Source organism: Malaclemys terrapin, chromosome 16, assembly GCF_027887155.1.
Source record: "Malaclemys terrapin pileata isolate rMalTer1 chromosome 16, rMalTer1.hap1, whole genome shotgun sequence".
In the NCBI taxonomy this organism is placed as follows: domain Eukaryota; kingdom Metazoa; phylum Chordata; order Testudines; family Emydidae; genus Malaclemys; species Malaclemys terrapin.
In genome coordinates this window covers 15,401,705-15,545,883 of record NC_071520.1, presented here as the reverse complement: position 1 = coordinate 15,545,883, position 144,179 = coordinate 15,401,705, and the positions used below count along the sequence as shown (strand labels likewise).

Here is a 144,179-nt window from a genome sequence, read left to right as displayed (position 1 = left end):
CACATGGAGTCTGAGGATTTGGGGGTTTGGGTTCCCCCCAGATACACTTTAATGTTAGGTTTAATTCAAATACAAGTGATAAGAGAGTAAAGGAGCATATATCCCTGTGTGGTTGTGACCAATATGAATGGCTGTGAACAAGCAGAGAAAAGTTAACATTCTCTTTTCTAGTCTGTTCCACCAGGGTGAAAACCAACAGCATTTCAGTGGAGACCAGTAACATCTGAAAGTGAGCAGTGAAACTAACACAAGGTGTGTTCAGAGCCAATTAACAGCAGTAAGTAATAAAATAATAATAATCAAGAATCAGAAGTGATGCTGGAAGCTTTGGAAGTTATTTTGCTACATCTGAGACTGTCTTGTACCTGACTCAAACCAGATTAGACAAAGCTAACCTGCCTACTCAGATGAAATCCTAATAGTTTGTTTTAATGACTTTCAAGATGGTTTATATATATGTGTGTATATATATATAAACTTATGTACAAATATGTCCCATCCCTTCACCTAAATCTTTACATGTGAATAGGTAAGACAGTCTCAGATGTAGCAAAATAACTTCCAAAGCTTCCAGCATCACTTCTGATTCTTGATTATTATTATTTTTTAATTCCTGACTGAGATTCTTGATTTTATTTTAAAGATTGTTGTTGTTGTTCATCATTGCTTCCACTGAAGCTTGGGTCAAAAGCACATTGATTGAACCAGTTGACTTCTAACAAGAAGTGCAAGTTGTGCTTTTTATTAGTAAGATTAAGTCATTCAAATATTCGGAAGACAGTGTACAATTAAGGATTCTCCCCCCCCCCCCCCCCCATATAGTCACCAGTTAGTAATATAAAAAAACAGCTGTCTGGTTGGTCATATCACTTACCAGAAGATACTTATCTGCCTAATGGACTTCTTCATTAACTAAATCTATTGAACATCTACCATCAGTTCTGAGAAGGAACGTTTCGGTGGTTCTGTCACCTATTGCACTTTATTGCCTTCATTTCCACTTGACATTCGTTATTGTCTTCTTAGAGAAAACTTTGTCAACTGATAGTGTTCACTCAGTTTCTTGGAGTGTGTGTTAATATATTCTGAAAAGGCTTTAAAGTATCTTCCTTTATTTCATAATTAGAATATTTGTTCTGTGATTATCCAGATAGTGTTTGCTTATAAGGGTCTTATAAGGTCAGCTTGGGAGATACATTTGGTTATTTCATGATGGTCTAAACTCAATCCATTACTAAGAGTAGACCCAGACTCTTGCTATTCTCCAATTAGCTAACCCAGCACTAGTTATGTTAGTTACTAAATTCATCTAGTAAAACAAATGAAATTTTTGAGAAATAATGTTTTGGAAAGTATCTTGAAAGGGAATTGTAATCGGACCAATTTTAACAGATTGAAACTACTGTCTAATCCGATCTCCACTTATAGAAAATATGACTGTCCTACAAAGAGTTCATTTATGGTAAGCTTTATGTATATTTGCTCTGGGTTTGGCTAAAGCCATAATCCTAATAGTTTAGAGCTCTGGGTGAAGAATTAGTTTTGTGTGTGTATGTTTCAGGTAAAGGTTTCAATTAACATAAAGAAGCTCTAGGTCTTAGATAAATGTTTTTCACTATAAATTGGTACCTTCAAACAGCACTTGGCTGTTTTTAGGTGCATATAACACCAACATGTAATTGCTGATTATTTCTCATTCACATGAAATGCATACATATATTTCCCAAGCATGATAAAGGTCTAAAAGTGCTTGAAATATTTCAACTTTTTTGGACCTTTAGCACATGCTACTTTCCTGTGGTTAAATGCACAATGTATTTGAGGAATTGACCAAATGAATTCTGTACATCAGAAAATTATTACTCAGAGCTTGTTAATACATTTGTTTCTATTCTACACTTGAACCAACATCAGATTGTTTAAGTAGTCTGGCATCTTTCATTGTAAATGATGAGGAATAGTAGATTTTAATGAAATTTAGGTGCTCTGCTCTGTTAACCTGAGGAGTCTGAAGACTGGATATTGACTAAAAAATGGTATTTGAAATATAATTGCACCACTGGTCTAAGGTTGACTTTAACAATTAGCATCCAGCTTCAGACTAAGTAATTAAACAAAATATCAATAGCAATTTGTTTAGATTTCTAAGAAGAATAAATCACACAAGTATTAAAGGTGAGGGAAATTAATTCTGAAACAAACTTTTGAGTAAATGTTGCTTGTAATAAAATATCATTGGTACAAATGAGCAAGACTGGGGTTATAGTTAAGCTAGAAAGTATTTATTGAGGCTGCAGGTTAAAACCAAAGTCATATTGGTTAACAAACAAAACCAAATGAAACCAATTTTCAATTCATTCCTAGAACTTAATTCTGTACTGCTGCTGAGTAAATTTGTGTTAAGTAATGTTAAGTAAAATTGTGAACACATCTTTCCACTGTTTGCAATTTTTTTTTTAATTACAATCCATGAAATGGTAGAAATAAAAGAATATAGTGTAACACACTCACCCATTTTATCCCAACGAATTATTAATTTGGGGGTACACAAGTCTTGTGTATTAAACCATTTGTTTAATATTCAACTCAAACCTTAAGTTTATATAGTGTGTTTTGTTAGATCAGCTATTTTTATGCATGTAAAATTGATTTGCATCAAGTGATTTTAAAAAAATCAGTATTATAGATAAAGGGGAAAGATGTTTAATTTTTAGTACAGTAACAAAAATCTGCGTTAGTATTAGACACAGACATTATATATCAAAGTTATACACACAATAAACATAAAGACAGTCTGTGTGTTTAGCACATACGTTATTTTATAGATAAAATAAGAAAGGGGAAACCTTTACAATTACTTATTTTGATATTAAATTCTTAACTCAGAAGTGAGGTGTGTCCCTTAGGTACATACTACACAATACCCTGCTGATTTTTCCCATTTGGTTAGGGCTAACAGAATTATATTATTTGGCAACTGTGGTATGTGAATAAAGAGGTATTTTTTCCAGTGAGTTTTCTTGAATGTCAAACAGATCAGAGTATTACAAAGTCTGTGAGATAAGCATATTAAAACTTGCAAACAATTGAGTTTAGAAAATTGTTTGTTAAGATCAATTCTGGAATCCTGTGAACTAGGCTTTCTTTTCCATACTGTCTGGACTGTAGGTCCTAACAATTATTTTTTTAAAATTACAAGAGGAAAAATGTTCATGGGGAAGGAGGGAGTAATTAAATCCCACATTTTGTTGTGATCAAGTTTTGTGGATTGTGTTTATTTAATGAAATAACCTGAATGTTTCCCATTGATACTAAAACAAAGAATGAGATCCTGAAACACTTGGAAGTGTGTATTTTGTTGCTGTTGTACACTCCTAAGAAGTGCTTGAATCTTTTAAAACACAATTGTGTTCTATCCCTGGCCATCTGAAAGTTCATTTTAACTGTTTGGCATTGCAAGATGACCCTTTTCAGAAACAGTTTAAAGTTCAAATTCACACCAGTATGAAAAAATATCTCCTTGTGATTTTAGGTAGGGGGCTTATTTGTAAATCTTCTTTGTGAAACAATTATCAACCTATAATAGCAAAATAATAAAATTACTTAAAATATACTTCCTTAGAAAAGTTCTTTGTGTTTAAAATGTTGTTTATTACACACACAAAAATTTGGACTCTCTAAACACAAAATATTGGGAATCTTTCCACTATGTAGTCTGAGCAACTTAAAAATAACTTCTGTATTAATATTAATCAATCAGAAGTGTTAGGATTATTCTGCTTTAAATAAAAAACTTTAAGTAAGAATTATGGAACACATTAAAATAACAATGTAAAATAAAATATGACACCAACCAAAATTAGAGAATCTATTTTTTTCTTTTAATTTAAATAGTGAATATTAGCTATAAAAGAAATTCATTTACAATTATTATATGAAGTAACTTCTTTATTTTCAGTACCTAGTTAAATTATCCCATTCAGAATAGAGTACTCTTGAAAAATAATAAACTTAATCTCGATATACAGCTAAACTAATTCCAAACAAATATAACTCACTGACAGCACAGAATTTAGACAAGAAGTGCAATTACACCGGTAAATATCAAACTATTTTATTGTTCAAGCCAATGTGAAATTTGAGAAATCTACTAGATTTCTTCACCAGTTATTGCAGTAACCTGGGGATGTTTTTAGATACATTGACATGAAGTGTTGCTGATTAAATAGGTATTGAACTTCTTCGATTTTTTTTAAATTTTAGATTGAAATGAAGCTTTAACATATGGCTGTAAAGTATTTGTTCCTCAAAGTGACCACTGAGAAATGCTTGCATTCTAATGAGAGAACGTAGCTAATTCACTTTTTTGCCCCCATGCCAAACTTCTGCAATATTTCTGTGAGCTAACCTTTATCCCCCTTCTGGACTTGTATTGGTCTCTGCTAGAAAGCAAGTCAGCTGTAATTACTTACAGGTGAGTTATTCCATACTCATGAAATAGCTCTATGAAAATGATGTTATTGAATTGAAATGTAGATGGCAGAAACACATTGATTTATTTTGCATGTTTTTAAATGCTTAACAATCACTTCTACTTCCCCCAATAGTAAAGAAATCAGGATCTAGCAGAGAAAAGAGTTAACATGAAGTCCACTTGTAAATTGAATTAATACAATTTGAGCATTTTTTAAAATAAATAGATTTAGAAGAATAAAAAAAAATCAACTCATGTTAAGAGTTGAATTGTAAAAGGTTATCCCTTCTTTGCAAACAGTTGGCTATTTGACACAAAGCTGCACAGCATCTCTGCTAGCTTACCGTTGAAACTAGTTGAGAAATGAATTTGTTTACTTTGTTGTGCTTTTTTGAAAGTGTGGGTAACTCCACCCATAATTCTGCAACTCCCCCCCCCCCCCAGCAATTTCTTTTTAACCTTTTAAGCACTGCTAATGATTCCAGAGCTTCTCTGACAAGAGATGCTCAAACCAGGTACATTTTTATTGCCCTCAACCAAAATAAAACACATACAACCATTGGCTTCCAACCTGATCCCATTGAAAATTTGACCCCAACAGCTGTAAAAATAGGTGTTGTTGCAAACCCTATCCAAAGTTGCACTAACCATGTGTTTGGTAAACACCAACACGCAGCAGCTCAGAGATTGTGTGTGTTTGTTTGTGGAGGGGGGGAGTACAGATTTTGTTTTGGTTTTATAACAGCCATACAGAGCTCTGGCTATTGATTTTCGGGCACATGAAAGGGCTTTTTTACAGGCCTTCCCTGTGGAAGGGAGAAGCAGTAAAAGGTGATGCCACCCACTCCGAAGGAATGCTATGCATGCAATTAGGAGCAAACTCCCAGCTAGGGGGTTAGAATTCAAAGCAAGGCAAAGGCTCCCCACCTCCCACAAACAACAAATCCATTAAACCTACCAAAGCCATCAATACTGATCAATGCGTCCGGGGGCCCTTAACCATTTCAGTACTCAGGACCTTTCCCCTTCCAGGTGACAGCCGCATCCCCTCCAACACACAACTGGCTGAATTTCCCAGAATAAATAGCTATTTGTTTACTATTTTTACACACACACACACACTCCGGATGTGCACTCGGTGCATTGCAGCCAGTCTCATGAAATGCCATTAAGTGAAACTAACTTCAAAAGGCTGGCTGGGATGGCCAACAGTGAAAAGCCAGCCTTTTAAAACAGGGCTCACGTTGATGGTTGGTCGAAGTGCAGCCTGCTCCCAGTTTTTTGCCCCGCAATAGGAAGACAACCTAAAGCTGAGTTTTAAAATAGAATAATCAGAAAGACCCAACAAATCTGTAGCAGTGAAGTGGTTAATCAATACCAGGGCTGCAGGCAGAAGGAGGGGCAGGGTGGGAGGAGGATAAAAAAATGCAGAAAGGAAGGAAATGGAGGGAGTGAGAATTAGACTCACTATAAAACCTCCTCATTCTGATTTACTAAAAAAAAAAAGGGGGGGGTGGGTGAGCTAGCAAGCAAGCAAGCAAGCACAGTAACCTCTTTTCCTGTGGAGAGAATGTTTATTAGGGATTGTACTATGTATGTTTTTAACTATTAGTTCCATGGAACCTTTGGGATCTGAGGGGGGAAAGTCACTTGAATGTAAAATACATGGAATTAGACTGATTTTTGTATTTGCTTTGCCTCTGCTCATTTTTCTACATTCTTCATTTCCCCTTCTGCCCTCCCTCATTCATAACTTGCATTTAATAACTGTTTATCTCATTCATCACTGCTCCCTCCTTTCCCTAAACACTGTCAAAACCGAACACAAGAGCCTGCTTTATAAAGGTTTGATCAGAAGAGATTTGGGATCTTTAGGGTAATTGCATTTGGTTACCTGCAATACATTTTTAACCTATTGATTGGATACATTTATGGAAACCTGAATGGGATTTTTGGCCATCTTTTAGATTTGAGATGGTCTTCAGTTAACAATGTTTTTATTTTATTTTATTTTTAGGAAAGAGACTAGGAGATTTCTTTGGTTTTCCTATTTTTATTCTGCAGATGGGAGAATATTATTAAGAAAATTGTACATTTTTATCATATTATAATAATTTATCCACCTAAATAAGCATATATGTGTGGGGGTGAGCTGAGGCATATTTAAAACTTTTAAAAATCGTTTCTGACAGTTTTTAAATTGCTGTAACATTTCAGTCATTTTTTGGGGGGTCATGAATAGTTCTTTTGTTTTTTACTTTTTGAAAACTCCCTTTAACCAGTTGCTTTTTTAACAAAACATATATTAGGATTGAAAAAAATGAATAATTAAATGACATCTTGTATTGCAATGATGCAGACACAGTGAGATTTTAAGTTATTTTATCCCATCACATCTGACCATTCAAACAACACGTTTTGTAAACTTCTTAGTTAAAAAAATAGGGGTAAAGAAGTTATACATTTTAATGGTAGACTGACAGTCAGGATAATTCAAATTGATATTTAAATAAGGGGTTGACTTGAAGAAGGATCACATTCGTGTAGAAAAACCTGTGTCAATGTGTTAAAAGTGAGGAATGTGAAGGGTTTAGAGAATACCAGTAATGCTTTGGTTTCACTCTCCAAAGCCCATGTAAAATAGTGACAATTTTTTTTTTAAGTTGAGGCAAACCAAACCTCAAATCTGTTTGAGCTTAAACATTAGTACTCAATGCTGCCCTGTGAACATTTTATGAATGTATTTGTTCCTGTCCCCCACTAAGTTTTATCAATCCTTTTTAATCTAACTTCACATTTTTGTTCACAGGAGTGTTTGCAGCTCATGAGCTGGGAATAAAGGCAAAACACAAAATCAGATCTAAGTCTTCCTAATTTATATTAATCTTCCACCAGGAGGGATTGTAAAGTTAATTCATAACAGTCTCTGTAAATACTTTGGAAACTTTGTTAAATAATTTTGCTGCCTCCAAGTTTTCTCTTTGTCTCTCTCTCTCACACACACACACACACACACTGACAAAACACATGTATGTTCTAGGTCTAATTAGGAAGAGTTTATATGATTTTGTACATGTGTTTTCACACTCATGCTAATTCTGAAGTGTGTGACTGTGCAGTTAGTGTGGGGCTATTTTAACACTGCAGATGGGAGAATATTGGTACGAAAATGGTAAATAATGGTGTTAAGAAGTAGATTAAAATAAAAAAAGTGCTTTGTTGCAGCAGGGGTCTCATTAGGAAATAGTCATGCCTGTCTGCCACAGATTTAAAGCCTTTCACCACACCAGGCCTTGAACTGAGGCAGATATAGTTTAAGCAAACGCATCAGAGTCTCCACCCCCTGTGATATCAGATAGAGTTACACTGAAAAAAAACCACCCCAAGATCTGAGGGCAAAAATCAGCACTGCTTCCTTCCCCTCCACATTCAAAAATATATATTTTTATTTCTCTCCCCCCCCACACATTTTAAACTTTTCAAAGCCTCCTTGTTAAAACAAAACAACAACAAAAAATACCCTCCGTGGTTCAGACTCCCTGTCCAAAGAAGAGGCACAAAACATTACTTTTAGAGTGCAAAAAAACACCCCACAACCAAAACAAAAGCCCCTCAACCCAGGCCTTTTAGCAGATCAGGAAAGAGCACATTTGTAATAGCTTTGGGAGGCAAGTAAATACCAAGGACTGGAAGCAAAAGGTGGGTGGTGGAAACTTTTATGAACTTAATTTACAATTTGGTCAAAATTAAATTGATAAACACATTCTGGTTTTGCTGTAAAGTTACACATTTTTAATGTAAACTTCCAAGGCAGTTGCCTTTCTTCATGACCTGTCATTTCCTGTATAGCCGCAATAATATATTAGTTAAATGTATAGCAGTGAATTTACATGTATGTGTCTCTCTGTGTATGTGTGTGTATATATATATATACACACACACACACACACACACACACACACACACTATACATATGAAAGACACTATACTATGTATATGAAGTACACTATGTATATATAGTAAATCAGTACAAAGCATTTTGTTTAAAAGCTTGGAAAGTCACCATGCTGAAAGAAAAAACAACAGCACACCAAGTATTCTTGGCATTCAAGACAAAGCTAGCAAGGCAATACAAGTTGAAAGGTTTGTGGATGACTCAATGTGGGGCAGAAAGCTTCTATGTTTAATAGATTTGAGGCGAGGGTTGGGGAGGAATGTAATAATGGAGATACAGGTCACAAAAAGATCTACAAAAATAATCTTATTCTTACCTGCTTATTATGATTTTTATTTAACTCTGGTTGGTGCAATTGAAAACATTTATCAATGTAGTCTAGCAAGAACTTCTAGAGAGTTCCAAGTTTAAGCTGTATTCAGAAAGGAATGATCTGTATGGTATATAGGGGCTCACCTTTCCTCCAGGAAGCACATCTTTCTTTTGCTGCAAGATATGTACTTTTTCCCAGCAGTAAAGTGCCAACCCCACAAAAAAGCGATATAATTAGTGCTGGTACCTAGTGCAAACTCTGATCTCTAAGAGAAACCATTACAGCTTTTCAAATGTCTACCATTTTGAAGACAGAAAAACATTTTCTAACAGACAGAAGAATCCCTCTTGAATCCCCCCTGGCCCTTTTGAATTCACGCCCTGCCTTACATCAAACGGTTTTTTGCTGATTAACTGCACAATCAGGTCCCTGCAGATCAGGGGGAGAATGGAGAAGAGAAAAGCAACCTCTTTTCCAGAGAACAATACCATTATTTCAGCTCCATTGGACAGGAATGTGTGATTTCACAGCCCACTGCCCCTCTCTCACATCTCCAAAAACACTGCCAGAGATCCACTGCTCAAAAGTCCCCACCAGTGGTGCTGGAGCTAGGGGTGCTCCCGCACCCCCTGGCTTGAAGTAGTAGTAACAAACACCAAATGCATAGTTTCCATGGTTTCCATCATCAGCACCCCTATTAGAAAAAATTGGGCCAGCATGCCCGGTCTATCCAGTTTCATCAAAATCCAGCATTTACAACTGTGTCAATACTTGTGAGTTTTTTTCATAGTTTTTTTTTTAAATCAGCTCAAGAAAACATACAATTAAAGTTTAGTTTTGAAAAGCCTAGTTAGTATTCACAGGTTTTGCTAGATTTCTAGTTCACACACAGAAGATAGATTTTGGGTGGAGTTTGGGTTAGGGCAGTTAACAAATGAAAAAAAGATTTTTGATTAAAACTATTCAATATTTTAGGGAGAACTCAATTTTTTTGCAAATACAGTGAACCCCTTATTCATTTAATAAAGTCTTAACAAATAAGAATAAACTTTTAAAAACCACTTTTTTTAAAAAAAAAGGATGCATTGATTCCTCAAGATTTATCTAAAGATTCTTTTGCAGTTAAATTATCTCCTTCCAGTCTGAAACAAAATATTTTAATTGCACAAACCTATAGTGAAATGAATTATTGAATTACTGTTTGCACAAGGTCACTATTTATTTTAAAAAGACTAAAATGATTGAACAAACGTTTTTTGCTAGTTAATAATATTCTAGTAACCTTTTAAAATTACCAAGACATTTCTGTGTTAGGGTTACTGTGTCAGAAACATCTCACCATCTTTGTTAATACATTTTAAAACGATTCATGTGTTTCACGATTTGCAAGAAAAATATTAGAATACTTTCCCCTCTGCCTCTCAAACTTTCGTATAAATTGTTCTCAGATATGTTGCATCATATGTAGTTTTACAAAAGCAAAAGTTCTTGGTGTCATTAAAGTGTACTGAAGTGACCTGGTGTGTGTAATAGTCACTAACAATTAAATCCCTTGTTTTGTTCGGTCCCATAGCAAGTGTATATCCAGTACAGTGAGAGTGTGAAAAAGCATGGCAATCGACGTTGTAATTTACTAATTTGATACAGGGAGAGAGAGAAAAAGAGGTTCTTATGGGAGGCATATACAAAGTTTCTCCCCCACCCCCAGAAATAAGTAAAAAGCTAAAAATAAGTGATAATAATACAATAAATAATAATAATAATAGGTTTATCGATTTGTTTGATCAAAGTACAAGTTAGTTTTCTGCTACTAGGAAAGAGGTCAAGATTTAAAAACAAAAAATGTAGAAACTAGTTACAATGTCTTGGGCAAAGCAGAAAACACTGACCACACCTCTCAGATAGAAGCCAAGTGGGGATCAGTTTGTCTCCCCAACACCATCACTACCAAACAAAAGAGAGAGAGGGAAAATAATATTTGTTCAGGTTTCCCCTCTGTTCGCCTTTGATTTATCTGTTTACAACCAGGACCCCCTCAGTTGAAAAAAAAAATCAATGAAAATGTAGTTCGAGAAAAGGCGGGCAAAGTACAGAAAAAAATTTGTGAATGGAAGAATGTGTTTGTGCATTCATTGTTAAAATAAAGAGTATGCCGTGACGTGAGCTCCCGGATGCCAATGGGAAAGGGGATAATATTTTTAAATATCCTCCCCGCGAGCCAATGGGAGAGGCGGTGGCAAAGACTAGCGCAGGGATGCGCCAATGGAGAGGGAGGTATGCTAATGAGGAATTGGTCAGGCAGGAGCTGAATGTCAACTAGTCAAAGATGGAGGCTGGAGCTGGAAGGCCATGAGGTTTGTACTGGAGGATTTTCCCAGATTTTTATTGATTAGAAACTGAAGCTGAAATACAGCCGGCTCTGCCCAGGACCATGGAGCCAAGCCCCCAGGAGATGGGGGGAGAGAGCTGGACAGTTCTTGCTGCCTCTTTTGCTCTTCTTTTGACAACTTTTTTTCTTCTTGGTGAGAGGATCTGTCCCTCCCTTGGCCAGGTACCATTCATAGCATTTGGGGGTTCTCTCTCCCTCTCCCCCTCTCTCTGGCTGTGAGTGAGTAGCATCCGGGTGATTGGGCGGAAATGGCGGGAGCTCAGGGCTAAAAGGGGGAGGTGCGGGGGGGATGCAAAGGGATTTAAATCAGGTTAAATGGGGGGCGATCGGAATATCGGTCCAATGGCCAGGAACGTGCTCCCGCAGCTGCTGCCATGGGAGTGAGAGAGAAGCGGGGCAGGCGTGTGCGCTAGGGAGCAGCTGGGCAGGCCTGGGGTTCCCACTCCCAGCTGCTGAACGGGAGGGATTCGGTTCTTCCCCTAAGCGGGATTGTTGTAACGAGACTCCGGGCTGGAGGATGAGTGTGAGGGCAGGAGCAGAGGAAGGCGGTGTAAGGGAGGGGGGGGGGTTAAGAAAAGTCCTGCTTTTTCCTTCTTCTTTCTCCTCCCCTCCCATTCTCACTTCTTTCCTTCGAGATCTGGAATCGGGCCTCTGTGCCCCACCAGTTCTCGGACTTATTCCCGTCTCTGATCTGGGACTGGCTTCGCGTCCTGAGGGGGCAACGCTCGGAGCAGGAGCATTTTCACACCCTCTGGCCATTGGGAATGGGCAGGACACTTGTGTGTGTGTGTGTGCGCGCGCGCGCAATGCTTGGAGTAGATGTTCTCGGTGAGGTCCTGCTTTGTGTGTTTAGATTTCAGAAGTTAAGTTCTTTCTTGTGGTTGATTTGGGGCGTTGTTTTTTGTTTTGTTTTGTTTGTTTTTTTACGGTGCAGTAGATACAAAGGATTAAAGTTTATGAAGCTGTTTAAAACACGTAGGAGCAGCCCCCCGAAAGGCCAAGGCAACAGAAATAAAACTCCCGATTGGAAGGAGTAGAGCCTAAACTGGATTCCTTTGATCAACTAAAAATTAGGGGGAGGCGAGGCGGGCAATAGCGATCTATTTAATGTACGTGTTGGGTACGTATTGTGAGAAATGCTTTCGGGAAGGCTTGTCTGAAAAATAACTAGAGAATGGTGAGCTAATTCCCCCCCCCCCCCCAACATTTCACCTATACAAACACTTCTGAGAATTTGAGTGTGGTCCCACGAATCAAATCCTTTTTGCCAGAGTAGACTCCGTTGCCTCGCCTCCCCCTCTTTGCACACAGACACAGTTAATCGCTGAGTATTGTGTTTCAGGGGAGGTTTTCTCCCTGTGTTGCTAGCTTGTATTGTGCTGTAAAGCTTTGCTAGCCTGGAGAAAAGTGAAACGATTCCGATTTTTAACTTTGAAAACAAAATATTTTTGCTGAGGCATCATCTGTTGAAAATTCATCTCTTCCCTCCACCCCTTAAAAACAAAATAAGCGAGGCAATAAGTCACATGCTATCGCCAGCCAGTATTTATATTGGCTTAATATTTAAATCTCATAAAACTAATGCTTTGCTTAAATAGTCCAGAGTTTTTGCAATAAACCAGGGTGTGCAGCCCAAAGTGTTTCTTTGGCATTCTTGCACTTTGCCCCAATTCCACTCAGCTTCCCTCCAGTGTGTGGTCTTCGAGCCGTGTAAGGAAACCTCGTCCCCTAGAATACAAACCCAGGGCTGTGGAATTTAAAAACCTTCCTAAAGTTCAACACATTCTTTCTTCTTACCTCCCTTTTTTCCTTTAAACATCTCCAAACTAGTCGAGGCAGCCGGGCTAACCACTAAACTTTGTGCAAAAACAATAACGATAATCAAAAATAAAATAATTCGGCAACAAAATACAGATTCAGATTCAAATGGCCTTTTAGCAGAAATCCAACTGGATGTGAATTGCCAACTGCCCTGTAGATTTAGAAAGTAAACCTCACTTAGAACACTTTTTACTCAGGAAAACTCCCCATGACTTTAATCAGCTTACTGTTTTGACTTACTTCACTACACAGTGTATGAAAAGTTGGTTAGATTTTTTGGTATTGTTTAAAGTTTGAAACCAAAGTATTTAGTTTTATAAAGTTTTATTTTATAATTTTGCCTTATTTAACTAGCAGTTAAGTTTTTCAGATTTTTTTTAAATTGAAGTAGTTTAAGGAAACAAAAGGTAAACAGTTTTAAATCTAAAGAATAACAAGTTGCTTTTTAAATGTTACAAATTAGACATTGTAAATAATTTTAGATAATGTTTAATTGCTATTTTTCTCCTTATTATCAATATGCTTTTTAAAAGAAAAAGTTTCAGTGCTTTCGTTTTATTATGTAAGTGGATGATTTTGCCAAGTTCTCACACTTCTTGATGGCAGTTATTATAAGGCTTATTTAGTAAAAATATTTGTTTAAAAACAGCAAAACCTTATTTAGTGTTTAAAAGATAAATTAATCATAATACTTGGAAATAGTATCAAACATATTTAACAAGTATCAAACATTTCAGCTAGTGATTAAAAAAATAGTAAAAGCTGTTCATTTCTTCTAAATCTTGTCTTTAATATAAAGCTTCATATAACTTATACATATTTTTGTAATATGTTGACTCCAAAATGTAAGGGGTAAAAAACAACTCTGGTCTTTCCCTTCCTACAATGTAATACGGTACCTTTATTATAAATTAAAAAAAAACTAACAAAAAAAACTTGAGTTAAATTCTGGAACTTTTGCTGAAGTTAATGCAAGGTAAAATGTTGATATTTCACAAAGTTAATTTAGAAGAATGATGTTGCATCAGTGTGGCTGTTGAAGATACTCCTGTTGTTGAATTTAACATATCTGTTTTTGAGTAAATTATGCACAGAAGGCAATCTCTTTGAGAAGTTACTGATTTATCATTTATATTGGAAAGTCTCTGAAGTATACTGTTGTCCAGAGCCCTTTTTCTGTTGTACTACTGGCAATTATGATGAGCAGTGCAATATTAAAAGGGCATTGGCTGGCAGAAACATGACCCCCTTTAACAGCCCACCCTCTTCAGAGTGGGCAAACAACCCTAAAATAGATGCCTCCTCCAGTATATTTATGCACATGTGTGAAAGAAGATTTTATGCATGTGAAATTGTTATTAAATAAGGAGAGATTGTGGATTGTAAATTCTTACATCTCTTAAGATAGATACTGATTTAAATGTCATGTTTACAACATAAAATCCAAACATTTCTGTGAGTTTTCAAGGCATCACACTACCTATTTTGTTTACCGGTATCTTGTGAATTGTGAGTGACTCATTGTTCATTTTTCACCCAATGTAGTGTCTAGCTTGGAATTTTATAACAATTTTTTAGGGTTTTTTTTCCTTTGTATTAAATTTTTCCTATATGTTTAAGGTGATCACCAACCTTCTAAGACTGAATTTAATGCTCTTATTTTGTATGTGAGATTCTGTGATGTTTATATTGGGATTTTTTTGTATAGTGGCACACTGACAAATATACGTGTGAGAGATTGTAACACCCACACCCACAAATACACACTTTGTATATGTCTGATCACACTGATGTTTAGGAATTCTGTAACATTTTCCATAACACATTAAAGATGTGTATTTATACCATTATATACACCCCCCTCCCCCATGTTTTATAGTCTATGTTGTTCAACCATCATGAAAAGTACAGTACAATCTGGAGAACTTTTAAAATTAATTGTGGATAAATGCAACCTATTGAACATTTATTTTAAATTGTGTATGTGAGATTAATTTACTGCGCAATTTGCCTTTTATGGAGACAAATATTTCTGGGGACGCTGAATTTTATACCCATCATTCTTTTATTTCCCCTATTTAAATAAATATCTGAAAAGTGTACTGGGAATGGCTATACTGGGTATATAGTGAAAGACATGAGTGAATTAAGGAGCCATGTTTAACAAGGGTCTGTTTGTTTTTGTTGTTAACTAACTTTTTGTTGTTCTTTTACTTTGTCTAATTATGATCTCAAGTAAACTTTAAGCCATGCAGAGTTTTATTGGGGCGAACATAAAAACCTTATTGTGGTCAACAATCTAATGTAACAGTCCCTTACAAAAGGATGCAGGGACAGCTGTGCACAATGTGACAGTGGCTGCTGGTATCGCTGGCTCTGACAATGTTGCACTACTGTCTGCACAAATAAAGCAGTGCAATAATATTGTCAAAGCATTTGGTTCCAGTCTTAATACATCCTTATGATCAGTTACTGTTGCACACCCAGTCCCCTTTGTGGAACTTTGTGTAGTTATTTAATGTGTCTTAATATGCAACTATCCCTCTACTATGTTTTGTTTTTTTCCTAAGGCTTAGGTGACCTTAAGATGCCAAGATTGTGTAAAACCTGGCCCATAATATATATATATTGGTTAGTTTTTTCTTGGTCTATATAGAAATTCCTTGGTTTTGTTCCCATTTGTGACTGCTTCAGTGTACAAAATGGATTTCCTCTCCTGCCACTCCTGTGTGTTTGTGTGTCCAAGTTGTACAATAAAAAGATGGCCTATTCAAATTTAAAAGCCCTCTTGTCCTCCTTTAGAACAAACACCTTTACTAAAAATCCCCCTCAGGTTTTGATCTTCTTTTTGCTTCTGGTTTTAAACCAGAGTTATAAGAAGCTAAGAATGTTACTGTTGTATATGGAATTCAGTGGCTTTTGTATCTATTCACAGACTATTTAATTTCATGCTTCTTCCTTGCTGTATTTTTCAGGTTGCATTGTACTTCTTTGATTTTAGAGGAAATTATTATTTAGATTCAAGTAATAATGGCATAGCCATTTCCCTTAAAAAACAAAAACAAAAACAAAAAAATAGGCATGTAAATAACAATAGGGGTTCCAAAGGCATGATCCTGCCTGGATTCCTGAATAGCAAAAGTGGAATGAATCGGGGAGCCGCATTGGTGAGGCAGACTTGGTAACAGTAAATTGCGTTAAGAATTGATCTTTAAATAACAGTATGTTGTTGACTGTCACTCGAATTTTTGGAGGCAGATGTGGAATTTTCACTTGCAGCTGCTGAGAAAGCAGTGGTGGGGGGGCGGGGCAGGAGAGGGGACCTTTTTGCTGGGGCCCAGGGCTGTTACCTGGGGGCAGGGAGAAGGGGAACAGAAGAAGTAGAAGGAAAGCTGTGAGATTGGAACCCAAATCTATGGAAAAGAGCATTTGGGATTGGAATGCATATCTAAACCCAGCCCAGGGCGTGCTAGTGAGTGAGGCATGGGAGACAGAAAATGGAGTACCACTTCCTATGGGTTGAATCCCATTTCAGAGGGAGCAGGGGAAGCAGTGTCGACAATAACACACTCCAATTCTTTAATAATAAATAAATAAGTAATAATAATAAACCTTGCAGTTCCGATATTTAGTGTGAGGGGTTAGGAAAGCCTCTTCCTGCTCCACAGCCAGAGGAGGGGGGGGAAGGGGGAAGAGGGCCTAAGCCTTCCAGTTTGAACCAGAAGGCAAAGTGATGGTGGCTGAAAAGAAAATCAGGCAGCTGATGCGGTATCATACTGAAGAGGAGGTAACATGAGCCTTCTTGGCTCCCTTTCTCCTAGGATTTTTTTTTTTAAATGCATCTCTGTGCATTGTGGCACGTTTGCCATTTGTGTGTGTGAAAAAAACAGGAGGGCCTGGTTAGTTTCGGGTCTCCCCTCCCGCCCCCCCACCCCTGATACTTGATTAATCAAAAGCTTGGAGAGACTGAAACCTGCAAAGGCTCCGTTTGTTGGCATGACCATACTCCAGATTACCGAACTGGGAGCACAAGACTAACAACAGCTCGTTGACCTGAGTGTATAATAAAAGGGATCCCTTTCATTGGGGGTGGGGGGGGGATGGAAGTAATCCCATTGCACCTCGATGCTGGGTAGGGGCACAGACCCATGGAGGATCCCAGCAGTAAATTAAAATGAGCCTCGGGGAAGTCCTTGGGGGGTTGGGGTGCAAGGATGTAAGATGGCCTCGCACTCATGGCAGCCTGGCTTGTTGTCCAGCCTGCCTGTTGTTTAATGAGTTTAAGTTTATGAATTGAACAAGTTCTAAAACATAGCAAATGTGCTTGAAGATGCCTCCTGGGGGCATCAGGGTCTGGGCGTGAAACTTACTGGAGGCTGTTGGGGGGAGGATTTGTGGGTTTTTTTTTTAAAGATACCTAGGGCAATGCTATACGCCAGCCCTGTTTCCTCAAAGAGGCTCATCGGTAAGGCTCAGCCAGTGCAAACCTAGTCATGCTGTAGGTGAGACAGTTAATTCTATGCATGGGGCGTTTGCTGCTCCAACGCAGCAAAAGGCAGAACCCCAAAGAGGGTAGGGGGCCTTTCTTGGGAAGGAGAGGTGTCCCTGCCGCTTTTGGTCTGGAGATAGAGATTATACATTCCACACCCTCCCTTCCAGGGTTGTGTTGTTTTTTTAAACCCTGCCTGGTTGAGGAATTTTAACAGTAAAAGGGGAGGAGGAGGGGAAAGAAAAAGGGGGATTCGGAAGCAAAGGCCCCTTCAGGAGTCCCTATTTGTGTAAGGGAAACTATTTGCATGTGTGTGTGTGGAGACTCCAGGGCTTGTCTCCAGTTGGGCAGTGGAGGGGGAGGGGGTATTTTGTGGAATGCAGGGAATCAGGTCGGGCGGGGGGGGGGGGAGGGCTTTGGGAGAGCTTCCATCCTGTTGTTGCATAAACTTGTTAAAAGAACCCCTCCTCTGTAAAGGCAGCTTACATAGGGTATTAGTGTGCTGGAGGAGGCCAGACCTGCGCCCTGGCTACACAACCAATTGGAACGGAAAGTGAAATCAGATGGTTTAAGTTTTCAGAGGGATTTTTTTTTTCCAGGGGGACTTTTTGAGTCATTGCATTTAGTACCAGATTCATGTTAAGGTCGCTCATTCTTTGGCTTTTACTTGGGTGGTTTGGGGGAGGGACCTAGTCCTGCAGGGACAGGAGGCCCAGTTTTTCTGTGAAAACAGTTCCTGTCATGTGTGGGGGTAATGCAGGGGGAGCCAGCCCCTCCATCAAGGCAAACGCATTTTGCTAGCTGTTCAGATCGCTCAGGAGTGAAGTCTACAAGGGGACCCCTTCCATCGTGGGGGAGGGGATGCATGCACCCTCTGATTTGTGAGCAGGGTAGTGGAATTTCACAATGGCCTGGCTACCCCAAAGCCAGTCCCACGTGTTTCATCGGGCAGCAGGGCATTTTTAAGGCATTTTGTTTGCTTTGCTAGATTTACTGGCTCAGCATTTTGAAGGTGATAGGACTTAGCCCTATTTTGCTCCTGCATTTAGTACCATGGTGCCACTTTTTTTTTTTTTTCCACCAGACAGCAGAGCGCTGGTAAACACCATGCAGAAAAGCCATATTGTGGGGTTACAAAGTCTAGGCTGTTTAAGGAGCTCTGTCATTCCTTTTAATGGAGCTTACTGACGCAGAGCTGGCTTCTGCCAGCCGAGGAAATGTTACTGCTGAGAAAAGGGTTATTGAAACCCACAAACTAAATATTTTAAGCAAGAATCAAATAGCAGGGCATTCTGGAGTGTAATCCCCTCTGATTTCAAGAGAAGGGGAATGTACTGATAAATGGCTGTGGGTGACAGAATTCCCCCAAGCTCAGTTGAAATCCACCTTGGAAGCTAGTGTTTTCAGAGAGGATTTACAAACTCTTACTTTCTGGAATCTCTTGCACACCTAGACAGGTTGACTCTTGCATGGAGGCAAGAATCACCTTTTTATCTGGAAGGATTTGTACTGACTTGCTCGATAGGCTTACGGAGTCATGAATGGAATGCTAAGAATTTGGTTTAAAAAAGAAAAAAAAATTAAAAAAGCAACACTTCCCTGTTTTAAAACAATGATTTTTTTTTTTTTTTAATGGAAAACTCTAAATCAAGTCTCGGCATCCAGCTGTTTCCACAGGGTTTGGCTTGACCTTTGGTAATAATGTCAATTCCTTTTCAGGAAAAACATACTGTAGAATTTCATGCATGCATCTATATGTATTGCAAGATGGCTTTATGAAACATCTAGCTCCCCCAGCTATAAACAGCATGAGGAGGTTGGTGGTTTGTTACCTGGCCATTGTTTGTGAAGTAGCAACTGGTTTGAAAACAAAAATCTGCCTCCACAGTGGCACCTTCTCCAGAAAGAAAGGAGAGAGGAAGACAGAAAACCCAGTAAGGGAAGCAGGGAGAGAGGGACAGTGAAATAGCTTCCTAAACTAAACCAGAACATCCAAGGTATGATCTAATAAGTAAGCAGGAGGCCTCTGAGCTCTGGGAGCCAGTTCACTACTTTATTTAGCCCTGAGCTCCATAATAGGGTCAGTTTAGTCTATTCTGCCTGTTAATATCAGGAATGGGGGGGCTGGGTTAAAACTATTGCAATGACTCCAGCACTGCCATGCAGGTTAAAACCTCAACTCATTTCCTTTACTGGGCAGCATTTAAAGCGTTATTTCCATACTAGTCCTGGTGACATTTCCATTTAGTTTCTATGAATGTGATTAAAGGCAAAAGAGTTTTCTAAACATATCTAGAGACGCTCAGCCTTGTGGTGTATAAATAGAATGCATTTCATAATCTCGTGTTTAAATGCTTATTTTAAAATAACCCCCATATACATTCCAGGGAAGCATTCCTGCAAAGGGGAAGGGATCAACACAAGATTTACATATTGTTTGCAAATGGTGTGATTATTATTGGATGTTGATTCAACCTTTATTTTTCTCTCCTGTAAAACGGGGTGTGTATGTGGGGTCCTACACAAACACACCACCCCAGCGACCCTTGAGTTTACTTGGCGTGTTGAACATAGAAATTCTTGAGACATATCTAGGCTACAGATCCAGCAGCACAGACACAAAGTGACATAAATGTGCATTTTCCTAGACTTTTAAGCTATGATTGAAATTCATAATTGTATCCCTTACTCTCTCCTGCCAGCTGCAGGTTTCATAATAATGTCACAGATCAAAGATGTATAGAGATTGTTGAACAGTGGTTTCCCCCCCCTCCCCCCCCCCCAGATTGCTGAGGCAATAGTAATGTCACCTGAAGTGTGTTAACTGTAACTTTAAGCTATAAACTCACCAGTGGGAACAGTTGTTTGGGCCATTAGAGAGGTTAAAAGGATGTGGGGTTGTTTTAGTTCTGTTTGAAATAACATCCAGGCTGAAGGAGGAGAAAAAAATTGGTAAATGTGAATGAAAGAGAGACTGGAATTATTGGACTAGAATAGATGGAAAAGGTAAGGTTGTGCATAGCTGTATCTTTTAAAATGTCATCAGTCTAACTAAAGATCTGGCTCTTGGAGATTGTTGAAAAGCAGGATTAACAGAAAATAATTTGCCAGGATAAGGAAAATACTCAACACCATTCTGAGCAGTTTACAACAACTTTCTGTGAACATGGCCTTTTAATTACTTCAAGGAAAGGTTAATACAAATAAATAATGAAGGGAAAAAAAAAAAAAAGATTCCTATCTGCCTCCAACCAACACCTGAAAAGGAGGTGGGTGGAAAGTGAGGGGCAAATTGGATGTGTTTTTTCTTATCAGTCCATTTAAAAAACAAATAATTAATGCTGCCTCTGTCCTGGTCCCACTTTTGGGTAGTGTCCTTGGTTTTTAGTTTCATTTGGCTAGTGAGCCATCAAAGGGGATAGAGGGTTGTCTCCCACTAGAGTGCCAAATGCCAGGGATCTTTAATGGCCAAGACCAGATCAATGCGGAATGCATAAATTAGCCAGGAATCCATGAATTAGGGGATTGTCTCTCCATTCCACTCTTATTTAATCCGCTGGAAAGCAGGCTGAGGAAAGAGAAGCTTAAAGTGTCAAATTTGTGAATTGGTTTGGGATGGCCTGGGAATAAGATTTCCTTCCTCTTCGCCCCAGATTCTCAAGTGTTACGAGATAACAAGTATAATGGGGCAGGTTTATTTAATAGCTCAGCTAGAGCAAAGCAGGTTGACTTAGCGGAGCAGCTCTGAATTTGGAGAAGATGGAGAGGTGTCCTGGCTCTTTGATGAGATTTATTCATGTGGTCACCAATGTGTTGAGAACAAAACAACGTGTTGAGAACACCAATGTGTTGAGCAGCCACCGCTGTCTACAGAACCTTCCTGCCCTTTCAGTTATGCACAAAACGTGCTGAAATGTTCTGAGGGAAACATCAGCTTGAATATTAGGTTGTAATTTGTGCATGTTATTCTAAGGACTGAGCTACAGGGCCACCTCTACAGACCTTGTTTTGCTTTCTAATCTCTGTTGTGTGTTTAATGCTGTTGTTTCCAATGCAGGACGCGGAGAGATACTTTAAAACCCTGGCCTGTGTAAGCAGTAAAGCCCTAGAAAAGAAATTCTACAAGGACCTGAAGCATGTTACTATAGGTTCAAAATATAACGATCTAGTAATAAAATAAATAGCAGACTTTCCCTGCCTCTACTGTAGGCAGCTAATTGATCTGGTGTTTTAGATAGAGGGGAGAAATCTGGATTTAAGAAGATGATGCCCCCTCTCCAGAAAAATGTATACAAATCTGGGTAACATCCATGCTGGAATTAAATATATGTCATGGAGGGAGGGGGACCAATGAGATTTTGTTTTCCAAAACACTCAATAAGTGTTTCTCACACTCACTCACCTTTTTTATTCCCCTTTCAAAGGTGCATCATTATTTATAGGAATGCTCTATTTTGTAGGGATGCTTTATTTTCTAACTTTTTTACCCCTTCCACATTTGCAGACCTGTAATGGAGATCCAGTCACCTGCTGCAGGAAGCACAATCCAGCTTCCTAACCTTAAGGAAGAGACCCTATCAATATTGCCTCTGCTTTTGTGATCAGGGTAGTAGTGCAATATTGCTTATAGGGTCTTTTCTTTGGAGGGTATTCTTCACAGGAAAGAGGAAAGCAGCGTGCTGGGCAAGTTAAGGCAAAAGTTTATGTAAATTATGAACATTGTTAGCTAGGCAATTGATTGTGCAGAGAAGCTATTGTGAACATAAATGCTCCTGTGACAAATAATTGTGCATAGATGCTAATGCGATGACTCAAGTTGTGAGTAATTGGTATATTTTTGATGTTATTAGGCGGGGTACTAAAACAGCCTGGTATTACAAGCACGAACAGTTGTACATGTTTGAAACTGGAGTAACCCAACATACTTACATTTTAAAATAGTATGGGACAGGAGATGTTTGAAGGGGGCAGATTTTACATAATGCTGTAAACACCAATCAAGGAATGGGAGGATATACTTAGCCACATGCGCTGTTTGTATTCCTGCACTTAGTCTGAAAACCAGCACAGTTCTGTGAAGCAGGATTTTATATAGCAGCCGAAGCTATAATCCCAATAACCTTCAAAACAAATCTAAGTTAGCTGATTAGCAAATTAAGTTTGATCCAGTAGGGCCTGGACACACCGGCAGCAGTTTATGGAGCTGTGATTTATATTATACTACGTGTAAATAGCTGATGGGGTGGTTCTCGTCGATGGCCCCAGCCCCTCTGTCTAATCGTTGTTCAAAGGCTGGGCCCTCAGAACACGCAGGCAATAGCTGTGAACCGTTATCTGATTAATAAAGGTTCTTTCTGCGAGCTGTATGGTAAGATATGTGGGAAAGTGGTGGGAGAGAGGGGTGTTAAATCTCTTATTCCTCTTTGTAAATTATCAGCTGAAGGAGGAGGGGTTGACAGAAGCCTGAAATGACTGAGTGGGTGGCCTGTACCAGTATTTTCAGGTGGTCCCCTCGCTCTCTTGTGGGACCTTTGAGGCCCAGGAAAAGGGCATAGAGGGAGGGGACTTCAGACCGGATTAGAAAACAGTGGAGGAGCCCTCGGCCAGAGAGGTTTCTAATCAATTCCCTCCAGCAGCAGGGCTGAAGCCGCCTTGGGAGCGCTGCGCCCCTCCTTACAACGGCAGCTCAGGGCTGAGCTGTCTCCGCAAGGTTGCGACAACAGCTCTGATCCCTTGACACAGAGCTCTGGGGAGTGCAATTGACCTGGGGGAAGCCAGGCTGGGTTTGGGAAGGGGGAGTTTTTCCCCTCCCCCTCACCCCCCACTTGTTCCAAACCTGAGCCCGGCCTGCACTGGGAACCACCAGGCAGGCTGCCACTCTTTCCCTGTTGCACTACTGTTAAACTTGTAGCTAGCAGTGCAATAATGAAAGGGCGTCGGTCTGCCAGGGACCAGCCTTCCTCCAGTGACTGCCTGCAGGGGTGGGGAGCTGGGGCAATAGGCCCGAGGCCCCTCAGCTAAGAATTAGGTCGCTCTCACCTCCTTCACCACCTTAAAAAGGAGGCCTCGTATTGTGTAACTTTGTTTTCAGCCATAAAGCAGTTGAGATCTGGGGACTATGAATCAGTTTCTGCTCATTCGCTCTGGCTGGGAAAGGTGAGCTGAGCAGAGCTGCTCAGACTGAAATCAGACATGCCTGGATAGTTAACAGAACAGAAGACACCTCAGCACAATTTGGTATCAATGGGAGAGGAAGCGCAGGCTTCGGAGAGAAATCCAAAATGTCTCTACCTGACAGGGGGAGGAGAGGGAAAGGTTAATGCACTGGTCCAAAAAAATAAAGTAATTTCACTCATTTATTTTTCTGCCTGGTTGGTTTTATTTCAGGTTGCCAGAAACTTACCAATATTCAGCAGCACGATGTGGATTTAAAAAATAATAAAAAAAATTTAAAGGCTCCTCTCGTTGTAGTTCAAGTTGTCATTGGGGGTGGGACTGGGGCAGGCAGAGGTAGTGAAGAGGGGGTGGGGGAAGAGAGGTGAAGTGGGGAATAGAGTAATGGGGTGTTTGTGGGTGTTGCGGGAGGCTATACAAATGAATTAGATCAGAACAGCACTCGCTGCATGTGTGAGCTGGGCTGGGCAGTCCAGGAAATAGCCCTTTGGTTATTAGTGACTATGGTGAAATGGATTTGTCCGGGGCGGGGGGGGGGGGGGAAGAGGAGGGACTGAAAAGGGTATTTCCTTTAGTAAAGGACATTTCCACGCTGGCCTATTGAACCTGCACTTCTCTCTGGCATGATTCCTGCTTCATCATGACTTTTTGCAGAGGAAGATTAGCACAGAAAGCAGGCTGGCTGTACAGGAGGGATGCAATCTAATCCTAATGAAAAGACTTTTACAGTCCATGCTTCATTTCCTATTTCTTTGGGATACTCTCCCCTCTCTCTCTCACACAGGCAGATCTAAAAGATGGATCCTTCCCTGCAGTCTCTCTCCCAGGGAGAAGTCAGCTCCCTCCCTAGCTTCACCTTCAGGCTTTGCACACATACAAAATGGCTGCAGCAGCATGTGGGTGGGCATGGATAGCACAGGAAACCGCTTTTCTCTTTCCCACCCGGCCTGCCCAGGAAGCCCCTTGTGCATTTATTTGCTGGGGTATTTTGCTCTGCATAACTGGGTGGAAGCGAGGGGTCTCCCAAGTGTCAGTTATGCACAGAATGGGGGCTGGGTAGGGGAATGGCCAGTTTGCATGAGAAGGGGACCTGCCGGGCCCCAGTGTTTATTTTTTTGCTGACCTTCTGGGGATATGGTCAGTGAGAGCTGTGACAGCTGCTGGAAGCGGCAGGGGCTTTGAAGATTGCAGAGGTTGTGACCTGGAGGCCCCTTTCCTCTCTCCGTCCCAGGAGCTGCTGAGTCAATCAGGGAAAAGGGGAGGTGAAGTAGGGGGGTTGCTCTTTGGCCATTTTTCAATCGGTGAATGAAACAGGAAAGGACAAATGCAAGAAGAAAGAGGAGCAATTACTTCCACTGCAGTGAATTGCTGAGAAGGGGAATCGCTCTCTGGTCAAGGCTTAAAAAATAGTAATGAAAAAAACATGTGCTCACAGCTCCCAGCCCATTCCAAATTAGGGGCTATTGCAAATCAATATTGATAATGGAGTCAAAAGTTGGTTCTTACAAACTGTTCTGGATCACTGAGATACAACCGCCTGCCATTTCCACCCTGACCCCAAGCTCTGCTCCTTGTGGGGGAACCTCTCCCACTCCTACCCCTTCCAGTCCAACTTCTCCACTGCCCCTTTCCGAAGGGGCTCCCACTGAAACTTCTGCCTCTTTGCAGAACCGCGCTGCACCGCATTGACGGTCCACGACAAAGTGTCATAAATAATGACGCCGGCGCTGCCCTTGCCAAAATAAATGAACAAAGTACATTTTGTGATGCTGGATCCTTGATTTTATTTTTTTTAAATGTTTGTTCACTGGGGAATTTGCACCATTTGGCAGCCTGCCATGGGGCTCCCACGCCTTACCATGAATCGGGGAGGCTCCTCTTGCCTGGTGAGCCATATTTAATTCAATTCTTTTTTTTTTTTTTTTAAAGTTGTGGGATGACTTGGGCCTATGTGTCTTTCCTTTTAGGCTAGTAATCAGAATAGCAAACAGGGTGACTGCCTTCAGCTGACCACCATACGACAGAGGCAAGGAAAGCAAACAGCAGGCTTTTCAGTTAGTTTACACAAAGGTCACTTAAGTCCTGTGTGTTGGTTACATAATACCATTTGGGGTTTGGGTTTTACACCTTCTTCTGCTAAATATTTCTACAAGAGTTGTTATAAAATGGCCAACATAAATCCAGCCCCGGCTTTAAAGGAAAACTCCAGTGATTAGGTCGAATACCCCCAGGTAGCTCATAGGCCATTTACTAACAAACATTCACAATAAGAATGTCCTTCTAGGAATACCCGTCACTGTTGTCAACTGTCCCTTACGGAGAATGGCATTGGTGGGTCTCAATGAAGGCTGCCATTTTTACTGTTACTTCCCAGCAGGAAGGTGAGTCCGCTGCCTTTCAGGGCCATATCCTGCCATTGATCCACACGCAGAACTCCCACGGATTGAACCCAGTGTGGAACCAAGGCAGGATATGGGCTGACAATTTGTGACAAAAGAAGTGCTAATGAAGCAGATGAGTGCATGAGAAGGGCTGGAGCCCATCCCAGCTGCATGTTACATTTGATTATTTACTAGAAAACAAGATGGAGGAAATATATAAGCATTGTTCATATTAACAAAACCATCCTCTTCCCTTTGCATCTTCCCCCCCCTCCCCCTATGCCCCTTTCGCTTGGAAACCCAACCCTCAGTCTCCTCCATTCTGTCTTCAGTCACATCCCTCCTTAAAACACACCACACTTCCCTTCCACTAATCCTTCCACCCGGAGTCCCCCAAAGGGAGCAGGATGCGTTAGCAAAACTGCACTGCTCTGAAATTTGAGTCCCCTCCCCCCACAATCCGCCCACCCCAGGTCGTCAGGAGCCTGATTCAGAAAGTGCTCTGAGTGCACAGCTCCTGGTCCTCCTTTGTGTGGAAAGCTTCCATATTCAGGGCTTGTCTCTATCTGCCAGATCCTTGTATCGTGCCCATCTCTGTAGTATCTGCGTGGGTGACCAGCTGGAGGTAAAAATCTCGAAGCAGCACACCTTTAAATAAAGGCTCTTTTCTATGATGGGCTGCCAGGGAAGGCTGCACAGAACAAGGATTTGCCCTTTAGAACCCTAGCAGAACTAGGGCTGGGCATTTGTTGTGTCAACAGATTTGTCTAATTTAGAATTTAAGTTCCTTGGGGGCATTGTTTTCATCTGTGTTCTGCAGAGCACCAAGCACGCTGCCCTCAAACCAGACTAGTAAAATCCTACTTGCCCACTTACCTTGGGGTGAGGGGCGAGTATTTTTTTTTAAATAGATTAATAAAGTATCAGATTTTTTTCTTTAGAATCATCTGACCTAACTAGATCAGTAAGATGTAAATTGGCCTACACCACAGCTAGTGACCGTTCTCATGCCCATTTTGTAAGGTTGTAATAAACCAATATCAAATATCAAATAATAGAATTTACCTTGAAACAAATGACAATCCTCAGCCTCTCTCTTATGTTCATCTGCTGATTGCCAACAGTCTATGCAGAGCTCCCAGTTCAAATCAATGGGGAGTTCTGCTTCATAAGAAAAGCCCACCTGTCACAGATCATAGTACAAGACAGACAAGCTGGCAATTTCTTGTTCCTTTAGTATTATTACTTTCATTAAGCTAAGAACAACTTTAAAATACTGATGATCAGTTCCTCTCTCCTCTACACAAGCAATAGGGATAAAACTCAGAGGGATTTTTAAAATTTGGGGTTTCCTTTAAAATATCTCCCAAACTTTTCCGGGGGGGGGGGAGGGCGGGGGTTCTAACAAAAGAGATTGTCCTTGGGAGCTTTTACTGATCGAAGGGGCTAAGTGGCAGAAAAAAGGTTTCTAGATCCAAAAGAAATGGATCCCTCAGCAGCTGGGTCTAGAACTTAGACTGGAAGTGCAACAAGTGCTTTGTAGTTATCCGTAAGAGTGGTTAACTAGACAAGGCTGAACTAAAACAACATTCCCTGCAGATTTTTTACTTAGAGATTCTCGCCTTCAAAGCCACAAATATACTTTGTATTTGGAGTTCGGAATAAACAAACTGACAGTGCTAGTGTCTCCATTATTTCAGGCTCTCCAGTCAAGCTTTTCTCCTGTTGTCAGAAGCCAACCAAACAACCCATGCGTACCATTAGTGAATGGGAATGTTTAAGAAAGTGAGAGAGTCACATTTTGGGCTGAAGGGGGGGAAATCTAAACAGTTTCTCACTCATGCCTAGATCAAGTTATGGGACCATCCTTAAAAATCCAGGATCATCTGAGCAACTAATCCACCAAGGTAGGTAGGTGATTTGCACATGGCAAAGCACATTTCCTTACAGATGGGTAGGCACCCCATGGCCATGAGAGACCCTGCCATGCAGCAGCAGGATTATTTAGGGTAGGGACAGCTGGGCTGGCTGCAGGTCTCCAGCCAGGGGATGGAAATCACTTCCCTGCTGCCTTGGCAGGAAGATGGTGCTTTCTTGGGGGAAGTTTGAATGAAGAGATGCACTTTCCGGTGGGGGCTGCTGTGAGGTCTAGGCAATGGTATTTACAGTTAATCGTGCATGTTAGAGTAAGTTTCTTGCACTCTTTCCCTAACATGATCTTGAGCTTTTGTATCACCAAGCTACAAGTCACCTGACCTGACTGTGAGCAGAACGTGACCCAAAGATCATGAATCCGCAAGGGATCCTTTGCCAGGAAGTGGCTTTAGGCCGCAGGGATCCTTTTGAAGTGCCATTAGTGTCCGAGTCTCATCTTTGCCGCTATGTGAGGGATGGGGAATCACAGCAGCCACTGATCCTGACGGTTGTTAGTAAAACCCAAGTGCTGATTTCTGAGAGTCTTCAGGGTAGTGACCCTTGATTGAAAGGACCCTGCTCTTGATAATTAGCCTGACAGTATTTTTGTGTCCATACTGTTGTTTCTACAGCTCTACCCAATGGGAAACTGATGAGGGGAAGGAGAGTGAATCCAAGGGAGTCAGTCTGGAAGGAACTCCCCCACACTCCCTCCAGTGAGTGCTAGGGATTCAAGAGGGAGAGGGGTGGTGGGGTGGAAATTCTGTTTCTTATGGAGACAAAGGTGTTTCAAATCAGACCCCTCCAAATTGCCGATTCCACCGAGTTTATCCCTTGTTAGTGTTTGATACAGCTTACCTTCCACAGGGAGGAGAGGAGGTTAGAAGAGGTGGAACAGTGTCACAAAAGGTGTTGTTTTTTTATAAAGCCAATTTCTAGGCTAAGGAAATGCTATTTTGATGAGCCCAAAAGTGTGCAATATAAAATAGAGGGGGAAGGGGTACCCACCAGAAGACAACATTTTTGTCCATGCCTTCTGTTTCCCAGACTTCTGTCTAAACCTGAAAAAGCCTGAAACCCTCAAATACATAAACTTTTCTTGATCTGCAGAAACAAAATTTGAAATCTATCATTCTCTGCAATCTAGAAATTATCCATTACAGAATCTACTGTTTCTCTGATATTCTTTCCGGGAACTCTCTCTTGCTGGGTAAGCACCAGGTGCTGGACAGATAGCTGTGAGAGGGCATCAGGTTCAGAGACTCTTTCACTGCCATTTGGGGTTTCCACCAAAAAAAACCCAAAACAAATAAAAAATAAAAAATCCACCACACACCAATGTGCTATTTTGAGTCTCTCACGTGGAACAAAAATACGATTGCTTTGATTCCTCTCCCAGTAGAGGGGACGGTAGTGGGGTATAGGACAATGAATAAAATACCTGGCCTAGAGCCTCGGTCCCATTAGAGTAAGTGGGGGAGGGAGGGAGAGAAAAAACACCTGCATGAGGGCCAGGATTTACACCTTGTGAATAAACTCATTATCCAGGGGTGTTTTTTCTTGATCATTTTTCCCCACTGTATGTTGAGGTGTTTAGATTTATCCTCTGTTTAGAGACAGGGAGGAAAAACAAACAAACCCAAAACTAGCAATTCTAAATCCTTAAAGTCTTGAGACCCCAGTCAGGGATCAGAGATCACTTGTGCTCTGGGCTGTACACACACCACTCTCTGGAAATGACAGTCTTTGCCCTGGAGAGTTTAAGACTGTGTCTACACTAAGCAATGCAACTGTTGCTAATTGAACCAACAGGATAGCTCCAGTGTTAAGTATGAATCATGCAGACTTTGGTGTGTGACCAGGTGTCCAAGTAGCTATCTGAGATGGGGGACCAGAGTGATAAGCAGTGCACAGAAAAGATCCAAGGGGCCAATGTCACAAGACTGACGAGTGTCATAGAATATGAGGGTTGGAAGGGACCTCAGGAGGTCATCTAGTCCAGCCCCCTGCTCAAAGCAGGACCAATCCCCAGACAGATAGTGTCAGCACGATGCTGGGCAGAATCCATGGAACCTAGGCTTCCTCACAGCCAAGAGTGCTCTTGGAACACATGACGGCCACTGCTATGGTGGGTGACCACTGTGTGGAAACAAGCTGTTTTACATGCGTGCTAGAGGACAACATGGTGTTTAGCACACCCAGTTTCTCTAGGCCTAGGAATTTCTGAAACCGACAGGCTGCCTATAATAAGACACGACCCTCTCCTGGCTTTATATGCATCTTTTGACTCCAGATTTCCTGTCCAGTCTCCCTCCTGCCATGAGAAGAGAAAGGCTTCTTCCCATACAGGAACTCCCATCTTTGGCCTTGTCTACATTAGGCACCTCTCAATATCCTCCCACCAGTGGGAATTCTAGTATAGACTGGGCATGGGTGGCCGCAAACATTTTAATCACAATATCTCCCAGCTCTAAGCACTCTAAGATGATATGGAAGTCAAAAAGCCAGCAGCTGATCTACACTAGAGCGTCCACCCTCACTATCACCTGGGTAGCTGCACAGGTAGGAAATAAACAGCCTGAGAGGGTTTTCCTGGCCTTCCTTGAACACACATTTCCCTTTGTTCCACTTTTTATTTTTATTTTTTTAATTCCTGATAGATTGTTTCCCAGACAGTCATATAGAGCCTGCATCTTAAACACGATTGTTGGGGTCAGGGATTTGCTGCTTCCTCAAAGACTCACACAAGCAGCTATAGGTAAGAAACAAAAAACTAAAGCAAGCAGTTCAGAGACAAAAGCAGCACCCCTACTCCCCAGAGCCTTGTATGCGATTCCACCACGGTCTTTCCCAGCTATTGTAGACCTTGAGCAATTAGTAAAAAAAGTTTGACTGTAGACTAACAGATGTGGGTCCCACTGTAGCAGGCACTGCTCACTCAATAATAATCAGTCACTGCCCCAAAGAGGTAACAGGCTACACAGACAAAACAGATAAAGGAAAGATTATTATTCCCATTTTCCAGATGGGATGGAGGGAAACATGAAGTACACGGAGATTTTGTGATCTTGTGAAAATCAAAGAATCTGTGGCAGAGCTGGGAATCAAAGCCATCTCTCTCAACAGGACTTCCAGTGACTTAACCGCATGACCATCCTTCCTAGAGGATGTTAGATCATTCAAGGCATATATAAAGTCCCCTTGCCCCTCATATTAAATTGTTTATTTACCAGTGAAACAATGAGTCATTTTCCTTTGGTTTCTTCCAGTGTTAGACAGAAGGAAAAGTCTGATGTTTCACTACCAGGTGCTTGTACTGAAAATTCTAGGGTGAACAACCTATGTGTGAATTAAGGTGAAAATAATAATTGCATGGAGATGGTAAGAGCTTTCTTCAATTGTTTCTTCAGAAACACCTTTTAACACATTGCCACACTCAGCAATATCCTTAACAGGGTTGCTTCATGCAGCTTTCTATCCTATCAAGGGATCATCTTCAGCACTGGCTGCTTTCTGCTAGTATAGGATTTTCCACCCCAATTCAATTTTAGTGTGAATCTAAGCACAGACTAGGCACAGAGCATAGGATATTCTTGCATTTGCACAAGGGGTGTTGGAAGGAAGGGTGAAGCAGAATAAGAAGGGGCACAAGGCACAAGTGACTTGAAGGGTCAAGCGGAGGATGACTGAAGTATCCTTTACCTTCACATTTCTTGCCATGTTGTCCCCACAATGCACTCTTACCCTCCATCACACTCATACTCCTCTCACATGCCAATTTCTGCTTTAGCCCAACAGCCTTTTTTCCTGTTTCCCCTACACACACACACACACACACAATTGATTGGGGGCGGGGCACAGTTCAGTGTAAACTTTTCTCCAGAGAAGTCAGTGTATTATAGTTAAGGTTGCAACGCAATTTCCACCAGAAGCCCTTGTTTTCACACCAATAACTTTGTGGTTCACCTTTTGATCTGATATTTTCAGTGTTTGATTTTTGCCCATAAGGTGACTTTTTTCTATAGTATGAGCAAGAATCCTTAGATGTTTTTATAGCTATGAGTGTCTGGGGGATGGGACTAGGGAATACTATTTTCCCATTTAAAATCTGATTACTTCCTTTTCCCTCTGTAAATAAAAGTCTAGATAAATAACTATAAGAGCTGAATTTTCAAGTTTCAAGCCTGGCATCTAAGCAGTGGTTCTCAACCTTTTCCATACGGGGACTCCACTTACTACCTTTTCCATAGGAAGAGCCCCCTTCCCATCTATCTGGATTCCCTTCTCATTGACCAATATGGGAAGGGCAGGGTGATGGCTACCCTCCCACTCAGACACCTTATTGTAGAGACAATGACCCTCAGGTTGAGAATTCATAATCTAAGGATTCCTCACTGACAGGTAATAAAGTTATATGCCATTGAGACATCACTTCTGTGCATGCGCCGTAAGACCTGCTAAGTTTTTTTTTTTTTTAAGCCTAGTGAAGCCATGTTCCCTTGTGATATTATAATGCACCTTTTCCCTGAGCAAAGAGCCAGCGGGCACAGAGGCTGCTGTCAGGTTGCTGCTGGGACTTTTTGTACAAGGGAGACTGTTTCAGCAAGTTGATAATATTAAAAATTCTGCCACAAATCAATGCTTTTGCATCAGGAGAAAATAGTGGGCATTAAAATATGATGTCTCTCTTTCTCCCCTGGGATTTTAGGGCCTTTGTTGTCTTTCTCTGCATTGTCCGGTAGTGTAGAAAGATGATTTTTTTTTTAAACGAAAGCAATGAAATTTCATTGCTAAGATACAAGGCAGCAGCACATCTGCTTTAATGGCTGTAATATAACTTTACAGAAAACTGTCTCCAGGTAAACAATAGCTTCCTTTCCATCCCCATTCCACTGGTGGTACACATTTGACAGCAAAGAGCAATATATTAAAAAGTTACCACTGTAGCAAGACAGACAGGAAGATACACTGCTATGTATGTGCAACTTCAAAATCGGGAACTGCAGCATCCTTTACTCAGTGATTTTAGCTGGGCAATCTTTATATTGCACTAACTGTCCCCTCACTCCCACACACACACACTCTATATTCACTCATGTTTAAGGAATATGTGATTGTGTAGTATTTGCATGAGTTTGGGATTTGCACATTATGCACAAGTGAAGCCACATATAAATTACATGGATCATCCCAAAACAAGCGTCGATAAAGCCTTTGTACCACATCACACCTGCATATATTCTGTATATGACACATTACAGAAAGAACTATTCTACAAATGTTTTAGAGTTTAAAAAAAAATGGGATCGGGACTATTTCTTGTATACTTCCCCAAGTGATGTCTAGAGCATTAATTAGCATGAGGCCAACTGTACAGGGCAATAGAGGAGTAACAAACAAACAAAAACAAACAAACAGTTTTTTAAAACGGCTTTTCTACACAATGGGGGACATTCTGGGGCTAGAAGTGAGTGAGCTTTGTTGGGTGGATCTGGGACAGGTGCACATTCCTTGATGGTATAAATGCCTGTTCTCTTGCACTCCCTGAATCTGTTCATTGTAACCATCTCTGATAGCTCATCTTTTACATAGATTGTGAGCTCTTTGGTGCAGAGACCAACTTTTTGCTACAAGTTTGTGCTAGGTGCTGCACAGTGGGGCTTAGGGCTCTAGGTGCTACCATAACATTAATGACAATACAGCACCCTTTCCAGCCTTTTGCATGGTCATGAGACATCACATTTTATTATTTATCTGTAATACCATAGTGCCTAGAAACTCAATGGGGCCCTCGGCCGTCACTGGTGGTAACCATTGTATAAACACAGAGCAAGAACTGTCTCTACCACATGGAGTTTACAATTTAAGTATAAGAAAAAAGACAACAGATGGATACAGACAAATAGATGGGGGAGTCCAAGGAAACAATGAGACAATACTGGTCAGCATGGTAAACAGTGAGATAGCTTTAAAGCGGTCACTGGTCGAGGAGGGAATACTTAAGTTTGGGGAACAAAATCCACGTTTGAAGGAGGGGAGGAAACAGTGTACAAATAAATGATGGTTGTTTGAAACTGCTCAGAGATTTGGAATGTTATCAGGAGCCCCAGAATAGAGGGATTAGCGGGCAGGCGAGATGGTCAAAGTGGCTTTATCCATGGCTATGTACTATATCACAAGAACGATACATACAAGGTAGCATGGCTTTTGTTGGTTATGGTATTGAATAATATTGATAATTCCTTTTAAATTCTAGTATCAGAGAAAAATTTGATCTCCATGGCTACTCCAGTATTTAAAGCATTAAGGCTAATACCACCATGTGTTCTAGCATCATTACTGGAGACTTGGAGTATGCAAGAAACAATCTTTATTAAAAGTCTTATCACACATTAATTGGTGTTTTCCTATAACTGTCACATAAATTGCAAAGGTTAGGAGGGAAAAAAAAAAAAAAAAAAGTATCGAGCACCAGGATTTCCAATTCTTTCGTACTCACATCTCCATATGGAATCCTGAAGAAGAGTGCAGGTGGCCGGCTCCTGTTGAGGGTCAGGAAAGGATGACCTCCAGGAAGCGGTGACCTCCAGCCATCTGCCAGACCCTATTTATAATAAGTTACACATATGCCCACCAAAGCTAATTAATATGCATGAGGGTTGAACCCCCTCATGTCCATCTTTGGGAGGGTCACCCTGATATTATCATCAGGAACTCTTCATCTGATAGGCCACTTGGATAGATTAAAAAAAAAAAAAATCTATCCATAGTTACATCACCATAGTAACCCGTGGTTAGCTTACAAGTCTCTAATATTTCCCCCAGCTACCAACACACACCTTGTGGTGTCTACTGATCTCTCAGACATTTTCTTCCAAACTCAGCAGTTTTTTTTCAAAACAATCAATATACAAACAAATATAAGCTCAACAGATTTATAATTTACTTGTGCTAGTTTATCTTTATACTATAGCTAACTTAATCTAAGTCCCAAGGCCTGAGTGGCTAAGCTAGGTATCTTTCAGGCATAAACCTGTAGGTTTCTTGCATTTCAGCTTTAAACATTAAGCTTTATTTAAACCTGTTACCTACCAGGTATTAGTGTCTTATATCCAGCCCTTATAATAAATTAATTTATGTTACAAGCTACAGTGGAGTGGTACAAAGTTGTCATTGATACTTGCTTGGAACGCCAGGCGTAATTCACTCACATGCCATCACTTGTGGACCATAGGACTCCTGCAGATAAGCTCCCAATCACCATGTATCTCATAGAGAATACTCACATCCCTTGACTATCTCCTATAATAGCCTTATGTCAACGTAAGCTGCCTTCTATCGACCTAGCTGTGGAAGTGTCTTCACTTAAATTTGTCTCCCTCTGGCATAAGTGCCTCTCTACGCCGATCTGGGAACACCACCTCCCCCAGCAGTGTAGAGTCAGGGTCAATGTAATCAGGTTGATGCCCCGTCAGTGTAGACCAGGGGTAGGCAACCTATGGCACACCTGCCGAAGGTGGCACGCGAACTGATTTTCAGCGGCACTCACACTGCCTGGGTCGTGGCCACCAGTCCGGGGGGCTCGGCATTTTAATTTAATTTTAAATGAAGCTTCTTAAACATTTTAGAAACCTTATTTACTTTACATACAACAATAGTTTAGTTATATATTATAGAAAGAGACCCTCTAAAAACGTTAAAATGTATGACGGGCACGCGAAACCTTAAATCAGAGTGAATAAATGAAGACTCGGCACATCGCTTCTGAAAGGTTGCGACCCCGTGTAAACACTGCATGGCTTATATCCATTGTTACTGGCTTTCAGGAGATGTCCCACAGTGCCCTGCAAGGACAATATCATCGATACAAGTGCTCCTGCTGAGGACACACGCCACTGGTGTCCACACACACACACACACACACACACTCGATTTAATATCTTAGGTCACGGTTTAAGTCCACATAATTCTGTTGTGTAGACATGGCCTGTATTTCCTTTCCCACTCTCTCCCAGTCCCAGTGAGCCCTTTGGCCAGCCTTCGGAAATCACCTGACGGCTCCGCTGGCTGCCTAGAGGGAAGATCAATGCAGGGTCTCCCAGGAACTCCGAGCCAGGACGGGTTTCCTCGGGATAGATAACCAGCCTCCCCAAAGCTGGAGCGGCTCAGCCCCCAAACCCTCCAGCAGCTGCCTCCCGGAGGTGAGTTTTCTCTGCGCAGTGCAGACCCCTCGGTTTCCCTACAGAGCCGTGTTGGGGGCTTGGGAGAAGGGCCGGGGGGGGGGTATCTTGATGTCTGAAGAGCCGCTAGAGCCTGCAATTGCTGTGGAGGCAGAACCGGCCCACACCCACTGCGCGGTGCAAGGAGGGACAAGCCCCTCGCAGGCGAGTCTCGCGGCTGGGCACATATACGAGGATCGGGACCCTTCTGCTCCCCACTCCCATGCCGGTGTTTTGACGTGACCGCAGGCGGGGGCTGAAGCAAGAGACGTCATTTGGCAGCCGACTGGAGAGAGGATCGCGAAAGATCGGGGAGGAGCGGCCCGAGGAGGGGGCGGCCGCCGAGCTGGGCAGGGTAGGGGCCAGGATCACCGCCGCTGCCAATGGACGAGGGCGAAGCGGGGGAGCACGGAGGCTTGCATGCTGCTGCCTGATGCCGAGGCGAAGGAGGCGATTGCAGAAGGGTCCTAGGCAACCCACACCCCTTCCCCGCCCCACTACACCAGGGCAGAGCGGGCCCCAGGGAAGGTCACGCCGCAGACTGGAGTGACCGGTGAGTTTGCAAGGGGGCCACGCTCCGCAGCTGGGGGACAGCGGCCCCGAGAGCTCTGCCTGCAGCCGCCCTTAGCTCCCCGCCGAGCAGGGTGCGAGGCGCAGGGCGGCAGAGGAAGGCGGCCCGGGGGCCGCCGCACCGCAGAAACAGAGGGAGCAGCTGGATTTTGCGCAGAGGCCGGACGGTTGCCTTGTAACAGATGGACCGTTTCGCACTCAGGTTCCCCGGGAAGGCGAATGTGCGCGATGGATGGCGCGGGCCCGCCCTAGGGGGTGGCCGGAGAGTGAAGCGCTCTCTTGCCGGGGCCGGAGGTGTGAGATCTTGGAAAGCATGGCTAATTGCAGCTAGCGGAAAGGAGCATCTATGTAAGTATTACCCTGGATCGATGGCCTGTATCCGGCGTTGGCTAGAGACGGATGATGATTTCAGCGCTTGTTTCGGGGAGATCCCAAACGCAAACGATTTGCAATAGTTTAACAGGGAGCTTTCTTCTCTCATTAAGCCTAGGCCTTCCAGCATATTTCTGGCAACCCCTTTGTGTATCCCTCTCTTCCCCTCCCCCCAATAAAATTAGAAACCGGTTTGCATTTTAATATAGGGGTAATTGCTTTAAATAAGTCTACTGGAAGCACATAGACTCTCGTTTTGGTTGAGCTTTCCGGGTCCCGTGGAAAGACAGTAAACAGAGACGCCTAATGCACTGCTTTACGGGCTGCGCTAATGTTTTAAACTTTCCTTTTAAATAGCCGAGTAGTAGATGACTTGGCAGAGTCCACCTAACAAGCAAGACGCGGCTAGAGGTATTACAGTAGTGGATCGCCTTGGCAGTTGTAAGGCGAGGGAAGTGGATGTTATTTGTTTCCCCCCGAAGAGTATACATTTGTAGGCAATCCAGGCTACGCTGCTGGGTTGCCAAATCTGCAACATTCCCATGAAGTTCTGCACACAACAAGCGAGCTTTTCATTGCTCAGAGGCGTGACAATCACCGCTCCAAACAGAAAGAAAGAAGAGCAGCGCTAGCTAGTGGCCGTGATAGATACTGCGCAGCGTCCCTGCCTCCGGTACCCTGGAGTGCTGCGTATTTCCCCTGCTAAAACCGTTTAAAGCACATAAAATAGACATTGGCAACATTTGGGTTTTAGATCAGGCTTAGTCTGAAGCTCGGTCCCCTCCATCTCCTTGCGAACCAAGGGGAATGTAGGACAGAAGTTTTACAGTCCAATCCTGGCTCTCCCACTCTCCAAGCCAGCAGGATCGCCTATGAGAGGAGCCACCGGTGATGGTCAGGCAGCCGTTTGGGGTGTGCATCTTATTACAACATAAATATAGTAACTGCCTGGGCGTCCAAGCCTTGGCGATAAAAAACATTGTTAAGAGACACAGAATGGTACGGTTCCTGTTCCCCACAACGAGCAGCAGAGAAAACAGCTGCCAATGCTGTCTAATCCATCATATTTGCCAGGAATTGAAGCAAATCAAAACAAAACTGGAGCAGACACTAAAGTGAATCTTAGGCTGTGCTCTGGGGGAGCTGCCAAAGAAAGGAAGTTCCAAAAGGATGAGCGCTCCACTACACAGCTCGGCTGCCAGTCCTGGAACACACAATTCCAGGAACTGGAAAGTAGCATTTTGTGTCTTCATACCATGCTTGCTTGGTATGAATCTAGGGGGATTCCTGTTCATCTCCATTTACCATGGCAGGATGCAAGATGAGAGGTGGGGGTGATCCCATGCCCAGGAATATTTGTACTAAAGGCAGAAATGAACTGGAGGGAGGGCAGAGAGACATTTGCTACTGGACAGAATATGGGCACAGAATGAATGGGATATGAGCACCCATTTTAGGGGGGTTACTTCCAGGGTGAGCCTGAAGTGTATTGTATTGACAATTATTCCTTATCCCTAAGCTTCCAACAATATTTTAATATCTCTAACATGCACTTATTAATCACTAGGCATTTTAAAGAAGCCATAACTCCCCTTTGGACAAATGCACACTTATTTATTCATCAACCCTTTCAGAAAGTGAAGGCTAGGTAAACATATCGGCCCTTGTATGTGTCCTGAAGGTCAAACTTGGGCTGTCTTAGGTAGGATGCAGACTTGAAGACCCTCCTCCACTGCCAACGCTGTGCTCCAAGGCATACAAAGCTGACACTTGTATGTTAATTTAAATACAACAAAGCTGTATGTCAACTTTTGAGCAAACTTTAAACTGGCATATGCTTCTGGTAAATTGGGGGTGTCTTTCATTAGCCTCAAAATGCCACATGGCTCTCCACACTTCCATAGCATTCTTCCATGCCAAGATCTTATGTGAATGAATTTTTCCAAAGGTTTAGAAGGATCTGAAATCCTTCAAAAACAGGAGTTTGAATAAACAGTAAGCAAGCATGGTATGAAGACACAAAATGCTACTTTCCAAGCAAAATTTTGGAAGTTTCCCTGAGTACATTTAGATGGGAAGCTCTCGGGGAGAAAAAGTTCTGGAGAGTGCAGGTGTAATAAGTATTTTCCTTTCCATCTTCTGCTTTCCCCTTGCCATTTGTTCTCATAGACTTTAAGGTCAGAAGGGACCATCATGATCATCTTGCACATTGCAAGCCACAGAACCTCAACCACTCACTTCTATAATAAGACTCCTAACCACTGGCTGAGTTACTGGAGTCCTCAAAAATTATTTAAAAAGACATGAAGTTACAAAGAGTCCACCATTGGCACTAGTTTAAACCTGCAAGTGACCTGTGGCCCATGCTGCAGAGGAAGGTAAAAAACTCCCCAGGGTCTCTGCCAATTCCTGACTCTAAATATGGCAATCAGTTAAACTCTGAGCATGTGGGCAAGACCCACCAGCCAGACACCTGGGAAAGAATTCTCTGTCCTAACTCAGAGCCCTCCCTATCTAGTGTCCCATCAGCAGCCATTGGAGATATTTGCTGCTAGCAGCCACAGATCTGCTACATGCCATTGTAGGCAGTCTCATCATACCATCCCCCCCATAAAACTGATCAAGCTCCGTCTTGAAGCCAGTTAGGTTTTTTTGCCTCCATTGCTCCCTGTGGAAGGCTGCTCTAGAACTTCACTCCTCTGATTATAAACCTTCATCTAATTTCAAACCTAAACTTGTTGATGGCCAGTTTATAAGCTGTCATGGGATAAGAGGGAAGGTTCTCTCATGCACTGGTAACTGGTTAAAAGATAGGATACAAAGGGTAGGAATAAATGGAGAGGTGTAAATAGTGGTGTGCCCCAGGGGTCTGTACTGGGACCAGTCCTATTCAACATATTCATAAATCATCTGGCAAAAGAGGTAAACAGGGAGGTGGCAAAATTTGCAGATGATACAAAAACTACTCAAGATAGTTAAGTCCAAAGCAGACTGCAAAGAGCTACAAAAGGATCTCTCAAAACTGGGTGACTGGGCAACAAAAATGGCAGATTAAATTCAATGTTGATAAATTCAAAGTAATGCACATTGGAAAACATAATCCCAACTCTACATATAAAATGATGGGGTCTAAATTAGCTGTTGCCACTCAAGAGAGATCTTGGAGTCATTGTGAATAGTTCTCTGAAAACATCCATTCAATAATGTGCAGAGGCAGTCAAAAAAGCAAACAGAATGTTGAGAATCATTAAGAAAGGGACAGATAATATCATATTGCCTCTATATAAACCCATGGTACACCCACATCTTGAATACTGAGATGTGGTCACCCCCCGCTCAAAAAAAAGATATTGGAATTGGAAAAGGTTCAGAAAAGGGCAACAGAAATGATTAGGGGTACAGAATGGCTTCTGTATGAGGAGAGATTAAGAAGACTGGGACTGTTCAGCTTGGAAAAGAGATGACTAAGGGGGGATATGATTGAGGTCTATAAAAATCATAACTGATATGGAGAAAGTAAATAAGGAAGTGTGATTTACTCCTTCTCATAACACAAGAACTAGGGGTCATCCCTGAGCGCTAGCTCCACAGCTCCCATTGGCTGGGAACCACAGCCAGTGGGAGCTGTGGAGGCGGTGCCTGCCGGCGGAGACAGCACACAGAGCCACTCCTCTGCCTAGGAGTGGCTGGCACAGGTCACTTCTTGCCGGGAGCCACCCCAGGTGAGCGGCCCTCGGATCCAGCACCCTGCACCTCCTCCCGCACTCCAACCTGCTGCCCCCCCCACACCCAAACTCCCTCCCTCTTAGTTAACTGGCATTTTTCACTTACCAACACCCCCTATTCCTCCAACATGCTGGATAAAACAGCTTTTACTGTAAATTAATGAAGGATAGGTCCATCAATGGCTACTAGCCAGGATGGGTAGGGATGGTGTCCCTCTGTTTGCCAGAAGCTGGGAATGGATCACTTGATGATTCCCTGTTCTGTTCATTCCCTCTGGGGCACTGTCAGAAGACAGGATACGGGACTAGATGGACCTTTGGTCTGACCCAGTATGGCCGTTCTTATAGTCATTTGTTCTTGTTCATTTACAGTTTTATGCTTAGTATATATTTAAATTAGTATGTTGCTACAAAATGGTGGACCCTATCTTCTTACCCTTATAAAACCCCACTGAGGTTAGTGTGAAGGATGTAAGGATGTGGCTCTGGGGATGGCATTTCCTCCTTCCTGCAGGAGGAAAGCGTGTTATTAACTATAAGTTATTAGGTCTCTCTAAAGCAGTGGTTCCCAAACTGGGGTTTGTGAAATGTTATGGGGGTTCTTGGGAAAAAATTCCCTAATGGCAGACAGAACGGCCCCTAGGGACCCCGGGCAGCACGGGGCCAGCAGCCCAGAGCCCCTGGACTTCCAAGAGCTCAGCAGATCAAAGCAAGCATCTCTATCACACTGAGGAGATTTAAACTTCAAGGCTCCTTATAAGAAATGGAAAGGGAGGTGGATATTTTTTGCTGTTTTTAAAATTAAATAGGCAGCTAGTATTGTTTTTAAAATTATTATGAAGAACAAGTTTAATCTTTGTTGTAATGTGCATTGTTTGCCTGAACTGCTCAAGATCTGAATGCTTGTGTAGGAGGAACTCTGAGTTGACTTCTTAAATACCTTCATGCTGTTTCACATCTGATACTCCTTGATGAAACATAGGAGCCTTGTCTTATAACAGGCTTATTCAAAGTGATACAAGCTACGAAAGTGAGCTCTTGGAAGAGTGTTGCTATTTTCATAATGTAATAAAAATACTGTAATGATTAATAATAGTGTGTAATAAGCATGTCATAAAAACAATTTCCAAGATCACTGCTTTTATAATTTATACTCAGGTAAAGGAGAAAATCCCTGGAAATATTCATTTTTAGGAGGGGGTTCACAAGACTTGACATTTTAGTGAAAGGGGTTCACAGGTTGTTAAAGTTTGGGAACCACTGCTGTAAAGGATTGTTACAAATATGGGCGCAATAAAACGTGCTTGGGCTATGTATTAATTTAATCAGACATTCATTTTCCCAGATCTATGTATTTGTTATATTGATTTTTAACTGTACTTTAAGACCCAAAGTCTGCCTTTATTAATTACACAAGAGTACCCGTAAGATATGCACACAGTAAATGCCATACATCTTTAGGGATACTCAAATTGCCCTATGCCCCCAAAGCAGCCCCAAGATTGGCCTGTCTGTTCCTTCCCCAGGCAGGTACACTCCATCTCAGCTTTCTTCTCTATGGGAAAATTCAAGGTAAGCTGTGCGAAGGGAACCTCATGAGTTTCTGGCTGGTAGGTGGGTATTTCCTTGTAGGAGTATGATTTCATCCTAAGTTTTTTCCATTGAGTTTTACCACAGCACAGATTGTAAAAATTGAGTAAAGGACCTTATGATGTAGCCGCAGGTCCTAAGAGCACTATGATGCAAAACTTACACATTGAATCACTTTTTATGAACAAACACTTTTGAACAGTGCCCCAGAGATAGATTAGAGTAGGAAGTTATACTTGAACAGAGTACATAAATTCAAAGGTAAGAAATAGAAAGTGAGATACAGAAGGGAAAAATGATCAGGCAACTCTGCATTCTTCAACCCCTGACAGGCTCATGGCTAATTTCCCAGCTGCCAGCAGGGAACCCAACCAAAAAAAAAAAAAAAAAAAACCCCAGCAAATGTGCCAGCCAAGGAATCAGACGCCCAACAAGATGCTGCTGCTGGAAAAAGATATTCTACAGCTTGGCTTCTGTGCAGGACAGCTGTCAAACATGGTCCATCTGTGGCTACAGCTGTGGATTCCATTGCTGAAGGAAAGGAGCAGGCAGAAGACAGACAGGGGGTTTCCACAGGACTAGCAGGGTCAGAAATACTGTCAAGTCAGCATCGCAATTAGAGGGTTGTGCCAACTTTTTTTTTTTTTTTTTTTTAATTGCACATTTTAAAATGTGCTTTGCTCGCTCATTCAGTAGATGCCCAAATGTAATGGCTGAAAGAACATGATGGTTCAGGAATAATTCCTCTTCACTGACATTCAGAATAGAGAATCAAGAACTGATAGTTTCTTCTGACATTTTAAAGAAACCAACACGACCTTATTGGTCCCCTTTCATATTTCAGTCACTACAAATGAGACCTCTATAGCTCCTGACGTGGCAAATGTACACACATTGATCAGTTACATAGAGCTGTAAAGTAGAAAGGTAAAGAAAATAGCATTTTCCATAGACATTTACCCCTAAAAATTAAAACAAGGGCATCAAATATTTGGTACAGGATACATTTCAGACTGAACTACAAGTGTGTGGAATTAATTCAGCATTAAGCAGATACTTTGAAATAACTACAGCCTGTACATTCAAACTACAGTAATTAGATTTTATAAACCAACAGTCCTCATATCACTCACTTATTTAATAAAAGTTATCCCCAATTCTGTTTTCCAAAAGTTTTTCCAGTCCACTATTTTGAATTAAAATGGGTCACTGTTTCTCTTCCAAACTGTCCCTATTTACAACACTGATGTTCTCAAGGTTCGTTGTGCACCTTTCCCAGTTATTTATACAAATTATCTACTAAAGTCACTGGCCCCAATAATTGAGTTTATGATGTAAGCTTACATGCAGACATCAGTTCCGTTCAGTGACAAATATTGTAAAAAACAGTTTGGTGCCCTAAGAATACAGCAGGAACCAACTAAACAGTGTCCCAAATCTCACCATTTTCATCACAAGTTTCAAACTCATGTGTTTCATAAAGCCCAGCTCCTGAAGTCAGGCAGGTACATGAGAATCTCAACTCCACACACCCACCCCACCCCGCCCGCCCCCCTCATAAGTTGCCAGCCTTCACTGGCGTGGAGGAAAATGTGAATGCTAAGGGCTCCAAAGGTAAATAAAAATGCCCCAAATTAGTTATTTTCTAAAAATCTCATTATTTTTAAGCCAATCTCATGATATTTAATACTTGGCATAGAGGACACTGAAGAATAATAATGTAAATATCTATCTCCAGAGTGCTTCACACATATAGGAGAGCGTGCCATCACTGTTACAAGCCATCCGTTTCTACAGCTGTAGCACCACATTTCCCAAATGCATTCAAGGCTTTTGAAACTGGTATTTATTAAATTGATTTGGGTCTGTGCTAGACCTTGACAATCCAAGCCTTGCTGTATTTTACAGCTAGGTCAATCTATAACAGTGGTTCTCAACCAAGAGTACATGTACCTCTGGTGGTACACGGAGGTCTTCCAAGGGGAACATCAACTCATCTAGTTATTTTCCTAGTTTTACAATAGGCTATATAAAAAGCACTAGGGAAGTCAGTGCGAACTAAAATTTCATAGACAATGACTTTTTTATACTGCTCTATATACTATACACTGAAATGCAAGTACAATATTTATATTCCAATTGATTTATTTTATAATTATATGGTACAAATGAGAAAGTAAGCCATCTTTCCAGTAATGGTGTGCTGTGACACTTTTGTACTTTTACGTCTGATTTTGTAAGCAAGTAGTTTAAGGGAGGTGAAACTTGGGGGGTACTCAAGAGAAATCAGACTTCTGAAAGGGGTACAGTAGTCTGGAAAGATTAAGAACCACTGATCTACAAGATCTTTATCAGTCTGACTGCAGGTATGAGAAGAAATGAATGTGACACAATATTCCTGTTTGGATGAAAGATTATTGAAGCATTTAAATTATGGCATCAATTCATTTAGAATCAGAAAATAAATTAATCTCAAGTTTCCAGATGTCTTATTTCTTAATTTGTCAAGACATCTGGGGGAAAAAAAAAAGAGGAGGTCTTCATTACTGTTAAACTTGTTATACGGAGCATTGAGAAAATGTCAATATCACGCTCAGAGAAAGAAGTGTGCCTACTACAAGAATGATGGAGAAGGGCTTTAGAATGAGATAGCAGAAATCTGTGATTTAATAGATAGCTGTCTGAATTCCTATCTATTAAATTTGTATTATCTTCAAAAACAAATAATGGAATATAAAGGAGGCTAAAGACCCCTTACTTTACTAGGTTTTTGCCTGGAAATCAATTTCTCTTACATATAAGAAATAACACTTTACAGTCTCATCCAAATGCAGAATGATTGCTGTACACACAAAACAATTGTTTATCAAAAATGTCACAAGGATTTTTGTTAAACCCACAAACTGGAAATAAATAGTTGCATGATACGCCACAGTTTCACTATCAAGGAAATGATTAGTGTGTTTAAGGTGTTCTAAACATGGAAACCATAAACATAGAAAAATAGATTGTCTAGTCAGTCTCCCGGTCAGTATACCTAACAGGTTTTTTCTCACTATTGTTAATGATTCTCTGAATATCCAAGGCAAACTAACATTATTGTATATGGCTCTAATCCTGCAGACACTTGCCAAGGTCAATAGTTTTACACTTCTGAATAGCCTCATTAAACTAACCACAAATTTGCTGGACTAGGGCCTGAAGTGTTTTAAAACTTTGTTAACATGAAAGGGACAAAATGACTTGTATCCTCCTAACCAAAATAACCATCTCCTGTTCTTCTCGGCTCTAGAAACAGCCACCTCAAGAACAGGGAAGGATATGCTTGTTGTGGAAGTCAAGCTGTATTGCGAAGTTAAAGATCAACTTGCTGAGGGACAAGCACTTCATACATTGACCCTCTGTGCTAAAGACTCAAATGTTGTAGGGAATGAGGAAGAGTGGTAGGGTAGATCTCCCTGGGTATTTCAGTAGGCTTTTACGCCTACATACTCAGAAACAAAAGTATGTGAGTACTTATAGCCCTACTCTCAGTTTTCTTTCTCTCATTTCTGCTTCCAGTCTTCTTGTACCAGTGGTCATAAGGGCAAGGAAAAAGGGCCAAGTCCAGCAAGCTCCTACTCAGTTATGGTAATTGGAGAGCTAAATGTCCAGGCCAAACATATGGAAGAGAGACCGAAGGGATATGAAAAGTTAGGCGGGTAAATCCTCTTGGGAAACCAGCCTGCTCGTGTCCACAGGCACAATGCTCTGCCCCTCTTTTCCAGCCAACTCAAAATCTTCCACAGGACAATGAGTGCATATGCCTAACCTCCCACCCCCCACACCAAAGCTTCTGGGTTTGTACATAAAGGTCCTTGGCTCCTGGCAACAGTACAGATAAGAAGCTGTAATGCCAACTATCTAGCACATGCTGCCACCCCTCTTGAAGTTATTTATAATGCTGGCTTCAGGGGAATGGTCTTTCATAGAACAAGGAAGGAAAGCAACAGCTTGTATTGCAACATTTAGAAGAAATATTTTTGTAATTATACATTTGGGACTATCATTTATTGATCTTTATTTTAAAACGGAGTATTAGTAAAATGAATTCATCTATACTATAATGGGTAATACAAACATTGATCCTTCAGCCTAATCCAATTCCTACTGAACTCATTAACTTTAGTGGCAGCTAACCCTTAGTTCTTGTACATTTGCTAAAATGTTTGACTAAAAAGTCAGTGAAAAAGTCTGTGCACCCACAGTCTCCAGCTAAAGTACTTGCAACTTCTGAATAGCAATGTTTAGTGAATTTCTGCAGCAACAACAAAAAACAGTCTCACTCACCTCTTTTTGTAAGTAGGAAAAGCAAATAAGTGCTGCAAAAAGGCATGGCAACAGAAGAATTCTTCCACTGGCAATGCTAATTACAAACAACTCTAACTCTTAAAGGAAAAACTGAAGCCACCATGTGAGGCTTAACAGCATAAATGATCACAGGATATTAAGCACTTGTCACCACATTTAATTGCAGTGGGCTGTGTTTGAGCCAAATAGTGGTATAGCTCCTGCATGCTTCACATTTGTAACAGTTGTGACAGTAGCAGTAAAGGGAGTAAATGTAATAGCCCAAGCCAATTTCCTGCTTCAGTAATTGATAGTTCAGTGATTCCAATTGTAATTAACAGTGTATTCTGGGAGATAAACGCGCCTAATTTTGTTACCTTTCGCCCACCCTGCTGTGCTGAGCAAAATGAGGGCAATTTCTGTATAAAACAAATAGAGTAAGCAACTTACATAGCAATTTGCATCTTAAAAATATTTTACAAACATTATTTAACCTTCCTCATACCCCATTGTGACAGGTGAGTGTTATTCCCTTTTTACAGGTGGGGAGAAAGAGGCACAGAGAAATTAAATGACTTTTTCAAGGTCACAGAGTTCCTGACCACTACTCAGAGACATGAGGGCTTGAAGGGAGCTCGAGAAGTCATCAAGTCCAGGCCCCTGAAGAGGCAGGACCAAGTAAACCTAGGCCATCCCTGACAGGTCCAACCTGTTCTTACAAAACTTCCTGCGATGGGGATTCCACTTCCCTTGGAAGCCTATTCCAGAGCTTAACTACCCTTACCACTAGGAAATTTTTCCTAATAGCTAATGTAAGTCTCCCTCGCTGCAGACTAAGCCCATTACTACTTGTCCTACCTTCAGTGACACAGAGAACAGTTGATCACAGTCCTCTTTATAGGTCCTTAACATACCTGATGACTGTTATCAGGCCCCCACCCAGTCTTTTGTCAAGACTAAATGTGCCCAGTTTTTTTAACCTTTCCTCATAGGTCAAGTTTTATCATTTTTGTTGCTCTCCTCTGGACTCTCTCCAGTTTGTCCAAATCTTTCCTTGAGTATGGCACCCAGAATTGGACATAGTACTTCAGCTGAAGCCTCACCAGTGCCGAGTAAAGCAGGACAATTAGCTCCTGTCTCTTACATACAACACTTCTGTTAATAAATCCAAGAATGATATTAGCCTTTTTTGTAACTTCACATTGTTGACTCATCTTCAACGTGTGATCCATTATAACCCCCAGATCCTTTTCAGCATTTTGTAGCTGTGCATTTGATTTCTTCATTCTGTGAAGTACTTTGCACTTATCTTTATTGACGTTCATCTTGTTGAATTCAGGCTGATTCTTTAATTTGTCAACTTTTTTTTAGTTCTAATCCTGTCCTCCAAAGTGCTTGCAACCCTTTCCAGCTTGATGTCATCCATAAATTGTATAAGTCTACTTTCCTCTCCATTATCCAAGTCATCAGTGAAAATGTTGAATAGTCCAGACCCAGGACTGACTCCTGCAGGATCCCAATAGATACATCCCTATTCTAATAGGGAATCATTGATAACTACTCTTTGAGTACAGTCATTTAGCCAGTTGGGCACCCACCTTATAGTAATTTTATCTAGACCACATTTCCCTAGTGTGTCTCATTCTCAAAAATACATTAGCTGAGGTTTGCTCTTTTTTCTAAATCTGAACAATCACGAACACATAGCCCTATTTTCAATTCATCTGGTTTCTTCTAGTGATCTTTCAAAGTGATGTGTGAGTACAAAAACTAAATAAATAAAATGAAAACATTAAAGTTCAAATGCAATTGCTCCTTCAGACTATTTAGAAAAATTTGTTTAATGAACAGAATTCTATAAATAGTAACTTTCTGTAACAGTTCTCAGAACAATCTTACCACTTAAGTAGTAGCAGCAGTATCACTACCAAAATGCAAATTCTTTAAAGAAAAAAAAAAAAAAAAAAGCCAAACAAAACACCACACATCTAGAGTGAAAAATAACTGTCTTTACCCCATCTTACACAATATTTACATTTTCCAGTGGGATGTCTTTAAATGCAGATACAGCACACATTGAAACCCATTACAAACATTAGAAGCAATTTTCAAGTGAACTACAATTTTTTTCTGGAAGATTGGATTGTTGATTCCATCACCTCTACATGATGCCATGTTTGAGAAATATTTTCCCCATTCTAGATCTATTCCATCTTGTCATTTAGTAACGTTCATTCACTAAACAGCAGAGACTAGTTTCCAAAATTTTAATTATAACTGCAAAAAGAACACAAAATATAAATGTGCATTATATTTGGGATTGATCAGAGAGATGCTTTACTTCAAATCTGTCACTTCCTTTTGGATTGGGTAGAGGGGAAGAAATAAGCAAAGGGAATTACAGTGAAAACTAACAGAAACACAAGCTTTTTCCCACCAATTAAATTAGAAAATTCAAACAGTACTTTGCCAAACAAATTTCAATATGTGATCCAGGAAATTGCAGTTCCCCACAGAAGTGTTGCATTCTTAGAATATCCTAATGCCCTTCTGTTGTACAGAGAGTCAGTTAAACAGACAAGACAGTATTTACAAGAGACCCAGGATTGGCAGCTCCTACTCCTGGATTAACAGATACATTAAAGTCCTTTAACCATTCATAGCTCATCGTGTTTTGCAGGGTCTATGCTGGGTTTAATGAAAACTCCTTCCATTGCCATCCAGTAGTTGTGATGATTAGGAGAATGCATGCCATGAACTTCCCGTTGGCCTCTGATTGGGTGGCCATATTGTTCTCCCGTTATTGAAAGGAAGACGTCAGTTCCTATGTGCTTGAAACGCACTGCATCCTCCCGCTCCCAGTGTGTCCCACTGCACTGTACTGTCCATATATCCAAGTCATCTCCTTCACCATCATCACCAAAGGCACTTACTTCCTGAATTAGAAATAAGGGAACACCAATGATACTTAAGACACCAATCACTCAGCCAGCAGGGGGATTGTAAAGAGAAGGGTAGGTGGGAAACAAAAAGTGATGTTGTATTGCTTTTATGACAATGGATCTAACCCGGATGGGATAATTTGCCCCCTCTATAGTCCAGAGGTGAAATGCCCAAAATAAAGGCATTATGAACAAAAATAAAACAAGGGAAACGGGACAATCCTTTCAAGAAAAAAAACACCTTGAAATCTAAAGAATAAAATACTCCTCAGATACAGGGCTCACCTTCCTTCCTCTCAGCAAGATAGTATGGCATCAATCAGGTATTTAAGTCATTCTTAAGAAACATTTCCTCGCCGTCATTTATTTTATTACTATTTATATTGCAGTAGTGCCTAGAGATCCCATTGTGTGAGGCACTGTACAAACACACAGTAAAAAGACAGTTCTCAAAGAACTTAGAATCTAAGTAGACAAGACAAATGGTGGGAGACCATGTGACTTGCCAAGGTCACACAGTAGGTCTGTGACCAAGTCAGAAATAGAACCCAGGTCTCATATATCCCAATCTAATGTCCTATCCACCATACCATGCTACCTCTCAGGAAGGAAGACTCTAGTGAATACTTATGGAAACCCACAACAGCTAAATAAGAAATGTATTTTAAGACGTACACTGGAACCCCGCTATAACGCGCCCCGTGATAACGCAAATTCGTTTATAACGTGGAGCGAGTCTGGCCCCGGCGGCTGCAGCAGGCGCGTGTGGCAAGTCTGGCAGGTGTGGGACGTTTGGGATCCATGCCCCAGCAGCTGCAGCAGGAGCGACTCTCCCTGCAGCCCCGGCCTGCCCCTGGGGTTCTCACCTCTGTCCCCGGCAGGGCCGGCTCCAGCCCGCATCCTTCCCTCCGCGGACCGATGTAGGGGGCGGCAGCGCGGAGGAGGGAAACGCCCTGCTGGGAGCGGGCTGCAGGGTGGTGCGGAGCCCTCCCGGCAGTCAGCGCGGCAGGCCGGCGGTGGTAGTCTTCGGGGGCCCCGCTCCCCTGGCCAGAGCCCCGGCCAGAGCGTGGCAAGCCCCGCGGCTCCACTCTCCCGGCCGGAGCACAGCAGCCCCGTTCTGCCGGCAGGACTCTGGCCGGAGCGTTGCCAGCCCCGCGGCTCCCCCCCGCCCCAGTCAGCAATCTCAAGTGCCGCCCCAGGAATCGGGCCCCACCGGCCCTGGCGGCAGGAGGGGCCAAATGGCCAGCGCCCCAGCTGAAGGAAGCCCTGGCCGCCCCCCTTCTCTCTCTCCCTCCTCCCTCCCTCCCGCATTTACCGCAATTGAAGTTTTTGGACCCCAATGATCGCGTTATAGGGGGTTCCACTGTATTTTCAAATTTTGCAGAAGCACTTGCTTAATGATGAGGGAGGGAGCCGGGAGGACTAAGAAGGGGAAACACTGATCTTCAGAGAAATACAAAGATGAAGTGTGTAAGTGTGGAAGCAAAGGGTTCTTTTGATGGGGTGGGAAGAGAGCAAAATGAGGATAGAGAGAGACTTAGGATATGTCTACACAGCAGCTGGGAGGGTTTCCCAGCATGATTAGACAAACTACTCGAGCTAGTGCACTAAAAATAGCAGCGTGGCTAAAGAGCGGCATAGGTGGTGTCTTGGGCTAGCTGCCTGAATACAATTCTGCCTGACCCCTGGGTACGTACTCGGGCAGGTAGCCCGAGCCACTGCAGACACATTGCTATTTTTAACATGCTAGCTGGAGCTGAACTAGTGTGTGTCTGTCTACCTGCACTGGGACGCACCCTTCCAGCTACTGTGTAGATATACCCTAAGTGACTTGCCCAAGCTCACACACAAAGTCTGAGGCAGAGTAGGTCTCACAAGTCCCTGGCCAGCATCCAAAACCCTGGACCGTCTTTAGTCTCATGCTGGTCTCTAGCTTCGCAAAAACTTTTACTTTACCAAATGACTGCTCCAAATTAGGGTGAAGACTATTTTAGATATTTTTTCCCACACACAAGAGAAATTAATAAAGCACAAGGTTTGAAGCACAACTCACCATCTTACCTGATTATTGGACAGCGGTGACGGGAAGTGATGTGTGTGTAAGTTTTTTCCTGTGTTAACATGGGTAAGTCGGATTGCTTGCCCACACTTCACTGGTGTTCCTCGTTGGCAAGTGTCGTCATTTTTCCCTCGAATCCGCCAGTAACTGTTAGCATCATCTGAAACTTCAACTCCAGTCACCGACTGCTGCCCACTTCCTGTTTCAAAATAATTTAAATGGTAATTGACCTAACCCACCTTTCTCCAGGTCAGGGAATCAAAAATACTTTATTACTAAAGAACATCAATCCATTCAGACTAATAATTGGAGGGGAACAGCAAAGGAGGGTTGCAAGACTAATTTCCCTTCTCGCCCTATTTTTACACCACTCCTGAAACTAGTACAGCTTCTAGATCAACATCCTCACCTGTGATGCAAACCCAGAAAAAAATATATACTGAACAGTTGAGAAGCAGAAGAGTCACTAACACACAAATATTACCAGGGGATAACACGATTTTCCCGTGCCAGGATTCTCATAGGTGTTGTGCCCTCACATCTCCCCTACTGACTTCAATGGGAGTTGCAAGTACTCTGCACCTTAGAACAGTGGTTCTCAAATCAGGGGTCCAAGGCCCCCAAGGGGGCCATGAGCAGGTTTCAGGGGGGCCGCCAAGCATGGCCAGCATTAGACTTGCTTGGGCCCAGGGCAGAAAGCTGAAACCCCACCGCATGGGGTTGAAGCCTGGGCCCTGAGCCCCGCCACCTGGTGATGAATCCAAAGCCTGAGCAATATAGGGTTGGGGGGGGGGGGGGGGAGGGCGCAGCATGAGACCCCAGGCAATTGCTCTGCTTGCTATCCCCTAACCCCAGCCCTGGCTTTTATATGCAGAAAACCAGTTATTGTGGCACAGGTGGGCCATGGAATTTGTATAGCCTGTTGAGGGGGCCTCAGAAAGAAAAAGGTTGAGACCCCCCCTCCCTGCCTTAGGATATCAGGTTCTGAAGCTGTTGAAACTGACGACTGCTCATTAAATGAAGCATTTTTAAATTAAAGTGACTGTTGCCAATGGCTCCAGACCCCCTTTTGGATACCCCCTAACTGTTCTGAGTGGCTCAGTCCTGGATATTTGCTTACTCCCGCTAAGGAAGGAGTCAGGCTCCGTGGTAAGTGCTGCATGTGAGAACTTGGCTGGTGATGTGGCCTCCAGATGAAAAACGAAACCTGTGGGATACCAGCAGGACACTTTTGCATTTTCTCCCCCCCCCCGACTTTGTGCCAGCGGCATTTGTCCATGGGAGCTGCCCTTCCTTTCACCCTCTTCCGTAGCCCCGTGCGAGCCCACTTAGCAGCACTTGCCTAGCAGCCGACTTCTTCAGGAGCCAGCCACCCTCCCCACATCAGCTCGGCGGGCAGGGCCCCGTCAGGGCTCCCCTCTCAGCCCGGGCAGCCGATCTCAGACCGCCACAGGGCCGGGCTCCGGCCTTAACCCGCGCCCAGCCCGGCATCCCCATCGCCCTCCTCCAGTCCCCGCCTCCGAGTTCTCCCGCCGCCCCCTTCCTCAGCCCGGCCCGGCCCGCCGGACCCCTCCCCACCGCCCCCTCAGGCCGCGGCCTCCCGCCGTCTCCGGCCCCGATCCTCACCCGATCCGTACTTGACCTCGTGCGAGTGCAGCCGCACGTTGTGGCGGGTGTTGAGCAGCTTCAGCACCGACCCGCAGGTAACAGCGCCCGGCCCGGGCTCCCTGCCGCGGCCCGGCCCGCACAGCAGCGCCAGGAGCAGCAGGAGGCAGCAGCGGCGCCGCATCTCTCCTCAGCCCGGCGGCCCCGGTGCCCAGCGGCTCCACACACAACCAACCCGCCCGCTTCCGCAACCGACCGGCACGCCGCTTCCGCATCCTGGCCAATCATACGACGCCAGCACCGCAGCCTGCCAATCCCAGCCCGCCTCTCTTCCAACATCGCCTCCGCATTGGGCCGCCACCTGCCGACCGCACAAAGTGTACACGAAGGAGGAGCCCATTGGCCTAGGGAAGATGCCAAAACAACCAATCAGAAGAAGCGGCGTGGCACCTCTCAGGGAACGGACCCAGAGGGAAACTAAAAGTTGGAGTCCAAGGGAATTAGTCAGTGGGGGCAGGTGGGAGCTAACAGGTGGGTTGGACCTTCGATACGTGGGGCTACCTCATGGCCAGTCCCTGCTATAGGGATTGGCAGCAACAAGAGGCCCAATTGTCACTCCTTGCGGTGCCACACAGCCAACCCACCCCAAAACATCAGCGTGTTAACCTTGTGCCTCGCCACCCTCCCCTGGCACCCGCACATCAAGCAAAGCATCAGCATGCCTCAAGGCCAGGCAGGGACACTCCCCTTGCACTGGAACATCAGCATAGTACCATGAGTAGAGTTGATCTGACTTTTTTTATCCACTGAAAATTCCTACCTTTCAAAAATAAACAACCCCTCCCCCCAAAACTGGAAACTCTTCAGTTTTCAGACAAAAAAAACAACACAAAACAAAAAAGATTGCTTTGAGGACAGCAAGCACGTTCTGCTAAAATATTTGTTTAGCTGAAACCCCAATTTTCAGTTGCAAAAATGTAAATGGAAAGTTGTTGCCCAGCCCTAATGATAAGGGGAAAACGGGACCCTCAAATGGCCTGGCAATGAGACTGGGCTATTAAATAACATGGCATCCTGGAAATAACAGTTCCAAGAAATTCAGTGAGCCTCTCTGCCACATAGTTCTTGTCGTTCTCAATGCCACATTTAACAAAGGGCTGAAAAGAAAAGTCAAAATATTGTAGCAGATTGGTTAGTGTGTGTGTGTAACACTGCCCCTGTACTGGATAAAAGCTTCTCAACCATGTGGCATAGCCAACATATTGCTAACAGCTAATAATGACTTTCATTCAGCTCAAGTGATTGTGTGCCTGTGCTTTTGGAGCAGAAATGTCACTTTTTTATCCCAAGTGCTACTATGAAGTTATTGTAGCATAAAGCAATGATTAAATTATAAAAACTATCACAGAAAAGTACTCTGTATAGAAAGTAACTGAGACAATGAATGGATCCTTTTACACTTCTAGTGCAGTTCTGCAGACTGAAGCAAATTTTCTTTCCTTACATGGTTCTGGAAAGAAGAAGAATGTGTTTCTCATCACTTTATCTACAGGAGCAGCTGGGGCAAGAGGTGACACTGAGGGAACTATTATGTGGGCTCTCTTAGGTATGCATCTGATAGTGGATACAGGGCCTGTAACAACATACCATGTTCATTGCTGGAAGCATGGTGTGAGGATGCCAAGCTACCAATTTAATGCTCCTATGAGGGCAACATAGGTAGTTTTCTTGGGACAAAGCAAAAAGTCTCCAACCCTCCAAGCCACAAGGAGGTAAATAGGAATGGAATTGCATGTGTGCAGAAGTGGGCTCTCCTCTAAGTTATCCTGACCTGGATAGTTTGGGCAGCACATCACCATTTTGGGCTAGTGAGAGCGTCATGAGATACTCAGCTGACTCCATTTTCCACCAGTGCTGAATCCGTCAAGCCCTTTGCGCCCCACATGATGCAACTCATTCATTCGCTCACTCAAAGGTTTGTTATCTGAGTTGTTGATATTAACCTATTACATATGTAGAGAAGTGTCTCTGACTTTTGGTTCATGCGTGTTCAAATTGCCTGTATTAAATTAAGTTTCAGTCCTAAATCTCCCTCAACCACAACTGTACCCCTACTCCCTACACCGTGTACATTTCTGTTCATCAGAAAATCATTTTCTATTGCTTGATGTTTGTGTCTGATCCAAAAGAATGCAAATGAATATGGTGCATTGTTTGGCACTTGAAACCTTATTTCTGTTTCTTCTAAAAGGCTTTCCTCTTCTTCTAACTAAGACAACAGCTCACTTTTGTTACTGTTTTTTAAACAGGGCAAAACAGATGTCTGTGGTTGCCGTTTTAGCCATGGAAAATCAATCATATGGGGCTTTAGCAGGCACCTGTTTATCTTTCTGGGAGGTCACTAACTCCGAGTGCATTTAGTGCAGTTTATATGGTGCTCCCTACAATGCGTTTCAGTTGTACTTTAGAAACATAATTGGGTTAGAAAGCTTGCCAACAAAGAACCCCATTGGTGCCAAACAACTAGGGCAATTAACAGCCACATTATTGCTATAGGAACTGTTGTTGTTTTTAGTAGGCTGCTGTGAGCTGCAGGTAAACTCTCCCCTGAAATTATATGATGGGGGTGGGATTGAGATATATGCTTCTTGGAGGGGAACATTATAATTCCTCTTTATGCACATGAAACAAAAAACTCAGTGAAACTGAACCAGTATAACAGACCAGACCAGCAAACAGCTATAATGCCTTAGGCCCTTAGTCACTTACAGGGCCGGCTCCAGGCACCAGCTTAACAAGCAGGTGCTTGGGGCGGCCAAGGGAGAGGGGCGGCACCTGCGGCAATTCGGGGGCGGCAGGTCCCTCACTCCCTCTAGGAGCGAAGGACCTGCCGCTGAACTGCAGCTGCCGATCGTGGCTTTTTTTTTTTTTCCCCCCAATTGCTGCCGCCAATCGCGGGGCAGAAATGCTGGAGCCGGCCCTGGTCACTTAACCTTACAATCCTTAAGTTGTAGTCTTGATTTTTAGAGATACTAAGCACTCACAACTTCCTTTCCACTGTACTTGTGGCTACTGAGCATCCATGAAAATCAGGCCATAATTGACTTTGCAGTAGGAATCAGTCCTGGATTAGAAGTGCAGGGACCCATAAGATACAGGGGTGTACCTTGAGAGGAGTATTCTGGCACAAAGCACTTTATTTTACAAGAGGATTCTCCTTTCTATTATATTGGTCTTTGTGAAACAAGCTTTGAGCTTTCTGTTTAGTGTGTATGACAAAAGCGCTAACTGACAATGAGGCTAACATGGCAGGCAGCTCTCAGGTTTGATCTACACACCAAATTGTACCGATTTAGCTGGACTCGTGACACTTCATATACAAGTGCTTGGGTATGAAGAATGTGATAGGACTCTTGGCTTCTAATCCTCAGATTGCTGCTAATCTGAGGCAAGACATTCAGGGCCTGATCCAAAGCTTGTTGAGGTCAGTGGGTGTAAATTAGGACTCATTCCACTGAAATCAGTGAAATTACAGTGGGAAGAAGGAAATTACCCTCCTAACTGCTCTGTGGCTCACTACACCTATTTTCCTTTGCCACTGTCTTTTCCCCCACATTGATAAACTGGTTGTAATGATGCTTCTCCAGATTGAGTACCGTAATTTTATTATCTCACTTCATTTAGCATAAATGGGGCCATGATCTCAGCTGGGGCTCTAAGCACTGCAGTACTACAAATAATAAATAATAGTAATCATCATAATAGGAGTCAATCACCCAAGGAGAGCTAGATGTAGTTAAAAGAAAGGGTAGATTGCAAAGAATTTTTGGAAATGTATAGCTCCCTGCCCCCTAACAGACATGTCATTTGTGGAGTGGGGCCGATAATAGGTATTCAGGTGTGTTAGCAATACATGCAAATAAACAGAAGAAATTTGACAATAAAATACAAATATATTTGTTTTATTTTAAACTGGTAGGGTTTCAAATTTTGGGGAGAACAGTTGATGATTTTCGGCTGCTGTCCCCTGTGATGCTAGTCCTTTGAGAAAATGAGGATTGCCTTAGAGATTCTACAGAATTCTGGCCTTCAGTGTCCGGTAAAATAGTCGATGATTTTCTATTGCTCCCCTCCATGATACTAGTCCTTCGAGAAGATGAGGTTTGCCGTAGAGGTTCTACAGAATTCTGGCCTTCAGTGTCCAGTAAAACAGTTGAAGATTTTCGGCTGCTCTCCCTGGTGATGCTAGTCCTTCTAGAAGATGAGGCTTCCCATAGAGGTTCTACAGAATTCTGGGCTTCAGTGTCTGATAAAACTGTCGGTGATTTTCTGTTGCTCTCACTGGTGATGCTAGCCCTTCGAGAAGACAAGGATTGCCTAGAAGATTCTATAGAATTCTGTCCCTCAGTGTCCAGTAAAGCAGCAGATAATTTTCTCTGGCTATCAATGGGAATGATAGACTTCCCAGAAAATGACATTTGTCTTAAGGCTTCCACAGAATCCAGACCTTGCAAATCCTCTCCACTTTGTGGTATATCATCGGGGAATTTTAGAGGAACTATTTCAGTTATTTCTGGCAGAGAAGAGATGTTTTGTTCATTGGGTTTCTCAATTAATTTTACCTTGCCAGTGATCATTTTTGGTTTAGAATGAGCGGTTTTTTTGTCACCACTCTTTGAAGTAAGCTTTGGGGGTTTAGCGGGTCTTTTTGCATGTACCTGCTGATATACCTCGGCCCAATCAATCTGTGATGATAACCTTATGCCGCTGCCCTTTAATTTTTTAAAGCCAAACATTATCTCAAGGAGTATCTTTGTTACAGGAACTGAAATAAACCCAAGTTTCTCTGACAGTGACTTTTCATAGTTATACTTGTACAATACATGTCTGGCTGCATTTTCAACAAGAAAGTCAACAATCTCCTCTTGTCTTCTGTAAAGCTTGCCTTTCAAGCGTCCACCTGATAGATCTTTTTTTAAAATCTGTCTGTAAAACTGATGTCTTGAAAGAAAACGACCAGTAGACTATCCATAATTTCAGTGGGCAAAACAGAAAAAAAAGGTTATTCATTAAAAAGTCTATTTAATACCAACATTTTAAATGCAAAATTTAGTAAGTTAAGTGTTTTAAACCTATGGGGCCCAACTCTGCAACCACTCACTAGTATATCTCCATGGATTTCCATGGAGTTATTCTTGATTTATACCAATCTGAGAGCAGAATCAAGCCCTTTGGGCCAAGTTCTGCTCTCTGTTAGGTGTAAATTGAAATCAATAGAGTTAGTCTGGATTTCCACCAGCCTAACTGCAAATAGCATTTTTTCTATCAGCTGTGCATATTTTGCAGCAGATCCAATGTGAAGGGAATCATCCAAATGTTGGTTTTGATTGCTGTTTGTATTTGATTTCCTTTTAGTTATTTGAAGGTGGGGGAATGCAACATTTTGGGCTAGATTTTTAAAGGTATTTAGGCCCCTAAAGATGCAGATGGGCACCTAGTGGGATTTTCACAAGTGTTGAGACACCTACCTCCCACTGATTTCAATGGGAGTGAGGGCACCTTTAAAAATCTGGCTCGTTGTGATCTGCATGAATGTGATATGCTACATACCTTCTTAGGGCACTTTCCTTTACATATTTACATTAGAAAATGATTAAGAATTTGTTTTCAGACATTGTCATTTCATCTGCAGTTGTGAAGTAGTTTTGCTGCGATGAGCCCGTCACTTGGATTCGAGATGAAACCATCACTCCTACCACTTAGTCAAAGTGTTTGTATGTTTGATCCCATTATTTTACTCTTTGTTAGGGATTCCCCACCTTCTTCCTTCCCCCTCCCAATCTCTTTTAACTTTACAAACTCTTTTATATTTTCTAATTCTTGTAAGAATGTGGCATAAAAGCCGTTTGTGGTAGGAACAGACAAACCTATTTTCAAAAACCATGGACTCCAAGTTCATCTCAGACTCAAATGTTAATGGATTTGCATTGTATGTAGGAGAGACTATGAGGAAGAGGAGGGGGAATGGAGTAAAATCAGCTGTAAATGAACATTAATTAATTTAAAATATAGAAAGGTTTGGACATTCTGACTTAAGGGTGGTGTATGAATATTAATTCTAATTAATAGCCAAATCTTGGTCCAGTTGAACTCTAGTGCAGTGGTTCCCAAATTCTATTGGTATATGTACACTTCCTTAAAAACACTGATGTTTGAAGTGCTTACCACATGCAAATTTCTCCTTTTTGTGCACATATATTTTAGCCTTAATAAGCTTAATGTAAGTATTTATGGATTCACAGTAAAATAAGTTTTGAATTTGGCTGGTGGAGATCTGCCTGGGGCAAATTAGAAGAGAAGAGAGTTTGCCTGAGGGAGTCTGGGTGGAAGAATTAGAGGCCATGAAGTTTAAACCTGGTAGGGAATTTTCTGACAAAACCATTATTCATAAGAAAATGCCAGTTTGTCAAAATTGAAACTTTTCATACCAGTTTCAACAAAACTTTTGCTGGGAAAGATTTTGCAAATCCAGGATGGAATTTCTAGTCAAAACCAAAGAGAGCAAGAGCGAGACCAACCCCATGATAACCTGGTGACAAGGGGACTCACTTGAAATGTAGGAGACCCAAGTTCCAGTCCCTGCTCTACTGCATATTTGATTTATACCATGTTGAACAATTGCACCTGAAGATATTGAGAAAGACCCACCCACTGAATAGTCTGTGGCCAGGGGACTTACCTTGGGTATGGAAGATACAGGTACAAATCCCTGGTCTGGCTGATTCAGACCAGGGACTTGAACCTAGGTTGTGCACATCACAGGTGAATGCCCTGTTCACAGGCTATTGGCTAATCTGAGCGAAGGCAGAGGTTTCTCACTTTGTTGTTGTGGGACAGTTTTATGTGAGTGTTTGAAAGTTCTCAGTTTTGTCCTGATGTGAAATATGAAAATTTTTGAAATCCCGAAAAATGTCACGAGATATGAATACCATTTCTTGGCTAGCTCTAATGAGGTTAGACTTATGTTAGTGGTTCCAGCTGGAGTGCAGGGGAGCTCTGGTGCTGTGTGTGTGCGCAGCCCCTGGATTCTCTCTGGATTGTCTTTCCTACATGTCTCCTCCTCCTGTCCTCACAATTCTTTCCTCTTGGTTAAGGGATTCCACAGCTCTTCTCCATGGGATTGTGCTGTGATTCAAACAGGTTTCCTCATCCCACCAGTATCCAGGTTCCAGCCTTATTCCATGAAACCTCCCTTGGTCTCATTCATTTCTTCCCTTTGGTGTAGGCCCCCACAGCCCTCCTCTGTGAGGCTGTGGAGTGATTAAGGCAGGCTTCCTTAGCCTGCCAGTCTCCCTTCTGTTTCTAGGCTCCATCCTAGGGATGCTTCCCTGTAATTCTCCTCTCCAAGTGGCCTGCCCTCTGTCTCCTCCTGGGAGCCATCTAACATCAAGGTTTTATCATGTTAAGGTGATAGCTACCTGATTAACACTTGGTCCTATTCCCCAGCTAGTCTACTGCTCCCTTGAAAACCTTTTTCCTTAAAGGGGTCATGTGATGGAATAAAGGTTGCCTGGCCTCAGCTCCCCTCCTCCCGCTTTTAGAGGGGACAGACCATCCTGTTACAGTGTATCACTTCCAACAAGACCACCTACCACTGTTTGGGAATCCCTGATATAGGGTAAAACTCCAGTTGACTTCAGTGGGACTAAGATTTAGCCTTAAATGCATATTTAGGTCCTGATCCTGCAAGATACTCCAGCACCTATGCAGAGTCCCACTGAAGACTCTGGAGTCTGCCCACATGCATTTCCTTGCAGAATCAGGGCCCGAGTTTAACATTTTCTTACTGGAAAATTAGCCATCTAATATTAAACCCGACATGACAGTAAAAGCCACCACAATCACCACCAAAGGCCAACTCCTCCCTTCATTTACCCTGTGCAGCCTCCCGCCCTTCCCCTGGACCAGGTTCTGATCTAATTTACCAAAGTCCCTGATCCAGCATGGGAATTAGAAACCGAGTCTCCCACATCCCAAGTGAGTGCTCTGAGCATTGGGATAGAAGGTTAAAGGGGCAGAGGCACCACTAACACCATTTCCTCAATTTTGTAAATGGCTCCAAAATGCGCTTGTGAATCCAGCCCTTTGTTTCCAAATTTCCCTTGCCTTTATTTAAAACAAAAAAGCCTGAAATCTAAATGAACTGTTTAGTTTTGGGTTGAGTTTTGTTCAATTCAAAATTAAAATGTTTTCGACTTTTTGATTCACTGAAAATTCCAACAAGTTTTGGTTTCGGGTTGACACCAAATAATTTTTTTTTCAATTTTTCAGAACTGCCAGCAACCTAAAAAATCAGTTGTTCACACAACTCTGCTCCTGCGTGGTTGAAGTATGAGGACTGCATAGTGACCTCTGTGAGCTCTCCTAAATTGAACACAGTCCTATAACGACTGAATCTGAGTTTTGAGTCCATGCTGTTCAAGTGGGCATGAAATTAGGCAAAATGAGTTAATTCATCCCTGATTCTTAAATAGACCTCATACATTATGAAGTAGGTATAAACAGCACCAAGCACTATGGAATGATAACAGTACTCAAGTATTCCACAGATATATGATTATAAATAATTTGGTTGAGCTAAAAAAAGCAAAGGTACCTGGGAAAATGAAAGTTCCTCTTCTACCATCGCTGGTTTCTTTGGTTTAGGCTTAGGAAGTGGGGGTGGCTCATATTTTGGTTTGGGAGGAGGTTTCTCAACTGGCGGCCTAGGCTTGGATTTAGGGAGCGGGGGCGGTACATATTTTGCCTTGGGTGGAGGTGCCTCATCTACTGCCCTAGGCTTGGATTTAGGGAGTGGGGGTGGCACATATTTTGGTTTGGATGGAGGTTTCTCAAGTGGTGATTTTGGCTTGGATTTATGAAGTGACTGTGGTTTATGTTTTGATTTTTGTGTAGATTCTTTTAATGTCTTCTTTCCTGTCTTTGACTTGGATTCCTTTCCCTCTTCTGTCTTTTCCTCCTCTGTCTTTCCCTTCTCTGCATTTTCTGAAGCTGTTTGAGTCGACTCATCTATTTTTCCAGGTGAAGAACTTTTTTCATAGAGACTTGTTACATTCAAATCATCACCACATGGTTGGGAATCACCAGTAATGCCAGAGTCATCGGCCATGTTAAATAAAGGGGATCCATCTTTCTTTGTTGTATTCAATAATTCTAGAATGGCCTGATTTACAATATCTTGAAGAGCAGAGAATAATTTATTTTCTTCTAAGAAATCAAGCGTTTCAAATGGTTGCTGACCAGGATAATAGAGAGCAGTATCAGATGGAGTGGGTCGTTTCTGGACATTTGTGATTTCTTTTTCAATGTGTTTAGTATCAAAAGATGAGTCTTTCTCAAACTGAGACTTATCTTTCTTCTTAATCTTAGAGAAAAAATCTGATGTAGCTCGTTGTCCATGGAGGCCAACAGAAGACTCTGCCAGTTGTGCCCAAATGTGAAAGTGTTCTTGACGGAAATAATAATCAGCTGATTTTTCTGTAACACTCTGTAACAGAACAGAAAGAAGGTGAAGATCTGAAAAGAGTAAATAATGTAATGGATAAAAGCAAAAGGAAGCATTAGGACATTGTAGCAAAGGAAGGAAAAGAGGTAAGGTTTCAATAGACAAATCCCATTTCAGATTTGAGAGATGGGTCCTTGAATCTGAACCCCTGTGAAATTCAATGAAGACTGGAGTTTAATCCTTGTATCTGAACCTGTCCTTTTCAAATATTGGTTCTGGGATGGATCCAAAACCAGAGAGGCCTATTTTCTGTTTGGATGCAACACAACTCTTATGAGAACATTCCCATGAACTAGCTGCATGTAGGGTGGAATTGTTCTTCCAGCACTTAGGTTTAAAATTGCAAGATTGCAGTATAATAAAATCAAAGCCTGAACTGCAGCTTTCATTCGGCCTCATACTCTGTTACCAACTTTTGCAATTTTATCACAAATCTTGCGATATTTGTATTATGCTTGAAGCCCCAGCTCCTGGAGTCATGTGAATACAGGAGAAGCTGAGATTTCATATTTTTAAATAAGTAATTTTGTAGCATCATGATTGTAGAGAAGAGCCTGAAAATGTGACCCAAGTACACCCTAAAGAAACCAGAAGGCAAATAAAAAGAATCACAAATTAATTATATGTGATTTTTAGGTACATGATTCATGGTTTCTGAACCATTGGGGTAGCAATGCTGCCCACACCTGAACCTTTAGAGTAAATCAGATCCAGACCCAAACTCCACTTTCTTGGCCCATTTCCAATTTATGTCCCTATTTTACAGTTTATAGTACCAGTTAGCTTCATTGGGACTACTCAAAGTGCATACTGTGGTGAAGGGAAAAGCAGTGGAACACCCATCCAGGGGAACTCTGCAGTTCCACAACAGGTTTGAGCAAAGGAAGGGCCCCCACGCCAGCTCAGGAGATGAGCGGCAGCCCACATCTGTAGTGCAGACCACAGTCCCTTCCATGACTATGCAGCCCAGGCCAGGACTAGGGAGCCTTCTGTGGTGACATGAGGCAGTACACACTGTACTTAGTGAGGCTGGAAGCTGGAAGCTGGAAAGCAAAGTGGGTAAGGTTGCCCAACGTTTTCTATTATAAGACCCTGTTTTCAGTGGTTTATAATTTTGCCAAACTTTCACCATTCAGGCTGAAATTTTCCATGGTTGGTGTCTGCCTCAGGATGAATTGTTTTTAGAAAATTTCGACAAAAAATATTCAGCCATTTCTCAGAATGAGATGGGGAAAAATATGCTGTTTTGCCCTTATTAGAAAATTAATATAGCTGTTTCATTGACAAGTTCTAGCATCTTCATGCTTTGGAGAAGGCCAGGGAAGGGGGACCTTGGTGTCAGGGACATGCCTTTTGCTGTCCCCATGAAAATAGACCCAAATTTGGTCAAATTATGAATCTCTGAAAATCCCAGTTTGCATAAGTAAATCAGAGACTTGTTAAGAGTCTGGCAGCTAAATTCTGCAAACAGTCCATTTGCACAGGGATGCAGGAGCTGAGCAGGACTCTCCTGGCAATTGCTCCAGGGGCTGCTGTAATGCTGGGGATAGGAACTGAGAGCAGGGAGACTTTCTCTCTTGTGGTCTCAGTGGTTCCCCTGTCACCCAGGAGAAGGAGGAGGAAATAGCCTGATTGGAATACAGAGGGATGAGGAGTCAGGCCTGGGGTAGTGATGGGGGATATGATGTGTTGAGGAGCTGAGGGAGAGTGGAGAGGCACTGAGACATGGCACTGTGACATGGAGGAGGAAGACAAGCATGAAGAGTCAAGGATGTGTGTGGGGGGAACTGGGACAAGAAGCAGCTACACGGACTAGGGTGAAAAGTGGTCAGGTTTTGGTGGGACAGGGGCAGATGGGTCTGTAATGACTAGAATACACTCCCCTCAACACCTGGAACAGAACCCAGAATTCATCCACGCCAAACAGCTCCACCCCTTCAGCAACTACTGTAAAATATTTCTAAAGTTTCTATCACAATTCTGTACCTTGGTTTGTTAGATCTCTAGTCTGCAATGATTTTTGGTGGTTCCTTGGCTAATGGCATAAACCAGGTTTCCCTGTATCTTCAATGCATAGCTTTGGTGCAGAGAATTCATGGCTCTTTTAATAGCTGGATTCTTCTACATTGTGTTTAATTTCAGAGATGGCTATGCCATTCTTAACTCACCATATTGTGCCTAGATAATGCAATGCCCTTCAAAAAAGGGGGACACATACTCCCTGAATTTCTTTATGGTAGACTAACATGAAGCCCAAAGGAGAAAGTTCAGGATGAAATTTCAGCTGGAACTTGGAATTGCCTTGCTTTTATGGCAAGTATTCACAACTGCATGTGTACACAAAAACATGTGTGCATTTGCACCCATAATTTGTATGTGCAGTTAGTGCATTTGCATGTGTATTCACGGCACTGGTGCATGCAAAAGGCAAATTAGATACACGGACACTTATAAATGCATATGGATTAGATATGTGATAGATTATGGGTCAAATCCAGTGCTGTGCTGCATGAGTAACCTAGCTTGGGGGTGGAAGAACAAGGCATAAGAAACCTCTTACCTCCTACCTCTACAAAGCAGCCAGCACACCACAGAGCACTAGAGTGGGGGAGTTTGTCTGCACAGGCAAGCACAGCACAGGCCTCATGGGATATGATCTGGTGACTAGATGGCATGGCCAAGTCCCCAGCTGGTGAGCGTACATGCTCCTTGGTATGTGCTACCCCAACTGTGTATGAAAAGGAGGAAAAGTATGTGCTTGGAAGCTGCCTGCCCTGAGCCATTCCATCACACTCTTGCAGAATGATTCTTGCGCTAAGTAAATAGCGGGCACAGATCCTTATCTCTTCCCCTGTCAGTGAGGCACCTACTGGTAAGGGCAGAATTTTGCTGCTTGTGTATGTCTATGATACTATAAAAGTAGTGTCAAGTAAAAATTGGGAGTACTTTCTTTCCTACTTTAATCTTACGGAAAAGAGTCCTAGTGCCCAGAGAATTAGAAGAGAGGAGTAGAAATACCTTTTTGTGGACTATCCCAGCCACTTCTTCTGTCCTCCTCCTTGTTTCTTTCTTTGGGGCTTGAGCTACAAACTTATCCAGCATGCACTGATTCTGGAGTTTGGTTTCACTGCCCAGCTTATCCCCGGCCTTGCTTTTGAAACATTCCTTGCAGTCTTCCTCTGAACTGGATGTGGAGGGATAATGACTTGAGCTGAAACAATCACACTGCTTTCGACAGGAGATGGTCCAAGACTCACTTTCTGGACTAGAACTGACATCCTCTTTGAAATCAAGTAAACCCTCTTCATCCTCCATTATTACTTCCCTTATTTTCCGGATTGCCTCTTCCATGGTTTGCTGGAGGCTGTCCAATGCATCCATGTCGACCAAGAAGTCCACAAAATTGGAGAAATCCTGTGCAGCCCTGTGGACATTAGAGATGGGATCATCCTGCTTCCCTTTTTCCTCCACTTTATTGTCAATCTCAAATGTGCTAAAAGCCATAACAGCTGGTGATCCACAGGGAGAAGTTGGTCTCAGCAGGGCTTTCCAGTCATGTGTTTTTCTCACTTGGGTGACAGTTGGCTTGTTTGACGATTTGTCTCTCTGTAACTAAGCAAAGCAGGGAATGTCATTAATGAGGAGACTGGGAAGATCTGAAGCCCCATTGCTTGAGACTGAAAAACTAGATTGGCTTTTGCAGTCTTAACTGTCGAGTAACTATTGTAACTCCATAGTAAAGCCCGAGAAATTACACTAATTTTGGATGGTTTCAGAGCAGCAGCCGTGTTAGTCTGTATCCGCAGAAAGAACAGGAGTACTTGTGGCACCTTAGGGACTAACACATGTATTAGAGCATAAGCTTTTGTGGGCTACAGCCCACTTCATGGGATGCAATTTTGGAATAATCCTGCATGTGCAGGAGGAAGGACTAGATTATTTAGTAAGTCTTTGATTAATAAGAGAGTAATCGTTTAAGAATACCTTTCACTTTCCTGGTGCTTTCTATCCATGATCTCTAAATTTTACAAGCATTAGTGAATGTAACCTCACAACAGCCCATGAGAAAGGAATGTTTTATCACCCCGATTTTACAAATGAGGAAACTGAGGCACAGAGCGGTTAAGTGACTTATCTCAGCTCACACAGTGAGTCAATAGCAGGGCTGGGACCAGAGAACCCAGATCGCCTGTCTCTGTGCTTGACACTTTCCTTTGCCAGCTCTAACTGTTGTGATTCTAATATTCACTTTGCAAGGAAAGAAGGTTAAACGTTATTTCTGGTGAACAACTTTGAAGGTGACCCTGACATTGGTTGCAGGTGTGGACAGGCCAAGTGTCAAAACTGATGCATTAATGGGGATTGTTGAAAGTTTATATAAGTCCAAAAGAGGAAACCATCTCACTCAGCTGAGGAAACATTAATATAGACATTGTGATGAGCTGTAATAACCAGCCTGTTCTTTACAAAAGCTACTTGTCGTCTCTCTCCTCCCACACTGCCCCCCTGCCCAAAACATACGTTTTACCTACAGCAAGTCGAACAGAAATATCATGGGCAAAATATAGGCCTGATTCTCCTCCCTTTACACCTTTTTCACACCACTGCAACTTCACAGGAGTTACAATTGATCTACACCAGTCTCAGTGAGTGGAGAACCAGGCCCAAAGGACAAGTCAGGCTGACTCTGGTGTGTGCAGGGTGGAAGGGGAAGGGGGCAAGGAGCATGTATGTGATACTGGTGTATATAGGGGTGAAGATGAGGTCTGCTGGGAGGTACTAAGGTATGTCTGGATAGTGTATGAGAGGGCTGGGGCATCTGCTGTGTGTGTCTGAGGATAAGGTGTGCAAGTGTGGGCAGTGCAAGTGGTGGTGGGGATAGAGGTGGGTGAGGGGGTAAACTGGCAGGGAAGGATGACTTGCACATGTGGAGCAGTGAGGATGTTGTGTATGTGAGTGTGTTGGGTGCATGGGTAAGTGGGGGAGGCAGGTGAAGTGTATGGGGAGCAAGGGGTGTGTATGAAGGATATTTGGGAGTGTTAGGGCGGTGGGGGGACAAAGATAAAATTTGTGGGGTGGGAATGGATGTATAAGAGGGACCAGAAATCTTTCCCGTGGGATTGGAAATAAAAGGTTATTGTGGTGACTCCAGGTAGGAAAATGTTGCAGGCCCAGGGCCCACAACCCCCATTGTGTAGACCCATGGCAGGATGTGTCCCTAGAAATGCAAGCTAAGGGGATGTTTTCTCTTTCTCTGTTTCTTACCTGGGCTCCTTGAAGATCTTCATCATCTGCCAAATAGCCTGAGTAGTAGCGGCCCACCATGGTGCTGAAAGGACAGCGACTCTCCGTCCTCTCCTGCCTGCAGCTCCCTCTTCTTCCTCTTCCTGCTGCAGCTGCACAAGGCTCTGGAAAGAGTTTCCCACACAGAAGGGCTCTCGAGGGATGAGAGATACACAGCACTGGTGAAATCCTGACCCTGTTTAAGTCAGTGGCAGTTTTGCTATTGTCTGCCGTGGGGCCAGGATTTCACACCATCTGTCAAATAACCCCCGCCATCTCCCTCTGCACACTCACCCCATCCAAAAGCCTTAGAAGTACCTCAGGAGAAAGTCTAAAAGAAAATCCAAGCACATTTCTATATCAAATGAATTTGTCACAAGGACAATAAAACAGTGTCAGAATAATTGGAGCCATTCTGGATTTACCCCAGTGTACCCCAGAATTTAGCCCCTTATAGCATATTTAAAACATCAAAATGCCATCAAATATTTAAGTGCTATAGGTCATTTCTTACCAGCAGATAAGAACATAAGAACGGCCATACTGGAGCAGACCAAAGGTCAATCTAGCCCAGTATCCTGTCTTCTGACAGTGTCCAGTGCTAGGTGCTTCCGAGGGAATGAACAGAACAGGTAATCATCAAGTGAGCCATCCCCTGTCGCCCATTCCCAGGTTCTGGCAAACAGATTTACTCCTTCCAGCTGTATTTAATACTTACAGCTACTTTTGTAAAGGCTGAACTATCCGAGCAATTAGAGAGTGTGGTATCCAGGACTTCGGTTCCTTACGATTTCTTTCAGTTCCATAAGATTTGAATATGGGAAGTGCCTAATTCTGAAGTCAGCAGAGTTTCAGTGGACGAGACCTTGCAACCATGAGGGAGAAACCTGACTCGAAAGGTTTAGACGGAAGCCAGAGAGTTAAGCACATCACAACCCCACCCTCTCTTCCAAGCAGTCTTCCCCAGTGATTGTTATGCAGGAGATTCTATTTGTTTGTGCAAAAGATTCCATGCATTTGCATAGTGGTTTCTGTGCATTTGCATAGAGGATTCCATTCTTTTACATAGCATGACCTGGCTGGTGAAAAAGCAGTTCCAAGCTCTCATTTCACTGATCCTAACAATCATCTCTCTTTAATATTCTTCAGAAATCATAAAGAATGCTCTGCATAAAATGAAAGGATGCATAGTTGTGCATTAAAAGTTTGAAAATATGTCCAAAGATAAATGATGTAGAGCCTGATCCTTTTCCAGTTGAAATTTGGGGGCCCCCACCATGTGAGACTAGGAACTGAACTTGAGGAAAATGAATGGTTCAGGGAATATGGAGCCTTTCACCTCTCAGATGCTGTTTCAAATTAGGTTTGATTTGTTAGGAACCAAAAGTCATTACCAGATAATGACCTACACGAGGACTTGAAGACATATTTGTTATGGAGGCCTATGTGAAAGGACTTCATGGTTGCAATCATAGGTGCCGACACTGTGGGTGCTCCGGGGCTGGAGCACCCACGGGGAAAAATTGGTGGATGCTCTGCACCCACCGGCAGCCAAGCTCCCCGCCCCGCCCCCCCCACCCCAGCTCACCTCCGCCTCCTCCCCTGAGTGCGTGGTGTCCCCACTTCTCCCCCTAGCTCCCAGCACTTGCCGCCGCAAAACAGCTGTTTCACGGCGGCAAGTACTGGGCGGGAAGGGGGAGGAAGGGGAATGTGGTGCACTCAGGGAAGAGGCAGGGCCGGGGTGGGGATTTGGGGAAGGAGTCCAATAGGGGCAGGGAGGGGGTGGAGTTGGGGCAGGGACTTTGGGGAAGGGGTTGGAATGGGGTTGGGGAGGGGGTGGGACAGGGGTGGAGTCAGGGCAGGGCAGGGCCGGGGGGGGGAGGGGGGTCGAGCACCCACTGGCGCCGGGAAAAGTTGGCGCCTATGGTTGCAAGCCAGTTCCTTGCAGACAACTGCCTTTATCACAAAACAGAGTGTGACAACTAGCCTCCTTTTGAGCAGTCCCACCAAGAGCAAGGATTAGGTGAGCATAGGAAATGAATTGGTGGCCTCTAGTTACCATGCCACAATTCAACCATGAGCTGTTCCAGATTGTGACTTCCCTCTGATGTGACAATTCTAGAGAAAGGAGGAGAGAGAGAGAAACAAGGAAAAGGGGGAAGAGAAATGGAGGAGAGGAATAGGGGGAACTGCCTCTGATGTCACAATCCTATCACAAGATAGGATATTCCCAGCAGAGGGAGAGGGAAGAGAAAAGGCGAGGAAAGGAAGGGGCCAGGTAAAGGCTGAAAAGAAGATCAAGATGGGACATGGCAGGGGGATCAGAAGAGAAGAGAGAAGGAAGGAGTCAGGGCTGTGACCTACCCCTGATGTAAGTACCCCCCCAGTCAAAGTGAAACAGTGAGAAATGGAGGAACGGGCAGGGGAAAGAAGAAAGCTGTTTAAGGTGCAACTTGCCTCTAGTGTTGCATTCTCACCACTTATGAGTGATCTGCGGAAAGGCTTAAAGACAGTGTTGGCTTAGGGCCTCAGTGCAAGAGCAGCAGAAGGAGGAAAGCTGAGGAAAGGCAAAGAAGAAAGGAGTGGTTGGGGGCTACTTCTCCTGTCAAAATCCCACTAACCCACCCATCCTCGATGAACTACCAGCTAAGCTGGCTTGTATACCACAGTTTCTTCAAGGTTGTTACTTTTATGTGTGATGAGCACAAAATCATCACCTTCATCCAGTAAAACACTCAATCCTGCTTTCATTAAAGTTAATAGTAGTTTTGCCATTTTCTCCAATGGTAGTGGGCCTAGATCCAGAACACTTTACTTTCCATGCCCTTTAAGGGGCATCTGAATGTCTAAAAGCACCCATTTGAAAACAACCTACATATACAGCATGGGGCACAGGACTTTCAGCTCAGACTGGTATATTCTAGTGCAGCAAAAGCTGTATCAATGTGGGGAGAATTCAGGCCCAGTCACCATCTCATGCAGGCTGGAGCTCTTGGGCTGCCATATTTCTTTGATCATAGAATATCAGGGTTGGAAGAGACCTCAGGAGGTCATCTAGTCCTACCCCCTGCTCAAAGTAGGACAAGATTTTTACTCCAGTTCCCTAAATGGCCCCCTCAAGGATTGAACTCACAACCCTGGGTTTAGCAGGCCAATGCTCAAACCACTGAGCTATCTGATGTGATTTATTTATGGATTTGTTTCAAGAAGCATTCCCTAGGAATGGGAAAATATGCGCTCCTATCTCACTAAAGCAGTGGTTTTCAACCTTGTTTCATTTGTGGACCCCTAAAAAATGTTGTATGGAGCTGTGGACCCCTTTGGAAATCTTAGACATAGTCTGTGGAGCCCCAGGGGGCTGCGGACCACAGGCTGAAAACCGCTGTTGTAGGGTAATGACAACCTTTCACAGACCCCTTAGACATATTCTGTGGACTCCCAGGGGTCTGCGGACCACAGGTTGAAAACCACTGCACTAAAGATTGGAATTCACCTTTCCTGTCAAATTGTATGAAACATGGTCCCAATGGACCTGGCCCTCGGTTCCTGGAGTAATTATGTTTTTTTAATAATTCTACTCTATTCTATTTAGGTTCTATCACAGTGCTTGATAATGACAGATGAGCTGACATTGCCAAAACAGGCTTTGCATCCAAAGCTGTTGGAATTAAAAATAAGGGAGAGAAAGACATTTAAAATCCAACATTCTTATGCGAGCCATTAAACTGTCATGAAATATATTTCGTAAAACAAGTGAGACTGGGTCAGAAAAGAAAATTATATTTTCTATCATTTTAAAAACAGTTCGTGCATCATCTCATTAAAATGTCTTTCATATTTTATGAAACACACTCATTTCAAGTAAATTTTATCCTAGGGAAAAGATCCTGTCCTATTTAGCAACCACCATCATCTCAAGTGAACATTAACTCACAGCAGCTGAGGGAACAGAAAAACAAAATGCATTTTAATGTCAGCATGTACAAACAAACAGATTTCCCAGTTTGCTGGAAGCATTAATTGTTGGGCAAATGACCTTCCAAAATGCAGGAAACCCTTGACAGTGCTATTGTTAATCAGGAGTTTAACAGATCTCTGGGAAAAGTGAGCTAGCCCCTGAGCCAGGAAAACACTTAAGCTCACAAGCAACTTTAGGCATGCAAATAATCCTATTGAATTCAGTGACTTCAACTTAATTCCATGAGCTCAATAGGTTGGTTAAAGTTACGCACATATTTAAAAATCTGATCTAAAGACCTTTCAAGTCAGTGGGAGTCTTTTCATTGACTTCAATAGTCTTTGGATTAGACCCTAAAGCCCAGATCCTCAAAAGTCTCCCAAGCAATCTTATGGGACACTAAGGGTGTGTCTACACAGCAAAGAAAAACCCGTGGCTGGCCCCTGCCACTCAACTCCGGCTTGTGGAGCTCGGGCTGTGGAGCTGTTTCATTGCTGTGCAGAATTCCTGGCATGGGCTGGAGACCAAGCTCTGGGATCCTGCTTGTATGTGGAGGAGGAAATTGTAGCCCCACCACCATTAGGATCAGTTCTAAACTCAGACTTCTACTGTTTCCCTAGGGAGAAGTTGGTCACAATTGTGGCTATAGGAAAGCCTAGTATCTGGTTGCTTCTAAATTTAAAAGCCATCCCTTATTATATTCAGAGTCTTCAGTCTGGGGTCACTACAAAATTTCAGTTGCCCATAGACCCATTCTGTGGCCCCATTGGATTAAAAAAAGGGATTTTGAACACTCACCCCATAATTGAAAATGATCCCTTCATGTTCTTGCCTCGCTTTAGGGAGATTCCCACTGGCCCCAAGCCCCCAAAGAAGGAATAACAATACCTTCAACTTAAACATGCTCTGCAACACCAGTGGGGGCTGGATGCCTTTGAAGCACCTGACCTCTGAGGCTTTCTAAAAAAGTTACACTACCTACCGAGGCCATTGGCCAGTCTGTAGCCATATCGGGCAAATTGGCAATCAGCAGTGCCAATGTTATTAAGAAAGGGGAATGTGAGCTGTCAGTTTCCCTTACCAACATTGTTGCATTCCTTATCAGTCTCAGACCTGCTTATCTGTGACCGTGCAAACCTGAAATTCCTGCCTCTGCAGCACTCCTCAATTATATGTAAAACAAAACTATGGAAAGAATGTGCCTCAACCACATACTTGTTATGAATAGTGCTATTTATTTACAATAAAACAACTTCCCTATTGCATTTTGACTGTGTTACAAAAATGTTCCAACCTAAGTCTACAGAAACAATATCTATGTATAATGGTAATTTAATAATAGTAGGGCTGTCAAGCAATTAAAAAAAATAGTCACGATTAAAAAATTAGTCATGATTAATCACACTGTTAATAATAGAATGCCATTTATTTAAATATTTTTGAATATTTTCTACATTTTCAAATATATTGATTTCAACTATAACCCAGAATACCAAGTGTACAGTGCTCACTTTATATTTATTTTTATTAGAAATATTTGCACTGTAAAAAACAAAAGAAATATTTTTCAATTCACCTAATACAAGTACAATCTTGTAATGCAATCTCTTTATCATGAAAGTTAAACTTACAAATGTAGAATTATGTAAAAAAAAATGCACTAAAAAAGGAAACAATGTAAAACTTTAGAGCCTACAAGTCCACTCAGTCCTACTTCTTGTTCAGCCAATCGCTCAGACAAACAAGTTTGTTTACATTTGCAGAAGATAATGCTGCCCACTTCTTGTTCACAATGTCATTGGAAAGTCAGAACAGGTATTCTCATGGCACTGTTGTAGCCGGCGACGCAAGATATTTACGTGCCAGATGTGCTAATGTTTCGTATGTCCCTTCATGCTTCAACCACCGTTCCAGAGGACATGCGTCCATGCTGATGTTGGGATCTGCTCGATAACAATCCAAAGCAGTGCGGACCGACACATGTTCATTTTCATCATCTGAGTCTGATGCCACCAGCAGAAAGTTGGTTTTCTTTTTTGGTGGTTTGGGTTCTATAGTTTCCGCACTGGAGTGCTGCTCTTTTAAGACTTCTGAAAGCATGCTCCACACCTCATCCCTCTCAGATTTTGGAAGGCACTTCAGATTCTTAAACCTTGGATCAAGTACTGTAGCTATCTTTAGAAATCTCACATTGGTACCTTCTTTGCGTTTTTCAAATCTGTGGTGAAAGTGTTCTTAAAATGAACATGTGCTGAGTCATCATCGAGACTACTATAACATGAAATATATGGCAGAATGCGGGTAAAATAGAGCCGGAGACATACAATTTTCCCCCAAGGAGTTCAGTCACAAATTTAATTAATGCATTTTTTTAACGAGCATCATCACCCTGCAAGCATGTCCTCCAGAATGGTGGCCAAAGCATGAAGGGGCATACGAATGTTTAGCATATCTGGCACGTAAATACCTTGCTGTGCTGGCTACAAAAGTGCCATGTGAACGCCTGTTCTCACTTTCAGGTGACATTGTAAATAAGAAGCAAGCAGCAGTATCTCCCGTAAATGCAAACAAACTTGTTTGTCTTAGCGATTGGCTGAACAAGAAGTAGGACTGAGTGGACTTGTAGGCTCTAAAGTTTTACATTGTTTTGTTTCTGAGTGCAGTTATGTAACAAAAAAAATCTACATTTGTAAATTGCACTTTCATGATAAAGAGATTGCACTACAGTACTTGTATGAGGTTAATTGAAAAATACTGTTTCTTTTGTTTATCATTTTTACAGTGCAAATATTTGTAATAAAAATCATAATATAGAGTGAGCAGTTGTATTCTGTGTTGTAATTGAAATCAATATATTAGAAAATGTAGAAAAACATCCAAAAATACTTAATAAATTTGAATTGGTATTCTATTGTTTAACAATGTGATTAAAACTGTAATTAATCGTGATTAATTTTTTTAACTGCAATTAATTTTTTTGAATTAGTCGTGTAAGTTAATTGCGATTAATTGACAGCCCTAAATAATAGGCATACTAAGCTTTGATAAAATAGTGTTTGGTTAAAGAAATAAACTGAAAGCCAAGGAACTTTATTCATTGGTATGTTTATGATTGATCTGTGATCACACCAAAACGTCTGGATTTCCACAAGTCTCATAATATCATAGGAGAATTAGTTGAATTCTTGAATAAGTTCCCTTGAAGTGTTTTTTGGAAGACAATAGTGTACTTAACTGACTAGTATTTATGTGCAACCCTGCCATCTACTGGAAGAAATTAAAACTGCTCAGCTGCATGTTAGGTCGAAATGGGCAAATAATTCACAGAGAATTATTTCTGCAATGAATTTCACCTTTTTCCCCCCTGCTTGTGAATCGTCCAAACACATCACAAAATCCTTGAGCATATTTGTTGTTCACATTCAGTCACAAATTTCTTCATCAAATTAATGCTAGTTTGCAGATTGCTTGCAATTTGTTACAATATTGTGATGCAGACAATTCAGAGTTATTGGAGGGTAAGCTAGCAACAGCCAGAGCTCACAGCAATAAAACACAAATAAACAAGAAAACTGTACATAAATGTTTTTGAGAGTTTCCCAAAACAAAGTTGGGAGGAGCAGTGCAATTAGATTTTCTTGGACAGATTTGGAATCCAATTGGCAATCAAACTATATATAGCTCTTCTGCCTATCTAGATCATGTACTTATAGCCTTTATTACTATAGTATGTGAGTACCTCACAATCATTTAGCATCACAATACCCATGTGCAATAGGACAGTGCTATTTATCCCCATTTTACAGACGGAAATGAGGCACAGAGAAGCTAAGTAACTTGCCCAAGGTCACACAGGAAATCTGTGGCACTGCAGGGACTTGACCCAGAACTCCTAAGTCCTAGGCTAGTGTCCTAACTACTGGACCCTCAATCTTCTCTTGTAAGCTACTGGTTGTCCCCTGTAATTTTATGCTTCTGAGACCCCTGTTTGTCCTGACCACAAACCAGACAGATCACTAGCTTTTATCTTTTGGAGGACACAATGTTAGCTCACAGGAAATAAAGTTTTCTCACAGAGATTTCTCAGCTTGGTTGGAGAAAGGTTTCCAGCCCTCCATCAGCAGGTGTTTGCACAGAGGGTCAAATTCAGAAATAGTGTGTTAGATGGTGTAAATTAGGCTATGCTTCCCCTAGATCTACACTGCTACCTCGATATAACGTGACCTGATATAACATGAATTTGGATATAATGCGGTAAAGCAGTGCTCCGGGGGGCTGGGCTGCGCACCCGGTGGATCAAAGCAAGTTCAATATAACGCGGTTTCACCTATAACACGGTAAGATTTTTTGGCTCCCGAGGACAGCGTTATATCAAGGTAGAGGTGTATTTACTCCCACTCTACCAATGTTTGAGGACACTGATTGTAATTTACATGCTTAGAAGCTGGAAGAAGCTAGTATTATTTAAAGTAGAGTGGAAGAGTCTAAAATTTACACTTTCTTCTAGCTCCTTAGCATGTAATTTACCTAGGGAGGTGATGGAATCTCCTTCCTTGGAGGTTTTTAAGGCCTGGCTTGACAAAGCCCTGGCTGGGATGATTTAGTTGGGGATTGGTCCTGCTTTGAGCAGGGGGTTGGACTAGATACCTCCTGAGGTTCCTTCCAACCCTGATATTCTATGATTCTAAGTTCACCAAGTTTGCTCCTTTACTCCTCAGCTGTGTGTGTAAGCTGAGCTAAGGCAGTCTGAGGGAATGAAAGGGGGTCTGTACATTACACCACCTTATGCAGCACATCTGCATTTGGGCCAAAGGTTTTGTAGCTGGTCCACATGAATGAGTTTATTAGTCAAAGACAACTTCAGCCCTCTGTATTCAATAGATGTGATAGTCCTGGCTGCATGTCGGATTAGGTCCTTACAACCTGTGTGGGAGAGCGAGCTTGTATAGTCCCACCACCACCAGTCCTGCCCTCAGCTAGGGGAGCCTAGAGCCCTTTCAGTGTAAAGTCAATGTGGAATATTATGTTTTTGAGCAGATTAGCTGTGTGGGGAAGGGAAGAACAGCCAAGCCAGGTGGTTGTGGGGAGGGGAGAAGTGTGCAAGGGGCAGGTGTGGGCAAAGACAGAGAGCTGGTTATGAGGGGAGGAGGAAGGAGAGACAGGCCTCTACTACCCACTTAAAGAAGAACTGGAGAGAACTCATTTATGCTTCTGAAATGATTCACCCCTCAAAATCAAGAGAGGAAACACCCAGGCACTTGTCGCTTCTGCCATAATCTTCCTAGCCAAGAAGCTCTGCCTGCCCAGGAAACGCTTGAGGGATTTAACTCACAAAACCAGACTCACTACTATTTGATCCACCCTGGAAAATGCAGATTGGGTATTTTTTCAAAACTTGCTATTTTGGAAACAGCAAATAGATGTCTGGATATTAGGATATGGGCTATGGACAATCATATCGCATGTAGAGACAGACAAAGGCCCAAAACAGAATTTGAGAAGCCTGGTAATGAAGGTATCACAGACATGATCACATTGATGGACAGCCTGGTGCTCCAAGTACTAAAACTTAACATTCACAAAGACCTGAGTTAAAGTCCCTAGAAATACCTGTTCTGCGTGTGTCTAAAATGAGGAGACCAATTTTTAAACTTGGGCTTTGTTAGGGGTCTCAGTTCTCCATCTGGGCACTCACATTGGCACCTGAAAGAACAACATGTCTATAGTTCCTTCCGTCTGAGGCTCTCAAAACACTTGGCAAATATTAAGGAATGAGCCTCCAGCTGTCCTGCGAGGGAGGTGATATATCCCCATGCAGCAGGTTGAGAAACTGAGCGACAAGTTTAAGCGACTTCTCCACCGTCTCTCAGTAAATCTGTGACAGCTGCGATTGGAACTCAGGTTTCCTGATTTCCAGTCCTGTGCTTTATCCAAGGACTATTTATCCTCCCTCTCCTGGACTATTTGAGTGCAGATCCGTGCACCCAAAGGCAAAACTGGGTGTCCTAACTTACGTGTCCGAGTTTGAAAATTGGGCCCAATGTCACTGTTTGCTCACAAATACCTAGTCCACCTACTTGCCGCAGCTTGTTTTACTCTGATTGCTCGTAATTAAAAGCCTAGAGTACTTGGGAGTAATATATTCCTGTTTATCTTTTGACAAACCAATAGATCCTAGAACCAGCAGCACGATTAAAGACTCAGAAGACTAATTTTTCAAGGTGATAAAAACATATTAAACGTTTCATTACTTATTGATGGCAAATTGCCATCCTGTTGATCATTAGTCGGCACACAATTAAATACTGATAGGAATAATACACCAAGTGTAATGGATAGTCTACTAACTTACAGTATATAAAGAATGCTCTTTGAAAGCAGCTTGGAATAAAAGTGCTTTTTAAAAATATATTTCTAGCTGCGTCACATGCTTGGCTTATAGTCACTCCAGTTCTTTATGCATTTTAAAATGTCGGTCTCGCTTTCTGTCTGTCTTAAGGTTTTAATCTATTGCCTATCAATGTTGTGTTTGAGCACCTTCCCCGTAAAACTGATAGCGCTCAATTTCCTATCATCACTCACAATTTCTCTGCCACTAAAGCTGAAAAGGTTATTTATTATTTGACAGTGCTCGGCATGTACTAGGTGCCTCCCAATACAGATAAAAGAACAAAGGAGCTTACAAGCCATGTCACAGATTCAACACATCTCTTAAGCATGCGCTTAACTTTAAGCGTGTGAGTAGTCCCATTGACTTCAGTGCAATAACTCACAAGGTTGATGTTAAGTATGTATATAAGCCTTTGCAGGATCTGGGCTTTGTTTCAGACATCCTCCCTCCCTGCATAGTGTCATAAGAAGGACCTGATCCAAAACTACTGAAGTCAATGGGAATCTTTCCAATAACTTTGATGGAATCTTGATCAGACAGACCCCAAGACAGCAAGAAGAGCAGGGGTAACATTAATATGCAGTTGCTCAGGCCAGATCTATACTAGGAAAGTTTTGCCAGTATAGCTACAATCGGCAAACTCCCCTAAGCTTTGTCTACACTAGCACTTTTGTCCATAAAATTTTTGTCAGGGGTGTGAAAAAACAACCCCCCTGACCGGCATAAGTTTCACCAACAAAAGCACCAGTGTGGACAGCGCTATTTTCGGTGGGAGACGCTCTCCTGCTGACATAGCTTCTACTGCTCGTTAGGGGTGGTTTAATTATGCTGGCGGGAGAGCTCTCTCCCACCAGCATAGAGTGGCTACACAGGAAAGCTTACAGTGGCAATTTTCTTCCTCAATCAGTGCCACTGTATGGTCTGTAGTGTAGACAAAGCCCTAGTGTAGATACAGTTTATATCGAGGGGAAATGCTTTTGCTGGTATACCTTATAACAGTTCCTTGACTGAAATAAACTATACTGTCAAAAACAATTCTATGACACTATTACTCAGTCTACTCTAGGGTTTTTGCTGGTATAGGACTGTCATAAAATAAATCACACCCCTAACTGACACTGCTATACTGGCAAAAGTTTCTAGTGTAGAACTGGCCTCTTTGAAGCTAATGCCCAGCACAATGGAGTAAAGAACTTGTGCTTGGTTAAATACGTGCAATATATAAGAGTCCTTGCTGGCTAGTTTTCTCATGGCATAGGGTAGTAGCCTTGGGATCAGCTCAGGATGTGATTTCTGGGAGGAGGGGGCGGCATGGAAGGGATTCAGAAATGTCCTCAATTTGCTGAGAGAGAGAGGGAAAAAAAAGATTTCAAAAGGGGGCAAAATGGCAAACGATAAATGTCTCTTAAGGTGTAGCTCTACCTCCTGCAGCCCTGATTCTGCAAAGGTTTAACATATGCTTAGCTTTAAGCATGTGAGTTATTCCAGTTAAACCTGCATGAAAGTCTTTGCAGGATTGGGGCCTAAGAATAAAACATAAATAAGAAGAATAAATAAAATAAGAAGAATAAAACCTGTGTTACTACAGCATGCCTAGCAACCTTCTTTGCTCTTCTCTGTCCATAATGGCTCCTGACAGCCCTTCTGTGGCACTGATTGAGGAAGAAAATTGCAGGCTCCTTCTGTCTAAAACCTTGTCCCCAAGCTGTTACTTAATCCTAGCTTTGCCTCCCCTGTGATTAGAGCTCAGTTCCCCTCCCCAAGGTGCCCATATATAACAGCTAACAGTTACTCGTTTCAGGTCATCTTATAGAATCATAGACATGTAGGGCTGGAAGGGACCTCAAGGGATTATCAAGTCCAGCCCTCTGTGCTGAGGCAGGACCAAATAAGCCTTGACCATCCATGACAGGTGTTTATTCAACCTGTTCTTAAAAACCTCCAATGCCGGCGATTCACAGCCTGCCTTGGAAGCCTGTTCCGTACCTAACTATCCTTAGAGTTAGATTTTCCTAATATCTAACCTAAATCTCCCTTGCAGCAGATTAAGCCTGTTACTTCTTGTCCTACGTCTCGTAGATATGGAGAACAATTGATCACCATCCTCTTTATAACAACCCTTACATATTTGAAGACTGTATTCAGGTCCCTCCCCCTCCCCCACTCTTCTTTTCTCAAGATTAAACATGCCCAGTTTTAAAAAACTTTCCTCATAAGACTCCGTGGGTGCTCCGGGGCTGGACAAGATTTTTTTCATAGAATATCAGGGTTGGAAGGGACCTCAGGAGATCATCTAGTCCAACCCCCTGCTCAAAGCAGGACCAATCCCCAACTAAATCATCCAACAGATTTTTGCCTCATATCCTTAAATGGCCCCTCATATCCTTAGATGGTCATTTCCTTTGTGGGAAGCTTGCTCACACGACACATTCCTTTTGGAAACCATTTTCCACTGACTCCTGTTTAACTTTCGCCCTCTCCCAAACATAAATGACTGTTTTCTGGGTGTGTCCATGTCTCATCTCTTTCTCTCTGAGAGTTGTGTCCATATACAGTCATTTGTCGGGCTAATGACTCTAAACAACATCAGCATCTGCAAGGAACTCCCTGAGATTTGGATTTCTTATCCTCGGATTCCACAGAATTGAGAAAAGGCTTTTGGTTCCTGGAGAAACCTGCCAAAAGGGATTTGTCTAAATACAGGCAATTTTAACAGGATCCCGCACACAACAATGGAGTACTTTGGTTAGCCTCTACTTAGTCCAGTGGTTCTCAAACTTTTGTACTGGTGACTTCTTTCACATAGCAAGCCTCTGAGTGTGACCCCCCCCTTTTTAAATTAAAAACACTTTATAAATGCTTTATAAAACCATTATAAATGCTGGAGGCAAAGCAGGGTTTGGGGTGGAGGCTGACCGCTCACGACCACCCATGTAATAACCTCCCGACCCCCTGAGGGGGTCCCGTCCCCCAGTTTGAGAACCCTGCCCTAGTCCAACACCAGCTACTCTATTTAATCTTGCTACTTCTTCTTCTGGCCTATGCAAGAAGAGTACAGCAGTAGTCTGAACATTTAAGGACAATCCTAACAACTGAGATGAGGCTCACTGAACACTGATGAAACTTGGTCTCCTACCTTCATAGTTGAGAACATTGATAATATGTCTTACTCAACATTTTTGGGACTATTCACACAATCTATTAAACCTTTTTTCTCTCTGTATTAAGGAAAAGAAGCAGTTAAAAGCCCAGAGAAATAGGATTTTACATACAACATAAGGGATAGGCCTGAATCCATACTAAATGGTAGCTTGTGATCTAAGCTATGTTCCCCCAGACACTTATCTATTCCACCCAATGCCCCTCCCCATCCCAGGATAGGAAGTTTAGGCACTTCCTGATTAAGGTCTGTTGGATTGGATTTCAGCACTAGATCAACACTTAAGCTCAGAGCTGCAAACAGACAAAGGTAGGTAAAAAACAGGGCTGAGCGGCTACCCTGGCAATTCATGAACCAAATGTGCCAGTGAAAGAAGATTTTGATTCATTTTACACTGAGGAAACAAAAGAAAACATCTCGTGTGATTGCACTAGTCATGCCATTTACAGCTGCAGGTACAAATCTAACTTCATCAGTAGGTCTGAGAAAGGGAATCATCTCTTTGTATGGTGAGTGTTGTGGGCATGTTGTCTGGGAGAAAAGGATATTCTATCTATCTGTCTATTTCAGGGCTTTCTATACCACTCATTACTGTAGTGTCTAAGCACTTCCCAGACATGGTAAGGCTGTGTTTGGGAATAGTTTTATATGTGAATCCGTTGGGGCATGTTGGGGTGCAACAGGGGGAAATATACACCAAGGTCATATCAGAAAATATTAAATACAGTATAACCTCAGTTTTATGAATGTCTCACAGGACACCCAAGACCTTTGTAAATGTGAGGATTCAGATAACTCAGGTTTTCTTGATAATTGGTTGGTTGATTTAGCACACAAGAGCTTCAGTTTCATGGATCTTAGTGGCCCTGTAGAGCTTAGCAGATGGCGAGGAGTGTAGCTTCAGTCTGCAGCATTTGGGGGCCTACCTACTGTATTGTTGGATAGAGTTTGGACAGTTGGATTTGCTCTAGGAAGCCCAGTGTAGTTGATCCAATAGGGGTTTCTTTCATTCTGAATAACATGCATTTCCTACTGGTGGGATTCAGGTTCTCATGAACCTGAGAATGCAACACAAAACTCAGCTGAAACCAGAGCATTTCAATTAGTTTTGTGACAAAGCTGTACAACGATGCAAACTGATGTGAAACCATAAATCAGCCCCAGGTTCAGCTGTGGAAAAAAAAAATTAGCCTAAGGTCCCTGGAAACATCCAGCATTTTAGTGCATCTTTGCATAAATGTAGACTGAGTTTTTGCATTCATAACAAAGCAGGAAAGCAGGAGAGGTGCCTGTGTTTTCTAGTTTCAGGAGTAAAGTTTGGTAATAATACCATCCAATCTTCTTGCCGTCTCGTACCATGGTGCTGGGTTAGGAGCACCCCGCCCTTTTGGTATAAATGAGGACACCCGCCATGCTCAGGTACTATGGCAATGAGTTCTATGGAAATGCCCACCAACAATGACAAGGTAAATAAAATATCTTTTATTGGATCAACTTCCAATGGGGAGAGAGAGAGAGACAAGCTTTCCAGCCATGCAGAGCTCTTCTTTAGGTGTGGGAAAGGAACTCCCAGGGTCAAAGCAAAATCCAAGGTGGAACAGATTGTTAAGCAAAAGTAGTTCACACATATTGTAAGAGACCATTCAGGGTAGAGTGGCCTGTTAATACCTTTGTTGTCACAGGACAAAAAGAGGGGGTTAGTGGGTTATATATTGTTGTAGTAAATCCAGTGTCTCTGTTCAGTCCATGATTTTTGATGTCTGGCACAGTAATGAATTTAAGCTCCCAGGCGCATCTTTTGAAACTGTTGTGCAGGTTTCCTGTGAGGATGACAGGTCAGATATACAGAAATCGCTTTGTGAAAAATGTTCGCGCACAGGTGATATGGTGTTTTTGTGTTTTATCATTTTCCTGTATGAGTTCACTCAAGAGCATAGTGATTGTCTGGTTTCATCCACATAGTTGTTATTGGGGCAGTTAGTGCACTGGAGGAGGTATACCACATGTTGTGATAGGCATGTGTGGGACCCATGGATTTTGAAAGGTGTGTTGTTTTGGGGTGTGGATCGTTGTAGCAGTGTCAATATGTCTGCAGGTTTTGAATCTGTTGTTCTGGCAGGGTCTGGTGCTGCTTTGAGTTGGTGTGTCCTGGTCTGTGGGGAGCTTGCTTCTGATGTGAGCTTGGAGAAGTTGTGGGGTTGTTTGAAGGACAGAAGCGGGGTTTCAGAAAGATTTATTTCAGGATGGGGTCCCCATCGAGTAAGGATTGTAGGTATTTGATGATATCCAGTATGGTTCCAGTGTGAGATGGTAGGTGACAACTAGGGGATGTAGGCAGAGGGCGTTTTATTTCTGTATTGAAGCAGGACAGGTTTTCTTGGGGTATTTGGGTGGCCTATTCCATGATGCAATCTACTTCTCTGGTGTAGTGTCCTTGTTTGGTGAAAGTGGTTTTAAGTGTGTTAAGGTATATCTTGGACTTTCTCCTTGGAGGATATTCTGTGATATCTGAGTGCCTGGCTGTAGATAACAGATTTCTTGGTGTGTTTGGGGTAGTTAGTGGATCTATGAAGGTAGGTGTGGTGATCCATGGGTTTCTCATATATAGTTGTCTGTCGGGTTCTATTATTGAAGCTGATTGTGGTGTCCAGGAAGTTGATGCTAGTGTGGGAGTGTTCCAGAGAGAGTTTAATGGATGTGAGTTTGTTGTTGAAGTTATAGTGGAAATCTATGAGGGAGTTTAAGTCGTCTGTCCAGTGGAGAAAACATCATCAATGTATTTCAGGTATATCACTGGTTATGTGGTGCATTTGTCTAGAAATTCTTCTTCAAGGTGGCCCAGGAAGAGGCTGGCATATTGGGACGCCATCCTAGTTCCTATGTCTATGGCCGTTAGGGTTACCATTCGTCCGGATTTACCCGGACATGTCCTCCTTTTCGTGCTAAAAATAGCGTCCGGGGGGAATTTGTAAAGCACTCACAATGTCCGGGATTTCCCCCCTCCCCCGGCAGAGCGAGCGGCTGGGAGGGCTGCAGGGAAGTCCCGGGCTGGACTCAGGAGCAGCTGTAGAGGAGCCGGATCCGCCCTGCATTCTGAGCCAGGGGCAGCTCTCCCCTGCAACCCGGTCCGGCAGCACTGTGCAGGGCCAGGGACCGGGTTTTGTTGTGCAGGGCCAGGGACCGGGTTTTGGTGTCGGGCTCCGCTCGCACAGAGCCCAACACCCTGTTCTGAGCAGCAGGGTAAGGGGGGGCAGGCGAAGGGGCAGGGAGGTTCTGGAGGGGGCAGTCAAGAAACGGGGGGGGGCTTTTTGGGGGGGAGTGGAGAAAGTTTTGGGCAGTCAGGATACAGTCCTGGGGGGCAGTTGGGGGGGGTCTTAGGAGGGGGCAGTTAGGGGACAAGGAACAAGGAGTCTTAGGTAGGGGGTGGGGTTCTGGAGGGCAGTTAGGAGCAGGGGGTCCCAGGAGGGGGCAGTCAGGGGACAAGGAGCGGAGTGGGGGGCTGGGAGTTCTGGGGGGGAGCTGTCAGGGGGCAGGAGTGGGGAGAGGGATCAGAGCAGTCAGGGGACAGGGAGCAGAGGAGTTTAGATGGGTTGGGAGTTCTGGGGGGGCTGTCAGGGGGCAGGAGTGGGGAGAGGGATCAGAGCAGTCAGGGGACAGGGAGCAGAGGGGTTTAGATGGGTTGGGAGTTCTGGGGGGGGCTGTCAGGGGGCAGGGGTGGGGAGAGGGATCGGAGCAGTCAGGGGACAGGGAGCAGAGGGGTTTAGATGGGTTGGGAGTTCTGGGGGGGGCTGTCAGGGGGCAGGAGTGGGGAGAGGGATCAGAGCAGTCAGGGGACAGGGAGCACAGGGGTTTAGATGGGTTGGGAGTTCTGGGGGGGGGCTGTCAGGGGGTGGAGAGTGGTTGGATGGGGCTTGGGAGTCCCAGGGGTCTGTCTGGGGGTGGGGGTGTGGATAAGGGTTGGGGCAGTCAGGGGACAAGAGGCAGGGAGGCTTAGATAGGGAGTGGAGTCCTGGGGGGCAGTTAGGGACAGGGGTCCCAGGAGGGGGCAGTCAGGGGACAAGGAACGGGGGGAGGGTTGGGGGTTCTGGGGGGGCGGGAAGTGGGAGGGGCAGGGTGGGGGCGGGGCTAGGGCAGGACGGGGGCAGGGCCAGGACGGGGGCGGGGCTAGGGCGGGGCTCCTCCCGTCCTCTTTTTTGCTTGCTGAAATATGGTAACCCTAATGGCCGTGGTTTGGAGAAAGTGTTTGCTGTTGATTGTAAAACTGTTATGGGTGAGGATGAAATGGATGGAGGTGTTTTCTGGCCACTCTACCTAGAATGGTCCCTTATAATCGCTGCTAACTATTGATGCTAAACAATCCCTTCCACCTTGGATTGTGCTGTGAGTTCTCTGTGTGGCTTGAAAGCTTGTCTCCTTCACCAACCGAAGTTGGTCCACGAAAAGATATTACCTCACCCACCTTGTCTCTCTAATATCCTGGGACCCACTTGGCTACAACTACCCTGAATACAACAGTGACGCCATATCAGCCCCCCTCCTTTGGGAAGTGCCCTTCAGAGCTCTGCCAGCAGTGCTTTCTTTGTAAGGAAAGAGGTGATGGGGCTCAAAGAATTTTTTTTTTAACATTCATAACTGAGGCGGCAAGCCCAGAGGTGCAGGGGCTATGAACTGCCAAGCCCTAGAGGTGCCCGGGCTCAGCCCTGACACAAATTAAGCGCTGTCTGCCCATCACTCCAGTGCACGGGGTACATCCCTCTTTTTACTGCCTGCTGCTCGGCCAGTGCCCCAGCTCCAGCAGGGCCCTCGAAATCCGAGCCACCGCCGCCCGCTTTCACCACTGGGGGGCGCACACGCCACAGCCCGGGAGCCGCAGAGCCTCCCCCGGCGGCTCTGTGCAGCGCATCACTGCGGAGGCGCCTGGCTCGGGAGCGAGTCACGGATATTGCAGCTGCTGCCGGGGCGGTGCGGGCGCTTCATGATGGGTGAGTCCAGGCACCCTCCCGGCCACGGGCTTGCACGGGCCCCGTTTCCCGCCCTTTGCCCCGGAGCTGGAGGGAGGGAAGCGGCAGCGCCGCTGGGGCGTTCCAGGGGAGGAAGGCGGCCGCAGCGCGGGGCTGGCCCCTGTGGACGCCGCAGCAGGTTGGACACTAGCTTAGCGGCCCAGCGCTGGCTGTAAGTACCTGGGCCAGGGCGGCGCTCCTGGGAGTGGCAGCCTCCCTGCTCTCCGCAGCCCCCTTGCAATGGGGGGGGGTCCCCCTCCTTTGCTCCGTGCGGGGGAGCTGGCCGAGGAGCCCGGCTCGCAGGGCGGGGATTGGGCAAGGGAGTTGTGGGGCTGGGGAGCCTTGTGTGCGGGCAGGGGGCTTAACTCAGGGACTAGCCAGGAAATCATTAGGGCAACGTCTTCACCCCAGGGCTTTATAGGGTCGAACAGCAGCTTGCAGGGGTCAGAAGCCCTCCCATCCCTGATTGATCAGGGGTTTTTGGTGCCTGTCTGTCTTCTCCAGGACAATTCCATCCTCGCCCCAGGAGGGGACCTCCCCTGCTCCTGGTTGTTTCAGGGGATCAGGGCATTTGCTGTCACTCCACAAATGGGATCTGAATGTCCCTGCAGTTAGGACTTCTTGTGATGAAATATTGTAGCGGACAGTGTTAAGTGCTCCAATTAGGATGACCAGATGTCCCTGATTTTATAGGGATAGTCCCAATATTTGGGGCTTTTTCTGCTATAGGCACCTATTACCCTTCACTCCCATCCCGATTTTTCACGCTTGCTATCTGGTCATCCTAGCTCCAATGGGGGGTGGTTTGTTGCTATATTTTTATATGATTTATGAGCAAAGACAGCATGGCCCTGTGAATAAGCCGATTGATTATACTGAAAAATCACTTACAAAATGAGACAAGTACGCTATTGCTTCAGCCAGTTACTTTCTGCCCTGTTGATTTTGGGCCGCTGTTATGAATTCTAGGTCTCTTACCCTCTTCGTAAGCAAACACTGCGTGGCGTATATAAATAGCTCACTTCTCTGCTGCTTGATTCACTGCTCCACACTTCCTGCTTGTTCTCAGCGCATGCACCGCAGCCTCCTTACTATTGCTGGAGTTCCAGCTCAAAAACAAAGGCACAGAGATGATGAACCGCTTCTACATGGAAAAAAGAAAGGAAGAGCAATAGAAGGGGTGAAAAAAAACCAAAAGAGGGTGTGATTGACTCCCAAGGTGCGCTCTGCTCTCAGAGCTGTTCTGATGAAGCAGAAAACCTCCAGCTTCCTGTGTGTCAAATGCTGAACAAACACCCTATGCTCGATAGTTAAACAAACCTCAGATCTGTGTGACAGGAAAGTGCGAATACGGATGTGAAGGAATCTTGCTTACTCTTCATCAGAGGAGGCATGCAAATTGGAAAGGGAGAGGCAGTGTGAGGAAATTAAGACTCTGACGTCTTTCCCTTGTCCACTATTTTACTTAAAAAAACCCACCCCAAATGTAATGCCTGTTTGAAACCCTGACGTAGGAGAATGTAAGCTGCTTCTGTGGAATAACTGCAGAATTCAGACAGCATATACAGAACCAGGAACCTTCTTTGGACTGGACTTTCATTGAGATTTGGCTATTGGAAGAAGTCAGTCTTTTAACATAGACTAACGGTTTAGTTTCTTCTAGGGTCTGAGTTCTGCATTCCGGATGTTTCTCCTCTTCAGATACCGTAAGCTAGCAGCTCAATATGATGGAGTCCAGAAACCAGAGGGTTCTGAACCTTGATGTACCATCAGTCATTTAAATCATCATGTAAATCAGTGACCTGTTAAACTGGAAAAACTACTCTTAATCCAGATTGGTAATATAGCATGACACTCCTTCCTTCCCTGAATAGAAAAGTGAAGGAGGCTGATCTTGGCACTGAGGGAGGGACAGAGTACTGTCTGAGAGAGCCACAATTACGGTAAAATGAAACTAGCACGCCAGTACATTAGTCATTACCATTGTAAACAGCTAAGGTGGAGCAGCAGATCTGGCAGGAGGCAGAGTCACTTGTTGATTCATTTCTCTATTCTCTCTCTCTGTCTCATTCATATATACTGATCCTGCCTTTTCCTGTATCCCTTTAATGTGCTACAGTGATCCTTGCTTTGATTTTGTCTCCTTTGTTTTCCTGTCAGGGCTGACCCCTAAGGATGCTTCAGGCCAGAGTGAAGTTAATTGTAACCGGAGATGACTTTGGCTACTGCCCAAGGAGGAACCAAGGAATCGTGGAGTGTTTCCTGGCTGGAGCAGTTTCCAATGTTTCCCTTATGGTCAATGGCAGCGCTGCGCCAGCTGCAGCACAACTGGCAAGAAGGTGAGCTACTTACTTAGTGCAACCTCCCCAGGCCATATGAGCAGAGCCAAGACTGTAACATTCACTGAATCCATAACATTCATAGCCAAATGGAAAAACTCAACTTTCCCAGGCTTTTGCAGGAAAACTAGAGCTAGTGCATAGAGAGAAAAGGTGGGTGAGGTAATAGCATGTATTGGACCAACTTCTGTTGGTGAAGAGGAGAAGTTTTTGAGCTTACAAAGAGCTTTTCTTCAGGTCTGGGAAAGGTACTCAGAGTGTCACACCTTGTATTTAGTTGTAACAACTTCTTTAGCATAAGGACTTAACACATGTTGCAAGAGTCCACTCAAGGTCAAGTGGGCCGTAATTTCATTGCAGTTGTAGGACAAGGGAGGGTTAGTGGATTACAGATTGTTGTAATGAGCCATACATCCAGTGTCTATCCAGTCCATGATTTTTAGTGTCTAGCACAGGTATGAATTTAAGCTCTCAGGCTCGTCTTTTGACGATGTTATGCACATTCACCAACAGAAGTTGATCTAATAAGAGATATTACTAGCCTGACCCACCTTGTCTCTAATATACTGGGACTGATATAGCTACAACACTATTTTATTAACATAGTCAAACAAAATATACTCATCTGCAAATGTTACTATAAGGGTGCATCTACACTGCAGTTCAACACCTGCGGCTGACCCGGGTCAGCTGACTCGGGCTTGTGCTAAGGGACTGTTGAATTGCAGTGTAGATGTTTGGGCTCAGGCTGGAGCTTGAACTCTATGACCTCCTTCTCCTGGGATCCCAGAGCCTGGGCTTCAGCCGGAGCTCCAACGTCTGCACTGCAGTTAAACAGCCCCATAGCCCAAGCCCCACAAGCCTGAAGCAGCTGGCACGGGCCAGCCGTGGGTTTTTAATTGCAGTGTAGATGTACACTAAATGGTTCTGCTTCCTCTTAGCCACTACTTTGCACATTTTTCCTCTGACATGTAACGGGGGTGGAATGGAGATTATCCTGATTGTTATTTCTTTCATTGTCACAATCTGGGTTTGTTGGTCTCTCGCTTTCCAGAACACTTCAAGGGACACCATCAGGTGAAAAGTCCATGCTTTAAAAAGCAAATGTTCTTTCCGAACTGCTTACACCCTAGATTATTAGAACTGAATGAATTTTAAACATCTCACTTATTTTTACCATTTATGCTGTTTGTTTACTTTTTGCATTTCACTCAGCTTGGACACTGAAAGTAAACTAGTGGGTTCCACTCTCTGGTTCTCAGGCACTAGCACAATTCTGCAATGTTTGGGTTGCAAACCTGTGCAATTCCAACCAAAAAAAACATTTTTTTTAACACTCATGAAAGCATTTTACTCATATTAGGTTTTGTAAAACCATAAATAACACACACACACACACACACACACACACACAATGTTTTGGGGTGTCAGGTACCTGAATTATTTTATATATTCCTGATTGCTGCAGAAGCTCTTTAAGAGATGCTGTCACACTTGGCTCTGTATCACATCACATGGTATGTTCAGGGCTCCTGGACTAACCCAGCAAATCCTTTAATATGAAGTATTATTTGTAACTCATTTAGAAGGTAAAACCCAGCTTATACCGCAGCTCCAGACAGGGTTAGCACTTGGAAAGAGAAGTACGTCCTGAAACAGTGAGCAGCTCGGTAACCTGGACAGCACTGTGTAGACTTAAAAAGCATCTTTTTAAAAAGAGGGCTCTGCTGGGACTCTGAAACCTTGTGTCTCATTTCCCAACTCCAGTTGTTCACAGGAGACAGCTTTATATTAGCAACTTCATGCTAGTTCTCTGTGCGCAACCAAAGCCACCTTTGGAAGAGGTTTGGATATGCTTGGAGGGTGGCATGTGTGTTTTGCATGATGTGTATAACTGTAGTCATATTTTTAAAGACAAGAACGTCTTCAGAGAATTTGGCCATCAGGGAAGGGGCCCAATTGGCAGCCCTACGGACTGTGATCTTCTAGCCACAGATCATAGGTGGCACCAGCGCAGGTTTCCCACCATCATACATCAACCCTGAGCTAGGGACTTTCTCTAAGGGAAAAGGCCTCCAGGCCCCTTCAGTCCACGGCCTCTCTGCCTACAAGAGACCAATTATTAGTGGCAAGTTTGTCTGTTGTTAGAAATGACATGGAACTGTTTCCAGGAGAGCAGATCAGGCAGAAGGAAGTGTCAGGGGGAAATGTAACCTAGAGGCCTGCTTATTAGTAAATCAAAAAAAATCACGTAAAACAGTGAGGTTAATCAAACACTTTCCCAAGATACAGATATAACATGAAAAGCTTTAAACCCCGGCACTCTGGTAATAGTCTGGCATTATAACTCTACTTTTGAGCCCTACTCACTGCCAGGTTTTTAAATATAGACTCCACCTGGCCTAGTTTCTGGTTACGTACATTTCTGTATTCAGAAAGTAGGCCATGTGACTGCAGTTTAAAAAGGCATAACTGAATCCAGGTCAGAGCATTTATACTGTCAGCTGACTAAGTGTGCTAGGGCAGGGTTGGAGGGATATTTGTCAGCACAAACTACAGCCCTCCTTTCCCCTCCCTTATTTTATTAGCACAAACAGGGATTGTTTTGGATTCTAAATGTGTGAAATTGATTTAAATCATTTCTGGGAAAACAAGCTGGTTGGCCTGGGAAACATTTTAATACTGACAAGTGTCAGGGGGTAGTCGTGTTAGTCTATATCCAAAAAAACAACAAGGAGTCCGGTGGCACCTTAATGACCAATAAATTTATTTGGGCATAAGCTTTTGTGGGTAAAAAACCCACTTCTTCAGATGCATGGAGTGAGAATTACAGATGTAGGCATTGTTATACTGACACGTGAAGAGAAGGGAGTTACCTCACAAGTGGAGAACCATTGTTGACAGGGCCAATACAATCAGGGTGGATGTAGTTTACTTCCAACAATTAATGAGGAGGTGTCAACTCCAGGAGAGGAAAAGCTGCTTCTGTAATGAGCCAGCCACTCCCAGTCCCTATTCAAGCCCAAATTAATGGTGTTAAATTTGCAAATGAATTTTAGTTCTGCAGTTTCTCTTTGAAGTCTGTTTCTGAAGTTTTTTTGTTCAACTATGGCTACTTTTAAATCTGCAATAGAATGTCCAGGAAGATTGAAGCGTTCCCCTACTGGCTTTTGTATGTTACCATTCCTGATGTCCGATTTGTGTCCATTTATTCTTTTACGTAGAGACTGTCCGGTTTGGCCAATGTACATGGCAGAGGGGCATTGCTGGCACATGATGGCATATATCACATTGGTAGATGTGCAGGTGAATGAGTCCTTGATGGTGTGGCTGATGTGGTTGGGTCCTCTGATGGTGTCGCTAGAGTAGATATGGGGACAGGGTAGGCAACAAGGTTTGTTACAGGGATTGGTTCCTGGGTTAGTGTTTCTGTGATGTGGTGTGTAGTTGCTGGTGAGTATTTGCTTCAGGTTGGACTGGCCTGCCTTCCAAGGTCTGTGAGAGTGAGGGATCGGTTGTAGATCGTTAATGTGCTGGAGAGGTTTTAGCTGGGGGCTGTATGTGATGGCCAGTGGTGTTCTGTTATTTTCCTTGTTGGGCCTGTCCTGTAGTAGGTGACTTCTGGGTACCCGTCTTGCTCTGTCAATCTGTTTCCTCACTTCCCCAGGTGGGTATTGTAGTTTTAAGAATGCTTGATAAAGATCTTGTAGGTGTTTGTCTCTGTCTGAAGGATTGGAGCAAATTCGGTTGTATCTTAGGGCTTGGCTGTAGACAATGGATTGTGTGATGTGTCCTGGATGGAAGCTGGAGGCATGTAAGGAAGCATAGCGGTCAGTAGGTTTCCGGTATAGGGTGGTGTTTATGTGACCATCACTTATTTGCACTGTAGTCCAGGAAATGGATCTCTTGTGTGGACTGGTCCAGGCTGAGGTTGGTGGTGGGGTGGAAATTGTTGAAATCCAGGTGGAATTCTTCAAGGGCCTCCTTCCCATGGGTCCAGATGATGAAGATGTCATCAATGTAGCGCAAGTAGAGGAGGGGCACTAGGGGACGAGAGCTGAGGAAGCGTTGTTCTAGGTCAGCCATAAAAATGTTGGCATACTGTGGGGCCATGCGGGTATCCATCGCAGTGCGGCTGACTTGAAGGTATAAGTTGTCTCCAAATCTGAAATGGTTGTGGGTGAGGACAAAGTCACAAAGCTAAGCCACTAGGTGTGCCATGGCCTCATAAGGGATACTCTTCTTGACAGCTTGTAGTCCATCCTTGTGTGGAATATTGATGTAAAGCGCTTCTACATCCATGGTGGCTAGGATGGTGTTTTCAGGATTGTAGTTTCCTCAGGAAGTCGGTGGTGTCTCGAAGATAGTTGGGAGTGTTGGTAGCATAGAGTCTGAGGAGAGAGTCCAAATAGCCAGATAATCCTGCTGTAAGAGTGCCAATGCCTGAGATGATGGGGCGTCCAGGGTTTCCGGGTTTATGGATCTTGGGTAGCAGATAGAATACCCCTGGTCGGGCTTCTGGGGGTGTGTCCGAGTAGAGAAGGAGCCTTAAAGTAACTGGCCTCAAATTTATCAGACGCAGACATAGCTTAACTATTGAGTACAAATAAATGAGGGCTCTTCTCTCTCTCAGATATCTCCTTTCAGAATGACGTGGGAATTAGTTTATTTTTGTGCCACACTATGGATTTGTCTAAATGAATACTTAGTTCATTGCTAGCTGGGGTGTGAACGTACCCTGCTGCAGACTGTCTGCATGGACCCTGCTGCCATGCAATAAGAGCTCCCTAGTGCATTTTAATCTATCATGGTTTGACACAGGAGTAGATCAAAGTACACTAGGGAACTATTAGTGAGCGTCAGCAGGGTCCACATGAAACTTAGCGCACAGCAGGCTAGTGCGGGGTAGATTCACACCCCAGCTTGCTGCAAACTAAGTATTTGTTCAGACAAGCCCTATGATGGTGAAGTATGTGTCATCCTAGACTTCACTTCGCCACCACTTTGCTAGGCCTCCTTTGGAGCACCATATGTTGCCTTATGCTGTGGTTGGGCGACTCAGCAGGAATTAGCAGGTCTTCATAGCAGCTACAAAGCAAAGCAAGCGGCTATAGACTGTAGACTGTGTGGGAAACAGCAGCAAAAAAATAAAAATACCAACACCCCCCAACTTGCAACATCCAGATGTAGATCTTTGCCTTCCCACAGTGTCCCCTGTCTGGCTGTTCTCCAGCCACTCATATCGTCCGTGAGCCCCCATGCAAGGAATACCAGAATTCAGCCTTATTTGCTGTGGAGCTGTACTGCATGGCCCTCTGCCCCAGGAAACTTTGGGGGAAGTCTGTGTGTAGGTTTTCAGCATCTGCAAACATCTGTAGTGAAGTGTTGCTCTAAGATGCCCGTGGATCTGCACGCATTAGTGTTGTAAGGAACAGTGAGCATGGGTGAAACCCCACTGCAGAGAAGCAGTAGCTGTCAATGGCGTCTCCGGGAAATTGCTTAACCCTGCACTTTGACGAGAGGAGCTGCTTCAGCCATGGGGAGTTCTGAGTATGGAAGTATTTAGGCAGTCTCTGTCCCAGGCCATCCACAGTGGGGACAGATGACTTGTGTTTTCCCCCCAAGCATCTGCAGCCTTTGTGAGCCAAACAGCCAGCACATAATTATTCCTGTGCACAAGGCAGGGCTGCCTTGGGTAACGTTAACTTGCAATGTCTTTGCAATCAGAAATTATGCAGTGTTGAGATGGACAACTTGGCAAATATCAAGTTTCCCATCCCTCACGGCCCTGCTTTGCAGATCCCACCCTCACTTTCACTGAATCTATGACTGGGATTATCGATTCCAAGGCCACAAGGGACTATTGTGATCATCTAGTCTGACCTCCTGTCTAACACAGGCCATGGAACTTCCCCAAAATAATTCCTATAGGAGAGCTTTTAGAAAAGCATCCAATCTTGATTTAAAAATTGTCAGTGATGGATAATCCACTACAACCCTTGGTAAATGGTTCCAATGATTACGGTAATTATCGTTACTGTTAAAAACGTACACCTTATTTCCAGTGTGAATTTGTCTAGCTTCAACTTTCAGCCATCGGATCACGTTATGTCTTTCTCTGCTAGACTGAAGAGCCCATTATTAAATATTTGTTCCCCATGTAGGTACTTATACACTGTAATCACATCACCCCGTAACCTTCTCTTTGTTAAACTAAATAGATTGAGCACCTTGAGTCTGTCACTATAAGGCGGTTTTCTAATCCCTTAATCATTTTCTTGGCTTTTCTCTGAACCCTCTTCAATTTATCAACATTGTTCTTGAACTGTGGACACCAGAACTGGACACAGTATTCCAGCAGCAGTCACCCAGTGCCAAATACAGAGGTAAAATCACCTCTCTACTCCTGCACGAGATTCCCCTGTTTATGCATCAAGGACTGCATTAGCCGTTTTGGCCACAGTGTTGCATTGGGAGCTGATGTTGAGCTGATTATCTACTCCATTCCCCAAATCTTTTTCAGACTCACTGCTTCCCAGGATAGAGTCCCCCATCGTGTATATAAGGTCTACATTCTTTGTTCCTAGATGTATACATTTACATTTAGCTGTATTTAAACACATATTTAATCGATCCAGATCACTCTCTATCAGTGACCTGTCCCTCTCCATTATTTACCATGTCCCCGTGTAGACATCCGGGGTGGGGCTCGTCCCTTGCAGGGGCGACTGGGAGCCAGGCCGCCTCACGTCACGAGGCCGGGAAACAGTTCAGTCTGGCAAGTCCAAGCCCTAGGTCAGGGCGGGGCAGCAAACAAGCAGTACTTCAGGGGCTCAGGCCCTCAGGCAGGACTGAGCCAACACACAGTCGTTCAGGGGCTCAGGCCCTCAGGCAGGGGCTGAGCAAACAAACAGTAGTTCAGGGCTCAGGCCCTCAGGCGGGCTGAGCATTGGCGTGAGGGTAGGGGAGGAGGAGAAACTGCCACCCGGGGTGGGGTGGCGGGGGGACACAGGCCCACCCACCCCACTGTGTCCCAGCCCGGGGCCCTAACAGCAGCAGTCCGTCAGTGGGGATCCTGACCGCAACACACTGACATGGGCTCGGGGTCCGTTATCCCCGAGCCACTTCCAATCTCCCCCTCCATGGGTACCTGCACGTCCTCAGTCTCCTCCACCGTGTCCCAGACCGTGGGCTCCTCAGGGCACCGAGCGCAGGGTAGGTTGGGCGGCTCCTCTGGACCCTTGGCGAGGGGAAGCTCAGGCCGCTCCTCGGGACACCGGGCTCGGGGCAGGCTCGGCCAGTCCTCCTCAGGATACCGGGGTCGGGGCAGGCTCGGCCAGTCCTGCTCAGGAGCTCGGGCACCTGCATCTGTCCTCTCCCGCGGCCGGCATCCAACTGACCGCTGGGGCCGCGCCTTTATACTTCCTGTCCCACCCCTTGACTTCCGGGGAGGGGGGGGAGGAGAGGGCGGTGACAGGCGGCGGTGACTCCGCCCACTCGGGCGGCTGTTCTGGCTCGTCCCTCTCAGGGGCGACCGGGAGCTAGGCCGCCTCACTACACCCCAATTTTTGTGTCATCTACAAACGTTATCAGTGATGATTTTATGTTTTCTTGCAAATCATTAATAAAAATGTTAACTAGTATAGGGCTAAGAACCGTGATCCTTGTAGGACCCCACTAGAAATACACCCTGTTTGATGATGATGATGATTTCCCTTTACAATTACATTTTGAGACCCATTAATTAGCCATCTTTTAATGCATTTAATGTGTGCCATGTTAAATTTATATCTTTCTAGTTTTTTAATCAGAATGTCATATGGTATCAAGTCAAATACCTTACATTAGTCTGTAAGTCTGTTACATCAACACTATTACCTTTCTCAACAAAACTTGTAATTTATTAAAAAAAAAAAAGATAGTTAGTTGGACAGGATCTGTTTTCTGTAAACCCATGGTGATCAGCATTAATCATATAACTCTCCTTTATTTATTAATTTAGTCCCATATCAGCTGCTCCATTATTTTGCCTGGGATTGAGGTCAGACTGACAGGCCTATAATTACTCTGGTCATCCCATTTACCCTTTTAAAATATTGCACAACATTAGCTTTCCTCCAGTTTTCTGGCACTTCTCTGGTGTTCCAAGACTTATTGAAAATCAGCCCTGACAGTCCAGCGAGCTCTTTAAAACTCTTGGATGCAAGTTTATTTCAATCCATACATTTAAAAATGTCTAACTTTAGTAACTGCTGTTTAACATCCTTTGACATATTAGTAGAATGGAAATAATGTTATCATACGATATGACTACATCATCTGTTTTTTCCCTAAATAGAGAACAAAAGTATTTATTGAACACTTCTGCCTTTTCAGCATTATTATTGATAATTCTATCATTTCCATCTAGTAATGGACCAATACCATTGTTAGGATTCTTTTTGTTCCTCGTATACTTAAAAAACTGCTTATTGTCCTTAACTCTGCTGGCCATACATCTCTCCTTGTGTCCCTTTGCTTCCCTTATCCATTTTCTAAAATTCCTAGTTTCTGATTTATATTCATTACTGTCAACTTCCCCTTTCTTCCAGTTGTTGCATTTTTTATAGCTGCTTTCATATCTCCTCTAAACCAGGTTGGTTTTTTAATCAATACAGCCTTCTTCCTCGATTGTGGCTTTGGGGCATCTAGTAAAGCATTCTTAAACGATTTCCAATTTTCATTCACATTTTTCTGATTGAAGTCTTGGTTTGCATATGGGAAATCCCTTTGCATATGTGGGGTTTTATACCACTGTTGGGGTTGTGTTCTGGTTTTGTCTCACAACACTTAGCTTGTCAGTTTTCAGTATTGCTTGGCTTACTTTGTACTGCTCTTCTTTGTTCCATAGCTCACAAGACACTAGTCTACAGCCATGTCTGCAGGTTTTAAGAAGCTGAATAAATACAGCTTCAAAGAAATAAGATGCTGGTCTAGTAGTCTGAAAAAATATATACAACCTGAATGTCCCCGGGAGTCAACACCTACAAAGTTTGAAACATCTTTTTTCCTTGTTAGGCCCCTCATTATATCCTGCTTTGAATATTGGCTCCCAGTCTAATGTGGCACCTCCCATCATGCCCCAGCTGAAGACACCTCCACAGCCACAGTAGGATATTGGGTGTTCTTGCAAAGTTATATTAAAAAAGCACAATGAAGCCTGGCTTAAGACAGCCACCCAATGGGCCAACAAAATTTGGTTGCCTGATGTAGACAGGACGTTCACTGGAGGTCAACTTAATTCACACTGGAAAGCTTGGAGACATTTTAGAGATATCACTGAAGACAAGGCTTGCCTATTGGAAATGGCCCTGAGTGCAGGTTTCACTGTATCACTCCCCAGTGGGACATAAAAATATCTAAGGAACTGAAGTATACTTAAGGGGAATTCCCTGCCCCCTCTGCTGGTTTGGTTGGACCAGCTGTGTGCTACAGCAGGTTTGTGTGGCTGGTGGGATGCTGCTAGCATCAGTGCAGGAGTTGGTGATCAGAACAAGGCCTGGATGTTGCAAGACTTGAAAAACAACTTTAATATCTTGTCTCTCTCAGGTAGTTGTGTGACACTCGTAAAAAGTTTATTGTTCACCCTGAATTGCAACTCCACCAGTATCAACCGCAGGACTTAGGAGTGGAGGAGACTAAGACCTGCTATTCTTAGGTTATTTTGTTGCGCTATGTAGATAGATTCCAACATCTTATCTTTACTGGTCTTTTTAAACATTTTCCACAGTATTTTCTTCATTCTTTTGTCAGCTCAATTGTGATTGAACATCAATGTCCCTTATCTGTTACGAGCGGCTTAAACCAAAACATTCAATGAAAAAAATTAAACACTGTCAAATGGAAGTTGATAGTCTTCTCTAGTCTCATTTGTTTTTTTGTAGCTTAGTTGCACAAACTCTACCACATCTGGGTACATTTAGAAGAAAAATTCTAACCAAACCACATCATTGCCCTCTGCTTTCACTTCCTTTCCTGTCAACGCTAATTGCAAAACGTGTGTGTAAACAGTGACTTCATTCTGATCCTCCTGCTTGACATTTACCTAATCTGGAAGTATTTCTGCTGCTCCCTCCACCCTCTTATCTGATTGCTAACCACATCGGCCTCACTTTCTCAGTGAGCTGTGATGACCCAACCATTGAATGAATGGGGGCAGCACAGTATAAGGCCTTGTCTGCCTGCAAAGTAGCGTACTCAGCCTCCAGATCACCCCTCTGACATCAGGGTGCAATGCTGCAAGGGGCCCTTGTCGCCAGTGACTCCTGGAAGCTGTCTGCCTCTCACCAGGTCTCTTGTGGCTCAGCCCTCTGGCCAAGTCAGAAAGTTCAGTCCCCTTCTGGGGTAGCACAAGGTCCAACTGACAGTCCAAGCTAAATGTCCAAATAATAATTCTTCCACCCTCTCAGGCTCCATTGCAATGTTTCTATGGGCCCTTCCTCAGGCCTCCCTCACAGGAGCCTGACCTGCTCCGGCAGAGCTTTCCCTTTGTTACTTCTTGTCCTAGCAGGTTTTCCCTCACTGCCTCCTTGGCAGGTTCCCCATGACATCTCCTTACTCTGGTCAGCCCTGGTTCAGGGCTTCCCCCACAGGAGCCTAACCTACTCCCTGGGGGCCCTTCTACCTGACTTTGTCCTTGGTTAAACCCTAGCCCAGAGCTTCTACCCCCACAGGTGCCGGACCCTGCTCTGCAATCCACTCTCCCCCCACTGAACTCCTAGCTCTATGTAAATAGCAGTTCATGATTCCCTGCAGCTGGGATCACTAATGATTATTAAACTGCCATATCACTATCAGCTGGGGGCTAGTTAGTATGTGATAGAAAAGGCTGAGCCTGGCTTGCCTCGAGGGCCAGCCAGTGGCATTACCCTAGATAGGGTTTATTGGGATAGCTATTCCAGCAAACCCTCCTACTGGAGGCGCAGCTTATACCAGCAAAAGTGTGCTTTTGCTGTGTCGTTCATTTCATTCAGGTAATTGGTATCTGATTACTCCAACAAAAGAGTGCTTTTACCGGTATAGCTTATACAAGCTCCCCACATGAAGTAACTTACATGGCAAAAGGACTTCTTTGCAGGTATAAACTGCGTCTACTTGAGGGCTTTTGCCAGTATAAAAGTGTCCTAATAAAACTACACCCCTAACCAACATTTCTATACCAACAAAAGTTTTTAATGTAGATCAGGCCTAAGAAGCCTTGTCTCTGTATAAAAGGCTTTGTAATCAGAAATAATGGGAAAGAAAAACAAGAACAAGATGCATGACAATTAGATGTGTTCTTTGACCAGAGGGAGGCAGTGACCAACTCTTATGCAACAACCTTATTTGCGTAAATGTGTTTGTATTTGCCAAGCAGAAATCCAAAGGTGCTCCGCTGGCATAAGTTCTTGTAAGCATTGCACAGCAGAGCATTGCTTTCCCTGGTGTCAGACACTGTGATATTTACTAACGTGACATCTGTATGCAGATATTTCTGTCTTTATCCTGTCACCACTTGTCATAAAAGCCGACAAGCCCAGCCAGCTGGCGGTTTCCAAGGTAGGGATATAAACAGGATGCCAACAGAGATCCATTTACTTATAAAGGAAGAGAATAGACTTCACCCACCAGCACTGCTATTCGATGACATGCAGCTTAAAGCAAGAGCTCTGTGTGAGGGCCTAGGAAGATCCCTTCCAGATTCCCAGCTAGGAATTCAAAACAACTGACGATACTGGTCTCAAAGAATGAATCCCAGGTTTTGCACTGGGCCCAGCATATGGCTGGTCAGGACTTGGGGTCAGGAGACAGACATGTTCAGAAAGCTGATGGATATGTTAACAGCAAGTTTAATGCAGTTCTGCATGAAGCTCCCAGTAACCAGAGATACTCAACTACATTCTGAACTCGGCATTTATTGTGACTGCGGAAAGGTCAATTGTTTCAGCAGGAACATTTGCTTAGAGCACTCAGGCTGAGAAACAACAGATCCTTGAAAAGGAAACGATTCCAATGACTCATTTACCTGGTTTATTCCCCTCCCTTGTTTGCATTTACCACAAGAGTGTGTCCTTCCCTACCCCTGATTTGGATGAGGCATAAATCACAGCCAGTGGGCTGGCTTTGACAGTTACCCTTCACTCAGGAGAAGTAACTGGATGCTGTCCCATTATTGAGTGCTGACAGTATGCTCAGTGCGGTACAGAACACAAAACAGACTAGAATTCTGCCCCAAGGAACTTACTAAATCCTCCTTGTCTGATTCCTATGGATAGCTCCATTGGGTATTAGTCACGAGGTGTGTGCCCAAGTTCACAGAAACTGTGTTATTTAGGCTTTGTTTAATCACAATTTAGTTAAACCCTGATGCTGCACAGCTGTTGCCTCTCTGTATATTACCCAGAGATTATCCAGACAATCCCTGTGGATCCAGCGGCCACTAAAGCCTTTCTTCAGGCTTTCCTATCCCCGCCCCACAACTAGAAAACTCCCACATGCAAACCAGACAGAATATCCATTGTAAGTATTCCAGCCTCATCGAGTGCCCTGTCGTTGGGAAAGATCAAACCCCATAAGCAGAGCTACACCGGGGAAGGGTAACATAGTTCCCAGGTGGGTTCAGCTGCATTGGTATTAACTGCATTGGGGCCCTTGTGTAGAAGATTCTCTGGCTCCAGCAGTGGTTTTCCGCGCTGTGTCAGGTAAATGTGTTCAGAGGACGTGGCTGGAAACAGCTGCTGGAGCCAGAGCCCTGTCCATACTAGGGCACCCCATGTAGCGGACACCAGTGCTGCCGCCCCAAGTAGTCGAAAAGGGGGGCTTATAGAAGTCAGGACACACTGGCCCAGGAGTGGGGCTAGTTAGTGTGTAGAGTTTTGAAATAATAAGTTCACTTTTGCTGGCTTTGTTGTGGAATCCATCATGCCAGAGAGTTCCTACTGCCCTTTGTAGCAGCTACATGGAAAGGTCACATGAAAGGTTGGACTTAAATTGTTAAAAACCCGACAATTTTCAGTTATGAAGGTACAATGGCAAAGTCCCTCAAAGTGGCCACTCAGAGACTCGTACTTGAGAGAGTTGGGAGCGCTCTAACACAGCAGCCTTATGGCAGCAGAGCTAGAGAGAGAGGCACTATATTATTCCTTCACCCCTTCCTGGGTCTTTAGGAGACCCAGTAGCTCTGGGAGAGGTTTCAAAGCAGAATTTAGCCAACACAGAAGCGTTTCCAGAAGCAATAGAGAAACTAACAACATATCTAAGCACTTGTGGTTCCTGTATTCATTGTAGGGGAAACCATAATAAACACTGAGCAAGAAAATGTAATTGCTATGCAAAGCATTTCAGTAAATTACATTTTAAGAGATCTGCTGGCTTTTGTTAATTTTTAATCCGCAGTTATTAAGTCAGACCCTTGCTGTTATTTAAGTATAGGCTTTGCATTTATCCTCTGCCAACTCTCTACTGTTACCATCCTTCTCTAATAGAGAGAAGTGCTAATTTGTACACTACCATCCATGTTGTTCAGTCAGCAATTGTCCTTGTACATAAGAAGACGACCTGGGCACTGTCTGTGATCACAAATCCAGCCTGTTGAACTGAGTTGCCCTTAAACTCTGGTGTTTCTTACCATACACTCGTAGCTTGCACTGTTACCATAATATCTACATGTCTTATGTACTGTCTATAACTGGATTTTATCAAAGGGCATCTTAAAAACAAGCTGTCAGACAAACCTGGAATATCCCGTAAACAATGTATTTTTAATGGAATAAATGCCATCTCTGGATGCATTGTCTATGAAAATACCAATGAACTGCTGTCAGAAGCAGGGTGATGAGGGCCAAATTCACTACAGTGGAGTTACAGCGGGGCAGAGTTTGGCCCAAGATGTTTCATTGCTACTGTTCCTGCCAGTCTGTCGCACAGAATCAAAGACATTTGAAGTGGAAGGGACCTATCAGATTGTCTCCCAGCAGACAACACAGGATTGATCCTTGGAGAGGATCTACTGTTGTTCAGCATCTCGCTCTGCCTCTCTTTCCAGAGGAGCCGCATCTCTAAATTCCATAATTAAAAGAGACAATGAAACCCCTCCACCTAAATCCAGCTCCTTAACTAGGCTCTCACCCACTGGCTACAGGAAGGGGAAACTTAACCAGCCTTTTGTTCACATTCTAGGCATAACATTCCAATAGGTCTGCACGCCAATCTGTCCGAGGGCTCTCCTGTCTGCACGGCACTCAAGAAGAACTCCTCCCTGCTCAGCAAAGACGGATTCTTCCACGGAAAGATGGGATTCAGGACGGTTCTAGCAAAAGGTCTCCTGAAAATGTCAGAGGTGGGAGAAAAAGCAGCCGACGCTACCCAAACACTTTCCATAGACATAACTTGCCCTAAAAAAATTTTGCTTTATTGCTCATCCATAGGTCATGTGGAAAGCTTCTCCAGGTCAGAGCTCAGGGTGTAGTTGGAGCAGGAGCCTGGCAGGCAGGCGCTCTGGGTTCTACTCCTAGATCTGCCTTGTGACTATGGGCAAGTCACAGCGCTTCTCCGTGCCTCAGTTTCCCCACATGCGGCTATATTATAACCGCTTACCTAAGTGGATGGGGTTTTACAGGAATTATTGTTTATAAGGTGTCCTGAGATCATTGCATGGGAAATCAATAGAAGTGCTTATTAGGATTAATTCGCCTGCTGAGAAACTGTTTGATTCTGATAGTTGTCAGCTTGAATCATCAGATTATGTTAAACACATTGACTTGGTGGGTTGGTGCAAGAGGTTTTCATCTGTGTTCAAACAGGATTTTGGTAGCAAACGAGAGACATTTCGTGGCTTAAATCTAGTCCCTCAGAACACGAAGCCACCACACAATTTAGCACCTCTGGGTGTATCTTCAGGAGAGGCCCAGGAGCGTAGTAACAAGTGCTAAGGTGCATGGGCAGGTCAGGGTAGGAATCACCCATACAAAGGTTGGCGAAAGCCAAGAGCCTTCACTTCCCTGTTGCTTGTGAAGAGCTGCGCATTCAGCCATGGATAACAACATTCAAGGATCAGAGGGGTAGCCCTGTTAGTCTGGATCTGTAAAAAGCAACAAAGAGTCCTGTGGCACCTTATAGATGACGAGGTTAGTTCAATCAGGGGGGATGAGGCCCTCTTCTAAAGACTGTGAATGGCTAGCCAACCACAAAAGCAGTCTTTCCTCCCTTGGTGTTCACACCTCAACATTCAAGGAAAGGCTTCTCAGCGAACCTGGCAGTGGTGTCTAAAGGCCCCAGCCAGGACAGCCCCATTGCACAGACTGAAGGGTCGGCAGTGCCTGCCTCAAAGAGCATACAGGGATGTTGGGCTGAGATTGTCAGAACTGAACTATTTCCCATTCACTTTAATGGGAACTGGAAATCCAGCTCCCTTAGGAAGAGCTGCAGCAAAAAACTTCAGGACCAGACTTCAAAGAGAAACTGCTGAACTTCAGTTCATTTGCAAATTTGACACCATCAGCTCAGGATTAAACAAAGACTGTGAATGGCTAGCCAACTACAAAAGCAATTTCTCCTCCCTTGGTGTTCACACCTCAAGTGCTAGAAGAGGGCCTCATCCTCTCTGATTGAACTAACCTCCTTATCTCTAGACTGATTCTTGCCTGCATATTTATACCTGCCTCTGGAAATTTCCACTGCATGCATCTGACAAAGTGGGTATTCACCCACAAAAGCTCATGCTCCAATACGTCTGTTAGTCTATAAGGTGCCACAGGACTCTTTGTCGCTTTTTACAGATCCAGACTAACACGGCTACCCTTCTGATACTTAAGTGGCTTTGACAATCTCACTCTGCCTGTATAGCTCCGTGCACACAGAAGGTGCTCTAGGGGCCTGATCCTAGAAAGCTAATGGGAACCGAGGGCCCTTGGCAAATTACAGAGCAGAGTCCAGGGTTGGCTTTGCTGCCAGTTGAGGGTGCTCAGCACCTCCGAGGAGCAGGCCCTACATGAGTAATAATGGATGGTGTCATGGATGGGGCAGGGTGTCCTCCAGTGAATACCTTGTACCAGACGTCTCCTATTTGCTGCACTAGTGACAACTCTCTTTCTCCCCCCCTCCTTCCCCCGCCATCTTCATTATTTAGGTGAAACAGGAGCTAACGGCACAAGTTGACCTCTTTCGTGAATTGACAGGTCATGTCCCTCATCACATGGACGGACACCAGCATGTTCATGTTCTCCCAGGTAGGGTGGTGGTGATATTCCTCCCAGCCCCCCACAATTAAGGATAATTCTGCTTTGAGGGAACCCTCCCACTCTCGGTTTGTTGAATGATCCTTTACACAAAGGTATTTGGTCAAGAACTATAGCATGAAATGTTCCCATCCAGCATGAGAGACTGGTGACTGACTATATTTTGTGCCTTTGAACATCTTCCCTTCTCCCCCCGGATGTCTGTGCTGGGCTCTCCTTTAATGGCAAGGCTCTCTGGCTTGTGATATGCAGGAGATCTGGCTAGCTGATCGCAAGGGTCCCTTCTGGCCTTAAATGCTCTGAATCGTTCTGACTCCCTGCCCAAACCAGCAGTTGTTTTGCTGCCATTCACTGCAGCTTTATAATCTCAGCAGCACATTTCTTATCATTAAGAAGCAGGAATTGCACACAATACATTAGAGCTCATACGTTTCTCCCTCTTCACTGGGCACAGAGGAGAGATTTGTGGGTGGGAGGAAGGGAGCTATGCTATACCGTCCTGTGCCCCTTCCTGTCACATACATGCAGTGCAGAGGTCTGTTTTCAAAGAGGCAAGTGGTAGGTCCAGTCAGAGAGGAGTTGGGAAGACATATAATGCTGCCCGTTTCCCAGACATGTCTGGATCATAGATGCTGAAAACATCCAGGGAAGTTAAAGCTTCTGAGTGGAGGGTGGAGATTTCCCTGGCTTCCCTTCTTACAGAACAACTCAAATGCTGCCTGTTAATATTTAATTATAACAACAAAGGGCAATAAATATTAGATTTAATTATAATAGGAAGAACTGATCAAATTACACTTTCAAGAGGACCCGGCCTGGTGAGAGAAGTTATTGTACTGATCACACTGTCCTAGGGGGATTTTGTGTAGCAATAGGAGATGCCAAACCTTCTGAAGTGCTAACACCAGAGCTTCGCCTGCAAATACCCAGAAGTATATCATGCACTTTTGAAGGTTTCAGCCAAGCTGTTTATCCACCATAGCTATGGTGCTGGCTTCAGGGAGCAGTAAATGGAGTACAGCTGCTGACAAGACGAGAGGTTTTCATTTCTGCCAGTCTCCCATGACAACAGTAATTGATCAGCTGAGCCTCACTCAAAGATGTACATTGGGAGATCTGACAGTGGGCCACAGAGCTGCTACTTCTAGGGTGAGGAATTTCTAGGGTGAGGTCCCACTCTTCCAGCAAGTCTCTGAGAATCACAGGGCCTGACTGGAGTCACCTTTCACCCATCAGCAGAGATTCAGATAGAGAGCGAGCCTCATTGTAGGCCAATCAGCTCATTGCAGCAATGGAAAACTTCACTGGAGGCTGGTGATTTTAAAGTAACTAGGTGAAATTGACACATAAAGGTGCACTCAGAGCCAGCTTGTATCAGCAGGGTCACGATGTATGAGGCACAATATCTCAGGATGTGTCCATCCTGAAGAGCCTCCACTGCAAAATCCCATGTTAGCAGATCACATTAAAGCTGATGATGTCTTCAAGGACAAACAGCTCCTAGTGCCAATAATGCTTTGCATTTATGGAGCACTTTCCATCCAGAGATCTCAGTGTGCTTTACAAAGGTGGGGAGAGCATCTTTATTCCCATTTTACAGCCAGTGGCACTGGAACCCTTTTAATAGTGGGGATGCTGAAAGCCAGTCCCCGTACCCCTGTCCGCGCCTCCCTCCCCCCCACAGCTGGGACCGGGAGCAGTGCCGTGTCTCCGGGAGTGGGGGACCCAGACAGGGGTAAAAGGCTGGGGGCGGGCACAGGGCCTGCAGCTGGCACCGCATGTGCGGGGCCAGTAGCACAGCTCTGGCTGCAGAGTAATGTTACCAGGTGCTGATGGGATTCTTTGGACACTGTGCTTTGTGGGTTGGAGGGAGGTAAAGGGAGAGGGTCTTGGGACGCCCCACCGCTCACCCTTTCAGGGGGAGAAAGGCCATGTAGGATTATATTTTTCAATCGTAAGGAAAAGGGGAGCTGATTTCCTAGTTATCTAATTTCTAACTACATTCTCTCTGGCTTTTCTTGTAGAGGTTAGACATGTGTTTGCACAGGTGTTAGAAGAGTATGGGATCAAGTATACACGTGTGCCAATAGAACTAGGCCTTCACAGCTGTGCGTGGATAGAGCCACCTCTAATGGACTTTTATCTGGGAGTAGAAAAAGATTCCCTTGACACAGTAGATGTGTTTACAAGACACGGAATAAGGTAAGACAGACACACCCATCGCATATATACATTAAAGAATTCAGATCCTACCAGTTCTTGATGTTCTTCATCTTCCCACGCAGACCATTACAGAAACAGAGCACAGGCATTCTCCTACCTCAAAGGGGCAGTTTCTGTAGTGTTTTGTGTCTCTCTTGGACTCAAAGGCACAGATACAAACACTAGGTTTCTTACAGGAAACACCATCTTGAATCAGGCAATTGGCCTACAACTGCTGCTGATTTATAGCCTCCCACAGCACCACGGGGTGGTAGATATGTGGCACTGCAGGTTGCCACTGAGACATGAGGAAAAGTGTAAATATCAACTTCGGTTTGCAGTGTTGTAGCCATGTCAGTGCCAGGATATTAGAGAGAGAAGGTGGGTGAGGTCATATCTTTTATTGGACCAGCCCTCTATTGGTGAGAGAAACACGCTTTCAGCTTCAGGACCTGCAGAAGAGCTCTGTGTGGCTTAAAAGCTTACCTCACTAACAGAGGTTGAGCCAATGAAAGAGATTACCTCACCCACCTTGTCTCTCTAACTTCTGTTTGTTCGTGTCTATTTTAGTTCCACTTCTCCATCTGGCTCCTGCTGGCCAAAGGCGGCAAACGGTGATAAAACAAACACATGCCACAAAAAACAATCACAGAGAGATGGAGGGAGACAAAATGGCTGAAGCCAAAAGGAAGCAGAGCCAGAGACCCATGAAACTGATCTCTAGCATCTGTGCAGGCCGTTCAAACCCAAGTTCTTAAAGTGCTCTGGGCACGACTCTGTATAATTGATATGAGCCTGTGTTTATTGTGTAGTAATGGTGCTATGTCAAATTTCATCAGTTTACAATTAAAAAGACTGAGTTGCTGTCAGACCTGCAAACTCAGCCTGAAATCTGAAAGTCACGTTGGGGTCTTGCCTGCTTATGTACCGTTAGCAGTAATACAGATTAAAGCAGCCACTCACACGACATTCTGGTGCTTCTGGGAGCAGCGTGGGCCTGCCCCTGCTGGCATGATCTCATATGCCCAGTGCGTGAGGTCACGCCACACAGAGGCGGCTCCATCTTTAAGAGCTTGCTGCCCTGCCCCCATCGGCATGATCTTGTACGTATGGTGCATTCAAGGTCATGCCACACAGAGGTGCCATTTTTAAGAGCTGGAGGGGGCAGAGCAGCATTCTCCCAGCCAATACCAGACAAAACCACATCCAGTACCAGACGGGACAAACCTTTCAAAAAGAGGACCGTCCAGTTTAACACCAGACAAGTGGCCTTCCTAGGCCAAGTTCTGCCCTCAGTTATACCTGGGAACTTCAATTCTGCACTCCCTTACGCCTATCAAACCCATTTGGGATTGCACAGGTGAAACGGCAAGAGTTTGGCCCTGCAGCTGGAACATAGCTAACAATTCTGTTGCTAATGCGTAAGAATGCCTAGCCTCCCTGTTGGGTTTGTTGGCTCTTCAGTACGAACTGTAGTAAACCCCTGTAATTTTGTCCCTAAAGTAAGCAAGCATGTCTCTGCTATACATGGGGGCAGATCTGTTAGCAAGCTTTCCCATTTTACAGAGTCAGCTTTACTCAAAATTAAGCTATTAGAGGGAACTCTAACCTGAAATGATGATTTATTCATTTTTTAAAACTGAAACTTTCAATAAAAACACACTTTTCATAGACAGTAGTAAACAGTATCCTGCATGGTCACCACCCTTCCTCCCCCCATTCTAAAGTGGGTCTACAGCCACAGGGCCCCAGCAAGCACTGTATCATGCCCCCTTTAAACATTCTCCCACCAAAGCAGCGGGCCAAGGGTTGACTTCATTGGGGCTCTGTGGGAGCAGGATCCTCCCACACCGCACAGCCTGCAGGAATGGGGCCTTTGTTCAAAAACTGATGTGTCAAATGACAATGCTCTGTGTTGGTGTATGTTAATAATGAAAGGATGAGTTATCCTGTTCAGTGGTAGTTGTATTTGGTATTATTCTGTATTTAAATATTTACACTAACAGAAGATCATTTGAAATTAACTTTTTTTTTAAAGTCTACACTACAGCTACATTTCATGCCTTTTGTTCATATTAATTTTTGTATCCTCCCCCCAACAGGTGGGCTGACATTTATATAGGTTTGAGTACCATGGGCAAAAACATGTCTGTCAGCAACATTCAGAGCGCCATTGATACTGCCGTGGCGGCTTTTGCTACCAAGGAAAACTCTCTGATGACTCAATTTTCACCTCAACATCAGCAAGGCAGAACAGTCACAATTGAACTGATGGTACATCCAGGGTACCCCACTATTCCACCTGTTGGAGGCTGTGGAGAAGGACCAGACGATTTTTCACAGTCATGGGAACGCTTGCATGAACTCCAAACATTAATGAATCCAGAGTTGCAAAGCTATTACAAAACAAGGAACATTCAACTTTGTGCATTTAAAGATCTTTAAGCAAGAGAAGATAAATATAGCTTGTACCGAGAGGGGGGAAGAATCTGTAGCTGATAGTATACCTCATTAACGCAGAAGGGAACTGTGAATGGACTGGGAGCAGCCTATAAACTAATTAGAAATATCTGGACTCTCCAATGCACCTAGCAGCAATATCCCAGCCTGTATCTCTCTCATTGTCATCAGATTTGTAAGACACCTCAGCTGATCTGAAAGTGATGGATTTCTTTTGTGTATCATATTCACGCTCCACCCCAAAATTTAACTTGAAAGCCAAGGCCCAACTGTCAGACTAACAAACAGTTCCTGCAGATGCTGCAATAGCAGATAGCACATCCACCCATGGCTGACAATCATGCATCAACTTTTTGAAAGATTTTTTTTTTGTGCAGTGACAGGGAGTAGTTGCAAAAAGATACACAGCCTAGAAAGTAAAGCCTCACCTGGCCAAGGGAGGCGGATTTCTGTAAGCCTAGTAACTTTGAGCATTCCCTTCAGAAATTACTGTATTGTCCTTTCATTTTTTTACTTGAACTGTTGCATCTTTACTCATGCCTACAGAAAAGGAATGGTCATTGCAAACATTTTTTTTTTTTCACTAAAAGTAATCAACTTATATTAGCCTTCTGATGTCTTCAATCATACTCCATGCAAGTAGCTGGATGCAGAGTTACTGTTCTATTTAAGTAGGCTCCAGCCATTACACAGTCAAAAGAAAATTTTAATGCCAGCACTTCCAGACAGGCTTTTTAGATGATTTTACAAGAACAGCAATCGTTGACCCAATTAGCTATTTCATGATGACTGTTACCTGTAAAAATCCTACCATCACCTGTCAATACACCACACTCTGCCCTTTCTACGTGCTGTGATGGCCACTTATTGTAAACATAAAGATGTTCTAACATCTAGAGGGGGCAATGACAATGAGAAGGGAAAAACTCTGATTATCATCAAAGCTTTCTAATTTCTACAATTCCACTACAGGTCAGTTTTCATTCCTCTGGTACTTTCTGAAAAATCCTCCTTGTTGTATGAGATTTTTCTGAGCTTCACGGCTGCCCAAAGCATAATTTAATATGTCAGTGCTGTTCAGCCATCTTGGCTATATAAAGAGATGGAAAAATGCACTTCATCCAAGCCTGACCAGTATTTTCCCGCTTTTAGCTAATTCGAACCTCATTTTAGCACAAAGCCTTTATTTTTATAAAGTCTTAACTGTTTGATGCATAACCTGTAGAAAAATCAAAGTCTACAAGAGCCCAGTCATACCAGGGCTGTGTGCACAGAGGGCATGATTAACAGGACTTATTTGGCCTCCGGTTCCTAGCCAAGTGGAAACTTTCTTTGTGTAAGGAAAAAACAAACAAACTTAACATTAAGATTGCTATATCAAGCACCTTTCAGGCAATTCCATAAACTTAGATTAGGCTACAGTATTAATTCCAGATTTACAGTCTCTATTGTAATAGGTACATGGTGTACAATGTGGCTGAGGCAAAACTACAAAAGAAACCAATTTTTGGAAGTGCTTGATATGTCAAATAACTTTACATTAACACCAGTCTTTACATTTAGTGGTAAAGTTTCCAGGTTACTGATTGTGATAAAGTATAATAAAAGAACAAGGGATGTAAGAGTTGCACTCAACAATGAAAGAATGAGATTGTAAAAGTGCTGTTAGAAGTATGAGTGCCACCTAGTGTTTACTATATGTTGTTCATGTGCAGTAATATGCCTGGAGGCACTGTGGATTATCTAATACTGTATCTCAGATTTTTACACGACATGACCTTGTTTTATTACATAATTTTTAACCTTTGATTTAGTCTCATGAGTACTTACTATGAATTTGCTTTGATCACACAATCATCAGAACATCCCTTCTCTTTTCATGTATTGTACTGTTATTTGTACTCATTTTCTGCTTCCTTCACACTAACTGAACCCTGTGAAATCAGAACGAGAGCAGCCTTAACCCATTCAGTTCTGTACTGTGAATATTAGACAATTTTGTAAATGTCCATATTTCTAAATAAATAGGACAAAAACAGGCTTTTAACATTCAAATGAATTGAAAGCACTTTAAAGTAGAAGTGTGAGTAAAGAACTCCTCGTTTTAAGTACCTGGACTTTTAGCTGAACTATTTTTATGTAAATAGGGAAATGATAAAGTGTTCTGAGAAAGTCTTGAGAGATACGAAGTTCGCAATAAGAACATTCAACAAACCAACTCTAAGCTTTCCCTGTATACAGATATTTTCAAAATTCAGTCTAAAAATAAACCATGCCACAAAGCCTTTGAGAGCATTTTTATTACAGGTAGCAGAATGGAATTGCAGAAAGCCTATACCAATACTCCTGGGTGTATAGTTTCACCAGTATGCTGTAGTTTTGGGTCTTAAACTGCACGTTTAGAATTGAGCATGGCTTAGGGAGCTAGAGAGAACAGCTTGAATTCCTGAGTTAACACAGGACTGGCTTAGTACTTTTCATTTGTCTACTCCCACTTCAACCATACAGTACACACACTTATTTGGTCTGTATCTTTCGCAAAGTCACCTGTAAGTAAAAGCTACTACTTGTGTTTTACATCTTGTGGTTTGGGTACTGGACTATAAAGAAAGCAAGAAGAGAATTGAGATTAATATTTTCTTCCACCTGATCCCTAGACATAAAATTAGATAATAGGCATGACCTTGCTATAGGCTGATGTGAATTTGAACTGCAGTTCCTGGAATTATCCAACCTCTTCAGTTCCCTTTAAGTGGTATCTAATGGCACCAATTCACATGTATGCAGCATTTAACCTGAGAGGTTTACAATCAGAAGGTATATTCACTTTTTTTATAGAAACAAGAGTGACAAACAGGTGCTACAGTTTTTATAAATATGAAAGGATAATTTGGGCAATGGCAAGTTTCCATGCTAACAGACGTGATCAAGAGGAGAGAAAAACAGTGGGTCATTTAGGTATCTGATGCAGAAGTTACACACACTTCAGTTTGACAGATAATTTGGCATTTTTTTTTATTATGAATCAGTGAGCGTGAATGAAACAAAATCAGTACCAACTTTCTGCAAATGAAGACACAAAGATGTGAAAATTTGGTAATAGACAGTGCTCTCACCAAGCCTGAAAACACTTAGGAAATGAAAGTTTCCTTAAATAAGGTGACCATGGTTTAACTTTATTTACCTGCCGAAGAATCTGTCTAAGAATACTTAAACATAAAAGTTCTTAAGCTCCCTCACTTATAAAATGTTTTACTTTTCAACAGAGGTACTGGGCTGTCATTCTTTATGCTAAATTCTAAATCAAAGCTGGATCTAGATAAAAAGGGCTGAGCAGAAAAGACAGGAAACATACAAGACATTAAAACCAAAAGGGTCTCTCTACTGCTCCCCACACACACAAGTCCTGAAACATTGCAAAGACAGATGCTGTACTAATGCTGATCGTAGGAGTACAAATAACCATCTGGGTGTGAAGAATTTACTAATACAGCTTCCTGCACATCAAAATGATATGCACTCCTAATTTCTGGAAATAACCCTGCTTGTTCAATAAGATATCAAAATTCTAATGGTTGGGAAGAGAAGGCGGTTTGTGTGGCTATGACCTCACTTTAGATTTGGGCGGGAAAAACAGGCAGCTAAAAAATATGAAAAACAGTTAGATTATAAAGGGTATTGAGTCCTGAACAGTCCTTTTATCTGAGCAGGCATGCCTTGGATTGAAGGGAAAATAACTTATTCAAGTAAAAATAAGGTAGGAGGGAGTGTTACTTTAAATACTCATTGAATCATCTAACTCAAGCGTAGTATATTATTTCTTACAGATATTTATGAACAGTACTAGTGAAATGTATTCTATTTATTAGTTTATTGCTTAATGCTATTCTCATACCATTTTCAAAAAAAAAATCATACAATAATTGGGAGGGGAAGGGGCAGGGGAGGGCCCATCCCAAAAAATACAGATGGTTTCATAATACATTTTGATGGAAAGATGTACTCAAATGACTAGCCGTGGTGTCAGATTTAACTTTTAATTTCAAAATTAACATTTCCAAAAAGTATCGATTTTTAATTCAAACACAGTTTGTTACTTTGGTACCTATTGGTCCCCAATTTCTGAAACTCTTCTAAAGTGGTTGCAATGCTGTTCTGTGCAAGGTTTTCCTAGCTAGTCTGCATAGATATTAAGAATTAAAGTGAAAGAACTTCATAATCACATTCCACTATTCATTTGCTATAGAATTTTGTTTTCAGTTTTCCGAAACCAGCACATAAGTCATATTTTAATTCAATCACGCACACAAAACTTGGGTTTCCCCATTTAATAAACATTATTGTGGTAACATCAGCCAGATTTACATAAGACCTAGGCTTTGTTTCTGATTGTTTTTGTGGGGGTTTGTTTTTGTTTATTATGTTACAAACTGAAGTTAAGGGGAACTTGCAACCTAAGTTCCACAAAGCACAGTGCAACATTTAAAGAGAAAAGTAAACAGAACTGCCAAACATTCAACCATTTTCTGTCAGGACAGGAATATATTTTCTAAGACATCAGTTTGGGGGAAGAAAATTAAATGAAAAATTAAATGAACGCAAGATAGTGGGAACTGCAAGGGAAAAGAAGAAATAACAGCCACAACCTTTTGAATTTTTAAGGGCAGAATATAAGTCTAAGATATTTTTGATAAATTCTGACAAGAAAAAGAAACAGCATCCTTTAAAGTATACTGAAGCAGTGATTTTTAAACAAAGAAAGCAGAACTAGAACATCTTAAATGTTTAATCCTTTCTTTACAGGTTACCTAGACCACTTTTGATTAAGAAAACTGTAGAAAGTTAGTAACAGCCACAAGTAAACACCAAAAGGTGGCACTTGTCAATTTTCCATAGAGTCCTGCTTTGTGGTGTGTCTGAAATGCACTGCTCCGGATCTTCTAACACACGTTGCTGACATCAATTGTGTCAGATTTTAGTCCACTGGTCGCTTTTCACCATATTTCTTTGTAAACTCTTCAGCGTTCTTACAGAATTTTTTACGGTCCTTAGAGTATTCTTCAGCTAGGTCAGCCCGAAGGGGGTGCTCGGGCTGTGGGTCATTCACCAGTGCTATGAGGGACTGGATTACTGTCAAAAGAAGTACAAGTACTGTCAGTGACTTGAACATTTAATTTTTAAATAGCCAAAATGTAAGTGATGCACTAAAAATAAGAGTTTAAATGTGTTAAAGAATGTCCCTATAAATCTGTATGCTTTCCAAAGACAGACCAAAACATTATATAAACAAGTACAAAGCAACTGCACACTGTTCAAAATTGTAGTTTGGTAGTGATTCTGAATTCATAGTTCATCTCAAGAAGGAAAAACTGGAAGTTGACACTAGAAAACTAATAGACAAATCCCATACAGCTCAAACTGCATTCCAGATTTTCTGGCTAAGTAATGGGCGAGATTGATGAAATATATTTTATCTAGCTACATATGGATGAAACTACCATTGTTACAAACAACCTGGTCTAAAATGAATACAATAAATTGGATATTCTCTCACTTCCTGAAACAATTTCTACCATTACTCGGACATGAATTGCCAAATATACCTGCTGGTGAAGATATACTGGATGAACAAACTGGTAATACTTCAGGGTGATTCTCACCCCAATATTCATGACCATGCTCTAAAACAGTCAATGCTCTTCATGAGAAATATCAGTCTCAACTAACCACATTAAATTAAACTAGACACGGCACTCAAATGATGGATTTGACATACTGCTGTGAAATCTAAAGCTACTTTTTTTTTTTTTTTAAATGAAAAGCAACAGAGAGTCCTGTGGCACCTTTAAGACTAACAGCTGTATTGGAGCATAAGCTTTCGTGGGTGAATACGAAATATGTCTGACATGCGTCTGATGAAGTGGGCATTCACCCACGAAAGCTTATGCTCCAATACAGCTGTTAGTCTTAAAGGTGCCACAGGACCCTCTGTTGCTTTTTACAGATCCAGACTAACACGGCTCCCCTCTGATACTTTTTTTTTTTTTTTTTAAATGTTCCTTTGGCCATTAGGAACTAACTAGCTAAACGGACAGGCTGCAGCAATCACAAATTCTCATACTGTACTACACTGTGTGCAGTCATTAAGAGGAGGATGCACAAATGGAAGGTAGGTGATCTGCGATAAATATCTTAGATCTACAGAAAACAGGTGTGTGGAAAAAAAATAAGAGTTCACTGTCTGACGTTCATTCATAATACCCCAATCCAGTCAATATACAACATTGCTCCCATGCTTTTCAGGCAACTATGTCAAAACTTTATTAACTGAATATTTTCCACACTGGTAACCAGCTGTCATATGGAATGGAAAACAGCTCTCTGGAATGTTTGGTTATAAAAATCGTTTAAAGGAAGCTTCCTTCCCTCAACACCACAGTTGCTTGATAAATATAGTACTTGTGTAACAGGGGGAAGAGGGAAGTCTCTACTATAGTAAGTACTGTAGAACACTAATGCTGCTTCTCTCTACCGCAGTGGTTTCCAACCTGTGGTCTCTGGACCACTGGGGGTCCACAGACTATGTATAAGATTTCCAACCAGGTCTGCACCTCCATTCGAAATGTTTTGGGGTCCGCAAATGAAAATTGCTCTATATTTGATAGACAGGAAGTAGTTTTATAGTAGCAAAATTTTGAAATGCCCTGGAGGTCAGAAGACTCTAGCTAAAAGCACACTGCAGACAGACAACTTACTTTTTGCTATGGGATTATCAGACTCTTGCAACAACTATTCTGAACTGCAAGTTAAAAATAAATAAATAAATAAAAAACTACTCAGACTTCCTGGGAGGAAGAAAAAAAACACTGACAAAGGAAACCAAGGGAAATAAGTGTAATAGGATTAAATCAATCACTGGTTTTCCAAAGTTTTATAGGAGATTACATAGTCAAAAGTACACAAATTAGTAAACATCCAAAAGCTTTAATTCACTTTTATATAGTGTCAAAAGCGAGCAGGAGCTTTGGGAAATGAGACCAAGACACATTACACATAAGGGTGATGATCAAGAGGCAGGTGATCTCACAGTTTCAGGCAGCACATTCTTGGATATCAGATACATGCCTTGGAATATAATATATAGGGACAAAGGCAAACTAAGATTTGTTTTTTAAACACCTGCTCTGAAATAAGATGGACAAAGTGTCAATTGCAAGTTTCTTGGGGTAGGGACCATAACTTACTCGTCGTTTCGTACATGGACAAGCACATCAGTAGTGCTGAATGTCGAAATTTTAAACAGGTCTGTTATAGAAATAACACTGGTTAAATGAGGATTTCTGCCCTGTAATTATTTCTACGAATGGCATGATGGTTACGGCTATGATTCTGTCACGGACAATTAACAAAAATTCACAGAAGTGTGACCTGTCCATGACTTTTACTAAAAATGTCCATGACAAAACAGAGCGGGAGGAGGGTTGAGCACCCTGCCCTGTTGCGGCTTGGAGCTGCGGCCCCTCCCCCACCCAGTGGCTGGGAGGGACCATCGCCTGTGGCAGCTGGGGAGCTGCAGGGGATCCCCTGCCACCCGGGAGCTACAGGAAATTTCCCACTACCCAGGGAGCTCTGGGGGATTCCCCCCCCAGACTGGGGAGCTCCAGGGGTCCCCAGCACCCATGGGGACTGGGGAGCTCCGGGGGATTTCCCCACCGGCAGCAGCAGCAGCTGAAGAGCTCCCAGGGATCCCCCGCCACAGCTGGTGAGTGGACATGGATTCTCCACAACCCGCGGGGGGATCCCCACATCTGCGGTGGCTGGCGAGCTGCTCGGGGCCCCCGCCATTCTGGGTCCCCCGCAGCTCCCAGCCACCACGGAAGGTGGGGGTACCTTGCAACTCAGCTGCTGCGGGCTGAAGTCATGGAGATGTGCGGAAGTCATGGATTCCGTGACCAAATCATAACCTTAATGATGGTGCATGAAAGACTATCATGAATATGTATTATAAACCGAGTTTGACAAAAGTGGTCTTGATAAGTTATATTTTATCTATAAAGTACTGAAAGAGGTTCCCAATGTACAAGACACATCACTCCCATGTTAAATATGTTGACACTATAGTCCCAACTACACTGTACAACAACCTTTACAATACAACCTATTGTGGTTACAACACAGCATCCTGAAATGTGCTACAGACTCTTGTAACATGTTGCAAAGGCTGTAGCAAAATTCAAGGGGCATGGTTAAAACACGGTTCAGTCTCATCAATGCTATAAGGATGAACCAGAGGATAACTGTGTTTGGACATGTTTTCGAGAGTTTGGAAAGCCTCAAATCAGGCTACAAATTACTGTTCTCCTGCAGGCAAATCATCTTCCTTCTCCATACCTCCCAACTTTAAATGCACTCAGATTTCCCCATGCTCCCCTATTCCCTCAACTCCACAACAACGTCTCAGCAGATGAGGATTTGGACTCTGTTCATCACTCCGGCATCCATCACGTCATTTCAGAGTTCACCAAAGTGGTTACTAGAATACTACATGCGGTGCTTCTGCCAGAGGGTGTAACACATTGCATTCACATCACTCTTCATCCCTTGCCAACCTGAGAGCAAGGAACACAGCTCGAGACCAAAACTTGGATCCCAGTAGGATAACCTATTCCTCTACTGCTAAGGTAGGGGCTGGCTTACATGTGCTTACCTTAAACTAGAGTTGTTTAAATAAAGTATCAACACTACATTTCTCATATTGGCTGATTTCACAATTGACTTATGAGACTGCTGCATCTGAGAGCTGTTGCCATAGTAATGCTTGCATACCAAGCCATGTATCAACACTACAGTATGCCACAGCTCCTCTGTCACACACATTACATAATTCAATTAAAAATATTACAGCGATATTTAACACACACAAGTCAGACCCTAAAATAGTATTAAGATGAGTCTTAACAGTAATTCCATCACACTGCACATGTATCTTTTTTAATATTAAGCGGCTGTAACCTTAATATGTAGTCTAGCCTTAAGAGGTGCACTTAGTATATGAAAGGTGGGATGAGTTGAGACCCCTAACCTTCCCCTTTCCTGACATTTGTGTGTTTAAAGCTATCTTGCTATTGCATTGAGTGATGTTGCTTTTTTTCCTTTGGTTCATGCAGACTTTGAAAGTCGTATCTCACAGCACAGAACGGGGATGAGGAAGAGTGCAGGGAACTGGACTAGATGACCTCGAGGTCCCTTCCAGTCTTACGATTCTATGATAAGAGGAATGTGCACCTCAGCCAGACTGCCAATATTTGGTTGCAGACAGTTTTATGCAAAGCTGGGGTAGCAAGACTCTTTGCCACTGCTGGAGAAACTGAATTCTTTTAAACACAGCTTAAACTTGCAAAATGCAGCAAAAATGGTGGGATCGGAAATGTTTTTTCACATTCCTGCTTTTAAGCCAGTTTTATTTTTTCCCTTTATTTTAAAAGAGGATTTTGCTATTTTCAATTATTAGTATCAGTTGAAACTGCTGAGCAAAGTCCAGGTGTAAGGCCAGGTAGAGAGACTGTATAGTTCTCCTTTTACTCTTCTGTACCAGTCAGCAGACTGCTGTAGCACCACCTTAAGTTTTTAGCAGATGCACAGTTCTAACTTACATTTTTCCTCAAGTTTGGCTAAAGAGCTTTTCCTCTTGGAGGACTCACCACATAATAGATTTGGTGGCTTTTATTTGGCTATTTAAGTTACTGGTGGGCAAAAATACCTCAATTATTTTCCTAAATTCTTTTCTGGGCTGAGCTCAAGTATAGTATTAGGAAGTTATGAGTATATGGAAGTGAAAAGGGGAGCTCAGAGATGTAAGTGTTTTCATGGACATCCATAGGTATCTGTAGTATTTGGTTCGGTCAACACATAGTTCACGGCGAGAAACTGACAGATGGGGGCTGGGAGAAGGGAAATTTTTGGTCAAGGAAACCTGCACAGACTCTGCCTCCTACATAAAAAAAGCTCTTTGTGGTCACTAAAGCGCTGATGAAAGATAGAATCTCTATTATTAATTTGGGTTTATAACACTAAAAAACCCATACAAAAAAGGAGCTCCCTAACAATAGTTATACTTACAATAATCACCCAACAGCATTCAATACCAATGTATAAACAAATTAGCTCTGCCAGCCAGCATCAAACGGAGACAAATTCTCACCCTGACAACAAATGGAAACAGAAAAGTCCTTCAAACCCAATTGTACCCTAAAATGTTTACGGTCTTATCCAAGAGACTTCCACACCAAGTCTGATAGTACTCAATTTATCATGTTTTAAGAACTAAGAGAGGAGCCATCTCTGGTAGGATTTGAATCTGTAGTTCTATGGTTTCCAGGTATTTCAGACCTGATGCTCTGATCATCAATGACAGAGCTCCACAGCAACACATGCTAAGTCACTGCATTATCCTAACGTATAACTGAAGATCAACTACCATTGATTCACTACATTCCCAGAGGGAGTAATCCATTGCACAAACCTACAGACAACTGATACCTTGGGATATCAGCCACCACACGATAATACCAAGCATCCATTGGCTTTAACCAATGCAGTTACTTGAGATTAAGTTCACCATACAGAGTGTCTTACCTTGGTCAGTTTTGGTTGCTGGCTTCCAGTTTTCAGCACTAATTACTGGCAGACAAACCTGCCCCTTTTCATCGATGTTAGGGTGATAGATCTTTGTTTTAAATGTAATCTTAGGAGGTTTGAATGGATACTCTGCTGGAAAGTTGATTTCGATTCTGAAGGCTCCCTTATCATATGGAGGATTGTCCTGCAACGAGAAGACAGAACATTAAGGGATTTCAGACATCAGAACAGATACACTTGAAGGGACTGCGTGCTATAGATCTCAGTCTTTTGAATGGTCCATGTTTAAGATGCACCTGTTGTCTGTATAGGCCTTCAAGTCCATTCACATGTCTAGATTTAGGTTTACGTGCCAGAAAACATCAAAACCATAATATTATTTTGCAAAGGGGTAATAGTGTTTTATCAGTATCTGTATTTATCTTGAAAGGGGGGAAAAAAGCCACACGTGTTATGGCAGCACGGAGGGGTGACTGACATTTCTACTAGGTGAAAGCAGAACTTTGTGACATTGATAAAGAGGCCTCCAATCTCACAATTGTTTGTTAGTCCCAATTTCATAAAGTTTTCAGGTCCTTTCTTAGATACCAATTTTCTTCCTCAAGTAAGGTTTTGGTTTCTGTCTCTAAACCTAGTTATTTCATTTCTCCCGATATGGTGGTACAAACAACAGAGCAATTTGACTTGTCAGGTTTCCCTCTATGTTCCAAGAGAACCTTTTTGCTTTAGCTGACTGCATAAAATCTGCTGACCATTCATTTTTTTTTTTTTTTTTTTACTAAACATAGATATTCACTGCATCTGCTGATGAGAACACTAAATTAGTATGCAGTTTCAGGTTCCTTTAATCAGATCATCTTGGGAGGAGTACGGTGAGAGGACTATGAAAGTAGGGAGAGTGATTCTTCATGCTGAAACTGAACAAGACAATGCTCAGAAACTGATAGCAACTCCTGCTAGACATTGTAGTCCTAGTTTCAAAAATGTTTTCCAATTATTTTTGAGAAACCCAGAAGAAAAATCAACTTGATATTTTTAGAGTTTATCAAAATATTACATTTTATATTGCAAACAATGATTTCAGCATGATAAAACTACTCGGGATACTGGGGAAAGGGAGATGCAGAATAGCTGGAAGTGAGTTTTTACTCAGCGTACAGTTTAACTTCCCCCACCTAGCAGCCAGTCAGTCCAATCCCTTTAATCAAAGCCATTTTAGAAGTTAAAAATGAGCTCTCCAGTATTAGCATCTTTAAGAAAAACAACAACACTCTACACGGAAAGAAAAATGGTATTAAACCTATGGGAAGAGATTCTGTGTTGTCCCTGAAGACAGAACAGAATTCACAAGCCAGGATGTGGGATGGCGAAGGTGGCTTTAAGCCACTTGACATCCATCCAGTCTTCTCAAGTGACCCTGGAATAATTTTGGTCAGCCTTGGAATCCTGTTTAACTTACAACAGCGTGCACAGGGTGTCCTATGAGCTGTAGTGCTGCCTGGAATCTCTGCAACACTTCATACTGAGGCTTCACCCTGGCCCAGATACACTCTTGAGTCAGGGCTTGCAAATCTTTCACAGATCCTGTGCTGGCCAGATCCTGGGCTTTTACAGCTACTTTATACAGCTATAACCCTTATTTCCAGAATCAAGAGGTCAGAGCAGGGGTAAGGATCTGACTCATGAAGTGGAATTAAAAGACTGCATGCAAAGGGTTGTTCTTCACTTACACTTTAACATGAATGACTGTAATGCTCACTTGGAATGTTTGTGCTATACCTTTCACTCCCCAAAAGGCCATCCATTGTGACCAGTATTTAAAAAGAAGATTTCGTTAATGATACAAGGGCACATGGAGTCTCAGACAGGTGTTCTTTTATGTTTCATATGTTGAAGTTGAAACAAATATAGTATAGAAATTCAATGATATGCATAAATTTATTTCAATGTATAGAACAAGAAACTATCTTATCCTGAAAGGTTTTTTTTTTAATTAATGTCCTGTTATAAATCATGTAAAACAAGCAATATAACAAAAAAAAATCTGACACACGCATCTGTAGAGGAAAAACCCAAGATAACAAGCTGTTTTTGACTTGTTTCATAACCATGTGACTGCTTATTTCTTTAACAATGTTCTAGGGACAAATATAGCAGGCTGGGCTACTTCTAGAAGTGTATCCTCCACAACAACCTTAACTGAGCATTACACAAAATATCACTCAATAAGCCTGCCTACTGCATATGCCAGATAAATGCTCAATTGTACATCAAGCATCATTTCTACAAAAGCTGTGGAGAGGGGCTGCCCAGAAGGGAGATTAAAAATACACAACTAGACAATCAATAACTAGCCAAAGCTAGTTGAAATACTGATAATTTGTTTTTAAAAAGTGCCGATAATGATTCTAAAAAAATACATATACCTGGTACTTCAAAAGCAAATTTAACATCAAAAAGCTTTCCTCTGTACCCAGATTATGTCTGCCGATTAAAAAAAAAAAGTTTATTCACAGTGCGATAGCTGAATTTCAGACAATTCTAGACCAGTGAAGCAAACAAAGGATAGGAATATTATTTGTATTGATTGTGTCCTCCCTTTAAATGGTGACCCAAGGTGCTTTTTAAACACGTACAAAAACTTAAGATCCTTAATACATGTAGATTCAGTGACAAAACGTTATTTTAAAATAATTTCCTCAATCCTGCCAAAACACGAATTCAAAGTTCTGTTTCTCCTGCAAAACCACGTAACAAAAACCTAACGCTGTCTTTGGGATGCAGCTCCCTGCAATGCTGTTTTTGGTGTTTGTGAGGTCATGAACCTTTGCAGAGGAAAGTATTCCAAATTCAAGTCTTAATGAGCAGAAATCTTTATTTAAAACAGACACCTCATTTTTAAAGCTACATATTTTCTGTTAATTTTTTTTTTAGCTCAAACATTTTGAGGTGGGTTGTTTTGTTCTTTTTTATTTGGTTTTTAAGGAATAGATCACCATAAAATGTTTTTCTTTCAAAAGAAACGCATACTCTCAGCTTTATACTGGTTAGGAAGAATGCCAAAGCAGTAAAATTCTGTACAAGAGCCATAAACAGTGTTTTATTAAAAAGATATTACTTAATAGAAATCTCCTCTCTAAAGTTCAAATCCTGCTCACTTTATTCACAAAAGAGGCACCAAAGACTCAAAGGGATTATTTGCATCAGTTGTTCTACAGTGTTTCAAATCCAAAGGATCAGTAGGAATCTTGATGTAGCACGCATGATCCATGTTCAGGAGTGGCTTTTACCTAACAAAGCCAGAAGCACTGTAGAGTTGATGTTGAAAGTTTTTAAGATCACATGCAGATTATATTTCTCTCCAGCTTTCTACTGCATCTAACCAAAAGGTAGCATTGATGTCCAAGTAGCCCAACTCTCCTTTCCGAAGACTAGATGCAGCTGTTCATCCAGGAAAGGGAGCACGGAACTCGGTAGTGGAAAATTCCCAAAATAAAGAAGGTGAAAATCCATACGACTTCAACCAGACAATCCAATACACTGGATTCCTCCCTTCCCCTTTCCAACAAATCCCTCTCCGGCTCCGCTTTAGCTCCAGGCAAAAACCTGCTGCTCCATATTCTGCTCCAAAGCCCTGATTTTGACTAGTATAGTAGTAATTTACTTTTAGGGTTTGTCTAAACAGTGGGGTAATGCGGTCTACAGAGGTGTGATTTCTAAAGCGCTCTAACATATCAATTTATCCCTGTGGATCCTGCTGGTGCGCACTAAAGATTCCCTAGTGAGCTTTCACATAATACAAAAGCATGCTGTTAAAGCACACCAGCAGGTTCTACACAGACCAATTAATGCACAGCACCTTAGTGCACTTTAGAAATCATACCCCCATGTAATGCGTTACCCCACCATGTAGACAAGCCCAAAAGTTGCCTATTAACACTTCTCTTTCAAAGATACAAAATAATGGGCAAGGTTTTTAAAAGTGGATGCCTAAAGTTAGATACCTAATCCTTAGGTAAGTGCATAAATAAGTGGCCTGTTTTCCAAAAGGTGCTGAGATTTTTTAAAACCCAGCGCTTAGAGCCTAACTTAAAATACCCAATCCTGAAAATCCAGGCCAAATTCTTTCACACACCTTGGACTCCAGTTATTTTTGTACTGCCTGCACCAGTTTAAGACCTGTTAGTTTAGGCCCACCTACACTGACATAAAAAGCATACTAGCAGAGCCGTTTTAAAACAATTTCAAAATTATTCCTGCTAAAATGAGGTAAATATGGTTTGCCTGGCTCAGGGCCGACTCCAGGGTTTTGGCCGCCCCAAGCAGCCAAAAAAAACAAAACAATACAAAAAAAAGCCGCGATTGCAATCTGCAGTGGCAATTCGGCGGAAGGTCCTTCGCTCCGAGCGGAAGTGAGGGACTGTTCCAAATTGCCGCCGAATGGCTGGACCTGCTGCCCCTCTCCGGAGTGGCCGCCCCAAGCATCTGCTTGCCAAGCTGGTGCCTGGAGCCGGCCCAGGCCTGGCTACTATGATACAACCATAACTGTTTTAATACTCTTATCACCATGTCATAATGGCCAGGAAAACTATGTTTACACCAAATTAGCAGGAACCATTTTAAAATAGTAAAAATAGATTCACTAACATGATCTAAGTGCCAACACATACAAAGCATTAGAGCTTTTGTATCTGCTTAGTCTAGCTGTTTCAAAACACAAGATTCTTTACATGTTACTGCGTGACCCACGAATTATGAGCTACCTCCACATAAACAGATACCTGGAAAATAGTAGCGTGCCTACATCTCTCTCTCTCTCCCTCCTCCAACTAAGTTGACAATAAGTGATTGTTAAGCAACTTAAATGCTCAAGTCACTTTACAACAGTGTTGGTTTTACAGTCTACATAGCTTTTTAAAAATCTCATTTAAAATGCATAATGCCTTTGAGAGCAAGTAAAATTCTTGGATAAAATTTTCAGAAGTGCCTAAGTAACTTAGAACCCTAAGTCTCATAGAAAAATCAATGGGACTTCAAGTGCTTTTTAAAACGTTACCCCTTATATATACACTAAACTCTAACTTCCCCATCTCAGACTAAATTATGAAAAATTCTAGTTGCTAAATTTGGACACAATCTTCATACCTCCGCATTCAAAGCCTCATCTAGCTTAAAAGATGTTAAAACTTAATGTTAAATAGGAATTCCATGACAGGGTGTTTTTTTAATTGTAAGATAACATTTGTTATAAACGTGATTTTTTCCCCCAGAGAAAATTCTGGTCTCAATACTATGATAGAACACTGGGACTATAAAACAATGCCATTTGGGGACTATGACACTTCAGTTAAACATACTTTGTTTACAAACTAACCTGATACAGTTTTTTTTTTAATTTAACATTTTAAGATTAAAAGTGTCTATACACTAAAAAAGCAGGGCAGCAACATCACAATATGACTAAGGCCCCAATCCTGTTCACATGGAGCCAGTTGCAGGATCAGGCCTAAAGTTTTCAAGCATCTAAGTACTAATATGATGTCCATCACAACAGCACTGGAGCCTCTCCCAAGTATCTATGGATTTATCCTCACACCTATGTGAGATAAGGTAATACCTACACCCCAATTGTCTCAGATGATAGGAGATAAGTAACTTGCCCAAGGTCATGAAGGAAGGAAGTCTGTGACAGAGCTGAAAACTGAATCCAGATCTCCCAAAATCCACTTTAGCACCTTAATCTCAAAACCTCCTTCCTCCCTTGAGGCTTCTAAAAATTTCATTATGCATCACATACAAACCTAGGTTACATTTAGTGCTGGCAGAACTCAATTTTTTCTATTTTTTATTGTTGAAAATAAAAATAAAATTTATTTTTTTATAAAAAGGTTTGTTTCCTATTTTAAACTATTTTGATTTTTATTGTTGTGGAGGGTAGGGCTGGGGTTAGGGCAGCGCTAACAGCAGGGTTGCAGGGGGTTTCCTGTGCAGCTGAGGGACCCAAGACACCAGGTACATGTGAGGCTGCAGTCATCCTGGCCCAGTGGAGATCTCCTTCAGTCCTGGCCAGGGTAAAGATTAGCCCCAGGGAGGCAGGCCCCAATGCTGAACTGTTCCTGCTTGGGGATGGCTCCCATGCTCTGGGCTGGTGAATCAACAAGTGGGGCTCTGACAATGGAGCTGCAGAGGGCTCCCTGCAAGGCAGCAGGGTCGGTGACACTGGATCCCTGCAAGGCACAAGGTGCGGGGAAAGCTGGGGTCCTGGCGGGACACAGCAGAGACCCCCATCCAGGACTGCAAGGAGGAGGATGATGACAGACGAGTCCCTGGCTGTGGGGGAGGCCACCCCACTGCTAAATGGCTCTTGCCCAGCAATGGAGCCATTCAGCAGTGGGGTGGCCTCCTCCATGGCTGGGGACAATACTGACTCCTCCTCGCCAGGAGGTCCTGGCCAGGGGTCTCTAATCTGCCAGGCCAGTATCACAGCTTTCCCTGCATCTTGTGCCTGCAGTGATTAGGCATCACCAGCCCCACTCACTCACCCTCCAGCCAGGAACGTGCGGGCCATCCTCAAGCAGGAACTCTTCAACGACAGGGTGGTCTCTTGCACAGCCAGGGGCTTGAGGTCCTCCTTTGCAATCCTGGCCAGGGATCTCTGTGCCGATGGGCCAGGATAATTGCAGCCTCCCCCACACCCAATGCCTGCAAGGATTGGGTGTCACTGGTGTTGCAGCTGTCTAGAGAGCCCTCTGAAACTCTGCTGTCACACAAGTAAGGGAGTGGGGCGGAGACAGCGAAGTTGCAGTGGGCTCCCTACATGGCCACAGCACTGGGGATACCCGATCCCTACAGGTGCAAGATGCAGGGAAAGTTGCAGTCTCCTGGCACTCTCAGCTGGTGTGTGAGAAAGCAGGTCCGTGTTAGTGAGGCTGCAGAGGGCTCCCTGAACTGTTGCAGGAGCCATTCAGCAGTGGGTTGGTCTCCCCCACAGCCAGAGGCTTGTCCTCCTTTCCCTTGCAGTCCCAGCCAAGGGGCTCGGCTCTGTCCCCATTGTGGGATCAGGTGAGGCGCCCAGAGCCCTCTGCAGCTGGACCCACTCACTCACTCCCCTGACAACAGGGGTCCGGAGTACTCCCCGAATGGCCGGAGGGCCGAGCGACACTCGATTGCTGGAGGCACAGTGACTGTTACCCATTGATTTTCTTTTTTGTCAATTTCACTGTATCATCTGAAATCAACATTTACCAACAGTTATAAATTAAAACTGAATCCTGCTAAGCCTAGTTATTTTTTATAACCAGTAAACAACAGGTATGTTTTCAGTGCAACCATTCACTGGATCTTTTCTTCTTCAAACATAACCAGAATAACCAAAGTAATGTTTTATAACAGCAAATAATCACCCATTTGTCAGGGTGCAACAATGATGTAATGGCCACCTACAGTACTAATAGACTATGGATTTGTAAGAGTTTTTTTCCCCCCTCAACACAAATCATCACCAGGTACAAATGGTCTGTGGATTGCTTTAAAGCACAATATAAGTGTTCTATACTCACAGGAACAATAAGCCCTTGCCAAGTCAATAAATTAGCTTCATCAACCTGGATATTACGGAAGTTTTTCATTCCACATTTGCGGATTTCTTCAAGCTCCTGAAAAGCAAGCAGAGGGTAAGTCTACATTAATAACAGTAATAAGCAGCACGTTCATTTATTTTTTTCAAGAAGCTTAGAGATGAAAATGGGTTCCTTTGTTTTATATTAAATGAGTTTGTGGTCTCAGAAGTGACAAGCCACGTAATTAATAAAACAAATGGAATTCCTGCACCTATAAAGAATCAAGGTTATCTAAGCCAGGGAATCAAAATCTTTATTTGTTGAATTAAGAGATAAGCCATGAAGCTACAACAGAAGCATGGTTAATAATATCGCATCATAGCTATATATTTTATTTACACTTTTGTTACACTCACTTATATATCAGATATTCATTTGTTTAAAAAAGTTTATTCTCAAAGAATTTGTGGATTGAGAATATTTTATCAACTTGCCAGCTACAAAAACAAGTAACAGATGTGTTAGGACTTGTTTACATGAGAAAGATAATACCTTTAAATAAATCAGTGTATTTTAAACCAATCTAATTAAACTAGTACGAACCACTGTGTGGACACTTATTTTGGTTTAAGATTTAAGCTAATCTGAAATATGCCCATTTTAAACCAAAATAAGTTTCCACACAGAGGTTTGTACCAGTCTAATTAGATTGGTTTAAAAACCAATCCAGTGCACCTCCATCATGTAGGCAAAGCTCTAAGTTAAGGTTGAAAACAAAATATAAAGTTAACAGCAATATTACAGCCATTTGGATACTTACTACTTTCAGGAATTGTGATATAGTTAACTAACTACATGAGCTAAGAAACTATATTTTCCCTTCCTTCAGAACTTATTTCTGAGAGAATGACAGGCCTTGTGAGCCAAAACGTTATTAATTTGTTTTCAGTGAAAAATAAGCCAATTACATACAAATGTACACAATATTTTGAGAGAGTTTAGGTCAAGGAAAACACACACTGTGTTTATTTCCTTTATTAATAAATATATCAGTAGTTTACAAAGGGCACTTCCAGTGAAACAAAAAAACTACTCTTATTCTTTCAGAACTAGAGCGTTACTATGGCATCATGACTAAATGAAGTTCAACAGGAAGACCAAAGTCCAAACTCACATACAACATACACGAGAAAATGAATCTTTAAGTATGTCAAAATAGATATAAGCACAGCTAAGGAGCATGTCCAGAACATAAGGTTCAGACTGGTCTTCGGGACACGAGAAATGACTAGTTAGTCTGGTTCCCTGGCTCCATTGCCATTAAATGTACCCCAACTTGTTCAATATTACAGAAATAGGGTTTTGTGATAAGATCATGCTTTAGAGCATGAAGTCACACATCAAGAGTCTCATGGACTTCCATTCACAGGGATATGCTAAACCTAAACCACGCTGTTCAGTGGAAGATAACCTTTATTAGCAGCAGCAGCAAGGCATCACATGTCCATTTTAACTAAGAATCTAGTACTATGCTAGGTATTTGGTTTTGGACACTGAAAGTACAAAAGGTCTCAGTTCAAAAGCGCAGACGATTGTGGTGTTTTTCTGAGAGGCTCAGGAAGGTAAGTAACTAATTCAGTTGCGTTTTCAGCTGGTTCATTTTTTTGCATGTAGCACTGTCGTAGAGTCACACTGAACTACCCTTTTTCATAACCCACAATTTTAAACAATGAAGCCCATTCTAAACCAAAAATAACTCATGAGATATCATGGAAAGGGCAAGTTACAGATACAGATAGATCACCAGCACACATTTAAAGCAGAACTTATGCATGACTGATGTCTTCTCCCACAAAACAGAGATGGATAGAAAAATTGGTTATTTTAGACATTATCTAACTCTTAATAGATGTATAATTTACATTAGTTTATCTCAAATGGCCCCCATCTAGGATCAAAATCACATTGTGCTAGGTGTTATACAAAAAACACAGGAAGATATGGTTCCTGACCAGAGAGCTTACAATCTAATACATATAAAAACAGATGAAGGATGAAGTAGTTATATAAAGAAAAGTTAACTATCAATGTGATCAGTCTCTTTGTCTCCATCAAAATAATTAACACATTTAAGTGAGGTGAGCTTTAGAATGGAAAAAAAAAAACACAAATGATGTTAATTTAAAGAGGTAAACTCTCACTTTTGTTTTAAAAACTTGACATGTCTGTAATGTGGTTGATTTAAGAAATGCAATAAATACAGTGCAGAAGTTAACTGTGATCACCACAATTTTATTAAGCTTTGTATGTAACCAAAGAAAGTTTCAAATGAACCAGCAAGCCTCTCTTTGGTTTCCTTAAAATCCTTCACTCAAAGTTGAGAGAATTACATTTTTTCACCCACTAACCCTACTGGCTCTGCAGCGCTTCCATTTGAAATGACATAATAGTTAAACCCGATCAAGAGACACCCCCCCCCCCCCGCTCCATCAAGTATCACCAAATATCTGAGCCTGATTCTCCATGACCTTTCACCTACTGTAGCAACTTCTACTTATGCAAAGGAAGTACAAAATAGATATAAAAAGTTGCCAACTCAGACTAGAATCTAATACATATATTTTAAACAGGCATAGACTATACAAGGTGCAAGATTGTGGAGAATCAAGTCTTTGAGTACAATCCTACTCTGCCTTTACTAGAAGGCCAAGTCCATTAGACAAATGTTTTTTGTCAGTCCCTTGTGTGGTTGCTTAAAGTTTCACTTTATACTCAAAAATGACTGTCTGAAAGTAGCACCTTGAGGTTCCATATTTATTGCAAATCGGTAACTTCCATATTAAACTTATTCAGTTTAGAAGAGGCTTTTTGCTTACTGACCCCCCTGCAAATTCAACCAGGAAGCTGCAAATCAAATTGTATTCTTTGGCTGCTGCACTGCTAGGAATAAAGATTTTGTAACAGAAATTTAGTTACTTTTGTTGGTGAGACACAATTCATAATGCAATACTAGCACAGCAAAGGCAACATAGATAATGAATAAAAACATACTTTTGTCAAAGAAGAAAGAAAATATGATTCTGCTGAATGTCCACAGGCAACAGGCTGGTAAAAGGTAGTACCATGTTCAGAGTCAGAAAAATGACTAATTTCACCTTAAGATCACTGACTCTGAAAGGACAAAAAGGACTTTTGGAAGTGAGAGAATGAGGCCAAACATGCAATTTTTTTCTAAAAGAAATCTTAAGGTTAGAAAAGTAGTGAATAGCTGAATTCCCATTCTCTCCCATCCCCTTTAATGTTGTTGTTTTAAATAATATAAATTAGTGACTATGAGAGAGTGCACTAATAGCTAGAACACAGAAGTGGGAGCGCACACTCCTAATTCTATTTCCAGTTCTGCCACTGACCCTGCGTGTGACCTTGCTGAATCAGATTTCCCTTTTATAACATGAAGATATCTACTGATTTTATAGGGATGTGTTCAGACTTCAAGTTTGTAAAGCATTTCAACATGTTCAGATAAAAAACATAGTACAGTATATAAAATGGAGAACATACTGTTTGATATGTAATATTTAATCTTCAGATATAGCATTTTTTGTGATCACATCCCTTCAGTATTTAGTATTTTTCCTTACGCATGTTACATTACTGAAAATGAAAAAAGTACTTTTCACCATTTATGCTATTTGAAAGCATAAATTTCAAATTCAGGTAAATTCAAAATTCAAAAGCAAGCAAAAAGTAAAAGAAATGCCACCAACTTGAAATCTAGTCAATTAAAAAAAAGTTAAAAGTAATTTCAAATACTGCACTTGCACCTGAGTCCCTCTGCCAGTTTGTGATTTTATAAACAGGTTTAAAAAAAATGAAAAAGATGTTCGGACTCCTTTCTGAAAAAGCCACACAAACAAGGAAAAATGACTTCCTTCCCAATTCTGAAAACTCTTGCACATATGAACCATCCCAAGACTGGTGTCTGCCTCAATGATTGTCTACACAGGGAAACTGACTATACACAAAGGGTTTAAACCCAAAGCCCATTGAAATCAATGGGCAGACTCTCATTGACTCCAATAAGCTTTGCATCAGGCACAAAGTAAATAAACTGAATAGAGAAAAGATATTCTGTAATCTGTTATTTATGAACAAGAGTAGGTAAACAATTTCTAAACATAAGTGTTTTTATGATGAATATGTCCCTTAGCCAGTGGTAAGAAGTTGATCTATTTCAATTTCTAGTTCTCTGGTACTGCAAGGTAGTGCTTTGTTTTGTTTTGTTTTTAAACTTCAAATTTAAATAAAAAACCATGAGAATATTTAATGTTCATAAAAGCTATAGCTAAGGCTCCATTGAAACATTACAATTTTGTGTTTTCACATATTCTTTATTTTCTGAATAATTCTTTCTGGCAGAAAGTTTCTCTGTTTGATCTCTGCTCAAAAGTGAATTTTGAGTAAAATATCATCACGCATTTTTGAGTTATAAAATCACACTGTTCTCACTCCTGCTGTAAAATGTGTAAGCTTTTTTTTTTTTAAAAAAAAAAAAAACACCAACACGAAAACAGACAAAGTTTGTTTCTTCTGACTAGTTGTTACTGAGGAGTAAAGGCCAGAACAATTAAAAACCTACAAATACAAAGTATCAACGCTATAAACTGAAAAAAATCTGATTAAAAATACAAAATTCTCAATAAATTTGGCGTTGTTATACTGTTTACAACACTAAGGCATAATGTAAATACGTGCATCAACATTCATTACATGGGTGTGGTTCTGATATTTATTTCACTGTGGAGTTCATTGCTTCATAAATGTTTGACTATGCAACTGTGGGAGTACACAAAGAAAAGATTATTGTAATCTTCCTTCTGCCCTTCATCACTTCCTTAAAACACACAAAAACAAAAGCTTACATTAACAGAATATTAATTATACTTTTTTAAACATTAAAACAAAAACAAAACAAAACAAAAAAAAAAAAAACAGGAAATGGAAACATTATAGACCTAACAGAAACCTTTACTAGGCCATATTATAGTTGGGACTTCAACAGGAGCTTTACCTGAGGAAGGAGGGTCAGATATTGTCCAAGAGAGTCTTCTGGACTACTAATTATATTTTTAAGTATATATCTCTATAAACAGTAGTCCCAACCCAATTTAATAAAAGAACAAGTTCCATACATGGTATTTTATATTAACATGATATATACCTGCAAAGACAAGTAACGCCACCATCTTTGCCATATAAGCCTCCCTCCCATCTTTAATTGTAACCCCAGCTAATGTCATCTCTCCATCCATCTATCTTAGGGTTTTATACTGGTGCCCATCACTGTGGTATCCAAGTGACTTCCGCATAAAAACAGTAGCAACAACAAAATCATTTATTATGGACACCATGGAGACTCTGGCACTCCTTCCTTTCTGGGATCAAAACTCTGCTTGGGGTAGGGTTTTTGTGGTGTTGGTGGGTAGGGGTTAGTAACAGTTTGGAAATAAAAGAGGTGTTTGAATTGTGAGCATCAGCTATGGTGTAAAAACTCTCTCAAAAGGGAAGGCCTTACAGGGTTTCCTAAGACAGACTCCAGATTTACCACTTCTCTTCTGAAAGACTGTTCCATAGCTGGATCCCCTCGACAGAGAATGCTTTGTCGCCAGCTCTCACATGCTTTGAGATCTGCACTGTCCTAGAGCACAGCTGTCACGGTGGCTCATAGATTAAAATTGGGTCTTTGATGTACTCGGGGCTTAATCCGCTAACTGCATTTGTTATGATAAACTTGGGGCCTGATCCTGTAAAATGCTCATGCAAGTAGCCCCCAATGACTTCAATTAGACTATTCAGATGAATGAGAGTTTGTGACAAAAGGCCCCTATCTATTTTCTGTTTGTACAGGGCCTAGCACAATGGGGCTCAGGCCCCTAGACACCACCACAACACCCCCCTCCCTGTTTTGAATGTTTATTATGGTAACCATACAATTGCATTTATGTAAACTTTAGTATGTCATATTAAGATTTGTAAGTTATTAAATATAATTTTAGAAAGATTTGATTTTTATTGGTAAATATCAATTTCACTGTCACAAAACAAAACATATTTCAATCAATAATAACTAAAATGTATAGCCAGGCAAAGAAAGAAAAATGCAGCTTGAGAAAAGAGTCAAAATCCAGGGATTTAGACTTTTGAATTACACTTGTTACAAATGGACTAACAAATGAACTAATAAAAACAGCTATGATTTGTTGATTTAAGGATATTTACTTTGTATATTTTGACATATTGACAATTTGTATTTTAAGTTATAAAGCTTGAATTTTTTGAATCTCAGTGTCTACTGTCATTAAAAGTCTTCTGATTCCCCAGTGCTTAAGACCCATAATTTCACACAAATGTAAAAAATTAAATTGATAAAAATCTAAAAAATGCTCAAAACAAAACATCAATATTATCTATTGAAATTATAACAAATAAAAATTGAATTCTGCCAAGACTAAATAAATACTGGCTCACTCAATTTAAAGAGAGAGATCAGTTTTCACCTGTAAAGTGGGGATGATACTCCAATCTCCCACACTTTGTTTTGTCTATTTATACTGTAAGCTCTTCACAGCAAGCACTATCACCTACAACAGGACTCTGATCTCAAGTGCAGCCTCTTGTTGTGGGTATAATACAAATAAATAACCATGATCTCAATGGTTCCAAACAACTCCAGTACTTTTAAAATAAAACAATTTCCATTCACTTACATCCCTGTTCACGTGAATGTTATATTTTGAACAATCTGCAGGAGGTTCCAAATTTATTTTCAGTTATAAAACAAACTATATTTAGTTCAAAGATCTGTAAGAAAATTAAGAGATTATTATTATTATTAACAAGTGTGAAAATACAGACCTAAAATTGGGTTTCCTTTGAGGTTTCGAGCATTCATTACATTTTATGACCCTAAGCTTTGTTTAAAAAGTATAATTTAAATAACTAACTGAGAAAACATCCAATTATCATCACTATTTAAAAAAAAAAAAAAAAGACAATCTGTTTGGCAATGGAACACTTACGGGTGCAGTTTGTGGTACTATGGAATAGTACTATAGTCCAAAATCCTGAAACTGGGGAGGGATGATGGGGGTGAGTAATAATATCTACTAATCATGGTGTATAAGAAGGTAATTTCTGAACCGTTAAGAGCATAATGCAACTGCTGGACTCATGGGGAAAAGTTTCTAATTGCCACGATTCATGAACACGAAACAAAAATGAAAGTAAAATCTAGTAATAGATTCTCTATTCCCAACACCACGCTCCCCAATCAATCAATGTCTGGCCACAAATTTCTTCTAGAAGAGATATGTCTAAGTGCAGACAGAAGAATCAAGTACTTCAGAAAACTAACATCTATATACTGTCTCCGTAAAAATACTGCAGCAATACCATTAACACCATAAAATGTAGCAGAATGATAACTAACTTTGGTAGCTACTTAGCAAGATTAACTATTGCCTGCCTCTGCAGCCCTCCAGATTTTTAAGATTTTATTTTTTCCTCCTGTTTAGAAATGTACTAGGAGTATTTATGTACATTTTTTTACTTTACAAAAATTTTAAAAGGGTAAATATGGCTCTGAATATGAAATTCAATTTCAAACAAAACAGAAAAGCTAAGCTTATTAAAACATAAAATAACTACTCTTGTTCACCATGTAAAATAGAGGGGGTTCTTATTCTGACATATTTGCAATAGCTTCATAGGTGGTAGCATGAGAGATATTATTAAAAACAGAATATATCAAAAAATAAACAAAAAAAGTAAGTTAGTTCAGTCTCATCAAGCTCCTTAGGAGCAGTTTATGTTCCTCGCTGAGGTTATGGATATTATCTTGTGTGCATGACTCTGCATCGAAGGTGTTCTACTGTTTAAATTACAATCTACACTCAGAACAAATTTAAAATAGCAAAGCTAATCTTAAATGAAATTAATATTAAACTATCACAATTCTCTTTATCATTATAATCCTCAGGAACTTTTGAATGTATAAACTATGCATCTGTGTAACTCAAGTTTCAGACCCCAATCCAGCATCAGGCGTCTATCCTTGTCGAGCCAATGTCCGGGTGGAACCCCATTGATCTCAGTGAGGCTCTGGGCAGGGCTCCACCTGCCCGAAGCCAGTTTCAGGATCAAGACTTAAAAGAACAAAACTAATGGACGTGGCACCAAACTTCTCTCCCATCAAGTACAGGATATGTAAAAAAATGAAGAACATTTCACAACAGTCAGTTTGGTCCTTGCATCTATGTATCATGTGGTTAAATTATATCATCTATCTGAATTAGGTTATGAACACCTAGGTGCAAAGATCATAGTATCTTTGTACAGTACCAGGTACACAGATAATTACAGTTGTTGCAGTCCCACTAGGTGCTATACAGAAAGTGTGGCAGATCCCTGCCCTGAGTAGTATACAATCTGAACTGATGATCATGATGTCATCCACTACATAAAACTGTAAAATTTTAGGGGCAGTGACTGTTTTCCTAGGCATCGGAAAAGCATCTTACACATTGTGAGAGCTATTGCAAGAGAACAAATAATAAAGATACAACACTGAACAACAGACTAGAATAAAACTATTAAATAAAACCATTCTTAAGTAAAAAATCAACCACCACAGGCTACGGCCACTCTTTACATCATTATACAGAGGTCAGAAGGAATAAATGTTTAGAAACATAAGGATTTATGTTTAAGACGAACTCAGTGAAGTAACTTCTGAACCCAGGTCCATATTTCAACTTGATAAACCAGCCATGTCTCCCTCACATGCGGGGCAGATTAACGTTAAAAGCACAAAAACGCCTGACAAGAATAAACTTAAAATAAGCTTGGGAGGGGAGAACCCTCAGTCCGTCCCACCCCATCCTAACCTCATGGTCCCGGCGGGTCGGGGCTCCTGCCGGCCAGGGGCGGCGGGGCGCTCGGGCAGCACTGCGGCCAAGTTCGGGCTAATCGTCCCCACCCCGGCCCGGGGGGAGAAAGCCCCAGCCCCCGGCAGGAGCCCAGGCGGCATTTCCTCCCGCACCAGCTTCCTCTTTGCTTAGTCACGGCAGGAGCCCCCTCGGGGAGGAGCCTGGCCCGGGCACCCCAGCGCCCTTCGCTGGCTCCCCACACGGGGCCGGGCAGCCGCAGGGGCTCCGGGACCCCCTGGAGCCCGGCCCCGGGCAGAGCGGGTGGAGCGAGGCCCCTCCGAGGCGCGGCCTAGATGCCGGCTGTTCCCGTTCCGGTCTCCTCGTCCCGCGGGCTGCCGCGGGGGGAGGGGAGAGCTCCCCGCGCGCCCCGAGTCGGCGGGTCGCTGGCCCCCAGCACGGCAGGGGCCCGGGGCGGTAGCGCTCCCTCCCCAAGCCACCCCCCGCCCGGCCCTTCCCCGGCGCGGCGCTGGATGTTACCTTCATCAGCCTCCTGCTGGCCGCCATCTTGGATCTGCTAGTGCTGCCCCACAATGCATGGCGGCTGCGGGCAGGGCGGCTAAAGCCCTGCGCTTCCTGGAACGGAGGGAGGGGGAAGCGAGGGGCCCCCATCCCCCGCGCCTAGGCTGCTCCCCTCCCCCGCCCAGCGCCCACCTCGGGGGGCAGGAGAGGAGAGGAGACGAGACCCCTCCCAGGGGAAAGGGGAAGCTAGAGGCTCCCCACCCCACCCATCTCCCTTGGAGAGCCTGCAGCTCTGGGCAAGGGGAGAGTAAACACCCCTTCCCCTCCCAGGGGCTCTGTACCCGGGGGACAGGAGCGAGGGGGCCCCTTCCCGGAGGCCTGGATGGGAAAATAAACCCCCCCCCCCAGACACACACGGCGAGTGAGAGCTGCACACTCATGGGAAGGGGGGACATAGGGGCTGAGAGAGAGAGAGACTCCCCTGGACCCTTTGGGGGGGCTCCCTCTCAATACTCCTGGCGGCCCCCGTGCGCGTGTGTGTAAGAGCAGAGATCCTCTTGGGGCACAGGGGGAAAGAGGGGAGGGGACCCTTCTTCCAGCCCTCCACCCCTCTTGGAAAGCCCTGATGTGGGGCAGAGGAAGAACCCAGCATTCACACTTCTGGGTTGAAGGGAGGGAAAACTGGAGAGTGCATTGCACACACCTTTCTTTGGCACTAGCTTTAAGACCGTTTTAAAAGCCTCTTCCTTTAGGCTGTTTGCGTTGGGCTGTTTGGTATTTTCCATTTTTTACTGTCTTTATTATTGCTGCTGCTGCGTTGTATTTTATTTACTGTACATCATCTTCCATGGAAACATCTGTGGAAAGAGGAAATGTTACTGAATAAATCCATCTGATTCTTTGAGCCGCAAATACTCCCTCTTTGGGTACCCTTACAGGAGTGGGGAGGGGGGGCTGCGGTTCCAGCATAGACCGGGAACTATCATATGCCCCACTGATAGCAGACAAGATGTGCGGAGTAGCCCCACCACAAAATACACTAGTAGCACAGCTAGTTCAGGTGCCATCATCCTGTTGGCTTCCCCTCTGTAGCTGTGCATTCCTACTTTCTCCAGGAAGAATGAAATCTGTGGAATAGTATAGCTAATACTAACCAACACAACAATTTGATGTGCTTTATAGCCTTTTCCCAAGTCTCCAAACATGGCTGCTCCCCAACTCCATCTCTCCCCAGCTGGGTTCTCAATTTTCAGTAGACCCTCTAATGCATATTGTTGGCACAATCCTTTCTGGGAGTACTACCCAACTCCATTCTGTTTGTATTTGTGCCCCTTAGTTCCTCTCTGCATTGGACATGTCCCCAAGTGACTGAGACTTGGCAAATCTAACTCTTTAGGAAATGTTGTTCCTCTTTCCTGAAAAGCTTTAAGTCTTACAACAAACTTGTAGAATCATGTCAAACTCAGGCAATTTGAGAGGGTGAAATTTCAAACTGTTATGAGAGATTTTAAAAGTCTCATTAAAACATACAGAATAAATTCCTTTGAGTGCCATAGAATGAATCCACCAAATAATAATTATTATTTCATCAAATATTTTGCCTTTTTGTAGTGCTTTTTGTTCCAAGAACTCAAAGAATGTTACTAACATTAGGTAATGAGTTAAATCATGCTACACCCTGGGCAACTAATTTAGTACCTACCTCATCAGGGTGTTGTGAGAAATAATTAGTTTGTAAAATGCTTTGAAGGTTAAAATGCTATATAAATATTAAGTGTTATGATTACTTTATTCTAATATTAGGCATTTAGGGATTATTATATCCATTTTGCTGATGGGGAAAATGAAGCACAGAGAGAGGTTAAGCAAAAGGAGCAGGTTGACTCAGAGAGGTAACTGTATGTGTAGAGCACTTGCAGCTGTGCCTAGCAGGTACACAGCGGGAGAAAGCTGAATATTGCTCAGGAAAGAAAGGAGAACATTGATATTTGATTAAAAAGGGTTAGTTGAAGTCTTACTGTACTGAAACCTGAAATATCCAAATCTGATACCATACTGACTGGGGAGAATATCACTTATGATGTGTCTTCCAGTCCTGTAAATATGTGACACATCAACCATTTCAAACACTATCTTCATTTCTTCTCTGCCAAAACTCTTAATCACACGTGGGCTGTATAGTCCTTCAAAGACACCATAAATCCCTATTCTTTAAACTTCAGTTTTTCCAAAATACAACTGCTCAGATCCCCACCTGTTGCTGGAAAAATCCACCATCTTCTTCTTCAACATGAAGTCCTAAAAGCACTACATGAAAACTGAGTCATCATCTGCAATTCTGATCCATGCCCTTCATGGCTGGTAAAACAGAGTCAAAAAAGTATCTGTGACCCTTACTAATGGAGATAGTCAGCACTTCCTTTGTAGAGGAAAAGCTACCACCCATGCTATAGTAAGCTATAATCCATCCATTCTTAAGGAACCATTGTTCATTGCAGTTCACTTCCCAAATAACCACCTGATATCTAAATCCCTTTTCTAGCCAGATGATTGAGAAGCTTGCAAAGAACTATGTACATTCCACCTACCAATATCCTGCATACCCCTCAAATCAAGTTTCAGATTGAACACAGAACAGATACAGTGGTGGTCACACTGGTGGATGATCTCTTGTCTGTGGACAAGGGCTGTGTAACAGTGGCCGTGCTGCTGGATCTCTCCAGGATATTTGTTATAGTCAGTCATGAAATGCTGCTGTATCATCTCAGAGACGTGGTAGGGGTTTCCTCCCACAGGGGACTGCTCCTTTGCCTTCAGAACCTGTACCACCATTCTTCCACATGTAATGAGACCAGGACCCTCAACTGTCCTGAATTCGCAGCATGTTCTGCATTTGCCTAATGTGATCCCTGCTTTTGTGACCTTCAGGCTTGACTACTGCAATACGCTATACCCAAGAATGAAACTTATGACTTAAACAGAAACAAAAGAAAACACCTCCAAGAAATTCAAAATGCATGATTGAGTTTACTTGACAATGAATACTGTCCAGAGCACGGGTTTCAGTCCTTATCTTCCAAATCCTCCAAGGGCCTACCCTAAACTACCTTGAGGGCCTCTTCATGCTCAAAGATCATGATCTCCCATGACAGTTCCATTGTTGCAGGATAGATAACTCATCCTTGAGAGGAAATAAAGTTTTCTCATCAACTGCCCACAACAGCAACTCAGTCCCAGAGGATATATTAGACATATCTTACAGTCTCATTAGACAAATATAAAACCCATATCTTCGATTAAGCTTTCTCATAAAAACAGAACAAAACACAAAAACCCATGCTAACCTGGGGTGAGGGTAGGTGGGGTGGAGCAGAGAGAAAGAAATCCTTTATTATGTTTACCTGTAGAATTTGTATATGCTTAAATAGAAATTCAATTCAAGGCTCTAGTTCTAATCTAGTACTGTGACATTCACTTCCAATAACTACTAATAATAGGATAAAACATTTACAAAAATCCATTTTCCATGTCCCAAACCATTTTATATGCCTCTGAATTGCAACTGTTAAAAGAATAAAATGGATAAAAGAATGAAGACATACTTTAACTTTTTTCATTTGGAATTCTTCACCCTAAGTTCCCATAAATTTGCTGACAAATGCTGTTTTTATATGTGTTGTCTTATCTCTTGAGTTGTTTTCTAATCGTAAGCATTTTTAAGCAATGAATTATGTATTGAGGTGGTTATTGTGACTTTTACTCTCTCATTTGAGGATTTAATACAAATTTATAAACTTGTTTTTTCTCCCTCTGTCTTTCCTTCTGTGATTTGTGTGTAATATACATTGTCATATTAATTCTGTTTTAGGCAGATGCTCTCTTTGTTATGGAACATTTCTTAAAGCATTCATGAAAAAAGTAAATACAGTCTCCCAGTCCCTCTCCCTCCAGAAAAAAGGTTCACAAAGCTCTCCATCCTGAGAAAAAGGCTGGATGTGTTAACTTAATTGGTATTACTTGTGTGTATAACACTAACATGAACAGATGCACAAAACCCCTCATACAGAGGTTTCTCAAGCTTTTAGATAATATGGGCCATGTCTTAATGGAGAGATTGACTCACGGACCACTGTTCCTCCCATTCACAGCAGTCGCCTACCCTTCCATTCATGGTCACATAACACCCTTGTCACAACTGCAGTAATTGCCTACATGGAAAAACAATATTTGAAAATATGAAATATATTTTTAGCTTCCTTTTAATGTGATTTACCAGCTGGAAACAAGGAAAGCCTGCACCAGGTCACCAGCCTGTTCTGCACAGACCAGCCTTCGAAGACTGAGAATTGTTGCTCTAAGAGCTTGCAAGATTTCAGGTAATACATTACATGGGATCCACATATACATAGTTTCCCCAAAGCTAGGAAACAAGTTAAAACACCATTTCTTCAAATACATTTATGCTGGATAAGGTGAACGAAGCATAACTTCATTGAATACATTTTTGAAAAATGTCCTCAAAACCTAGTCTTGTGAATTGTTTTATAGATAGATAGATATAGATACAGATATATATTTAAAAAACAATTCACAAGACTAGGTTTTGAGGGCACTCTATCTATCTATCTATCTATGTATCTAGTTTTAACAGAGATATACCCAATTTACACTGGCTGGCATGATAGTTTTTGCAGAAACCATGTTTAAAAATGGTTGGCTGACACAGGAAACTAGTGTACAGAATTCAAAGCTTTGGTGATGTAAACTTGTACAAAGTATTAAAATCAATGTATGTATAAAATCAATTTTTAAATTTGTATTGCATCATTGTCTAGATGCCCCAATCAGGAATTGGGGTCCTATTGTGCTAGGACTGTACATACATATAATGGAAAGACAGGATCTACTGAACTGAACAGAGGCCAAGAGTACATCCATATCTGAATAAGCTATGGAGTTTGATGGTTCTAAAAAGTAGCATGACATTTCTTGCAAGCTATTCAATTATATCTTAAAATAGATAACTTTATGGCTAATGTTACTCTCTACATGTTGTGCATATTCTTTAGTTCCTGTTCCTCTCTGATGGAAGTTTGATTATACTTTAGTTCTAATCATATGAACACAATAGCAGGTGTACACATAATCTCAATTCTAGAAATTGCTTTATATTCTGGAGATGAGGCCTAATTTGAGCATTTGCTACACGTGCCATCTATTTCATGAGCAACTGGTTTGTGACTATGTGTACCAGTGCCCTCTACTGGACATTTTATGTTTTTGTCTTTTGCTTTTTAATATTTCTTTTTCTTTCCACAACTAAGATTTATACACAACAGAACCTATTCCAAAAGCAGCATGTTGTGCCAAATCTGAATTTGGTCCACCATGAATCATAAGATGATAATATAAACAATACATCCAAAGAAACTCTTATGTGTAAGATAATAAAATTACAAAGTAGATGAACAAGAAATATTAATAATAAACTACAAAAAATGGGAAACAGAAAGAAAACCCAATGAACAAATGTCCCATAAATTCTTCATTTTTATCAGTCAACTGAAAGGAATCCCACTGGCTAGACCCAGGTCAACCTCCATCAGTTCCTTCTACTCTCTTTTCTCTGATTCTAACTCATCAGGAAGTTGGCATCAGTTTGGCCCCATCTACAGTGGTATTTTACATTTTATAGAAATCATATTTAAATTGTATTTAAAGTAAACAAGCAAAATATTTTAACGTGGTTTAGCCAACCAGCCTGGGAAGGGGCAACCTATTTTAAAACTCTATTTGAAAACATGATCTAGCATAGCATAGACTGTATTCTAGAGAGCTAGGCTTAGATCTCCAGGCCCACATTCTCCCCTGATTTCAGGCTGCTTTGCAAAGCTGACTCCAGGAGAATTAGTGAATGGTGGCACAGAGCTGGTATAAGCACTTCTTCACTCCCGCTGTAGCTGGGGCATTTCTGCGCTAGTTGAAAAATGTAGAGGAAAAAGACATAACTCTCTCATAAGGGTGGATGTATTTTGTCTCCAAAACTGGGCATTTTCCTCAATAAAAGTTGCCTCACTGTTTGGATCGACAAACGGCAGTTTTGGCAACAAAGTGGAGATAAGGCCTTTGTGATGGTAAATGGGAAAAAGGTGATTCCTATAATCAGGAATGGGAAGGCTGCCAATGAGATACTTCTTGTATTACAAAGTGGGTCATGCCATTACAATGTTTGACAACCCCTGCTCTGAACGCAATGCAGCAATTCCTCTGGAGTTTTAGCATATGGCATCTTTGGGTATGTCTACACTACGGGATTAATCCGAATTTATATAATTCTAATTTGGAAAACAGGTTGTATAAATTCGAATGTATGCAACCACACTAAGCACATTAATTCGGCGGTGTGCGTCCATGTACTGGGGCTAGCGTCGATTTCCGGAGCGTTGCACTGTGGGTAGCTATCCCATAGCTATCCCATAGTTCCCGCAGTCTCCTCCGCCCATTGGAATTCTGGGTTGAGATCCCAATGCCTGATGGGGCCAAAAACATTGTCGCGGGTGGTTCTGGGTATATCCTCCCCCCTCTCCAGGAAGCAACGGCAGAC

General features: G+C 42.5%; 4 protein-coding genes across 8 annotated transcripts; 1 reads left to right on the top strand and 3 right to left on the bottom strand.

Moving 5' to 3' along the window:
• Positions 1-36,034: 36,034 nt before the first annotated feature.
• YDJC (YdjC chitooligosaccharide deacetylase homolog) lies at positions 36,035-111,741 on the top strand. Of its 5 annotated transcripts, none has more exons than XM_054006487.1 (7): positions 36,035-36,111; positions 36,902-37,047; positions 88,839-89,017; positions 103,214-103,373; positions 105,162-105,261; positions 107,295-107,472; positions 109,575-111,741. In XM_054006487.1, exons 3-7 carry the CDS (start codon positions 88,854-88,856, stop codon positions 109,915-109,917), a joined length of 945 nt encoding a protein of 314 aa, XP_053862462.1. In that variant the 5' UTR covers positions 36,035-36,111; positions 36,902-37,047; positions 88,839-88,853; the 3' UTR covers positions 109,918-111,741. The 5 variants fall into 5 exon arrangements, with proteins under 5 accessions (XP_053862462.1, XP_053862458.1, XP_053862460.1 ...); XM_054006483.1 differs by lacking the exon at positions 36,035-36,111 and adding an exon at positions 36,248-36,682; XM_054006485.1 differs by lacking the exon at positions 36,035-36,111 and having other exon boundaries at positions 36,709-37,047.
• Positions 48,538-53,572, bottom strand: SDF2L1 (stromal cell derived factor 2 like 1). Its single transcript, XM_054006489.1, has 3 exons — positions 53,343-53,572; positions 51,719-51,915; positions 48,538-49,651 (listed from the first exon to the last, which is right to left on the bottom strand). The coding sequence occupies exons 1-3, from the start codon at positions 53,503-53,505 to the stop codon at positions 49,373-49,375; spliced, it is 639 nt and encodes a 212-aa protein (XP_053862464.1). The 5' UTR covers positions 53,506-53,572; the 3' UTR covers positions 48,538-49,372.
• CCDC116 (coiled-coil domain containing 116) lies at positions 57,303-69,332 on the bottom strand. Its single transcript, XM_054006733.1, has 4 exons — positions 68,152-69,332; positions 65,905-66,498; positions 61,978-62,868; positions 57,303-58,345 (listed from the first exon to the last, which is right to left on the bottom strand). The coding sequence occupies exons 1-4, from the start codon at positions 68,209-68,211 to the stop codon at positions 57,305-57,307; spliced, it is 2,586 nt and encodes an 861-aa protein (XP_053862708.1). The 5' UTR covers positions 68,212-69,332; the 3' UTR covers positions 57,303-57,304.
• A 473-nt stretch (positions 111,742-112,214) lies between the features above and the next one.
• On the bottom strand, positions 112,215-137,694 carry UBE2L3 (ubiquitin conjugating enzyme E2 L3). The gene is made up of 4 exons (XM_054006490.1): positions 137,594-137,694; positions 128,130-128,225; positions 120,568-120,754; positions 112,215-115,062 (listed from the first exon to the last, which is right to left on the bottom strand). The coding sequence occupies exons 1-4, from the start codon at positions 137,618-137,620 to the stop codon at positions 114,908-114,910; spliced, it is 465 nt and encodes a 154-aa protein (XP_053862465.1). The 5' UTR covers positions 137,621-137,694; the 3' UTR covers positions 112,215-114,907.
• Positions 137,695-144,179: the final 6,485 nt, after the last annotated feature.

Coding starts and splice junctions, on each gene's coding strand:
- SDF2L1 (XM_054006489.1), bottom strand. CDS start 53,505: ATGCGGCGCCGCTGCTGCCTCCTGCTGCTCCTGGCGCTGCTGTGCGGG. Junction 51,916..53,342: donor CGAGGTCAAGTACGGATCGG/GTGAGGATCGGG, acceptor ATTTTGAAACAG/GAAGTGGGCAGCAGTCGGTG. Junction 49,652..51,718: donor CACCGCTGTCCAATAATCAG/GTAAGATGGTGA, acceptor TTTCTAATTCAG/GAAGTAAGTGCCTTTGGTGA.
- CCDC116 (XM_054006733.1), bottom strand. CDS start 68,211: ATGGTGGGCCGCTACTACTCAGGCTATTTGGCAGATGATGAAGATCTT. Junction 66,499..68,151: donor AAGATCTTCAAGGAGCCCAG/GTAAGAAACAGA, acceptor TGCTTTGCTTAG/TTACAGAGAGACAAATCGTC. Junction 62,869..65,904: donor CTGGGATAGTCCACAAAAAG/GTATTTCTACTC, acceptor GTTCTGTTACAG/AGTGTTACAGAAAAATCAGC.
- UBE2L3 (XM_054006490.1), bottom strand. CDS start 137,620: ATGGCGGCCAGCAGGAGGCTGATGAAG. Junction 120,755..128,129: donor GGCAAGGGCTTATTGTTCCT/GTGAGTATAGAA, acceptor TTCTCGTTGCAG/GACAATCCTCCATATGATAA. Junction 115,063..120,567: donor AGCAACCAAAACTGACCAAG/GTAAGACACTCT, acceptor TTCTTTTGACAG/TAATCCAGTCCCTCATAGCA.
- YDJC (XM_054006487.1), top strand. CDS start 88,854: ATGCTTCAGGCCAGAGTGAAGTTAATTGTAACCGGAGATGACTTTGGC. Junction 105,262..107,294: donor GCATGTTCATGTTCTCCCAG/GTAGGGTGGTGG, acceptor CTTTTCTTGTAG/AGGTTAGACATGTGTTTGCA. Junction 107,473..109,574: donor TTTACAAGACACGGAATAAG/GTAAGACAGACA, acceptor TCCCCCCAACAG/GTGGGCTGACATTTATATAG.